The sequence below is a fragment of the Camelus bactrianus genome, chromosome 19 (assembly GCF_048773025.1).
Source record: "Camelus bactrianus isolate YW-2024 breed Bactrian camel chromosome 19, ASM4877302v1, whole genome shotgun sequence".
In the NCBI taxonomy this organism is placed as follows: Eukaryota; Metazoa; Chordata; class Mammalia; order Artiodactyla; family Camelidae; genus Camelus; species Camelus bactrianus.
In genome coordinates this window covers 11,829,205-11,973,383 of record NC_133557.1, presented here as the reverse complement: position 1 = coordinate 11,973,383, position 144,179 = coordinate 11,829,205, and the positions used below count along the sequence as shown (strand labels likewise).

At 41.0% G+C, this 144,179-nt stretch overlaps 2 protein-coding genes and 1 pseudogene across 7 annotated transcripts; 2 read left to right on the top strand and 1 right to left on the bottom strand.

Moving 5' to 3' along the window:
* Positions 1–18,238: 18,238 nt before the first annotated feature.
* Positions 18,239–18,580, top strand: LOC105073545 (large ribosomal subunit protein P1-like; annotated as a pseudogene).
* A 22,215-nt stretch (positions 18,581–40,795) lies between these two features.
* Positions 40,796–58,454, top strand: EIF2S2 (eukaryotic translation initiation factor 2 subunit beta). The gene is made up of 9 exons (XM_010960845.3): positions 40,796–40,953; positions 45,881–46,058; positions 47,558–47,661; positions 51,049–51,184; positions 51,912–52,012; positions 52,632–52,780; positions 54,801–54,857; positions 57,298–57,383; positions 57,976–58,454. Exons 1-9 carry the CDS (start codon positions 40,939–40,941, stop codon positions 58,149–58,151), a joined length of 1,002 nt encoding a protein of 333 aa, XP_010959147.1. The 5' UTR covers positions 40,796–40,938; the 3' UTR covers positions 58,152–58,454.
* An 8,395-nt stretch (positions 58,455–66,849) lies between these two features.
* On the bottom strand, positions 66,850–143,940 carry RALY (RALY heterogeneous nuclear ribonucleoprotein). 6 transcript variants are annotated; one of them, XM_010960846.3, is made up of 10 exons: positions 143,855–143,911; positions 109,296–109,378; positions 74,533–74,797; positions 73,302–73,374; positions 73,060–73,107; positions 70,901–71,067; positions 70,055–70,168; positions 69,642–69,844; positions 68,363–68,411; positions 66,850–67,203 (listed from the first exon to the last, which is right to left on the bottom strand). In XM_010960846.3, the coding sequence occupies exons 3-9, from the start codon at positions 74,786–74,788 to the stop codon at positions 68,367–68,369; spliced, it is 906 nt and encodes a 301-aa protein (XP_010959148.1). In that variant the 5' UTR covers positions 74,789–74,797; positions 109,296–109,378; positions 143,855–143,911; the 3' UTR covers positions 66,850–67,203; positions 68,363–68,366. The 6 variants fall into 6 exon arrangements, with proteins under 6 accessions (XP_010959148.1, XP_074203262.1, XP_045376992.1 ...); XM_074347161.1 differs by lacking the exon at positions 143,855–143,911 and adding an exon at positions 143,387–143,842; XM_045521036.2 differs by lacking the exon at positions 109,296–109,378 and having other exon boundaries at positions 143,855–143,940.
* Between the last annotated feature and the right edge of the window lie 239 nt (positions 143,941–144,179).

The window sequence follows — 144,179 nt, the reverse complement described above, 5'->3', positions numbered from 1 at the left end:
TTTTGGCTAATTACCTTCCCTGAATTTCTGAACTGTGTATAACCTGCTCTTGAGCACTCTTCACACTTTGCCCTCCTTCTTTACTCTTCCACATACCACCTTTTCCACCTCCCCTCCACAGAGAGAACCCCATGCCCAAAATCCAAGGTAGGGATCTGTCTAGAGAGTCTATGCACATTTTTTTTTTTTTTAAATTTAGTAAAAGAGAAGGAGCTATTAGGATATACTTTCTCTTATTTTCCAACTCTGACTTAAAGTCTTCAGCAATAGTCTCTGGAAGATCAGAATTCATCATTTTGAAGATAAGTTGTTATGCCCCACATCACAACCTTTCCTACTCTCTTCAAGTCCACTGCCCACCTTATTTGAAGCAGACGACTTTGCCTCCTACTTTTAAGAACAAAACAGAACCCCCTAGAATAAGCTCCCCTGAGCTCTTTCTCTCTCTTCTACTTCTCCTTTCTTTCAGTCTCACTAAAAGAGGAGACCCTCCCCCTATTCAAAGCTCACCCTTCCTCTAGACGTCTTACTCACACCTTCTTGCTCCATCTTTTCTCTCTTTTCTATACTCAACTTCTTTCTGGAAATAGTAACTTTGGCCTGGCTCTTAGTCTCGTCTTTTCTATTTGTTGTTTTCTCCTTTCCCCTACCACTCTCTTAAATTCCAACCTATTTCCCTTTCCAACCCAACTTCCCCTCCACCCCCCCTCAACTGCCTCTCCTCTACACATACCAGTCTTTCCTCAACTCTTTATAATACGTCTCTCATTCTTCCTTTACCACTCTTTTCCCAAAAGGTCACCTTTCAAACTGGCAAGCCAGTGGCTCCTTTACACTCCTCATTTTCCTTGGCATCTTTGCAGCATGTGGCGCTGCTGACCTCTTCTTTCCTAAAACACTATCCTGCCCTGGTTTCTATGACATTACTCTCTCCTTGTTGTGTCTCTCTGATGGCTCCTTTTCAGATACACTTGATACAGCATCATGAGCTGCCAGCCTCCAAAATGTTAGCATGGCCAAAGGCACCAGAGCACCTAACCTTTTAGGGTTTTTGTGAAGGTTAAATGAGATAATGCATAGAAAGCAGTTGGTACTATGACTGGCATACAGTAAAAATCATTCAATAAATGGTTGGGATGATGATAATAATGAGTTCATTATTTGCTTCTAGCTTCATATATTCTCTTTGAGTGATCTCACCCACTCACAGTGCTTCAATTCCCATATACAAATTGAGGACTTTTAAATTAATATTGCCAGAATTTGAGATGTCATTCAAGGTACATATCTTCCACTGCTTATCAGACATTTCCTGATAAAATTGGGTACTCTTACAGCACCTTTTACATGGCCAGTAATATTATACTCTGGAGTTAACATCGTAGTCTTTCTCACTACTAATGAGTCTCCATGTGAAGCTCATTCTCACCAGAGAACAAAACCCTTCTACCACACAATCAGATTAAGGGTGGATAGGGTGGTACTTTGATGACTGGCTCTTGAAAACTATAATATATATTCCTAAGGTCATATGCCTTCCCCAATCCCACTTCAGAATCACTGCTTGACTGGGAGCTCACCAATGACATTTTTTATGAATTCCAGTACAATTACAATTTAATTGTAAAATACAATTTAATGAAACCATATTTCTACTTATGTCAATAAAGTTGGTCTTAAACATTAACTTTATCAGTTTATGAAGTCCTAGTCTATGCCTTCTTTCTTCGCCTGGGCATGTTCCACAAGCCCACTGGCAGTTAATGGACCACCAGTTTCTGCATGCATGCTGTAAAACCTATGTAGACAGTCTCTGAATATGTGTAAAAAATGTTCCTAATTGTTTGTGGAAATGAATATATACTCTCAGTGATTTTATTTTCTGGCAATTATCAAAAGAGGTCCTATCTTTTTTGCAGAAATGGGATACACTGAATGCTCATCATAAAAGAAATTGCCACATATTTAAGACATCTAGAAAACATGTCCATTCTTATGCATTCTAGTGAGTATTATTGATGCTAAATGACATAATTTTAATAGCCTTCTTTCTACACATAATCATCAATTGAAAGTTTTCATGAACATTAATAAGCTAAAAATTAAAATTAAATTAAATTAAATTAAGTCCAGCTAAGACATAAGAGGGCTACATCCAAGGCAATGGGGATGAAGAACGGGGTAAAGACTTTCTGTTTATCACTAGCTTTCAGCCAAAAACAAATGTACCAACAAACAGCAAATATCTCATATTGAGAAGAAATGTTTCTGGCTTCTGAAAATATAGTTTCTTTTCAGTCTTGACGTATAAATGTATGACAACAGATTTCCAGACTGATGGGCTGTTATTAAATAAAATTTTAAATGAAAATTTCATTCACTTGAAAATATATATTGAGCTATGTAGCAGGCACTGTAGAGAGGAAAGAGTCTCTGCCTTCTGAAAACTTGGAGGTTAATGGGGACCACAGATTAATAAACCAAGGAAAGGAAGGGCAGAGGCAACAGCACATGCAAAGGCACAGAAGTCAGAGATAGGACAGCTCTTTCCACAAATACTTCTATGTCGCTAGAGGATAGGAGCAGTTGTGAGGGGAGATATTAAGGTTGGAGAGAGGGGAAAGGGTCAGCTATGCCATACTAAGAGACTGGATTTTATTCAGTGAGCAGTGAAGAACTCTCTGATAGACAAGAAAAGGAAAAGACTGATGGGGAAGTAAATCAGAGGTAAAGAGATTAGTTGGAGGCTATTATAAACGTCCAGCTAAGATATAAAAGGGCCAAACCCAAAGCAGTGGGGATAAAACTTTGTTTCTCACTAGCTTTAAGAAATTGAATCATGATGTACCTTGATGTAGTTTTCTTCCTGTTTCTTGTGTTTAGGGTTTGGTAAACTTCTTGATCTATGGTTTTATAGTTCTTATCAAATTTGAAAAATTTTCAGTCATTATATCTCCAAATATTTTTCTGTACCCTCCTTTCTCCTTTGGGGACTCCAAATATACTTATATTAGGTCACCTAAAGTTGTCCCACTGATACTTTTTTTATTTGTAAGTCTTTTTTCTCAGTGTGTTTTATCTTGGATTGTTTCTACTGCTGTATCTTCAAGTCTTTATCTTTTCTTCTGCAAACTTTTAATTTGCTGTTAATCTCATCCAGTGTATTTTTCATATACAATGTTGTATTTTCATCTCTAGAAGTGAGACCGAGGTCTTCTTAAATATCTTCCATATCTCTACTTAACATATTCAATCTTTTCTTTAGCTTCTTGAACATATGGAATACAGACAGTTATAACAACTGTTCCAATATATTTGTCAACTAATTCTATCTTCAGTGCAATTCTTGATTTGCTTCTATTAATTGATTTTTCTCCTCATTATTGGTCATTTTCCTGATTCTTTGCATGCTGATAACTTTTTTTTTTTTTTTTTTTTTTGATTCCAGACATTGTGAATTTCATTTTGGGGCTGGTACTCTGAGAACTAGGCTCTCTGTTCTTTTCCAGTGGTACTTTCCCCAGCTTCAGGTAGTTTCCTTAAATTCATATTCTGATCAGTATTTAGATGAAGCCTCAATGGAGACTCTTTGTAGATCTCCAGAATGTTCCCTCTCTCTATAGTCTTCTTCTCTTCAGAATGCTGCTCTGTGAATTCTAGGTGCCTTGGCCTTCCCAGATCTCCAGCTCTATCTTCTTAGTTCAGGGAAACTGTTGAGCTCCACTTGGCTTCTCTCTCCAAAAGCAGGACTTAGAGTTAAAACATATCATGGAAATAAAATCAACATGACTTGATAAACAATTGGAAAGGGAGAAATGGAGGATGTTGACATGAGGAGAATGATGGTATCATTCCCCAAGTTGGGGGATTCATGAACAAAAACATAGACTGGGGCTAGATAGAAGAGAGGAGATTAGGAGCTTGGTTTAGGGCATGTTAAGGCTGAGGTCCTTATGGACATATACAGCTGAATTTATTCTTCTTTTGCTCAGAGGGAATAAATGAATTAGAGGGTGCAGATTTCAGAGGCATGCACTCATGAGTCTGAAGCCATTGATTAAGTCATCCAGGGAGCATGTACTGAAAAAGAAAAGAGGATGGAAAACGGAAGTATGGAGTACTCTTAACATTTAAGGTGCTACAGAAGAGGGAAAGTCAGTAAAGAAACTGAGGAGTACACAGAGAAGGATGAGGAGAGCCAAGAGAGACTTGTCATTAAAGCCAAGAGGTAAGAGGAATTTCAGAAGGAAAGAGTATTCTGTAGTGTCCAATGCTCTAGAAAAGTAAGGCATGATAAGAACAGAAAATTGTCTTTTAGCAATTATAGCAATTTGGAGGTCACTAGTGGTCTTTAAGGAAAAATTAAAAAAAGAGTGACTGTCATTCACTTGTTCATTTGTTTGTTCATTCATTCATTCAATGGACACTTAAGTACCAGTGTCTAGTGATATAAAGATGAATGAGAGCCTCTTCTCTGAGGGAATTCCCTGTCTAACACACAACTGTTGAAACAGCTTGGTAAGTGTTAAAATAGAGTGACATGTGAAGGACTTGTTGGTAGCATAAAAAGAATGTCAGAGAAGCTTCCTCAGAGGAAAAACTAGAGTTGAAATCCAGAATGAAGAAGAAGTCATCATTTTGGAGAGGGACTGGATGACTCAAAACAGGAGGGGTAAAAACCCAAGAAGTGGGTACTTAATCTTTTGAATTCCTCATGCTATTAGGCTAACAGAATTGGATCTAGCTAGGATTCTTGGTAGATCTTCAGGAAATAGAACCATACTCTAAAAGAACTGCTGAAGAAATACCAGATCTTAAGGGTAGGGCACTTCCAATAATGAGAAGGATGAAAAACTGTTTATAAATAAATGACTCCTCTGTTTTGGAGTCCTTACCTTACTGACTGGTGCTAACATTGTTCTATCCCTAAAACATTTACCTCCTAAATCTAAAGGTGATGACCTTGTCAGTTCTAATCCTGTCTTTCTAAAGTGACCAATTTGAGTTTCATATCTTACTATGAGTCAGAAAAAGGAAAGATTTTTCTTGTACATCTGAAGATTTTTTTTACAATTAAAATATTACTTTACACCCATATTTTTGGTAACTTGCTAGATACAATTTTCACTGACAAATGTGAATGTACTGATTCCTCAATTTTGAACTTCTTGTTAAAGGATGGGGTATGAGAAAATGTAAACTATTCATGGAATATGATGAGTAAAGCTTGCAAATCAACATATTCTTTCAGACACTTTTTTTTTGCATAAAAGAGCAGACAGTCAATCCTAACACATTTAAAAAAACAGTTTAATAGTAGAATCTCCAAGTTACCCCATATTCCATCTACTACACTTAACTCCAAAGTAGTCAGATTCCAACAAGTCTGAGAAGGGAAGATAAGCCAAGACAGCTTAGAAAGCAAGAAAAATCCGAACTTTCTAATGAGACTTCTTTTTCTGGGACTGTGGCGTTAAATGCCTGTCTGACTCAGCTTCAGGGAGAAGAAGGAAATTGTCAATAGCTCAGAGTTACCCCATAGGAGGCATAAGCACATTTGACAAATGTTTTTCCAACCTGGAAGAACAGCTATTCTCTCCTCAGATGCTTTCTAGTCAAAGTGAATTACTATATCCCTTTAAAGAGCAACAGCTTTTCTGCAAGGGAGAGAACTGGTACCAGTTTCCAGAAAGGAAGTTTAAATTTTGTAGAATCTAATACATTAGGAGAAAGGAATATAGTCTGCACTTCAAAGTGTTTTGTTTCTAGGCCTTCACCTACTTGCTTAGAAACTTTACTTCATCCAAATCTCCCTTCCAATGCAGATGTCTGTGAGAAAGAAGGACAGCACAAAGACGTTTTTCCAATAGTAATTCCCAAGATGTGAGCTGCCCAGAATGATGAAGTGCAGCCCTGCTGTCAAGTCCCAAGACAGTCATGGTCTGAGTTCTCTTGACACATGCTTTTATGCAGTTTTAGCAAAAGAAGCCTAAATTTAGGAATAGGTGACAAAATTCCATCCTTTGTACCACATCCTCTTGTGCTAAAACAACCTCATTCTCCCAATCATACATGATTTGTGTATGGGTTGTAATTAATTCCAGTCTGTCTAAGACTAAGATAATTAAAATATAACTGGGTTTTTGGTTTTTGTCCAAACTGCTATTTATCCTAATATTTGAATGGAGGTGACAATAGGTGCTTCCTGTGATATGAAGAGGCATTTCTAGAAAAAGTTGTAAAGAAGATTTGAAAAGGGACTGAGTATAGTGAGAACACACTGCCAAGTTGTATGACAGAGAAAGGAATGGCTAGTTTGGACATTTTTTCAGACAGTATTCAAATTGGTACCTTAGTAGCTGAGGTTCAGGAGGCTCTGAAGAGGGTATTTTAAATCTAGAAGTTAGGAATGCAAATGGACATGGTTTGAGATATTGCTACTTCTACTGTGACTAGAAAAGTTACATGTGGGAATTCTGGTATAGGCTGGGAGTAGACAGGAAGTTGTTTGGAAATAATTATAAAAGCATGATGTGTGTGTAAACCCATGCCAAACTAAAGTAATATGACTGTGTCCATAATTAATTGCCTATGGGTTCAATGATATTGCTTATGAGGAAGAAGGATTGATTTCAAAAAAGCTCTTTTTCAAAATCTCCTTATTATCAGTCTAGAAAATTTAAGCGGCAAAAAGATACTGTTACAGGATGTTAGCTAGGAGAATTATGGTATGAACATGTCATTAAATGTTAATTAAAGTAGCACCAAATAGAGACTTGGAAAGAGGGAGGAAAGGGCATGTAAAGGCAGAGGGGAGAGAGCTTTTCCTGGGCTTTTCTCTCAGAGGAGTGGCTGGCAGGGGTCTGGAGGATATTGTTCATTCCAGAGAATGCAGAGAGGCAACAGATATAGAAAAGACTAGGAAGATACATGGTGCTCCGATCCCAGTGGTTCTAGGGAACAAATTTAGGAGGTTCCAGTTTGGTCTGCCTGGGAAGCAGATGAATATGGAATTTTATGGCTTAACTTTCTGATTTCTGACATTTATTATGCCTCTGATCTCACTATTAAGGGAAAAAAGGTGTCAAGTTACAAAACCTGGCTAAAATGCAAATATTAAAAGAAACAACTTCAAGTGTAGGTCATTAGCCAATCACCAAGTATAAAGATTATAGGTAATACCTTTTCCAGCTTTTTTTGAAGAAGCCTGGGTATGAAGAATGTTTACAGTTCTTTATAATATGAACTTTAAGAAGGAAACAGAAAAAGTGGATGCCCCCTCATTATCTATAAACTGTTTAAAATTCGTTAGCCTGGTATTCAAGGCCTCCCACGACCTGGTCTTAACCTCTCCAACCTTATTTCTATTACCCTAGACTAGAGCAATGATGAGTAACTTTTGGTCCACTAGCCTCTCAATATAATTTCAAATACAGCCTTTCAGCTTGAAGGGTCTGAGGAAGTTATTTAATCTGCCATGAAGGAAATGTTCTTGTCTTATTCTAGCTTGATATATTTCTTTGGTTGAACCTTTACCACCCTTTTGTGAAAATGTGGGCTCCATAAGGGCAGGGAATGTATCTATCTTGCTCACTGTGTATCTCCAGTGCCTAGCACAGTGCCTGACACATAATAGACACTCAATAAATATTTATCAAATGAATGAATGAATGAATGCATGAATAAAAGAATGTAAGACTGTAGGACTGGAATGTCCAGACAGTGAGTGGGAGATGGGAGAAGAAGAAGTACTCTAGACCGAACAAGAGTAAAGGTTGAGGCAATCTTAAAGATGATGTTTTCTGAGGCTTAAGGGTGAATCAGCTTTATGGGCATTTATTTATAGAACAAATGGTCAGAGCTAAGAAAGGGGCAGAATTAGAACACTACTCAAGGAAGATTAACATGGCAGTAACCTGAAGGACGGATTAAACTGGATGAGGCTGGAGCCAAGGAACTGAGTAGGAGAGCCTGGGAGTAGTCAGTGACCATGAGAATAGACCAGACGCAACTTAATGGAGAGACACTGCAGAGGTGGAATCTATTGTTCCTGAAAAGTGACAGAAGAGTCAGAGATGGCTCCAAGGTGCCTGGCCTGGGAAACTGTCACAAAGATGGTGATGGCAATAGGAGTAGCATTAACACAAGTAGGGAACACAGGAACCACACAGGTTACCAGATCACCAGGAAAATTCACATAGCAACAAAAACTATGATGGAGCATCAAGAAAAACCCAAATATCTAAATTTTAAGTAATCCATCTATAATGATATACCAAATAAAATTTATACTAGATCCTTAAATTAGATTTTTCCCTCCCTGAATCTCCTTGTCCTCACCAGGGACAGATTAGCCCTGATCTCAGGTAGCTCTGTTTCAGTTGTTAGCAGTTATTTCAGCCTTGACATATCCAAAACACTTAGCAATTAGTCAGTATGAATTATAAGGACAGAAGAAATAAGAGAAGCATATTAACTGAGCTTTACCTTTGATCTGCTACATGAGCCTCTGATGAACTCCTTGATAATCCTTTTCTGGCTCAGGGCTGTAAAGATGATGTTTCCTCTGCTTAGACTACCTTTTCTCCACTCCTCTCAGGTCTAACTCTTACTCATCTTTCAGGTTTCAGTTTAAATGTCATCTCCTCACCAACTCACATCTAAAATCTCCACTGTTATTCTCATTTATAGCAACTTGTTCTTTCCCTTAATAAAAGTTGTCACAATTTGTTGATTATATGTTTCTTTATGTATTTATTTACTATCTAACTCCCACATGACTGTAAGTTTCATGAGGGCAGGGTCTATATTTTATTCTCCCACTCTTCACCTAGCATCTGACAAAAAGCCTCATGTTCTATATGTATCTGTTGAATGAATGAACAATTAATCCCAGGTCTCACCTGGGGATTAATTCCTGCTATGTTTTCTAGTTATTTTATAAAAGAATTTGGAGGTTTTTTCCCTTCTGGTCCCAGGTGCTTCAGGATCTGCAGGCCCTGGCGCAGACATTGCCAAGTCCAAGAACCACACCACGCACAACCAGTCCCGAAAATGGCACAGAAACGGCATCCAAAAACCCCAATCACAATGATATGACTCTCTTACGAGGGGTGGACCCCAAGTTCCTGAGGAACATGTGCTTTGCCAAGAAGCACAACAAGAAGGGCCTGAAGAAGATGCAGGCCAACAACGCCAAGGCCATGAGTGCATGTGCTGGGGCTATCAAGGTTCTCATAAAGCCCAAGGAGGTCAAGCCCAAGATCCCACAGGGCCACAGCCGCAGGCTCAGTTGACTTGCCTACATTGCTCACCCTAAGCTTAGAAAATGTGTTTCTGCCCTCTTCGCCAAGGGTTTCAGGCTCTGGTAGCCAAAGGCCAAGGCCAAGGCTTAAACTAAGGCCAAGGCTGCAGCTGCAGCTTCGGCTCGGGCTCAGGCTCCCAAAAGCTCCAGAGTGGTGGCCTTCATCTGTGGATGTGAGGATAGAAGGACTGGTGTGACTCTGTGGCTACTGTCTGCATGGGGGTCGTGTCTTCCTGTGCTGTTTGTACAAATAAACCTGAGAGGTAGGATTAAAAAAAAAAAACTGGAGGATTTTCAAGGAATATTGTTAGTATTCAGTTTCAAGTTTAAGAAAAAGTTTTCTCATAAGAAAACATGTCAGAATTCTTTGAAGAAACATTCGCCTCTGAGGTATGGTTTCTAGAAGCATTATATGTTTGATCAACTAAATCATCTTTATAAAAAGCTAAATAAAATCTTACTTCAAGGGGATATATATTCTATGTTTGCACTGAGTGAGATATACAGTTCACAGAAATACTACTTATTATATATAATGACAAACCCAAGTCAAAATTTCCAGGATTCATTTCTTGCTAACAACAATATTAATTATGAGTTGACATTGTTCAGACACATACATAAAAAATATTAAAAAGAACAGTTCCTCTCCTTTCCCTTGAGGTTTTTATAAAGAAATGAGACATGAATAAGAAGACTGAAATAGGAGACATTTTGGGAAAGCCTTTGTTTTTTTCCATTTCTAATTTATTTTCTGATTTTGCCTTTTGTTTCATACTCCTTCTTGTGGCTCTCACCCCTTTTTTCTCTGCTTTTGTCAATTTTCTCCCATTTCTTTGTTTTAGTGATATTAAACATGCCTCCCAAATTCTAGCATTTACTGAAAACAAATTGCATTTTTTTCTCCTTTCCTGGTAATCAGTTCCAAATATCCCAGAGAAGAGTCATATTTTTCTCAAATGTTGATACAACTACTACCCAACCAACTCCTGTGACATGGGGATCAGAAGAAAGAGGTACTCAAGGGCGCATATCTAGGGCTCACATCTAGGGCTCATGGCAGATAACTTGATAAATTATAGCCACCAAATGCTCTATAAAGAATATCTGCTTCCCATTACCACCTACAGTCATAATAAAAAATATCCTTTGGGAGTACCAAGGAGAATAAATAACAAATGTACAACTCTTTACAAAATAATTTTCATTCATGATCTCATTTAATTCTTTCAACAGATCTGTGAGGTAGGTATTATTATTATCATCCCATTTTACATAAAAAGAAACCAAAGTTCAGAGAGACAAAATGACTTTCCTAAGTTTACTCACTTAGTAATTGCCAAAATTAAGGCTCCAAGTAGGCCACAACTCCATAATTTGTGCTCTTTCTACCACAGCAAAAATAAATTTCCCTAATAAGAGTAGGAAAATTGGAACAGGAACAGTGACAAAGGAACAAGATCTGAACTTAGGGAGCTTTATAAAACCATAATGTGGTTAAAGAATCCTTCAGGGAACTCCTCCTGCTTCATTCCACCTACCCTTCTCCTTCAAAGCAAATGTTCATAAACATCTTATACAGCAGAAGTTGTCCTAGTGAGAAGAGTCACCAACTATTCACAGGCTACTCTATCCAGAAGTGACTTATATTCTAGTCAGACAGCAGTCTGTGAGTAGGCTCTCCAATTCAAGCCTTATCATCTCTTGCCTGGACATTTCCAAAAGCCTCCTAACAAGCCTTCATGCCTCTGATCTTGTCCTCCTTCAGTTCATCACCCACAGTATTACCAGTAATGTTTCTGAAGTACAGATCTGTTCATGCCCTTCATGATTAAAATCCTTCAATGGCTTCTGTTATGGGCTGAATTGTGTCCCCTAAAAATTCATATGTTGAAGTCCCAACCTCTAGTACCTCTGAATGTGACTATTTGGAAATAGGGTCTTTAAAGAGATAATTAGGTCAAAATGAGGCCATTAGAGTAGACCCTAATCCAATCTGACCAGTGTTCTTATAAGAAGAGGAAATTCAGACACAGACATATACAGAGGGAAGACCATGTAAAGACACAGGGAGAAAACAGCCACCTGCAAGCTAAGCTTTCAGGTCTCAGAAGAAACTAAACCTGTTGATACCTTGGTCTTGGACTTCTAGTCTCCAGAATTGTGAGAAAATTAATTTCTGTTGTTTAAACCCCCAAGTCTATGGTACTTTGTTTAGCAGCCCTCAAAAACTAATACAACTTCCCAATGCCTACAACACAAAATACAAACTTATTAGTGTGGCATTCTAGGTCCTTTGTGACCCAACTCCTGCTTCTACAGCATTATTTCTGGCTATGTCCTATATTTGACCATATACTCTAGAACACTAAATGTTTCTTGTCTCCATATCTTTGCCTCTAGTGCTCTTGTCTCTTTCTCATTTTATCCTCTAAGACTTAGCTCCTCACAGCCCTTACCTCCAGGCTGAATGAGTTATCCTTCCTCTACTAATGTGTGATGTCCTGGAAGGGAGAGGTTGTCTTATTCATGTTTATATCCCCAAACTCCATCACACTGGTCCATTCATAGGCAGATATCAATATATATCTATTGAACTGAACTGAAGATGAGTGGAGAGGAAAGAGTGGCAGGGAAACTCTGTCTTAGTGGCAGTTCTCTGTCTTAGTGATCTCCTTGCTCTACAGTGAAAAGTCAACTCACTCCTCTTTGTCAAGGCCTTAGGTTGGCAGCTTCCTTGTTAAATTTCAAAGTTAAGAAAAAGCTGGTACTATGGAACTCAGGACATTGAGAACAAGATTCATGAGTTTCAGCTGTCTCCACTATGTCTTTCTCCCCCTCCTCTAGAAGAAGCCTACAGCTTCTTCCTTAATTAGGTTCTTTGGATTCCCAATTCGGTCTAAATGTGGGTGTTCCTGTCAGGTATAAGTAACTCCTGAAGGAAGTAAGAATTCTCTTTTTCTCTTCCCCCATCCCTATTTCTCTCCATACATTGTTCTTACTCTCTCCTATCAGAGAAGGGCTTCTTCTATGCCACCAGCAAAGAAAGATATGGCAACTTCAAGCTTATATAGTCCCACTTTAGTAACTTAAATGGAAAAAAATATTTTCTTTCTTCTTAGAAAAGACTAATTTTCTTTGGTCATATATCTGCTCCTTGGACCAATTACTGTTGCAGGGGAATGAGATACAATCATAGTCCTGGCCGGAAACAAATTCTCCATGTTGCCCTTCCTTCACTCCCAGCAACACACACAGATACTTTGGCTAGAGGTGGTGGGGTGGTAGGGTCTTTACAGAAATTTTATTAGCTACAACACATGTTAAAGTGAGTACTGACAAAGACTTAACACACAAATGTTTGTAGCACCTTTATAATAGCCAGAAACTGGAAACGACCCAATGTCCACCAAAAGGTGATTAGATAAACAAAATGTGGTATATAAATCTAATGAAACTTCAGCAATAATAATAATAATAAAAGAACTACTGTTATACACAACAACATGGGTGAACCTCAAAAGCCTCATGCTGAGAAAAAGACACAAGAGTGTATACTACAGAGAGAAGCAAGATGGCGGAGTAGAAAGACGCTTGTAGCTCACCCTCTCCCACAAATACACCAAAACTCACATCTACGGACCTACTCAGCCAACCAGAGCACCTGCAGAACTCTGACAGAACGTCACCCTCTTTGAAAGACAAAGATGCTAAAAATCTGGTAGGAGAAAAGGAAAAAAGAAAGAAGAAAAAGCAAAACAGTGCAGGACCAGTCCCGTGGGGAAGAAGCAGCAAAGGAGGACTGGCGCTCGTTTGCTGGGTCTCCCCTCTCCAACGGAGAGGCCAGCGGGACAGAGGGGGAGCCTCCAAGGCTCAGATCTGCCCCGAGCACCCCTTGACTGACAAAACTGAGTTAAGTGGGCACAAAGGGTCCCTGCGACACCCAGCCTGAGATGTGAGCCCGCAGCTGAGGCCTGGACAGGCCGCCCGATCCAGGCAGAGGACTGGAGTGGCTGCACTGAGGCAGCCCCGGGGGGACTGCAGGGGGCTGCGCGCCATGGCTGGGAGGGGATACAGAGCAGAACAACCTCGGTCCACCATAAATTGCAAAAAAAGCAAAGCAACACGGCTGGTGTGCCCTAGGGGGAGGGGCGCTGCAGCCTTTGTCTCCTCAGACCTGTGCCGCCATTACTGGCTCATCTCGCGAGAAGAGAGGCGGGGGCAGCCACAGCCGCTATCTCCTCCTGTGCACAGCACCCGGGTGGGGATAGGGGCGGGGCCGAGACCTGAATCCACACCTGGGGGCTCCGCAACCTCCTGGGCAGGACTGAGACTAGTTTACAGCCCGAGGCAGATAGGATCTTTTTGCCCTGGCACCTCAGAGAACTTGTGCAGCCAAGACAAACAAGGAGCTGAGATTTGGCATGGAGCAGGGGTGGGGCCGTTCCACAGTCTTCCCCGAGCCCGCCTTCCGAGCGCTGACCGGAGGCAGAGCGGGCAGCTGCACAGAGCAGCAGAGCAACTGGCGCCGGGATTGGGTGGGCAGCCACTGCCCTTCCTGGAAGGAATGCAGCACCTGACCACGGTGCTGGGAGGGGGCATGATCTGCCCACCTGCCTCCCCCCAGCGCAGGATCTGACTGCAGCATCGGGAGGGGGAGTGACCCGCCTGCCCACCATGTAAGAGCTCAGCTCCTGACCCAGTGTTAGGAGGGGGCACGATCTGCTAGCCGACAGCCACTGGGAGCAGCACAGACGGGGGCGCCAACAGAGGGCCTCTGGAAACAGCAAGCTGAGTTCACAGAACAGGGTGAAGACACAAAGACCTCTCGATAAAATCATTAAGAGGACACCATCTACAGGAGAACTAGATAACTGATACTCCTTAAGCCACAGTGTCAGAGAGATATGAGCAATATGAAGAAGCAGAGGAACCACACCCAATTAAAAGAGCAAGAGAAATCCCCTGAAAGCACAATCAAGGAAATAGACATTGATGGCCTACTAGATCAAGATTTCAAAAAAGGAGTGATCAAAGTACTGAAGGAACTAAAAGAAATAGTGTTTAGAGATATAAAATATGTCAAAAAATGAAATAGAAGCTATAAAGAAGAAGCAAGTAGAACTGGTAAACTCATTTGCTGAGATGAGATCTGACCTAAAGCCTGTACAAAGCAGGCTAGATAATGCAGAGGAATAAATAGGTGACCTAGAAGACAGGACAGGAGAAAGCACCCAATCAGAACAACTGAGAGAAAAACAAATAAAAAATAATGAAAACAATATAAAGGACCTATGGGATAATATAAAGCATGCCAATCTATGCATAATAGGGGTTCCAGAAGGGGAAGAGAGAACAAAGGGGATTGAAAAGGTATTTGAAGAAATCATGACTGAAAACTTCCCAGACCTAAAGGAATCAGATATCCAAGTACAGGAGGCTCAGAGGGTCCCAAACAGGAAGAACCCAAACAAACCCACACCAAGACATATCATAATCAAGATGGCCAGAGTCAAGGATAAAGAAATGATCCTAAAGGCAGCAAGAGAAAAACCAAGAGTGAATTACAAGGGAACCTCCATAAGGCTCTCAGCTGATTTCTCTACACAAACACTACAGGCCAGAAGGGAGTGGCAAGATATATTCAAAGTCCTGAATGAAAAAAAGATGCAGCCTAGGATACTCTATCCAGCAAGGCTATCCTTTAGAATAGAAGGAGAGATAAAGAACTTCACAGACAAGCAAAACCTAAAAAAGTTTAGCAACACTAAACCCATGCTAAAAGAAATATTGACAGGTCTACTCTAAATAGAAAAGAAGCAGGATGCTACAAAAATGAGAAACTCATAACTGGAAAGGAGATAACTGCCATGAATTACAAAAAGAATAAACAAAATTGTAAAAGAAGACATCTAAATCATTAAGAGTGGGAGAGGGAAGCAAGGAAAGCCACTGTGGAAAACAGTATGGAGATTCCTCAAAAGACTAGGAATAGACTTACCATATGACCCAGGAATCCTACTTCTGGGCATATATCCAGAAGGAACCCTACTTCAAAATGACACCTGCACCCCAATGTTCATAACAGGACTATTTACAATAGCCAAGACATGGAAACAGCCTAAATGTCCATCAACAGATGACTGAATAAAGAAGATGTCATATATTTATATGATGGAATAGTATACAGCCATAAAAACTGACAACCTAACGCCATTTGCAGCAACATGGATGTTCCTGGAGAATGTCATTCTAAGTAAGCCAGAAAGAGAAAGAAAAATACCATATCAGATCTCATACATGAGGAATCTTAAAAACAAAACAAAACATAAATACAAAACAGAAACAGACTCATAGACATAGAATACAAACTTGTGATTGCCAAGGGGGCGGGGGGTGGGAAGAGACAGACTGGGATTTTAAAACGCAGAATAGATAAACAAGATTATACTGTATAGCACAGGGGAAAATATAGAAGATCTTGTGGTAGCTCATAGTGGAAAAAAAATGTGACAATGAATATATATATGTTCATATATGACTGAAAAATTGTGCTCTATACTAGAATTTGACACAACATTGTAAAATAACTATTACTCAGTAAAAAAAAATTTTAAAAAAAGAGTATATACTACAGTACACTTGGTCCTTGCTTTACATGGTGATGAGGAACGTAAAAATGACTGCACAAGCTTAAAACATGCAAAGAATCTCAACAATCAAGAAGCAAATTACAACTGTTCTACAATCTTTAAAAATGTTTGTCAGAACATTCAAATCTCTTTTACTGTAGATTTTAAATGTAAAGAAAAATTTAAACTATAGCAAAACTAGTATTTATTTAGTACACAGTAATTTAACATATTTGAAGCACCAACAATTAACGTGTTTGATTTCTTTGCATAAAACATGTCAAGAGTAAAAATAAATAAATAAATACTTGTTGAATAAATGAAGTTAGGCATAAAGAGATTTTTAAATCCTTGAAGATGGAAATTACAATATAAAATTAGATTCTTAGTGTTACTGTTAATAATTAAATGTTTTCCCCTTATGATTAGCAAAAAAGGCATGTTGTATTTTTAACTTATACTTCACTGCATATTATTAAAGTTCAATGTATTTCATGTAAAAAAAGTATATACTGCATAATTCTACTTAATTAAAACTTAAAAAATGACGTACCTAATTTATATCGACAGAAATCTATAGTGGTTGCCTAGTTGTGTGTGTCAAGCTAGGGGGAATTGATTGAGAAGGGGACCCAAGGGAACTTTCTGAGATAAAGGTAAAATTCTATAGATTGAGTGGTAGTGGTACATAGGTATATAAACTTGTCAGGTCACCAAGATGTACACTTAGAGTGGGTGCATTTTATTGTATATAAATTATGCCTTGACAACAGCGATATTAAAAATATAACATAAAATGAGTGCTGAGCTGCCGTGATAATAATAAAAATATTGACCTTTCAGGATAAAACCCAAGATCCTTGGAACCCAACTCCTCTTTATATAGATCTCTAACTGTCCCTGCAACCCTGTCCTTCACTGAACCACTCTCAATTGTAGTTCCTCCCAAATTCCAAGCTGCTTTCCCTCCTCTGAGTCTTTACACGTGCTATCCCTCTCCTAATAGTAGTCCAGGGGGCAAACAGCTCTTCTTTTAGGACTCAGGTCAAGTATCACCTGGGCTGACTTTCTAGATTGCTTTAGGTTGCAGTAATACCCTCCTTTTCTCTATAACGTTCCCTGCACATTCTATGGCTTTCATTTGTTTGTACACTGACTCCTCTACTAGACTGTGAACTCCTGAGGGCAGGTATGAAAGACGTTTCTCCCATAGTAATAAGCTTAGCGGTGTTTCAAACACAGAAAAAATAGAGATTTAGCTAAAATTTCTTAAATACTTACCACGTGCCAAAAACTGCTAGGCTTTTTCACTTCCTAGTTGGGACTATGGGGTCTACGGCTGTGACATAAGAGTTTCAGAGGAAATCTGTAAGCTGAGATAATGTAATCCAGCAACATTCTGCATTTCTCTAACACCTCGAACATTATCCTAAGACATTTTTTTTTTAATTATGAAGAGCTTTCCTGCTAATTATTAAATCCATATGTATTTCAATGGAAATTTAATCCTTGTTTGTTTCATTCACATTCAATCCATTACAGTTTTATTTTTAAGAGCTGTTTGATGTTCAAGAAGCCATTAGAGCCCCCATAATGCCCATTTCTGAGAAAAAGAGGATGTGGGTAAAATTAAGCAAAACCAAATGTTAATAAAATCCTCAAGGATTAAATACAATCTTAATGAGGACAGTTATGCTACACCGTTTTGACTTTTCAGACTCCAAGTAAGTCTGTATTGCCTAGAGAGGCCCTCACAACTTTATCACGTGTTTTCTCCCAAAGGACTGTGAGGAGATGAGAAAAGAAATAATTTGATGGGTACAGAAATGTTTGGTGTTGTATTTCTACCAATATTTCAGTCTACTTCTCTGAAAACCCCCCTATTACAAAACATTTAAAATTGCTGAGTAAAATACCATGAACATTATTTTAAACGTACATTTGTACTCCTAAGAAAGTTTTTTTCTTTAAGTCAAGGCACTAAATATAAAGAAAGAGTTAAAACTGTAGGGTAAATATATGAATTGATCTTACAGATGGGGGAGAGAAGGAAGTTGCTTGTCTCGATAATCAAGGACCTGCTGTTTTAAAAGACACGTGGACAGAAAATGAAGCAGGATGCCAAGGGAAAATTGGGAAGAGAGTTTTTCCATCATCAAAGAAAAACAACAACCCTTTCCTCAGCTGCCGCCAAGGTGCTTGATCCTTCTGAGGAAGCTAAGGCAGTTTTGGGGTGAGACCCTCACTTCACCTGGCAACTAGCACAGCGCCCGGCAGTGCCGGCCTAGAACTCTCCCGTGCCATGGCCTCAGTCTAGCTCGCCTGCATCTACTCAGCACTTAACCTGCACGATGATGAGGTGACGGTCATGGAGGATAAGGTCAATGCCCTCATTAAAGCAGCAGCTATAAACGTTGAACCTTTCTGGCCAGGTTTGTTTGCAAAGGCTCTGGCCAACATCGACATGGAGAGCCTCATCTGCAACATAGGGGCTGGTGGACCTGCCCCAGCAGCTGGTGCTGCACCAGCAGGAGGTCCTGCCCTCTCTACCATTACTGCCACAGCTGAGGAGAAGAAAGTGGAAGCAAAGAAAGAAGAATCCGAGGAGTCTGATGATGACATGGGTTTTGGCTTTTTTGACTAAACCTCTTTAGAACACATTCAATAAAAAGCTGAGCTGTTGAAAGAAAGAAAGAAAGGGAAAGAAAGGGAGAGAGAGAAAGAGAGAAAGAAAGAGAGAAAGAAAGAAAGAGAGAGAGAAAGAAAGAGAGAAAGAGAGAAAGGCAGGGAGACAACAAGGAAGTATGTCTTTTAGCTTGCTCTGCATGAAAAGAAGTCTCCCTTAAGAGTTTGTAACTGTAAGCCTATCCTCTGGTGGGTTTGAGTATCATATTTAACTACATCTTTTTAGGACCTTCAAGACAAAATATTAAAGTAAAAAATTGCTCCTACATTCAGGCATTTGACAAGAGCAAATATTAAATCTCTCTAGAGGGGAAACTCAACACAGATCATACAGAATTTAGAGGTAAAGCCCTACCAAAGATAATTTCTTAAAAATTACAAAATGTACAATGAAATATTCCATAACAAGAGTCAGCCTATGAGCTCATTAACAGACACCATTAAGAAAGTGAAAAGGTAAGAACCAGACTGGGAGAAAATATTCACAATACACATATCTGTCAAAGGACTTGTATCTAGAATATAATGTTCTTCAACAGATAAATTCTAAGGGGAAAAAAAGGAATGAAGAAGAACTACAAATTAAAAGAGATTTAAAATATAGAGCAAAGAAAAATAATACATTACTTTAAAAGGGCAAGACTAAATTGTAGTATCATACTCAGGTGATAAGACTATAAAGAAATGCAAGGAAATTACAAAAGTCAGTATAGTGGTTATTTTTGAGAGGAGGAAGGTGCTTATGATTGGGATAAGGTACAAGAAAGGCTTCTTGGGGAGCAAAGTTTTATTTCTTGACCTGGGTACTGGTTAAAAAGAAGTTCACTTTGTAATAATTCACTAAGCTCTGTGTGTGTGTGGTATTCTGTGTGTATTTTATTTTATAATGAAAACCACTAAAAACAAACAAAAACAACCATTGTTGCACAATGTAGTAAATAAGCTAAAACCACTGAAATATATATCCTCAACTCACTGAAAATTAAATAAATTCAAATTAAAACAATAATAGGAATCGTATTGGAAAATTTTAAACAATTAGTGATACTCAGTGTTGGTGAATTTGTGGGGAATCAGTCTCATGTACTGTAGTTGGGCATATAAGCTGATTCAAATGTTAGTGACAATGTAAGCTGACAACTTTTGTGGAAGGCAGTTTGGCAATAACATCAAATTTTAAATGTCATTCATTATGACCCATTAATTCTTCTTTAGCTCAATGAAATAATCAAATTAAGTCCACAAAGATACATGAATATGAATGTTCACCACATTGTTATTCACAATTCTGAAAAACTGGAAACAACCTAAATGTCCATTAAAAGAAGACTGATAAAATAAATTACAGTATATTCACACAATGATATACAGAGTGGCCACAGAGTCAGGAAACATAAATTTATTGAAAAATCAGATAAAACTCATCCCCTTGGTTACTTCTTCTGGTGTACACCAAAGAAACAGGCTTAGTATGTGAAACGAAGGCCACAATCAACTAAGGCAATGCATGCTAAGGCAATGCATTTCAGATGCATGTGTAGGGACTAATGAAAATACTGTATTTATGTATCATGTTTATTGCAATTTTGCACAGCTTATTGAACTACACATTGCTAATGAAGGACAACACATTGAACATATCATGAAATATCACTGAACATATCTTGTACTACAATGTCATATCAATAAATCAGTTATGTGTACTTGACTATTTTTCCAGACTTTATGACCTCCCTTTATTGTGAAGTTTTAATAATACTATGGTAGATCTGTTAGTACTGACATAGAAAAAAGACTTACAATTTATTAGCTGAAAAAAATTATAGACAATGAATGCATTTTATGATGCCAGTTTTGTAAAAACATATGTGTATATATGTATATGCATAATAAAAGTTCTGGAGAACTTTAAGTTTTTATTTTTCTATTGTTTCATTTTTATGAACCTTTATTCTCTTTATAACCAGAAAACCAATATAAATTTCCATTTTAAAAAACTTGAGCAAGCAATAGCCAATATCATGCTTGGGGGTTGAATGAGAGTATTTAACACCTATAAACTAGCCAATGCTTTGTTCCAAGCTGTCTCTGTATGAATGCTGGGATTGAGGCAGGAAAAGGAAAAGAGGTATTAGTGCAAAATCCAGTAAGTGAGGATTAAGGACTCCAGTCTTTAAAGAGGAAAAGAGGGAAAAGCTTAGAAAAAGAAAGCTCCTTTCTTTGTAAAAGTGAGTAATAGAGTCATAATATAAAGAATTTAGATCTACCTGAAGGGAAGTGAAGGTTACGAGGGTACTGGATCCCTCTTTTTTCACATTTCTTTCTGACCTCTAATTGTGCATAACCCCAGTGAAGGGTGGAGAAGGAGATGCTGCTCTCTCTAGCCTATTAGCCACGGAGGTTTACCCATCCATCAGTGAGCTTGCATCAGCCCTGGGAACCTCCAGGCCATGCAGCCAGGTACCCTGGGATCCTACCCTCCCCATTAACAGGATGACAACCACTGAATGAGGCAGGGCCTGGCAGCCAAGCAGGACAAGGGCAAGTCCTGTCTACCAATGCACTCACAGCAGTTGGCCCCACCACAGTAGAAGGGCCCATGCAGTCCACATAGGGGGCACTCCTAGAACATATAGCTCTGGTGACCAGGGGAAATGTGCTGCTGGGCCTCAGAGGCTGTCTCCTATATAAGGCCACTTCTCCAAGATTGAGAAACATAACCAATCTACTTAATACATAGAAATAAACACAGAGAATTAGGCAAAATGAGGAAACAAAAGAATATGTTCCAAACAAAGGAAAAAGACAAGACGTCAGAAGAATAACTAAGTGAAGTGGAGATAAGCAATCTACCTGATAAAGAGTTCAAGGTAATGGTCATAAAGATGCTCAATGAACTTGGGAGAAGAATGGATGAACACAGGGAGAAGTTTAACAGAGTTATAAAATTAAAGGAGAATCAAACAGGGCTGAAGAGTGCAATAACTGAAATAAAAAACACACTGAAGGAATCAACAGTAGATTAAATGATACAAAGGACAGGATCAGTGAACAGGAAGACAGAGTAATGTAAACCAACCAAGCTGAAAAGAAAAAAGAATTTTAAATGAGGATAGTTTAAGAGGCCTCTGGGACAAAATCAAGCATACCAACATTCACATTGTAGGAATCCCAGAAGGAGAATAGAGAGGAAAAGGGACAAAGAACTTATTTGAAGAAATAATAGCTGAAAACTTCATTAACCTGGGAAAGGACACAGACATCCAAGTTCAGGAAACAGTCCCAAACAAGATGAACCCAAAGGAGTCACTAAGAAACATTATAATTAAAATGGAAAAATTAAAGATAGAGAATCCTAAAAGCAGCAAGAGAAAAGCATGTAGTAATGTACAAAGGAACTCCCATAAGACTACCAGATGACTTTTTTCATCAGAATCTGTGCAGGCCAGAAAGGAGTAGTACAATATTCAAAGTGGTCAAAGGAAAAAACCTGCAACCAAGAATACTCTACCCAGCAGGGCTATCATTCAGATTTGAAAAAGAGATCAAGAATTTAACAGACAAGCAAAAGTTAAAAGTTCAGCACCATTAAACAAGTTTTATAAGAAACATTAAAGAGACTTCTCTAAGCAGAAAAGAAAAGACCACAACTGAAAATACAAAATTAATGAAAGGAAAAAATCTCATTGGTAAAAGCAAGCATATGGTAAAGGTAATAGATCAACCACTTATAAATCTAGTAGGAAGGTTAAAAGACAAAATAAGTCAAATCATCTATATTCATAGTAAGTAGTTGAGGAATACACAAAACAAAAAGATGTAAAATATGATGTCAAAAACATTAAACATGGGGAAGGGAGAAAAAATGCTGTGTTGTTAGAATGTGTTAAAAATTTAGAGATCATCAATTTAAAATAATCATACATATAGTTATATGTGGACTTCATGGTAACCACAAACTAAAAATCTATAATAAATACACACACACACACACCCAGAAAGGAATCCAATTACACTGAAAATAGTCATCAAATCTCAAGGGGAGAGAGCAAAAGAAGAAGAAAGGAACAAAAAAGAACTACAAAAACAACCAGAAAACAATTTTTAAAATGGCCATGAGTATACACCTATCAATTATTACTTTAAATGTAGATGGGATAAACATTCCAATCACAAGACATAGAATAGTTGAATGGATAAAAAATAAGACCCAAATATATATGCTGCCTACAAGAGGCTCACTTCAGATCTAAAGACACATATAGACTAGAAGTGAGAGGATGAAAAAAGATATTCCATGCAAATGGAAACAAAAAGAAAGCTGGGGTAGTAATACTTATATCAGATAAAAAACTTTAAAACAGAAACCATAACAAGAGATAAAGAAGGGCATTACATAATGATAAAGGGATCACTCCAATAAGAAGATATAATGATATATATATATATCTCCAACATAGGAGCACTTAAATACATATAAAGCAAATATTAACAGACATAAAGAAAGAAATAGATAGTAACACAGTAATAATAGGGAACTTCTAACACCCCATATACATCAATGGACAGATCATCCAGACAGAAAATCAATAAGAAAACATTGGCCTTAAATGATATATTAGATCATCAGATGAATGTACTAGATACATACAGAACATTCCATCAAAAAGCAGCAGAATACAATTCTTTTCAAGTGCACAAGGAATATTCTCCAGGACAGATCACATGACAGGCCACAAAGCAAGTCTCAATATATTTAAAAATAGTGAATCAAGCATCTTTCCTGACCACAAAAAGTGTGAGACTAGAAATCAATTACAAGAAAAAAACTGGAAAAAATACAAACACATGGAGTTTAAACAATATGTATTAAACAACCAATGAGGGTCATTGAAGAAATCAAAGGAAAAATTTAAAAATACCTGGAGATGAATGAAAATGGAAACACAATGATTCAAAAGATTATATCCATCTATTTATCAAATTATCTCTCCACAACAGAATATTACTTAGCCATTAAAAAAATTGAAATCTTGCTATTTGTGACAACATGGATGGACCTAAAAGGTATTGTGCTAAATGAAATAAGACAGAGAAAAGCAGATACCATATGATTTCACTTATATGTGTAATCTGAAAAATAAAACAAATGTACAAATATAAAAAAACAAAAACAGACTCATAGATACAGAGAACAACATGGTGAAGGAATATAGTAGGTAAAGGAGAGTAATTGGTACAAACTTCCACTTATAAAATAAATGTCTTGGGGATGTAATAGCATAGGGAATATAGTCAATAATATTGTAATAACTTTCCTGGTGAAAGATGGTAGTTAGACTTACCATAGTGATCATTTTGTAGCATACAAAAACATTGAATCACTATGTTGCCCACTTGAAACTAATATAATATTGTCAGTCAATTATACTTCAATTAAAAAAAAAAAAAGGATGTTTCCTGAGGCTGCAGATATCTAAAAGCTTAACTGAAGCAGGAAGACCTTTTTCCAAGAGGGCTCATTCCCAGGGCTATTGGCAAGAGATCTCTGATCCTCACTAGCTACTGGTGGAGAGATTAAGTTCCTCGCCACATGGCTCTAACCATTCTGATACTTGAGTGTCCTCATGACATGGTAGCTAGCTTCTTTCAGAGTGAGTAAACCAGGAGAAAAGCTGCACTGCCTTTTATGACCCTGCCTTGGAAGTCACATACCATTACTTCTGCCATCATGTATATGTTAGAAGCAAATGACTAAGTCCAGCTCACACTCATGGGCAAAGGAATTAGGCTCCACTTTCTGAAAGAAGGAGTGTCAAAGAATTTGTGGACATATTTTGAAAATCATCACACCATGTGATTTGGCCCAACTAGTAAAACTGTTGATATGTGTGACTTCTGGGCAGAAGTTTTAAGAGCCAGTGAGTGGTTTGTCTGCTTCTTTTCACTCTTCCATAAAACAGGCAATGTTTCAGATAGAAGGTCTGGATCCTGGAGTAAAGATGATGTGAAGCAGAGCTTTCATTGTCCACTGCTAAGTATGCTAGGCAAAGTACAAAATATTTAACAAGCAGTATCCCATTCAACATTTACAACAATGGTTGGTATTATTATTCACACTTTACAGAAAAAATAGAGCTAGTGGAGTGGCCTTTTTTCCACATTCCACTTCATCTCTCCAAATCTTCAATCTATACAGAAATAGTTTCTTTGGAGCTCAAAATTAACAAACAAAACAAAAATTCTTGCAAAATCAGAGTTCCAAAGTTGGAAGAGATCTTAAATATCATTTAATAAAAGTATCCTTTAAGAATCCTGAATTCAACATCCCTGTCAATTATACAGCCTCTGATTGAAACTTCACCTGTGATAAGAATTTCCTACTTATTAGAGCAGTCCATTCAACCTCTGTCGTGTTAAAATTATGGGAAAATTCCTTATATTCAGCTGAAACCTGATTCCCTGTAAATTTTGTGCATTAATCTTGGTCCTGGGGCCACATAGAGTTAAGTCTAAATCCTTTTCTACTTGATTGGCATTTAGATAGTTGGAGACAATTATAAAGTCTGCTATCTAATATCATTATTTGATCTTTTCTTTCTCTAAGTTAGTCAGCTTACATCCTTGAACTTTTCCTCATATTCTTGACATGATTCACTTTGCTTTGTCTATTTTTTCTTTTTATCGAGAGCAATTCTCACCTTCTAACAAATTATAGTCAGTATTCATTTTGCTTATTGTCTGTCTAGCCTTGGAAAAATGTAAGTTCGACAAGAGCAGGGATCTTTACTTTGTTCACTGATGTATCCCAACATAAAGAATAGTGCTGGCACATAAATATTTATTCAAGGTTGGTTTCTAGTCCTAATCCTCTCCCTTAAACATATTCCAGTTTGTCTACAAATTTTCTAGTAAGAATAGCCCAGCAAGGTCTGATAAGCATAGGTTCCTTCTTACTAGTTCTGCTCTTAGAAGTTAGCCATATTTCCAAGATTTCACTGAAATTTCCAATAAATACACTGATTATGACCAATATTCTCACGCTATCCTCTAGCTGCCATGGGTTCTAAGTTGTGACAAATTACCAAAGACAGGCTTGTCTTACCTATCCTACTGGAAATTTCTACATTATCTTGGGTCTTGCTTTATCACCCTTATCCCTACAAAATCACAAAATATCTAAAATATTTTTATCCCTCCAGAGTTCTAATAATGGCTTTTTCAGCATTTCTTCCTAGGTAACATTTGTGTGTTTTCACAAACACCTTGATCCCAGATAGTAAAACTCATGATGAGAATTTTAGACAACAAGGCAGGTCAGTGAAGAAGATATTACCAGCAGCCACGCCACTGTGGAAAAGACAAAATTGTTGCTGCCTGGTATTCACAATCATTCTTGGGGAGTGTGCAAATGATAAAAGTTTACAAACATGTTTCTAAACTTCATATAGTGCACTTTTATGAAATGCAGTCTCTTTTTATTCAATAAAACAATGTAAATGTTTTTTAATTAACCAATAAAGAAACATTAAAAGTAAAACTTTTTTTCTTAGCCTGTAGAAGGATCTACTCTTTCTCCAAAAACAAATGTATTAACTTAAAGCTGTCTGCAAAAGGAACAAAGGGTAGAAAAAGCTGTGTTCTGTTCACTGACATACCTTCATGACTATTATGTGTGGAACAATACTTATGGTCTTATTTAAGGCTTATAAAGCAGAACAAAGTAGAGGTAAAACAACATAAAAATGAAGTCAATGTGGTGGCAAAAAAAGAAGAAATGACCAAAAGACTGAAGAGCTGGGATCTAGATTCTGCATTGTTACTATCTAGACATGTGCAAATCACTTGACTTCTCTGGATCTCAATTTCTTTATCTGTAAAATGTTGATGTTAGAATAGATGGCTTAGAAAGTCTTCTAGTTTTTTAATATTAATTTTAACACAAAGAGGTATACACAATTTTCTAGTATGGAGGAACAGGACCAGTGGTGTGCTGGTAAATATTTGATAATATTATAAATGTTTAATAATAACTGGCTCTTTGGAGGAAAAAAGCTTTGCTTTGTTGTGCAACAAAACAGTGCTGAGAATACTTTCACCATGGTCAGTTTTCAAGCTACTAAAGGTTTAATAACCTACTAAGAAAATTCCTGAAAATTTAACAATTTGTATTCAGAATCTAGTAAGAGCAGCTCCAACACACCATTAAATAGGACTCCACTTATTCATTTGCTCATTCATTTATGCAGCAATACTCACTGAGCATTTATTATGTGCAAGGCATTAAACTAAATGGAATACAAAGATGTGTAAAATTTGGTTCTTATCCCAAGAGGTTTAGATTCTAGTAAGCAGGAACTAAATACAGACAACTCTAATGTTAGAGAGAACATGACAAATAATATAAAGAAAGCAGGCATAAGTAAAGTACTACAAAGGTTTAGCAGAGAGACTACTGAAATTATTGAGTAGAAGGGACCCTGGGAAAGGAAGAAAGATTTTTTAAAAAGAATAAGGCTATTTGAAGGTATTTTTTGTTTAGAAGAGTTATCTAATAGGAAAGAATTATGTATGTTGGGAACTGTGTGTTGGGAAACCAAGAGCCTGAGAAGAAATACTTAGAGAAAGCTAGAAATAAAGAGACTAACAAGTGATTATACATGTGGGAGAATTATTTAATAAAAGAGACCAAGTCAGATGGCTTCACCAAGAACAATCTTAAACTGGAATGAGTTTTATACCATTAAGAGGGAATTAAAGTACAATTTAGGAAAGAAGGTATTAAGATTGCCTTGGGTAATTTCAAAGGAACAAAAATTTTATAGTTAAGTTTTTTTTTTATAAACTACAATTTTACAGTTTAGAATTTCATTCCAAAGTTCTTAAAGATTTATTGTCAGCAATCAACAGGAAATCAAGGATAATAAAGAGTCTAAAGACAAGTAAAGGTGGCCCAAATTTTACATGTAGGGAGAAGTGATTCCAAAAATGATAGCCCAGTTAGTGAGTTTAATTATAATATTCTAAAATTAAACATAATTTTTGAACACTTGGAATGAGGTAAATCAGAAATGAGCATGAGTTAACTAAAACAAGTCATACCAAATGAATTACATTTCTTTTATGGATATGGCTGGTGAACAGTTAGATGAAGTATATCCTCCCTTAGGTATGAGGTATCCTGATTTTAGGTTCATATTTGACAGATTATTTCATAGTAACAGTGGTGATACCAAGGAGAAATAGGTACTACTTGAGGATTACAATTAGCTGAATTTGTAGGTGCCTGAATAGTTGCTGATGGAAGGACCATGTGAACTTGGACAAAGATCTATAGTAATAGGCCACACTTGGCTTTGCTCCTTCAACATTTTTACTAACAAGTTAGAGAACGGCATATGACCTATGCTTACAAAATTAATGTATAACACAATTATAGGAGATAGAACTAAAATGATGGGTTAACAGAGTTAGACTGAAAAAAATCTTCAAAGGCTGAACCAGCAGTATGATACAGCTACTATAGAAAGGGAAAAAAAAAAAGTTGCTATATTTAAAGGAATTATAACACCTGAGAACATATCAGATCACACCTGGAAGATGATATTTAATTATTTAATCTCTTTGAGCCTATTTTCTTATTTGTAAAATGAGAATAATTATAGTACCTACCTCATAGGGTTAGGAAAATAAGATAATGTATTAAGGAGCTTAGAAGAGTGTTTAAAAGGAAGCATTCAATAAATATTAGCTATAACAATACAGCCTTAATTTAAAAATTATAGTGTTCTAAAATATATGAAATAGTTACTTTTATAAATTTAAGATCCACTATCTAGAGGACATTTTAATTTTAATTTTCCTAAAGTGTATTTAAAATTTCCAAAGGTGAGCCGAAGTTCTCATAGTCTAGGTACTGTTGAACAAATTGAGTCTCTGTTTATACTTTTCAAGATCATAAAAACTCTCTTTATAGTTCCCTTATCAGGAACTATCCCTTCATCTTTCTATGGTATAGTCTTACTTGTTTAGATGGGTCATAAATTCTTTCATTAATACTCATAAGAACATGGATAGAAGTAAGAATAGGAGTTAAGTTTACTGAATCTTTGGATAAAATCTTTCCTTTTTATAAAAATATAAATCATTATTGGTAGAAGACAGACTGTTTTGTTTTTAAATTTATTGTTTAGCTCCAACTTAAGCCTAAATTTAACAACGGAGATAGAATTTTCCTGGAGCATATGGAACTTTCTACCTTTTAAACAGAAAATTACAGGAACATTTAATGACAAACATTCTCCTCAAAATACCAGTCAATAAATCTCTGGCAACATTAATTTGGTGCCCATTAGAAGCAGAGAACAGTAATAATAAGATGTGGGAAACTTCACAGGCAAAGATATATAGCTAGTACTTTCAAAGTTCTTATAGTTTAATAGAGAAGACTGAATAATCCCTAATAAGTACACTGTAGCTTATTTACTATTTGAGGGATTTAGCATGAAGCAGTTCTTCTTGAACATTTTTCATTGCAATTCAGCTTCTGGAGTAAACAGGGAAAATGAGAGGGCCAGAAAAAATAATACAGCTAAGGTCACAGAGCCAATAAGTCATAGAAAGGGGATTTAAACCTAGGTTTCCTAATTCCATACATGAGACAGTCTCACAACATAAATTTTGAGGATAACATCTTTTTGAGATTCCAAAAGATCAATGAGATTCATTTTCACAATTGTTACCAATCAGCCTGTAAGACTGATTAGAAATCAGAGGAGAGCAATGCTCTAGCATTCCACCTTATTTCTCTCATTTTGGGGGAAGGCAGCACCTGTGACACTGCAAGTTAAATATGATACTTCAAAGAAAATGGACTAAATTAGGGTTTTATTTTTCTCAAATATCTGGGGTTGTTATTTTCTAGTATTCCTCCAGAACTTCTCTATAAAGAAAATTCATAATGTCATTTTATATTATAGGTCTGGGTGGATGCTAAATATTTTCTTTCTCTATCTTTGATATTTTAAATGTTTATCAAGGTAACACATGTAAATACTTTAAAAGTTTTATGGTTAAAAAAAAAAGTCATGTAGAACTACAAGGCTCATAACAAAACATAGCAGTAGCATATTTTAACACACACAGTCTTAAGAAAGAAAAAAAGCAGTGGCTTCCTCAAAGCCTGAGATACACTCCCAGACTTTCACTTGCTGCTTTTCTTATTTACCAAAACTTTCCTAAATAAAATATTTTTACTTCTATTTCCTGATTTGTTCTTTTTTTAAACATTTTTTATTGAGTTATAGTCATTTTACAATGTTGTGTCAAATTCCAGTGTTGAGCACAATTTTTCAGTTACACATGTACATATATTCATTGCCACATTTTTTTCGCTGTGAGCTACCACAAAATCTTGTATATATTTCCCTGCGCTATACAGTATAATCTTGTTTATCTATTCTACATATGCCTGTCAGTATCTACAGATTTTGACCTCCCAGTCTATCCCTTCCCACCCCCCGCCCCCTTGGCAGCCACAAGTTTGTATTCTATGTCTATGAGTCTGTTTCTGTTTTGTATTTATGCTTTGTTTGGTTTTTTTTTTAAGATTCCACAATGAGTGATCTCATATGGTATTTTTCTTTCTCTTTCTGGCTTACTTCACATAGAATGACATTCTCCAGGAACATCCATGTTGCTGCAAATGGCATAATGTTGTCATTTTTTACGGCTGAAGAGTATTCCATTGTATAAATATACCACATCTTTTTTTCCAGTCCTTTGTTGATGGACATTTAGTCTGTCTCCATGTCTTGGCTATCGTGAATAGTGCTGCTATGAACATTGGGATGCAAGTGTCTTTTTGAAGTAGGGTTCCCTCTGGAAATATGCCCAGGAGCAGGATTCCTGGGTCATATGGTAAGTCTACTCTTAGTCTTTTAAGGAATCTCCATACTGTTTTCCACAGTGGCTACACCAAACTGCATTCCCACCAGCAGTATAGGAGGGTTCCCTTTCTCCACAGCCTCTTCAGCATTTGTCATTTGTGGACTTTTGAATGACGGCCATTCTGACTGGTGTGAGGTAATACCTCATTGAAGTTTTGATTTGCATTTCTCTGATAATTAGTGATATTGAGCATTTTTTTCATGTGCCTATTGATCATTTGTATTCCTTCCTTGGAGAATTGCTTGTTTAGGTCTTTTGCCCATTTTTGGATTGGGTTATTTATTTTTTTTTCTTATTAAGTCTTATGAGCTGCTTATATATTCTGGAGATCAAGCCTTTGTTGGTTTCATCTGCAAAAATTTTCTCCCATTCCGTACGTTGTCGTTTTGTTTTACTTATGGTTTCCTTTGCTGCGCAGAAGCTTGTAAGTTTAATTAGGTCCCATTTGTTTATTCTTGCTTTTATTTCTATTGCTTGGGTAGATTGCCCTAGGAGAACATTTTTGAGATGTATAGCAGATAATGCTTTGCCTATATTTTCTTCTAGGAGGTTTGTTGTATCTTTTCTTATGTTTAAGTCTTGGATCCATTTTGAGTTTATTTTTGTGTATGGTGTAAGGGAGTGTTCTAGCTTCTTTGATTTACATGCTGCTGTCCAATTTTCCCAACACCATTTGCTGAAGAGAATGTCTTTATTCCATTGTATATTCTTGCCTCCTTTGTTGAAGATTAGTTGACCGAAAGTTTGTGGGTTCATTTCTGGGCTCTCTATTCTGTACCATTGGTCCATATGTCTGTTTTTGTACCAAAACCATGCTGTTCTGATTACTGTAGTTCTATCCTGATTTGTAAGTTTTAAACAGTATCTAACATAAAAGATAAAGATCCATCACCTTATGCTTTCCCTCCCTCCAGTCTCCCCTTATTGTTATATCACAATATTTCAAATTAAATCAATGTTTCATATTAACCTTATTATGACTCTATAAGTATGGTGTACTTCTGTATCAATTAATTATATTATGATTATACTTCCTTTCTTATGCAGCGTTTTGTTCTTCTTGGAATTACTAATTGCCTCAGTTTTTGTTTGCCAGATTTTCTATATCATTATCACTAATTCTTCCAGACTCTCCAGTAGAAAAGTAAAAATGCCTCAGGTATTTCCAACACAGTCAAACATGTCATATACTCTATCAGTTTCACTGGAGATACTCCCCTGGAGTACTCCTTCCTTCCATCTGGACTGTCCCTCCCTAGGTCTGTTGTACAGCTGTCATCATAGGACTTCCTTTTAACTCTTTCCTAAGTTGATTCCCTCTTTCCTAAAACCTCTTTGTCTTTCTAGTTTTAGTAGAACACATCCTCCAGTAATGTCTCAGGAAAAGTTGGAAAGGGGTTAGTAAATTTTTGATCCTTGCAAGCCTGAAAATATTTTTAATCATTCCTCACATTTGATTGATAACATGATTTAGTACAGAATTGTAGATTGAAAATAATTTCCTTTCAGAATTTTGAAAGCACTGTTTCATTGTCTTCTAACCACCAATGTTAATGTTAAGAAATATGGGGTTCTTATTACCTACTCTTTTATAAAAAATCCATTCCATTTTCCCTGCTCCCTCCTCACCTCTTATTAACAAGATTTTTGGATCTTCTTTTTATCCCTTGTGCTTAGAAATTTCATGATTATGTGCCATATCACTTTCAGTTTGGGTTTTTTTTTTCCTTCATTGTGCTGGGCACTTGGTAGGCTCTGTCAATCTGTAAACTTGCGTCCCTCAGTTATCAGAGATTTGCTTAAAATTTTTTTGATAATTTCCTCCCCTTCATTTCTTCTCTATTTCTAGAACTCTGATTAGCCTAATGTTGGACTTAATGGATTCATTCTCAAATTATCTTTTCTCTTTTATTTCATTTCTGTCTTTTTGTTCTATTTTTCTGGGAGATTTTCTCAATTTTAATACTTCTATTATTTTTGCTATTAATTTTTTAATTTCCCAGAGCTATTATTCTCTGATTGTTCCCTTTTTTGAAGCATCTTGTCTTTGCTTTCTGGATGCACTATTTTATACCATCAGAGGCAAAGGATGCTTATTGCTTTCAAAAAATATTCTTCTGCTCTCTATATTGTCTCTGTTTCCTGAGTTTCTTTTCTCTTTTCCATTTCTATGTGATGCCGTGTTTCTTAGAGAAGGTTTATCTCAGCTATCTGGTGATCCTTTGCTGTCCCTTCACATTTAAGAGTGAGTCACTACAAAGATATTTGGAAGCTCTAGGTTATCAGGAAGTTTGTCAGTTGGAGGGTTTCATTGCAGGATAATAAAGTGGGGAATTATTTGTTTTGCTGGGAGACCCTCAAGTATCAGTTTCTATAGATATTCCTTCTGGGGTTATTCAAATTTAAGTTTCTTCCAAAATTAATTCCCTGCTAGCCTGCTTGGAGACTATAAGTCTTGCTTGCATTCTGGGAGTGAAACAGAGCAAGATGGCTGGGTGAGTTTCCATCATTAACTCACTGTCATTTGATTTGGGGGCAAGAATAGGGATGAACATATGTGCTTAATCTGTCCATGTATAATGAGAATTACAAGACTGTAAACATGCTCACTCTTTTGCTCCCGTTAAAAAAATATATCAGAACTAGAAAATTCAGAGATAAAATTCTGCTCTCATGAAGCTGATGTGGAAAAAATCTGAGAATTGCAGAACCTATTTTCAAGTCCTGTTATTATTATTTAATAGTTGGTTGATACTAGGTAAGTTAAATTTTCTGTTTCATCATCTGTAAAGTGGTGATAATCATCCGTATCACAGCCTATCTTACTTGTAATGACCATGTAACACAATGGATATAAATGTATGAATATACATCAAATATATAACATTTATCATTAGTTCTATTTCCAAATATATTTTGAGAGGTAGTATAACAGAGTAGAAAGAGCATGGGCCTCAGAATCACATAGATTGGGACTTAAATTACATCTCTGTCATTCATTGTGTTATCTTGAATAAGTGACTTAACCTCTCTGAGTGTCTTTTTCCCTATTCATAAAATAAGTATAATATTATTAACCTGACAAGGATTGGATTGGATTGGATTAAATAGATAATGTATGGCACATCTGCTATAGGGCCTAACACTTAGTAGGTACTCAGTAGATACTAATTCTTCCTCTTATCCCCCTAATTTGGGGCCAGTTTTCTTATGTTCACATGAAAATCCAAAGCTTGTATTTTCCCAGTTAATGCTAAACCACATTAGTAATTTGCATCTTAGGTCAATAGTCCTCATAAAGGCTGTTTATTTGCTGTTTTCCCAGGACCAAATTATAAGGTGAGCTGCCCAAATTGAAAGAGTTCAGCATACATATCTTTTGAAGTGGTAACAGGTTATTGCTGAGGCATCTTTAAAAATGAGACGTGAAACTTGTAATGAACATTAAAAGAGATCAGGGACACTGGAATACTGGAAAAACTACTACTCCAAAAATTACCTTAAGAGTTATTGGTGTGTTTTTGCTTTTTCTATCTGATCCTCACACAAACTCAGAAGCCAGGCAGGCTTTATTATCCTGTTTAAAGATGAAGAGACCAAGGCATGAGTGAAAAACTGACTTGTTCAAGATTCGTTAGTCATCAAGGATAAACTAGGAACTCCAACTTGGTCTTTTTGACTCCCTATTTGGTGCTGGTTAAATACACATAACGTAAAATCTACTGTCTTAACAATTTTGTGCACAAAAGTACATTCATAGTGTTATGCAACCAATCTCTAGACTCTTTTCATCCTGCAAAACTGAAACTCTATACCCATTAAAAAATTCCCTATTCTCCCTCATCCCCTAGACCCTGGCAACCAAGCATGATTCTACTTTCTGTTTCTATGAATTTGACTACCCTAGGTACTTCATATAAATGGGGTTATACAGTACTTGTCTTTTTGTGACTGGCTTATTTCACTCCGCGTAATGTCCTCAAGTTTCATCTATGTTGTAGCATTCGGGATTTCCTTCTTTTTAAGGCTGAATAATACTCCACTGTATGTATATACCACATTTGTTTATCCATTCATCTATCAACGAACATTCAGGTTGCTTGCACCTCTTGGCTTTTGTGAATAATGCTGCTATGACCATGGATATGTAAATATCTCTACAAGGCTCTGCTTTCAATTCTTTTGGATGTATACCCAGAATTAGAATTGCTGCATTATATGGTAATTCTATTCTTAATTTCTTGAGGAGCCACCATTTTGTTCTGAGGAATAGCCATGCATAGTGGCTGCACCATTTTACATTCTAACCAACAGTACAAAAGGGTTCCGGTTTCTCCACATCTTTGCTAATACTTGTTATTTTCTTTTTTTTGTTTTTTCCCTAATAGCCATCCAGTGGGTGTGAGGTGGTATCTGAAGTGGTTTTCTTATGAGTTTGGAAAACTTCTGTAGAGATGCTAAGACACTAAGTAACCCTGGGTAACAGCACCCACAATTTACAGCATTAAGATCCTGTAACACACTGCAGGAGGCAACAGTATACACAGTCACTGCCCTCAAGGATTTTATAATCTAGCTGGAAAGAAAGGACATATGCATGTAAAAATAAATAACAATGCAAATAGCATAGTCTAAATGATAAGTATTACACGAAGATAGAGAAGGGTAAAATTATAGGTTAGATTGATTAGAAAAGGCTTTAAAGAGCACCTGGCACCTCAAATACTTTAAAAGAGGGGGTTATATTGTCCAAGAGAAGAGAGAAAATTTTTTTTTTATTTCATTTTTAATTTATGCATACTTTCAGCAAACAATTACTGTGCTCCTAATAAGTGTTAAATACTAGATGTTGGGGCTTAGAGTCTCTCAAAAGCAAGGGAGAAAGATGTGGAATAAGTAGTGACAATCCAAGGTGCTGAGTGTGTACACAGTACACTAAATGCCTTTCTAAAGGCATGCTGATCTATCTCCTTTTACAGTGAATCATAAAGGGAGTATGCAAAGTATACTTCTTTCCAGACTGTGCTCACACCCAGTTATCTCAAACGAAATACAGCTAGGAAGTTTCCCATTCTCCCTTGGGAAGGAGGCTATCTTGCAAGTTAGTTATTAGCACTCATACCTATCACTCCATATAGGTTCTTACATTCACAAACATGTGATGGCATTGGGAAAGCAAAGAAAGATGAGTAAGACAAGATTCTGCCCTCTGGGATCTCAAACATAGCCATAATATGATATTATAAGGGCTGTAATAATGAGAAACGACAAGTAGAAGAAAAGGAATAGCTTCTTCCCCCACCCTCAGGGAAATCATAGGCTCTGTTAAAAAGTAGTATCTAAGCGGAATCTTAAAGGATGGCAGGAGTTCATTAGATGGGAAGACAAGGGGTGAACATTCCAGCCATGGGAACAGCATGTTCTGCAAACATTATGTGATTTAGTGTGGCTGGACCTTACAATACATGATGGGGAATAGTAAGAAGGGTAGAGAGTAGAGTGATGAGGAGAGCCCGAGGGGTAGACTGCGGGTAACTATTATACTGAAGGTACCAGAGAATTAACTGATTTTTAGGCAAGAGAGCAGCATTAGACTTTTTCTTTTCTTTCCTTTTTTTCTAAAAGGAAACTCTTAGGCTAGATGGAGGATGAATGGAGCTACAGAAAACCAAGAAGGAGACATCAGAGGAAGTCAGCTGGTTAACTAAATAGGGTCTCACAGAAACTTGAAGTAGAGCACTGACATTCAGGATCTCATATTTGTCCTTCAAGACCAGAAATCTGATTTTCCCTATACATCTAGCATGAAACAAATACCTGAGGACTGATTCACAACAATTAAATTCATAAGAAAATGTGGTATAAAGTATAATTCTAATTTACTAACACACATCCATGTATTCATCAAACACTTATAAAGGATCTACTTTGAGCTAAGCATTGTTCTAGGTTCTAGAAACACAGCTGTGAACAATTTCCTGCCCTTGCAGAGTTACATTCTAGTGTGGAATATATGTTTTCAGGGACTAAAATTTTGTGTTTGCTGCCCAGAGCATTTCCTTTCCAGTGTGAAAATACCAGGAAATCTAAGTTGGTAATCAAAATATTTTGTGGTGAATGACCAGAAAAAAGAGAAGCAGATGGTTTTAAGGTCCATTTCACTCAGGCCCCAGGTAAAGCCTAAGAAATTATCGATGCTCTAGAACAAGTGTACTTGCTACTGACTTGCTTAATAGTTTTCTTTGGATTTATGGTTCCTCTATCCTGTACATTTCTGGGTGAAAAAACATGGCCAAATCCTGGCAGATTCCTCTTTTTCTGGATTCTAGGAAAAACCATTTCAATTCTAACATTCTTTCAGACATCTTGTAATACTATTAATTTTAATTATGTTAGCTTCAGTCATTTTTACCATATATGATTAAATAAAGGCTCTAACTTCAACTATATTAATGTAAGAATTATATTAAAATTTTGTATACTACTGGATTTTCATCCATAAATTCAAGAAAAATTTACCAAATATTTAAGTACCTATGATGAACCAGGCACTCTGCTAGGTGCTGGGGATATCAGAGTGAACAAGACAGATTTTGTACCTACCTCCAAGAAATTTATATACATTCTAGTAGTGAAGTGAGATTATGAAATCACAAGTAAAAAACTGACAAATAAATTAAGCAAACTGTGTAAGTGTTATGAAGGAAAGGGGCAACTGGAGACTGTTGCAGTATCCAAGAAAGAGATGATAATCACCTGGACCAGGCTAGTGGCAGTAGAAATAGAAGTGGCTGGATCTGAGATTTATTTTGGACATTGAATCAGTGAGTTGGATGAAGAAAGCGAGGAAAAAGAAGCAACTGAGTTAACTCCCAGGTTTCTGAATTAAGCAACTGGGTAGAAAGCAGTGCCTAGCTAATTGAGATGAGGAAGATTTGCAGTGGGAAATACCCAGAGTTCTGTTTTAAACACAGTAACTTTGAGACCTTTGTGAGACAAGCAAATGTAAAGAAAAATGCACTTGAATATGTGAGGCTGCAGCCTGGAGGAGAGGTTTGGGTTGGAAATAATGAATTTGAGAATCGCTGATATAATGATGGTATTTGGAGATAAAATTTTCATTAGACTAGATTCCTACATCTCGGTGACACATTATCTCATAAGTCATTTTCATACGTGACTAAATAATTAAGAGTTCATTTCTGCTAGTTTAGTTCTCAAAGGATTAACTATCCAAGACTTCTTTGAGGAGGGGGTGCTCACTATACCTTCTATTTTATCAACCCAAAGATAAATTTCAGAGTTACCAGATGCTTTGCATTAATATCTCAGCAACTTTCTGTTTTACTCATCTAACCTAATTTGTAAAGGCCCCATGTAATGGAAGAAAAGGATTGAATAGATCTGCATTTCTGTGTGGATTATAATTTCTGTCTTATGTTTTCTGTAAGTTAATTATCACCTACAAGGATGTATGGGCTTGCTTAAGTAAAGAGAGTACTGGACTAAAAATCATGAGATCTGGGCTCTAGTTCAAGTACTGTCACTATTTAATTTTGAAGTAATAGCCTCTATAGGCCTGCTATTTTATGGGTCAAGTGAAGTGACTAAAGAATATGTTAAAGCCTATTAAAACATAAAATTTAGTATACAATGGAAGGATTAACACCATTAGCTTACTGCTGGAGTAATGCTGAGCATTAAGAATGGCCCAGAGTGAAGATTCCGGTAGGCTGTTCTGGATTTCTCACAATTTTTTGTGGACTCCATAATTTGGCTTCTCTATCTATAAAGTAGGAAGATAATGATTTTCCTCACCATTATGAGAAGAAAAGTAATATATATCTGTATGTTTTACAGATTCTTAAATAAAAGAGGTTAGGAAAATACAAACAACTATTTGTGTCGATGTTATTAGCTTAATCTAAAGAGGATCTATCTCTTGGAAAATCTGGAAGCTTAGCTACCATTGCTTTGTGACTTTTGCCAGCTCCCCAGAGAATGTTGGCTTTGCCTAGAAAATAAAGTACTACCTTGGGAATAGCCTGAAATCTCTGAAGAAAGTCATTTCTAATACCATGCTGTAAAGGAAAATGAATCTTTTCACAAAAGTGTTCAAGACTGTTTGCTAAGCATCCCAGCATTTCCCAGGAGTACAAATGAAGCCTCATTAAGACTTTGTGTCTCTTTGCTGCCATGAACTAACTTTGTTAGTGTGAACTAAGTACCTTAAGGGTGGGTCCCTATGAGCTCCTCTCCACTTCTATAATTTCTCTTCTGCCCTTGCTTTTTCCCACTTGTCTTTGTCTCAATCTTCATTTTCTTAGTGGAAAGGACTTTCAAAAACTTGGGCCACATTGTTTCCCTCTCTCCTCCTCAAGGCCTCTCCACTCAAAGTGATTTGGGGACTGTCATGCCCCATTTACCTCTCAGAGACCAGGAGGAGATAAATAGTACACACTAGTGGCTTTCAACCAGGGGTGATTTGGTAATGACTAGAGACATTTTTGGTTGTCACAACTAGGGGAAAGTGCCATTGGCATCTAGTGGATAGAGGCCAGGGATGCTACGGAAGATCCTACAATGCACAGAACAGCATAATAACAATAACAAAGAATTATCTGGTGCAAAATGTCGAAAGTGCTGCTGTTGAGAAACCATGGTATTCACAGATTATCAGTCACTTTAGATTACTGAGGAGGCAGTGCAGCCTCCTTAGGGAAACAGATTCTGAGGTGTTAAGGCAGCAGCCACTGGCATCAGATTGCCTGGACTTGGATCATTCTAAGTTGTAAGCTCCTTGGAGGAAGGGATCTAATTCTATCTACCACACTTAGATTAGAAACTAGTATCCAATGGGGAGTAGGAAATATTTGTGGACTGTCTCACAGAGTTGTTCTGAGGCTAAAGTAGAGTACATATATTAAGCGATATGAAGGACAGTAAGATGGAGAAAAGCAGCCCCTGAACAGTGGGAGCTAGGATGGCATTATAAACCAGGATATGCTTCCCCATTAAACACACACAGTTTCACAGAACACTAATATGAGACAAAACCACTCTGTGACTATGATGGATCAAAACAAAAACAAAACCACTCCACAAACATGTCTGAATACAAACAAAAAAGAACATTGTTCTAACCACACATACACACACACACGACCAAATATCCCCCTATCCTGGCTAACATTAAGTACTGCTGCTTCTCAACCAATCATAGCTTTAACTTCTCTTGGTTCTCGTCCCGTTTTAGACATGAATTATTAAAATACCCCATACCAGAATTTCCTCCACGTCCTAATGTCATTCAATCCAGAGACTAGAAGGCCTGCTTCCTTGAACCCTCTCCCAAATTACCTAACACAAGCCCAAATCCTGTAAATTCTTTCCAGTACCCTCTTTCTGAGATGACCCCCTGTTCCTCAAGGTGTGCCTCCCCTCCTTGCAAGGAGACAAGCTTTGTTCAACTATAGGGATGTTCTTGGTGGCCTTTGGCTGGAGGGCGCTGACAACAGTGACAGCCTCCTAAAGAGTAACTATTACTATGCCTCACGGAGAATTGCATAATGTACCTATAGCGTTCAAGAAGACTTCACAAACAAGGACTTTGAGGGTTCCCGACAGAATGCCTCTCGCCAGGCTGCGTCCCCTGAAGGGACGGACGTCTTCTCTCCAGACTACAGTGAGCAGGCTTTTGATTTCCGACCTCCCAAGCTGAAATTCAGCCTATTGGGTTAAATTTTTCATGAAATAAAACCCCCTTAGTGAAGTGCGCGTCTCTAGCCCCAACTTCGAGTTCCTCAAACACTACAATAACCCAAGGGGGCACGGTGGAGGTAGTAGCAGGGAAACTAAAGCCCCAGTGGGTTCATATTACTGAGTACCTTACCCACAACCCCAACCTAGGAAAAGCGGCCCCGAATTCACTCTACAAGAATGCAGAACAGCACGGATTCTCTGTTCAAAAACCTGAGGAGAAAGGAGCCGCCGGAAAGACCGAAACTTCCCGGCCGGCTTCCTCAGACGTCGCGCACGCGCACAGGTTGCTGGGCGACCGCCGCGCAAGCCCCCGCCTCTTCTATGCGGACTACGAGTCCCGGCTTGCCTGGCGCCATGGCATCGTCTGGTAACTCGCGCCAGTCGGCGCGCGCTAAATCGGCTCCTCCGCGCGCCTGCGCCTTGGCGAGCTCTGCGCAGGCGCATTTCCAAAGCTTGGGAGGTGAGGGCGGGGTGTCGTTCCCTTTCGCTGATGCAAGAGTCTAGTGCGGTGGTGGTAGAGGTGTCGGCAGGAGCAACGTTGCAGCCGGGGCCTGGGGCTGACCCGTCCGACTTTCCGTCCGTGCCGAGCCCACTCGAGCCGCAGCCATGTCCGGGGACGAGGTGAGGGCCTGAGGCAGGCGCTAGGGCTAAGGACTGAGGCAGGGAGCCAAACGCACCCCAATGTGGGAGACCGGGCCTGCGGCCTAGTGGCCGGCTGCCGCCATGTGGGACAGCCGGGCCTAGGCGGCCCGGCGCGGTAGAGCTGACGAGGGCTCCGGAGCCGCGAGCTTGGCCTCGCCCGGCTCTCCTCAGGGCCGCGGCGCTGAGGCCGGCGTCCTTCCGTGGCCCGCGTTTCCGGAATGGAGAGCACGTTGAGTCGCCCTCCAGGAGAGGGCTTGAATGTCCGTTTAATGGCCCAGATGACTTGAGTTTGGGCTGGCAACCCTTGCCTTCGTTTCGATTTGACGCTACAGCTCCAGCTGTCCCTCGCTGGGCGCTGGTGGTGCAGAGAAGAGCCTCTCTCGGCTCCGTTTCTGCGCCCTCGTTTAAAACTTTACGGGCTGGCTTACCCTACCCCGTGTCTACCCTTGTTCTCATCTCGGGCATTATTATTATTATTTTTTAAGGCCAGAGGGTGAGGAGGGTAGGACGAGAGTAAAAGATCCTTCAACCTGAAAAAGTGATTAACCTCGGAAAGTTTTAGAGCGGGAGTCCCTGAACCTTCCTTAGCAAAACTCGCAGCGACGTCAGCGGGAAGTTCAGGCTGCGGAGCTGCCAGGATCTTTTTCTACCGTCGTGTTTGTACATCAGAAAATTTTCTCAAATCTTTTTTGGCCAGATTCATCCCATTCATTTTAACCAAATGGCTTAAAATGAAATGTGGCTTTAAGCTTTGGCCCCTTGAATTTGTAATTCACTTCTGTAAACATTCAAGTGCTTGGCCTATAAGGCCTTGGAGAGAAAGAGAGGAAGAGGAAATTTTTCCTCTTTTTCGAGTTTTGGCTTTTTGAGGTAGGCCCTGAAAATGCTTTGAATTTCCACAAGTAGTGGAAAGGCCTGGTCCCAGGGCAAGGGAGTGGTTAAAGCAAGTAAGTGTGCTCACAGAAAGCAGAATATTCTCCAGTTTAGTTAGTTAATCCCTTAAAATATAGATAGTGGCTGGTTCATGGAGGAATTTGAAGACCTAATTAAGAAATTTGAATTTTATTCTGGAGGGGATTCCAATCTCGCATTTGATTTTTATGACAACCCTTTAAGATGGGGGGTTTTGTTATGCCCATTTTAGAGATGAGGAAACTGAAGCTTTTTAGAGAGTTGTATAATGCCCATGATCAAATAGTAAATGGCTGAGCCACTAATAGAATTCCAAGTCTATGCATTATAGCCTCCATTTAGATGACTGGAAGGCTCTTGCTCTCTTATGAAAGAAACAGTCTAAGGGAAGTACATCGTTCTTGGAGGTCATGGAGACATTGCTTTATGGCACTCTATTTCAAAAGTTACGAGTGTCAGTGTCTCATTCTTATTTTGTTTCTACCCATTTTCTAAGATTTTCATAACTTTTAATGAAGTACCTAAATAGAACAAGGTACTGTGGAGTGCTATTCTGTGTGTGTTTTCTATGATAAAGTGCTCACAAGTGTTCTAAGAGATCTACTAGTTGCTACAGGAGGTAGGAGGTAGAAATAGAGCCATTAACAGCGATTTGGAGGGCTGGAGGATTCAGTTTTAGCAGTGGGATCAGATCTTGAAGGAAATGAAATACTACTGAAGGGTGAAGAGGATTTGTCAGAACCAGCATTCCAACAGAGGACTTTGGAAGTCAATAAAATATTAAGCAGCTTGGCATTTCTCAGGTCTACCAGTCCATTTTATAAACAGGAAATTAGGGCTTCAGTTGCCCAAGATCACACAGCAAGTAAATGGGACTAGAATCCCAGCCTTTGGCTTCCACTCTGGATGTATGTGCAGATTCAGGTTCCTCTAATACTGTTTAATTTTTAAAAATTTTCTTTGGCCAGTCCTTAACTTCTGACTGCTTTACAGACTTGTAAGGATCAAGTGAAAAAATCTGTACGTGGGAATTATTTATAAACTACCAGGGACTCCCAAGAGTGGAAGTAGTCCTGCCTGGTGGCCAGGATAGAGCGCTAAAAACCTACTATTAAGACGTAATTTATCTCTTTTTTCTTCACATTTCCTTCTTTTTTCATTAGTCTTTTAATATGTAATTGACATAAACTGCACACACTTCCTTTTAAACCTGGTGATTAAGCCCAAAATTCAAGAAAACATAATCTCTTTTAAACTAGTGGAAACATGACCTTTAAAAACCAGTATTCTAGAAATATGGGTGCTACCTAGTGAGGAAAAATTCCCTAATCTGGAGGCATTAAAGTGTTGTCAGTAGCTAATATTTACTACTAGGCCTCACTCAAAAGTATCAGAACATCAGGTTTTCATACAACATGGTAAAGTGTTATACAAAAGAATCTTTAAACTAAGAAAAAGTTTCTGATTAAAAATGAAATATATGTTATCTGAAGTCTACAAAACACAGAAGAATATAAAGGGAAATAAAAATCTCCCAGAATCCCATCACCCAGAGCAGACAGCATTTGGTCTGCTCACCTTGCTTCTCTGGGTTCTTTTGTAACCCTGCCTTCTGGGGTGGTATGGGCTTTAAGTTAATATATTGGGTAAGGTATGGTTGATGGGAGTAGGCTTCCAATGTGCTGAAGCACTTTGGGTTATTGTCAGGGTAATTTTTGCTGATACCCCTTTTCCTGACCTCCAGCCTAACCTAACGTGGGAAGTTGAAAAGGGAAAACTGTTGTGGACTTAAAAAATAGCTCAAGAAGAATCTGATTTTCCATAACTGCACTGTGAGCAACTATTTACTTCTTCAGTTCCCAACTAGTCTCAAATAAAACATTTGGAATGTGATAATTTGTTAAGTCAGATATGAAAGTCTTAAAAAAACACAACATTTTCAGTGAAGACTGACGTGGCCCTGTGGTTTGGGAGAGGTCTGCTTTGAGCACTGCTTTGGGATCCTTGGTTTCCGTATTTTTAAACTTTACCTTGCCAAGTGGTGTGAATAAAATGAGGAGATGAATGTATGTCTAAAATATCCAGACATGGTAATTGAGAGAGGTGTTAAATTATTTCAGTGTATAATTCTTGCATGTTTATAACCCTTTATAAGTTTACAACCAAACTGTTTCCCTGGGGACCTGCACAGATGTTTTTCAGGATAACAGGGCAATTGTGAGGATGTCCTTTGCTGAGTTCAGGATCCCTCTCATCTTTGGTCTGCCTTGCTAAATAATAGTTAAAAGATGGCTAATATTCTGGAGAACTTGATACTTGAAAAAAAATGCAATAAATGAGTTGTAAACCCTGGCAGAAAACCAGATTTATAGTGCGTGGAGTGTTGTCTGTCCTTTAGCCAAATAGCCATATTCAAGAATGAGGATGATTTATAGCTACCTCCCTGGAACAGATTATAACACTGTGTAGGGTGACCCCAAGACCCAGTAGGTCAGCAGTGGGGAACCCCTTCCTCCTGGCTCTTACATCCTCTTTAAATTTGTCAGATTATGTTCCTCAGACTGATTGCATTTCAGGATTATTCGTTTATATGATTAGATCCTTCTTAAGGTAGGAGAGGCTTGGAAATGAGGCTGTATCAATTTCCAGAATGTTTTGCAGATCCTTCTCTGTTGGGTGATGATGATTCTACCCTACCTAATTACAGACCATAGTTTGGTTTCAGTGTAGCTTAATTTCCTTAATGTACATGGGATATGAAGAAATTTAAGTTAATTAGAGTCAATTTTGGGAATTTTTTTTTCAGAGTTTCATGGTATGTCTTGGAAGTTAGATCACCCTGAGTTGATAAAATTTCAGTAATAGAAATCAAGAGATACCATACTTCATCAACTGTAAAGCATTACATAAATTATAATAATTGCTAACACTTATTGCGTACTTTTGTTCCAGGGACTGTGCCAGGTGCTTGATATTGATTACTTATTTAATCCTAATAACCTTGTGAGGTAAGAGCCAGAGCCAGGATTTTAATTCAGTCAGTTGGGTTTCAGACTTGTGCTTTTAAACACTTTACTGTGCTGTCACAGCAGGTCATTGGGCAAAAATGGTAAATTTAAGCATGGTAGAATTTGGACAAAGATTGGTCAGGGACTTAGAGAAAAAAGACTGGGATTTGAATACAGTCCTGTTTGACTTAAGATTTCACTCTTTTCACTATCAGCATCTGCCCTATATGTTGTTTAAACTATTACGTTTAAAATAACTATGTATTTTTTTCAAGTGATTTTTACAAACCATCTGCAACAAGTTATAAATTAGTTTTTCACTTGTTCTCTACTACACATCAGATTAAAATAACCTAAGAAAAATTTTAATGTTCCAGAAACAAAAACCAGAGTGAAAGTTTGCATAGAAATTTCTCTTACTCAGATAGAGATTGCTGTATGAAAGATTTCTAATGGATTTCCTTCCATTGTGTTCCAAATCCAAAGATTTGTCTGAATTTCATGACAAAATGTTTTAGTTTTTTATCAGGTCATGTCTTCTGGTGTAGCAACTGCAGTTTACCAACCTTAAATGAAGGATGTATAACTTGCCTGTGCATTGGTTTTCTCATCCATAAAGCAAGGGATGAAGCATAGGTTATTGCTAAGTTCCCTTCCCTAAAATCTGTGATTGGTTTATAAAGTCTCTAAAGTTGCTCATGAAACTATAAGTGAAGTTGCTGTATCTTGTGATAATTTATAAATTAAAAGACATATACACATGTTTTGGGGGGAACCCTCCAACTTGTAATAGTATAAAAATGTTGAGTGGATTTTCTTTTCTTTCTTTCTTCTTTCTTTCTTTCTTTCTTTCTTGCAAAATCTTTTTAGGTACTTTAATGCATCAAATACTTTTTTACATTTAAGGGTATGCCTTTTGAGAATACAGCATATTTGGAATGTGAACATCATTAAAAACAATCACTTTTTCATTATCTTTTAAATAGATGATTTTTGATCCTACTATGAGCAAGAAGAAAAAGAAGAAGAAGAAGCCTTTTATGTTAGATGAGGAAGGGGATGCCCAGACAGAAGAAACCCAGCCCTCAGAAACAAAAGAAGTGGAGCCAGAACCCACTGAGGAGAAAGATGTAGAAGCTGATGAAGAAGATAGTAGGAAAAAAGGTAAGTGGTGGATATGAGTCACTGTTGTCCTGGGAGACCTGGTTCTCTTCCATCAGTGTTTTGGATTTTGTTCACACAGTGACCTCTCAGCCTGATAAGGCTGTTCCAGTGAAGCTGAGGTCATCAGCATTCTGTGTGCATGGGACCTTGCCAGATTTCTGATAGACTTGTTTCAGGGAAATTCCCACCAAATGCACATGGCAGAGATGACAGAACTGTCATTTCAGGGCTGGTTTTCCAGTCTAACCTGTCAGAAGGTTTCTTTTCTAACTTTAATGGTGGTTGTATTTGAGTGTAGGCAGAAAGAAATAGGACCAAGATAGTCAGTTTTGTGTCTTAAGCAATTCTGAAAATATATAGAAGATATTTAAATTACAGCCTAAAATGTTTGGGTTTAGAAACCAGCATTGGTTATTCACTCTTATTCTAACATAGACACTATTTTAGTATTAGAAATAAATGATTCAGTAAATATATTTATGTCTTTTGAATAGAAGACACTGCTAGGGACAGAGAAAACTGACACTCATTGAGCATCTACCATGTGCTACATGTACAAGCATCTTGTACATATTTAAAACAAATTTGGAAAGTAAATCATTCTTTTAATAGACAAGATGAATTCATAAATAACTTCTTGAAAAACTTATGTAGCAGAGGGGTTTTAAAATATTCCTAGTGTATAGTGGGGCAGAACAAATGGAAAACTTACTGAACCAAATCCATTATTACTCACTAACGGTGGATAAAATTTCATTTTATTCATATTATAGCCTTATTTTAATGAACGTGATGTACTTTTTAAGGCCCTTTGTTGATTGATTGTTTGTTTGATTGATTGAATAACTTACTGAGTTAGACACTAGGTTTAGGTGAGAAAGCCATAGCCCCTTAGTATCTCATAGGGAGATAGACAAGTAAGCTGGTAAGTACCTCTGTTGGAGTGACAGAAAGTACTATCGAAGCACCTAGGGCATACCTAACCCAACTGGGGGAAGGGGAGGTAGACTTAGAGAAGACTTTTTGGTGGGAGTAAATTTTGTGCAGTGAAGGTAAGAGCTATGTGGGAGGGCCCATAGGAAGGCTTGAAGGTGAGAGATCACACACTGCACTAAGAAGCAGAGGTAATTCAGTTGGGCTGAAACTAAGATTTAAGATACAGGAGATAAGAGGGTAGGCAGAAGTAGAGAGAGAAAGCTGGAGAGCCTTGGAAATTATATTAGAGCCCTGATTTTGTCGTGGGAACAATGAGGCATGATATGCTCAGATTACTAAATATTCCCAATATGGTCCCCTAACAGTTTTCCAACAAAGCTTTGAGTTGTGTTCTTCAGAACCGTAGCCTTTGTGGTTGTGGATGAACTACTGTGCTAATTAATACCAATCTCTCTATTCTGGTGACTTAATTAATAGCTGAAACATTGGTTTAACTCATAATTTGATGCTTTGCCTTCTGCTATTTATTAATAATTGATAATCTCAATTATCTGTCTTTTTAGATGCTTCTGATGATCTAGATGATTTGAACTTCTTTAATCAGAAGAAAAAGAAGAAAAAAACAAAAAAGATATTTGATATTGATGAAGCTGAAGAAGGTGTAAAGGTAGTATTGCTTTCTTATTGAAGGTAAAATTTGACCACTTGAAGGGTTCTAATGGCTGGTGTTTTTCCCTCTGTCTCATCTCTTACTAGCTTTGCTATTTGTTATTTAATCACCATGTTAAGGTCATTTTCTTGGGATTGTCTGCCTAGGTACCTTAAAGGGATAATGGTTCAAAGGAATGTAAATTTAGATTTTATACATTGTATTGTGTACCATTAAGATGACTACGAAACGCCTTTTGTCAATCTACTGAGATTGGCTGAGGAGAGATATTTCTGTAAGTGAGAAATCCTGTAGAGCAAATATTCCTGTGGTTTCTTCTGTTAAACTTTTGGTAGCTTGTTAAGGATACACAAAATTATGTGTGTACCTCTGAACAGCAAAGAATGAACCCCAGCCTGTGTTGGTGGCTAATGATTTTGTGGCCTATAGAAGAACCAGAGCACTCAGGTTGATTTTATGGAGTTCTCTGATCTTGGAGGTACTTGAGGCCCTGTGATTGCCTTATTACTGGATTGATTTCCAATACAAATATCTCAAAATTCTTTTGAATAAGGAGTAGATAGGTGGGTAGATAGGTGAATAGGAGGATGCATGGAGGAAGGAGCTGAAAGTCTGTTTTTCCCTTACTTAGAGCTACCATTTTAAAGACCCTGTCCAGGAATCTTGGACAGAGTACAAACTACAAACATCTACTTATAAAACCCAGGATAATAGCAATTTCACGTATACAGAGAGAGAGAAAGGGCGAGAGTAAGAATACACATACACATGCACTAAGTTGTCCCATTTTGTGCCCTCTACCCGAATTTTTCTTTCGTAAATTATTTTCTCAAACTCAGGTAAATAAGGTGTATCCCACATGTAGCAGTAATTCACTGAGTTTTGGAAACAGTGTCACAGTTTTGATGACTTGGTTAATTCAGCAAATAATGTATTAGTGATGATAGTGAGTCAGGCATTGTGTGCTAATTGTTAGGGTACTGAAATGAATAAGGTATTTTTCCTGTTTTCAAGAGGTTATTTTAGTTCAGGAATAATTTAGAGTTCTTTAGAACAACATGCTTTTCTCCGGATTTATCTGTTTCTCTCCCGTTTGGGAATTCTCTTCCTACTAGGGAAATTGGGAAAGAAATGCTCAGAATATAGTGAACAAGGAGGTATAAATATCCTGAGTAACAAGGTGACAAATCAGAGATGTGTCACAGGTGGTCTTGGTTAACAAGGTTTTGTTGGTCACCTTCTCTCGTGGCTTTTGTACCGAAGAGTCACTTGTAAGCTCTATTCTTATTTAGTGCTTGGATACTTTTTTCTCTGCTATTGAAGTCGTAGCATAAGAGGTTGTTACAAGTACCCTTATCAGCCAAGACATGGACATTAACTTGACACTAAAGTGGTTTTTAAGATCTTGGGTTACTCTCCCCCTGAATTTTCAGACTTTACAGGGCTTTTGAAAATGAAAAACACTTTGTGCTATTCTCTGCCTTTCACTGGGTCTTAGCCTCAGTTTAGAAATAGATCTTACTGGGATAAAATAAGTAATTATATGGGACTGGAAGCTGGCTGGTATGTGCTAATTTATACTTAGCATATGTAAGTTTCTCATTTATTGGCTCTCATCTTAGAGACTAACTTAATATCTGGTTTCTTGTTTGGTATTGTCTAGCTAATACACTGATTGGTCTTTGATGGCCAGATGTGGCACTGAGACTATTCAGCTGGGTTTGGGATCTCAAGACTGAGCTTCATTTGCTCCTGGCTGTTCCAGCTTTTCTGCTGATAAGATTTCTAAAATTACTATAACCCATTTACAGAGTAGTTCAGGATGTCGGTACACAAATATAGATATTGATAAGTAATGTTGACACACTTGGGATAGGGAGTTGGATATGCTGGTGGAAGGAAGGCAAGATTAGAAGGCTGGAGACTGAGACTGGCCCTTTTTGCTCTTCTGGGAGTTTTATGACTCATTTCAAGGCTGTGAAATGCCCTGTTTACATCCATGACTATAGCAGCTAATCTTGGAATCAGGCTTTACCTTTTCTCCATTCATTCATCACATGACCCTAATTCTCCATGGGTTCTGTGTTTTCCCTCTTTCATGATACCGTCTACTGAAGTGATTCCCAAAGACTTTCACAGTCTGGTGCCAGGCTGGCTGTGATACAATAAAAAATAAATATTTGGGTTTTGTTCCCGGTTCCTGACACACAGCTCCTAAGACCCTTGGAATCTCTGGATATAAGTGTATTTTTAGATGACTGGTGCCTGGAAGGTCCTGGATAGTTTCAGGTTGAGGGCTGGTCATCAAGCCATGATTAGTGGATTGGAACTTTTCTCACACACACACTCTAAAGGGAAAGGGTGCTAGAGATCAAGTTTGGTCCAAAGCTGGTGATTTAATTAATCACAACCTACATGATGAAGCCTCCATGAAAACCTCTAACATTGAGGTTTGGAGAGTTTCAGGGATGGTGGTCACATTGGAGTGCTGGGAAAGTGTTGCACCTGGAGAGGGCATGGAAGCACCGCACCTGCCTGCCCCCCCCCCTTTCCTTGCTCTATGCATGTCTTCCGTTTGGCTGTTTCTGAGTGTATCCTTTATAATATAATAAAGTAATAAGTAAAGTGTTTTATTGAGTTCTGTGAGTCGTAGCAAATTACTGAACTAGTGGTGGGAGGACAGGTGTAAGTGGGAAAATATGAATTTGAATCCAAGTAGGACATGTGTGTGGCAAACCTGGGGACCCTGTACTTGCCCTTGCCTCAGTGAAGAAAGTCCTGTGGGGCTGAGCCCTTAAACCCAAGGAGTCTCACTAACTCTGGATCGTGTCAGAATTGAATTGAATTGTAGGTCACCTAGTTAATGTCAGAGAGTTGGAGAATTAGTGTGGAAAAACACCACGTGTTTAATGTCAGGAGGAAAAAAAACCCTCCCACTAACTGCGTCAGAATACTTAGAAACTTAACGTAAAATATTCCCTGAACCCTGTTCCTGCTGAAGATTGTCACGGAGAAGATTTAAGAATCTTTGTTTCTCAGGTAATTCTGACTGTGGCCGGTTTAAAACATGGACAATAATTATAATAACATCCCAAGGCTGATGGATTGAAAAAAAGGAAACGATCCCACAAAAGTGTCTTGAAATTTTTCCAGTTTAAATGACAGAAGCTTTGAACCAGTTTGGTTCACCTGTGAGAGACATTCCTGATCTGTAATTTCAGTTTTGAATATTTGATTTTTTTCCCTCTAAAACGATGTCTGGCCATGTCATTAGAAATATATATATTATATATATATATATATATATATATATATATATATATAATATATATATTATAATAATCCTAGTAGCAAAATGTTGAGAGTCTTATCTCACTGTCTTAGGATCTAAAGATTGATAGTGATGTTCAAGAACCAGCTGAACCAGAGGATGACCTTGACATTATGCTTGGCAATAAAAAGAAGAAAAAGAAGAACGTCAAGTTCCCAGATGAGGATGAAATACTAGAGAAAGATGAAGGTAATATTGGGGGCTAAGCAGCTCATTTCTAGGCTACATAAGCCTTTGGCCTAGTCTCTTTCATGGGCAGGCTTCTTTTTTATTTTTTCTTGCCCCTTATTTCCACTGCCTAATAATGGAAGCTAAAAGGAAATAGAATCTAACTTGATAATGAAAATTAAAGATTTCATTGGGGGAGAATTGGCAATTGTGATTACATTAAAACATACTGATTCAGACTATTGGGAAAACTACTGTAACTGAATTTTACATAATGTTAAAAATTTTTTGTTTTGCCCAAAGTGCTGTTTCATTAGTTTCTAAGTGCTATAGGGTCTTTAGAGAACTTTAGTATAGTCAGCAGATGGGTTTTTATGGATGTGTGTGTTTCTTAAGTGCTACAAAACAGTTGGACATTTTTTTCCTCTAATTATCCGAGCACATTATTTTATCTTATGTTTGTTAAATCAAGAAACAGTTCAGTGTGTCTGTATTACCAAAAATTCCTAATTAGAGAAGTCTCTATTAAGGGTGGTTTATGAAAGTCATAACATCCATGTCTTCAGTGAATAAGGGGTTATTTGTGAGCCTGGATGCCTTTATGTTTGAGTCTGTTGTGAAAGCATTGTGGGATGGAAGACAAATACCTTTGAAGCTTTCATTTCTCTAGATCTGCTTCTCCCTTCTCCCCCTTTTTGTTACTGTATCAGGCCCTCCCCCTCATTCTTACAGTCTTTGTTATCTGTAGCTTTAGAAGATGAAGACAGCAAAAAAGATGATGGTATTTCATTCAGTAACCAGACAGGCCCTGCTTGGGCAGGCTCAGAAAGAGACTACACATATGAGGAGGTAAGACAAATTCTGTAATGAGAAAAGGCTAAACTGTTCACCAGACCTCAAAGAAAAGCAGGATAAATACTCCTTGAATTGGAACCGCCAGTGAAGTACAGTTCAATAGTGAAACAGACCCAGAGAGGTAACACAGCCAATGCACAACACTGCCTGATGCCCATGTGTGGGGCATGTGGTCCACAGTGTGGTGGTCATAGTACTCACTGTTCCATCTGAATCCATGAACTTTTGAGGTCACTGGAGCCCCACTGGAGGGGACAAGTGGGGACAGTAGGGAGAGGGAGTGGCTAATTTGGGGCCAGGGTAGTCTGGAGTTTGCTTATTTGGGCTTACTGAATCTTACTTTTCCATGTAGCATATACTTTCCCACAGAAACAGCAGAATTAGTATGGGTTCCTTGTTTAACTTTGATCAAGGAACTGCTGAGCACCCATAATGGACCAGTTCCTGGTTGAGGATTGAGTCTTGCTTTCAAGAAACTCCCAGAACATGTGTGTGTACATTTAGTCAAAAGTAAACTTTGCTCTGCTTAAAAGAAAAGCACAGTGACTTGGGTGGGAACTTTATACTCCTGCTATTAATGAGAATGTACATGAATACCACTTTATCTCTATAGCTACTGAATCGAGTGTTCAACATCATGAGGGAAAAGAATCCAGATATGGTTGCTGGAGAGAAAAGGAAATTTGTCATGAAACCACCACAGGTCGTCCGAGTAGGAACCAAGAAAACTTCTTTTGTCAACTTTACAGATATCTGTAAACTGTAAGTTGATTAATGCGAAGTCTGTATCCCAAATACCAGATTCTCAGTGGAGTATGTGTTAAATATCCTCATTGTGGACTTTATTGCAGGTAGAAAGAGAGAATGCACAGATGCCAGGGTTGGGTTAAGGGAGGTCACAGTTCAAGTCTGTGAGTTCTTTGGATTCATAGTTCTTAGGCTTATTATCCAGAGGCGAGAGAAGCCACCTCATGCTGAGCCATGAGAGGATCCTAACCATAGGAGTGAAGAGTGAGGAGGCTGAATGTAGTCCCCCGACAGGGGCTGGGGAGCCCTGGGTGGTAGAAAAGCTCATCGGGCTGGAATGGGCCTGACAAGCAAGTACAAGCAGTGAGCTTCAGGAAAGCAGCTAAATTTAGTGTGCTTCTTTCTTGGATACTTGTTGTCAAGACACAGTTGATGAGATTTCAACTTTTTTTTAATTATCATTGCACTCTATGCCTGTCTTACGCCTAGGTCACTGTCCTGGCTCTTCTCAGAACTCCTCAGCTACACCTTTTCTGTCAGGTTTATTAAGGCATCTGACCTTATCTCCTGTTTGTTCTTCAGTTTCATAAGTGATACATGCTTATTGCAGATAAAAGGGAAACCAACAGTAAACAAACAAACAAAAAATCAGTAAAAATTCCCCGCTGAGAAATAATCACTTGTTTTCATTGCTTATAGGCATAACTTAAAAGGTTTTAGATTGTTTTTGCTAATGACAGTAGTATATGCTTATTACAGAAGAATTTAAAAATAATATAGACCTACTTAAAAAATGAGAAATTGTGAGTCCATTAAGAGATAGGGAATCATAGGTTAATATTTTTATGTTTAGTTAGCTATATGCATATAAATATGTTAAAATAAATTGGTATCATATTGGTTTTTAACATTTTTTCTCTTAATATATTGTGAAATTTTTACCCATACATTAAATAACCTTTATAAATGTTTTTAGGCTTTATACAACATGTTCTAACAGTTCTTTAGTTGGACATGATTGCTCCCAAGTTTTCGTTATCAGAGGCAAAGCTTTAGGAAACAACCTTATACATGTATCTGGGCAGTAACTCAGAATAGAGCCTTAGGGCAAAAATTCCCAAAATGGAATTGTCAGGTCAAAAAGAATGAACATTTTTATAGCAAATATTGGCAAGTTATTTTCCAACAAGCTTATACCAGTTTATACTCACACTGGTAATCTAAGTGCCAACCTGTTTTATTATATTTCTACCAACCCTTACTCATTACATTTTTCAGGAAAAATAACTTTTGAAAATTGTAATAGTAGTACCTACTTATTGGAATAAGCTCAAATACTGCCAAGTGAATGAAATTAAAAAGTGAAAAAGAAATTGAGTGGCATTGCTCTGTTTCCTTTTTTCATCTTACATGTATACATCTTTTTGGTTTTTGTATATAGTGGCCTGTATTTCAAAAGCAGAATAGAATGAATGTACCATAATTTATTTATCCACCCCCAAGTTGTTGGATATTTTATCTGTTTTCAATTTTTCTGCTATTATATTGCCATGAAATACTTCTTTTTTTCTTTTTTTAAATTTCAAACAGGAAATATATAGGGATTAGCATAACAAACACCCAAGTATTCATTACCTAGGTTTGGTGTATTTTGACTTCTTGGCACATTTGTTTCAGATCTTTTTACTTCTTTAAAAAGGGCTCTATATTTAGTTTAAGGCCATCTTTTGTATCTCTTTCTGATCTCTTTTACCTTCCTTCCCAGAAGAATCTGTTATCCTCTAAAGTTGGTATTTTTTGTCCGTTTATAGACATTTACTCATAGGTATACATTTGTAAATGTAATATTTTATGGGCTTTAAAATGTAAAGAAATAATGTCATATTTATCTTCATGTCAGAGTTTGATGAATTGTACTGAAATTCACCTAATAGCTGAGTAATCACAGATTAAAGCAGTGAACAGGGTGGGGTTTTTTGAAGTTTGGTTAGATTTCTATGAAAGATAAGGTTTATATCGTTCACTATCTTTTTAGATTACATCGTCAACCCAAACATCTCCTTGCATTTTTATTGGCTGAGTTGGGTACAAGGTAAGAAACTGTATTTGTATTTATATATAGTTTTTATATATAGTTATTGGATATTTCATAAAAACTTATCTTGAAAAGAATATGTAACATGCTTAGGAAAAACATGCATCTGATTGTCAGAGGAACTTTTAGACTAATGAAGGAAGAAAGTCAGTTCATCTCTATGGGAGAGCTTAGCTTGGCTGCTTGGGAATAGGAAATAAGGGTCATGGTGGCTCATGTGAACAGGCCTGTTGGTGTACCAGAATGAATACCATGGCTCTGCCATGTTTAGAGTTTCTTGTCATTAATTGGAATTCTTGGGTCTTTTTATGGAGCAAAGATTAGATTTCAGAGGAAGCCACTATTTTCTAAATTATATATAGGCTATTGATGAAATACAACTTACAGATTGATGAGTGCTAGGGGAGAAACAATGAAACAGGGACTCATAATTAAATAGCTACTCCCCTGTCTTTAGGGCTCACTTGTTGAAGACACCAAGCCAGTCCATCCCCACTTGGGAAGGTGGTGGTGGGGAGAGGCAGGATCCCATGGATCCCATCCCAGTGAGTTTGGCCTTAAGTTGCTGGGAAGCCAAATGTCCCTTTAAAAATAAGTATTGTAGAATTAGAGCATAATAAATATTACTAATACCTACTGAGTACCCATTGTGTGTCAAACACTTTTTTGGGTACTATCTCAAATCTTTACAACAGCTCTATGAACTGTTAGTAGAAACTAACACTAACTACCCCTGTCTTACAGATGTGGAAGCAGGTTCAGTGAAGTGAAATTGTAGCTGGTCACACAGCTAGTTAATTGCACAATCAAGATACAAACTCAGGTCTGCCTTTCTCAGGACCTTGGACTCTTATTAAAGTCTTAATCCTTTTCCTTGCTGGCAGTACAGAGATAGCTAAGGTGTTCTGTTCTCTTCCTACTCTTGAAACTCAGTTTGGGATTGGCTATACTTGCTGTGGGGCTGAGGAGTAATTTATTTGACCAGTGGTAAATATGTAGGCTTTGTTGTAGAATTGTTGTAAATGTAAATTTTTTTAAACATTTTTTATTGAGTTATAGTCATTTTACAATGTTGTGTCAAATTCCAGTGTAGAGCACAATTTTTCAGTTATACGTGAACATACATATATTCATTGTCATTTTTTTTTGCTGTGAGCTACCACAAGATCTTGTATATATTTCCCTGTGCTATACAGTATAATCTTGTTTATCTATTCTACATTTTGAATGTATTAGTCATTGTTTATTTTTTAATTTGCATAAACTGATGAAAGAATGAAAGCTAACAGTGTGTTTCCTACTTCTCAGAAAAATAATTTACAGTTTTTAGAGGTGAGGTGAATTACAACAAGTTGTGACCAGTGAACTTATGGCCAGTGGGCTAAAATATTACAGGGTTAAGAAAACTAAATTTCTTTTGACAATGAATGAAAAATTTTCCTACATCAAGCAATGGAATCACCATAGCCTGCAGATTAAGGGTTTGGGTCCATGGAGGATGATAATAAACCCTTACAGGAAAATATTAAAGGAGAATTATAGGAGAGATTCTTGCGAAAGTCAGTTTTATAATGAGATACAGAACAAGTATAAATTTAATACTGCCTGGGTGAATTTTGTTGTTTCACTTTGTGATTTGCAATTTTTAACAAGTGATGTCTAGCCTAGAGCTTTGCTTTTTTAAAAGTACTTGTCAGCAACTTCTTTCAAAAAGTTTCTCTTTAAGCACCATTGACAATACGAGGCCTGTGATTTCAGCTGTGCTTTTGGGAGAGAGGTTGTAATAATTTTATAGATACAGTACATACATTTAAATGTACAATGCAATGATTTGTTTTTTATTGAAGTATAGTTGATTTACAATGTTGTGTTAGTTTCTGGTGTATAGCATAGTGATTCAGTTTTTTTTATATATATATATTCTTTTTCAGTATAGGTTATTATAAGCTATTGAATATAGATCCCTGTGCCAGTGGTTTTTAACATGCTTACATAGTTAAATACAATCAATTTTAGAACATATTCATCAACTGTATATGACTGAATCAAAAGGTTAGGTCTTAGTTTTTTTTAAGATATTCATAGCTCCTTTTATATATTAATGGTATACATTCAGTAAAAGTGTGATTTTCCTTTGGATGAATGGGTCATCACACAGACAGTTAAGGAATTAATTTGTTTTAGACTTGAAATCAGTTATAAATCAAATTTGTTGCTGGTGACTTTATTAGTTGAAATTGAATTTAATGTTAGGAAGTAAGGATATGTCATCAGGCACCAACTACTAATTAAAAATAAATTTTGGGAAGTCAGTACTGTTCCTAGAACTTATCCCATACCATTGAATGTATTTTAAATTCATCAAATGTAAAGGTCCTGGGATTTGATTCCTTACAGGAAAAAACAATAATGGAGATGTTTTTGTTTTCTTTCCTAGTGGTTCTATAGATGGTAATAACCAACTTGTAATTAAGGGAAGATTCCAACAGAAACAGATAGAAAATGTTTTGAGAAGATATATCAGTAAGTTTATAATTTAATTTCAACACATCACTCTGAGATACTCTCATTGGGCTACAATATTTTGGGGAGAGCTGTTGGTTTGTAATGAAGCCAGAAAGGGTGGCCTTAAAAGATGAAGGGAAGTGACTGTGGTGTGGTGAGGGGTTTGGGTTTCCTCAGAAGACCTAGCTGATCAAGGCTGCTGGTTGGTTCCAGGCTCAAGGCCAAGTCAGAGAAATCTGTCTGCACTCAGGCCTGACCCAGCCCAGCTTTGTTTCCTTCCTAATCACTTAAAATTGGCAGATCTGTTCCCACCTGTGAAAGCTAGTAAGTCCTCTCTCAGTGGCTCTCCTGCAGACAAAACCAAGAGTAGGTATCTGGCAAGCATTGCTGCTGCTTTGGACATTCTTTTTTTCAACCCATGGTTCAGTATCTCAAGCATCACATGGAGATAACTTGTGTCTTCTTGTCCCCTGGAATAGCTAAGTACAGCTAAGCTTCCCTGGTGTGGGTGCCAGTGTGGGCTTGTGGAGTTCGGTGAAGTGTTTTAGAGAGAAGAAATCTCTCACTCACTGTGGCTACCATCTAATTCTTTATGTTGCTTTTCCTGCAGAGGAATATGTCACCTGTCACACATGCCGATCACCAGACACAATCCTGCAAAAGGACACCCGACTCTATTTCTTACAGTGTGAAACTTGTCATTCTCGATGCTCTGTTGCCAGCATCAAAACTGGCTTCCAGGCTGTCACGGGCAAAAGAGCACAGCTCCGTGCCAAAGCTAACTAATTTGCTAATCACCACTGATTTTGCGAAGTGTGTTGTGGAGATGTGGCTGGACAGGGTTACCATCAGAGTGGATATACCATTGTATTAAAAACAAGATAGAAAAGCTGCCAAGTTCTTTGGCGATTGGCTGTTGGTCTGAAATCCTTGCAAGATGCCGATGCTCAAGCTGTTGACTTACTCATTGCCTACTTTAACAACTGTCAGGGAAACGTGATGGGGTAAGGCGGTGCTTTTTTAAAATCGTTCATAGACTTCTGTAAAATGCAAGATAAATTAAAGTTATTATAACAGTGATTCTTTCAATTTGGTTTGTCCTTCAGTTTTCTTTTCTATAAAAAAATTATGCTTAATGAATTCAGCAAAACAGTTTGTGCCTGGGCTCTGGCGAGGTCTCTGTATCCTTGTCCTGAGAAGCTTCAGCTAGGTAGCCATTTTCCTTCTCAGCTTCTCGAGAAACATGAAGCAGACACAGCTTCATACGAGAGGGTGGTTGGAGCATGCAATCTGGGAAGACAGCCTATTTTCAGTGTCCAGGGAATGATTATATAAACTTGAATTCTTTTCATTATGTGAGGGTTGTTGCCACTACCTCACTGCCGAGTCTTCTTTACCACGAGGGAATTCAAGGTGCTAAGTACCTTTCTCAGAATTTTCTTCCTTATTGGCCACTAAGAGAAGCTTAGATTTTAAGTGTGTCTTGTAACTGACACACCTAGAAAAACCCTAGTTGGGTATCTGTTGGTGAGGAAGCACTGTGGCATGTGCAGTAGAAAAAACTTTCGGAAGTCCAAACCATGATGCTAGAGGAAGCTTTTCTTGCTTCCCCAGCCTGTGTTCTGGGTTTGAAAAGGGCCCACCACAAATGCTTTTCTATTTTCTGTATTAAAGTAGCTTTTGAATATGATCATGAGAAACCAAGAGGTGACGCTTCTTGTGTGGTGCTTCTGGTGCCTCCTTCTGGTTCTGCCTTCTGAGGGTTTGGCTGAAAAGGTATTTCTTTACCGAGCACTGGGGAAAACATCATCCTACATGTCTGCTGTGATCTGCCTTGCACGCACTTGCCGAGGATAAGGGCATAATTCTGCTCCTTACTTTCTTGTTGCCAGACTATTCCAGGGGCAGTCACTAAGCCCTGAATGTCTTGACGTTGTTTTTAATCACTGTGACCCTTAAAGTACAGGCCAAGTGTTGTAAAGCATCCTGGCCAAGATGTGGTGGAGCAGGCAGAGCATTCCCTCAACCCAGTGGGTCCTGAGGGGACTACACACTGACTGAGCTGCCACCACTGCCCAGATGAACTCAACTGCTGTTTATGATTTCATCTTCCTTCTTTTGTATCTACATCCACAAAATTCCTAATGTCAGATGTTTCTGCGTGAATAAAGCAAGGATCAGTGCCTCCTGTGTAATTAGCGCTTTTGTGCATATATATGTGTGTTTTGTTCATTTCTTTAGTGGGACCCCCTTAGGGGAAGACATGGGACTTTACAGTTTGGTGACAGGTTGGCACATAGTTTTGTTGGCAATTTAATACCAGTTCTTACCTTCACCCAAAACAGTCTCTGGACTGATCCTGGCCCTTTAAGATAGTGCAGTTGAACTTCTGTCTGGTTAAAACTAGGTTGACTATAGCTAACCCATTCAAAACAATGGGTTGCCCTAGGTCACAGTACCATCAGTCTCCTGTCTCTGCTACCTCACACCAACCACAACTCAGCTGGAAGGAATCTTTTATAGTGACAAAGCAAAGGCAGTTGAGTTTCTGATCAAGAGCTGTGTTCTGGTTACAAGGAGGGAACCAGACTACCATTTCCAAAGCATCTTAGAAAAGAATGTTGAAGAGTGTTTCTGATTATGCAAGGGGTGGGGGTGGGAGGGGAGGTCCCATGGTAAATAAGAGTTTGAGACTAGATAAACATGTTCCATGACTGCCTAAGGAAAAGTGTTTTGTGTGCTGATGGGCATTTTTCTTTAGCATATAACATGCAGTTCTACCTTCAGTCTTTAGAAAACCCTATACCTGTCCCCAACCCCACTTCAGAAAATCTTAAGCTTTTCCTAGGTATCCTAGCTCATCCCACACTTGAGGTCCCTCTCCGTGCATGTAAAATACCATTTCCCCTCAGGTCACCATAAGTGCTAACAGTTTGCTTGTTCACTGATGTATCCCCATGCCTAGAGCAAGCAGTGCCTAGCTTGTAGGTTAAGTTGTAGGTAGTTTTCCAATATTTGAATTTCTTTAAGAGGAACATAGAATATGCAGACCTGTAGTCCCTTCTCCCTCCAAAACACTTTGCAGGGTAACTGTTTAGAAAAAATGCTAGGCTGGACAGCCTGGAAGAAGTACTGCTGTGGTGTATGAGGCCCCAGATATGACCTGGCCTCCCGCTCCCTCGGCAATGCTAAGGTTTCCCATGTGAACAGGACATTATTTTTTACAATGTGTTTTTAGAAGTTGGGCTTTATGGCATGTGGTAGTCTTTTTTTTTAATTGAGAAGATGAATTTATAATTAAAAACTAATTCCCATAATCCTATCACCATAGAACCTTTTAGTACCAAGAACATTTTTCCAAGCTAGTACAGTCTTCGTAAGTTTTTAAAACTGCCTGAGTCTATTCGTGTTATGCCATGGTTTATTAAGTTAGTACCCTAATGGTGGGTTTTGCTAATTCTTGATAATGCTATGAGTATAGGCTTTGAACAGTCTGGAGCGGTAGTCCTCTACCATTGATTATATCCCACATTCTCATCTATAAAATGAGAAAATGCCTATCTCAAAAAAGTGTGCTTAACCCAGGTCTGCCTTATTCCCTTAGGCTGAATTTCCCTGGTCCGAGGGGAGGAGACTTAATGGCTGATAGTATTTCTAAGCATCTATCTCTTTTCCCAAAGGGTGGCCCTGCCAAGTGTACAAATCCTGAGGACTGTAGGTATTCCTCCTATTTTTATGGTAATAGTGGGTTTACTGACCTTGTTAAAGAAAGACTGACCTGCTTCAAGACAGGATGGTTGCCTCAGTGATCCTGATAAACCCTACCACCATTGGCCATAGAAGCACCAGACTCTCCCAAGGATTTGCAAGAGGCCTAGTCCCTGGAGCTTTGTCACATTAATGGTGGTGAGGACTAAACACCTGCTGAGTGCCTGCCATTACTCTTGTCCTTTCAAACCTTCCCTGGTAACAAACCTTTCTAATCACTGCCCTTTGATTTAAGCTTGGCTTCTGTTTGAACACAGCTAGTCTTCATACTGGACACCACCATTTGAAGGAACGTCTCTATAAAGTTTTATTCATCAGCTGCAGATTTTCATGAGCTTTTAAATGAGCCAGGAACCAAATTAAAGCCAAAATATTACACGGGAAGTTGGCCAAACCTAATCATATCACGCTGGGCAACAGCATCACTATCATAAACTATTTTGGCCTCTGAGAATTATGACTGCTGCAGTCACAGATAGACCAGTGCACTGTGACATGCTTCTCATGTGGCCCAGGCTCTGCGCTATTTTTAAGTAATCATTTACATAATAAGCGGCTAGTATTGCCAAAGTCCCTAATTTGTGCCAGGCCCTGTTCTAGATGCCTATATATTCATTTAATCAGCACAGCAACCCTTTGAGGTAGGTATACTATTGCTTCCATTTTACAGATGAAATGAAGACTCAGACCAAGGGGTCACGTAGTTGTTAAATGAGGAATCAGGATGTGGCCCCAGGCGTTTGGGCTCCAGAGCCTGTCCTCCAGAAGCTTACAGTTTAGTAAAAATGACAGATGAGTAAAATCAGTTGTAAATATATAATCTGTAAAAGCTGTGATAAAAGTAACACAGGAGTGGCCAGTGCTAACCCAGGCCAGCCAAGTGTCTGGGAAAGTGACTTCTGAGCTGAACTATAAAAGATAAATGAGGGTTAGCTAGTAGAAGGTAAAGAACATTCCTCATGTTGTAAAGACAGAAAAACAGTTCTCATCACAATTAGTTACATGTGGCTTGAGAATAGAGGGCAGACTTGGGGAGGGGAGGTGTTAAGCTAGAGAGAAAGGAAGGTGTCAGATCCTCAAGGGCTTATATGCCATGCTAAGGGGTCTGGAATTTACCCACTGGGCAGTGGATAACTGATGGTGGTAAAGAGGAAAGACTGATGGGAAGTAAGTGGCAAGAAGACTAGTTAGGACGTTATTGCAAAAATTTAAGTAATTGATAAAAAGGGCTTAACCTACCAAGGCAGTGGGGTGAAAAACAGGTTAGGGCCAAGACATACCTGGGAGAAGTGGAAGATGTTGACCTGAGCAACAGGGTGGACTGTGATGCCATTTTCCAAGATGCAGGATTCATAAGGAAAAAGATCGGGTGGGGTGGGTGGGTGAGGGACAGGGCTCAGCTGAGGCCTTCATGGACATTCAGGTGCAGCTGTCAGATAGCTGTATATCCTCTGGGGAGGATTGAGTTAGAGGTGGAGATTATGGAAGTATGAATGTGGAGTCTGAAGCCATGGGTTTGGTCAGGCAGGAAGCTATACAGAAAATTAAAGAGGATAAAAAGGTGCTGGCATAAGAGGAAGAGTCAGCAAAGGAAACTGCAGAGGAGGAGGAGAGACTGTTGTCACAAGAATCGGGAGGAGTCTGAGACTCGTTTATGACCCACATGTAGGGAGGGATTGCCCAGGTTTGCATCCTGCTTCCACCTCTTCCAAGTGACATGATTTTGGGCAAATTATTCAGCCCAGAGACTCAGTTTCCCAATCGGTAACGGGATGAGTATCTCCAACTCCAGGGGACTGATGTGAGGGTTAAAAAAGAAAATGCAATCTGTTAACAGAGCACCCAGGAAATGCCTATATATAGGCATGATGTGAGATAGATAGATAGATAGATAGATAGATAGATAGGTAGATAGGTAGATGGATAAATTCTATCCCACTTTCTGTAGTCAAATGCTACAGGGGTAGAGTATATAAGAATACAAAGGTAAATGCTAGGTTGGATTGTTTGCATTTGCACCATAATTATGTAGTTGACCAAGTCACACTTTCCTTTTTTAAAAAATCCCTATGGGCAAGGATGATGATACAGTCTCTCACCTTAGGCAGCTCCCTGTGTGGTCAGGGAGCTGGACACTGGGATGTGCAGGGTACAGAGACAATGAAGGTGGGGTTTGAGGAATAAGAGGGGTTATTGTTAGAAGGGACTGGGGGGTGGGGAGATGGGGTCGAGGTCAGAAAGTGGAAATGGGTAACCCTGTTAAGTTTTCTGTTCTGTATACCTAGAAGAGCCAAACCCATGTACTTGTCCAAACAGGACCAGGCTGCTGCACTTTTGTGGAAAGACACCCCTGATCATCTGGGCTCCCACAGGAGATACACTGGGGGTGCATGGAAGGGTATGTGTGTACCAAGAGTCCACTGACCAGTCAGAGGATAGAGGTATCTATTCATTCACACAAGCAGGAGGACCAGCTTGCCTTGCCCCATGGGCCTAGTGACTGGACTGACACTGCTCTTGACTGCAATAACTCATAGACATTGGAACACTAAGAGAAAAAAAAAGCCTCCTTGCTATTACCTTCCTTTGTCTTGCTTTTATAATATTCTTTTGGCTCTTTGTAAGCTGCCTGAAATATGCTTCAAACAAGGCGAGTATAAAAGTAAGTATTAAAAAAATAGGAAATTATGGTCTGTTATTTTTAAGAGAAAATCACCTGAATCTGAATTAGGCAGTAAGTGCTCTCATTTATTTAAGTATTGTCTTAATAAGAATGTACTCTTTTCTGCTTTTTCAGATGAGGAAGATGAGGCTCAGAGACATTAAATGATTTGCCTAAGGTCACACAACAAATAGTCTGGACAGAAACTCAATTCAACACAAAGTTTATACTCCTAACCCAGCCCCAAGGTAGAGCAAGCTACTTAACCCCTCTGAGTCTCAGTCTGTGTTCTGGTTATCAATTGACATACAGGAAATCATTCCAAAACTTAGTGGCTTAAAGCAGCAACAATCATTTGATTATTCTCACTCATGGTGCTGAGCTTTGACTGAGATCAGCTAGGCAGTTCTTTCTTACTTCTCAGACAGTGGCTGGGCTAGAGTCATCTCGAAGGCTTCCTCACTCATGTCTGATAGTTGATACTGGCTGTCAGCTGGAACATGTACACATGGCCTCTCCGTGTGGCCTGGGCTTCTTCACAGCATGGTGGCTGGCTCCCAGCCCAGAAAAAAAAAAAACCCAGTTATAACCAAACCCTTATATAACACATAAGAGTTTTTAAAAAGGAAAGTGTGACTTGGTCACCTAAATAATTGTGGAGCAAATGCAAACAATCCAAACCCAGGACACCTGGCTGAGAATCTTTTGCCTTGCTCTACCTCATGTATTTTTGTGGTCTTATCAGATGGCCCACTGTACAGTAATATATGTCCTTATGGGACAATATATGTCCTGGCCAGGGTTAGCTAATACCCAACACTCACATACCTGTATTTCAATTCTTTGCCCATAAAAAACATTACCAAACTACCATGTTACTATTTCCTCATAGTCTAAAAACTGCTTCTACTAGATGCTTTAAATTGGCAAGGGAAATGAGGCCTGCGATAAAATTAAAAACAAATTATGGCCATAAAGAGCAATCTAGGCTTAGCCATATGACTTCCTTTGGCCAATGGAATCATACAAGCATGACACAAGCATACCCTGTCTTGCCTGCTGGATGCTAGGAATATCTTGGCCCAGTTGCCCCCATTGCCCAACAACTTGATAAGTGGGTGGTTACCTAGAACCAACCAGTTTCCAGCCAATCTGCCAGCTCACTTCAGCCATATGAGAGCCCAGCTGAGATAAACAGAAGAACCACCCAACTGAGCACGGCCCTAACTGCCAAGCCACAGAATCAGAAGCTAAAAAATGTTCATTAAAGGCACTAAATTTCAGAGTAGTTTGTTATACCAACAGTTAATAACTGAAATAAGGCCCATTTACTATCCCTGATCCAGGCCAACCTCACACAGATGAGGAAACCGAGACCTGGCAAAGAAACAGAACTGTCAGGGTCATAAATCTTATTGGCAGCAGTACAGCGGGGAAGCCTTAACTAGCTCACAATCCAGGAAACCCACTGGCTGTCATATTCCTTCAAGATGGCTGCTAGGATCATAATTGATGCTTCCGATCTTGATCGCACCTAGACAATATTAGTCCTTTAGGCAGAATCTGTTATCACATTTCTTCAGGACCTCCTTTTGGTTTTCAGAGGTTGGACAGAAAAATGAAAATTGTTGAGCAATGGAATGGGAGATGAGAAGTCTTTCCTGGCCCCGGACACGGAGGACAGGCATGTATAATGCAGGGTATTGTGGATGTGATCCTCCCAAAGCAAGGACCCAAATGTGAGTTTTCTCAGTTCAAGGGCTTTTCTGGGATGCCAGGATGGGGATTCCATTCTCACTCTGTCCAGGATATGTCCTGGTGCCAGGATGTTTAGGCAGGGCTTGTAGGTAGAGCAGATGCTTCCAACCCTCAAAGAGTCTTCACTGCTCTTCTCATGGCCCTCTATGCCTGGCCTATTAAGGAACCCCATGGCCCCTGCTCTTCTACGTGGCCCCTAAGCTCTGAAAAGTGAGTGTCTCAGTCAAGCACAAGGTCTACAAGGTAGACCTTGTAGAGTCTAGAAGTGTTATTACAATACAGTGGGCACACAGCACTAAGCTCTGGGGACAAAGAAACACAGTGCCAGCCCTCAACATGATATTTACCAGACTCCAAAACCCCTTCTTTGGACTTTGCTCAAGTTCCAGTCCAGGACAGCAGTTCCATACCTTGTACAGATGGGAACATGGAGACCTGCCCAGCTTTGCAAGTGGGTTGGCTAGAGCTGGGCTCAATCTTCCGGGCAGCAAAGACAGACTGTGGGTTCAGGGACTGAAGGGCTCTTTATGGGCATGAGATACTCCCTGTGGACCTAGCCCCTTCCTCTGGACACCCTCTTCATCTCTCCAGATTGAAGTCTTGACCAGTTCCAAGGGGCTATTTTTCCCTCCAGGTTTGGATCTCTCAGACTGATCCAGAAACCTGAGACATGAGAACTCAATGCCCAGGTTTTAAAATAGTAAATTATAAGTCACTTTACCTCATTCTCCCTACTAACACCTAAATCTTTCCCCAGCATCTACTCTAAGAGTTCAGCCAGACACTGAGCAGGATAACAGCTGGTTTACCTGTGATGCTATGGCAACCTCTTACTAGAGTCAGAAGACCCCTCAGCCTCTACCCTCTCTCCCCTTGCTGCCCAAGATCCCTGTGAAAAAAAGTGTCCTAAACCAGGACAGAGAAGGGTTTAGGCAAGTGATGGGTTCTAGAACCATTTTGGAGTTGGGAAAGACCAGACTTAGTGAGAAACTGAGGCCCGGACCTACCACTGCCTGACCAAGTGTATCAAAATCGTTTGGCTCTTCAACCACAAAGGTGCTCTCATAGGCACTGGCACATCTGACCCTCCCCAACAACCCTACTCACCATTTTTATCTCCATTTTAGCCATGGAAACTAAGGACCAGATGGATTAGTTCTGGGCACCCTAGACAGTGGTTCCTGACAGGAAGGAGTGAAGGAGGAACAAGAGGGTATAGCAGATCTGTTTTCTGGTTAGGCAGGAGGTTCAGGGTACCTTCGTGAGAAGACACAAACCATCCCATCTCAGAGCAAGTTGGGATCCAATCTCTTTATTGTCAGGGTCCCCTCCCTGTGACCCCACCCCCCTCCAAACCTATAGAAAAACCCCAAGCTGGGAGTGTCCTGGGGAGGAGAGGCAGATTTGTGGGGAAACTCCGTACTCTGCCCTCTCGCCTGGGCAGTGCCAACAGGGAGGGTGCGTGAGGAGGGGATGCCAATAACTCCACCTGCAGAGAATGTGGCACTGGTTGAGATGTGTCAGGGAGAAGGTGCCTGCTGCCAGCTCTCCTCTGGGACCTGCTGGGGATGGCACCCGGGGGAGGGGGTGCCCAGCTTGAGGTCTGGTACAGTGCACACCCTTCTGCCAGTGGCCATTGTTCCTGTCAGGCTGAGAAAGAGAGAGACAAGAGACTAAGGTTGAGAGGAAGAGCCCCTTGTGCTCTCAATAACACAGGTGGGGGGGTGGGACAGTTCAGTGGTAGAGTGCATGTTTACCACACACAAGATCCCAGGTTCAATCCCCAGCACCTCCAATTACATTAATTAATTAATTAAAACCTAATCTCCTCCAAGGTAAAACTTCGCATCCCAGGTAAAACTAAACCACAAAGCTCCAAGAAGAAAGGCTTCAAAAACTTAAATCTATGGTGGAGCATCTCCTACATGAATGTGTCATGTGTAAGGACATCTATGTTGTTAGGCTTTCCTCCACCTTAGCCTGTCTTGCATTGAACACGGCCCCCAGAAGAACAGGGCAGAGTGCTGGCAGAGCTGGTGGGGCCTGGCTGCCCTGAACAATGGGGCAGAGCAAGGTGGTAAATACCAACCAGAGAGCAGGCTTTGAGGCCACACACCAGTAGGTTCAAATCTAAGCTCCACCAATTACCACCATGGGATCTTATAAAATATGTATCTCCCTACCCACCTCAGTGCCTCAGTTTCTGCATCTGCTACCCTGGCACAATCACAGCCCTTGTGGGACTTGGGCACACAGGACATTTCCTCCTTTAAGGATCACATCCCAGCCCCTAAGCCTGACACAAGCATCACCCTCTGATGATGAGCAGCTCCCTCCTCCCTATTCAGAGCTGGGACTGCAGCCACAGAAGGCTCCTGGCTGTTCCCCATACATAGATCTCTGTGCCTCTGCTAAGGGTCCTTCAGATGCTTCTCCCTCAATCTTGAACAGGTTCAGCTACATGCCCCCCGCTCCCACCACATGCCTCTTTGACCCTCTGGCTCTCTAGCCCCTGTCATCCCAAGCACACTGGGTGGCAATGGTTTGTCTTCCTCCACTAGACTCAGAGCTGCTTCTCATAGTGAAGACAGGTAATGTGGCTTGGAGCATGCTGAGTGAGCTCCTGCTGGGTGGACCCAGCTAGCCCATCCATGGCTCCTGCAATCCACCAAACCCCTAGCATAAAGGGGTGCAGCAGAATGGCTGGGGATGATGGGCCCTTCATTCTGGGAACAGTGTTACCCTGCTAGGTCTACTTCATGGCATGCCCTCCACTTCACTTCACCCCTCCCCACCAGGACCCCCATACCTGCTTACTGCAAGGCCCCATCCTCCGCATCTGTGTCCTGGCTGTGCTCCTGATAGGGAGGAGGCAACAAAGGACCACACATCACTCAGTGCAAGCTCTGGCCTGCCTGGTGGCCCAGAGCACACCTAGACCACTCTCAGAAAGGGGGAGGGACAGCCAAAGAGAATAACTATGGGACCAGTCTAACTAAACAAGGCTGGCTTGGGATCCCAACAGGGCCCCTCAGGAGAAAGAACCAGTAAAGGAAGTTCTAGCTGTGGCAGAGGACACGCTTCTGCATAGAAAGACCTCCTCAGACTGGAGGAGGTTGAAAGTCTAGTAGACTGATGAGTTCCCCATCTTAGGAGCATCTAAGCCTTTATTAGGGCCTTTATGGAGAGTACTAAAAGAATAAGATGGATTATCAGGCTAGGTTCAAAGAAGAGACAAGCTGGGCATGAGGAGGACCTCTTAACTGTTACGGCCATGAGCCCATCTGTCCTCACACCAGAACCCAGCCATGTGGAGGAAGGTCACAGATCTGCTAAAGAAATCCAAGCTCCAATCCTGGCTCAACTCTTATTAGCTTACAAGGCCCTGAGCAAGCTACTCAACTCCTCTGGTCTCAGTTTCCTCATGGGGTAAAATGCGACAAGAGTAATCCTTCGCACAGTACAGGGCTACTGTTAAGGTTAAATGAAGTTAAAAAGTGTAAACTACAGGGTTTGGTGCTCAGTGAGTGTTAGGTAAATGAGCAGTAGGCACACAAGAGATATCTTAAAAGACTCAGAAGCAGGTCTCCCTTCCCACTTAATATAAGCTCCTTGCCTCAATCTGAAGAATTCCAGTAACAGACAGGGAGCTCAGTCCCTCATCCTTCATGAGACAGCCTGTTTTGTGCTCAGGCAACAATGGCTTGTAGAAAATCCTCAGGTGAAGTGGATACCCACCCTCCCTGTGGCTTCCCCGAGGCAATACCACTCCTGCTCCCTGGAACTCTGAAGACCATGTGTGCTTCCTTGAGCCTGTGACTCTCCCTTCTCTAACCATGTAGAAAACAGAGTCTAAAAGGGCCCTGGGCTCAAGAAGGGTCTGCCCCTGTCCTCTGACTGGCAGCTGAAATAGCTAACTATTCCTATTCCATTCCCCCCTCTTCCTCACAGGACTAGAACCCCTGGGAAGGAAGAAAAAGGGAGCTCAGCGGGGTGCCAACCACCTCAGAGGTTCCCCCTTTCTCAGCAGACCTCTTGCAACCAAGAGTGCGAAATCCAGGCCCAGCCCTTCCCAGCCATGCCCTCACCAGCTCTTCCTCGCTGTGTGTTAGCAGCCCCTCCTCATCACCGTCGTCTCGAGCCTGTGCTTCTCCCTGGGGTGTGCCTGCTTCAGAAGCTGTGTCCTCCTGGGGGGCCGGTGGCCGGCTGCTGCCACCACCACTGCTGCTGCCGCTGCCGCCACCGCTGCTACTGCCGCCGCCGCTGCCACTGTCACCCTTCTTTTTGCCATCTTCAGGGAGAAGGGGTGGGAAAGAGGGGAATAAAACTCAGCCTGGGGCAGATAACCAGGGTAGCACCTTAGTGGAAGCTAGGCCTCAGCATAGTGGGTCCAGGTGGGATTGGAGGCCACAGCCCCTCTCTGCCCCATGCACTGTCCCCTCCCCACATTCTGTCCTGTGCCCCTGGTCACTGAGCTGGGCAAGGACCCTTGGAAGCTGACCTGGATTAGTCTTCTGCTCCTCGGCAATCTGCTCCAAGCGACCCAGCAGGGCATCAATGTTGGACTTGATCTGTGTCAGCTCTGTCTTGATGGTCTGCAGCTCACTGCTCTTTACTGGGAGTGGAGGGAGCACACGGCTGTCACCTGAGGGCTGGAGCTCGACACTAACATGAGACCCTAGCCCCATTCTGTCAGTTAGGAAGGCAGACCAGTGGCAGAAACTGTCCTCTTCCATGGTTCTTCTTCTGGCCAGGGAAAAGGCCAGAGCTGCCTATAGCCTCCCCCTGAGACTTTCTAGAGGCCATTCGTACAGTGCCCAGCCTATCCTTCTGAACCTGGATCTTTTCCCACCAACCTCCCAATTCTGAAAGGAACTGGGGATGGGTAAGAATGGACACATGTGGTGTGAACCTATGTGAGCACCTGAGCAAGCATGTGTCTGGTTGTATTACATGGTGGTATCTGTCATCCAAGATGTGTAAATGCAGGTGTTTTACAATCAGATTTCCTGAGTGCCTGTCTGACCACAGTATGTGCATACCAGAATCAATGTGGAGCAGCAGGGCTGTGTGGACCTGTCCTTGTCCCTACTAAAGGAAAGATGACACCATCTTCTCACTGGACTCCATGTCACAGCACTGGATTCTGTGCCTAATCCAAGCCCCTCCTCCTCCAATGTCAGTCTTCCTCTTAGAAATGCATGACAATACTCACTTGGTTGTGTTAGAGCTGCAGAACTGTGGAAGATTTGTTCTTTATCTATTTTCCAATGTAAAAAAATGTGATTCTATTATTTTGCTAATTAAAAAAGTAAGAATTATCTAGGAAGAAGATATAGTCACTCACACTTGATCTTGGCTGAGCCAGTGGTGATGGCTGAGGAGCGGGCAAAGAGCTTGACAGGTATGGTGGTTTTGACACGCCGGACCAAGGGGACTGTGACGCGGGGTCGCTTCACAGGGACCGCCCTGGGCACTGGCACTGGCGACAGGCGTCCCCGATAGTCGAAGAGCCTGTGAGAGCAAATGGGCCAGAGGCTGCAGAATGGCCTGTGGCCACCAGGGGGCACTCTGACCCTAGACCAACACATGTATGGCTGGTGAAGGGCTGGGCAGTCTGCACTACATCCCTATACCTGCTCCCAGCAAGTCCTAGGGGTGAAGAGGAAGGGCTTTCCGGACTTTAATGGTTGCTGGAATCCTTACTACATCCATCTTTCCTACCAGCCACACTGGGTAAGGGCAGGAGAGGTGACAGGTGGTAACGGTCACAGCCTCATTCAACAAAGGAGCAAACTGAGAACAGCCCCAGAATGGAGGTCACCCTGACACCCACTCTATGACCTACTCAGTCAACTGTCACCACAAGCTCTGGTCAGAGTTTGCAAATCTCCCTAAAGCAGTACAAATCCCCAGCTGGAAACAGAGAGGTGTGGGAGTGGGAGCCAATCCCTAAGCCTGCCTGAGCCTCAGTTTTTCCATCTGCCTGGCGAGGATGGCTACCCCAAATTCTGTGGCCCTCCCCTGCAACCCCCAAGGCTGCTATGAGAGTAGAACATGAGAGAACTCAGTTAAAAACACAAAAGTCAGACGGTGGGATAGGTGAAAGGCCAGGGTACCGAGACCCTCAACTCGGGGGCCTATGACCTCAACGGCATGAGGCTGGAATCCAAGCCCCTTTCCTCTTTCTGGATCCCCATCCTTACTTCACTTCAGAGATGGAGGGCAGGAGGCCCAGTGGAGTATCAAGGTTGAGCAGCCCGATCAGACCCTCTGTCCAAGACAGTATGCTGCCCCCAAAAGCCATCACCCAGCCCTTTACAGGAGGGCTTCTTTTCCTGATCAGGCAGATGCTCAGTAGGCTGAGTAGGGATCTCTCCCACCACTGCTGCTGCTACCACCTTTCTGCAGGAAACAGCAGCCTCAGGGGTATATTATGATGAGAGCCAGGAAACCTGGCATCACTAGGTAGTTCAGTGTCCCATGTCTTGGTATTCCTTTGTTCAGGGAGCCCCTGCCCTGGAATGGTGATGGCTGGAGATGGAGAGTCTCTGGGAATGGACCCAGTCCCAGACCCTGCATTTCTGCCCCTAAGGGGAGGGGGCGGCTCTGGCCTTGGTCAGAATCACTGAACCACAGAATCCCAGAGCTGGAAGAGCCCCGAGGGATCACTTGGTACAAGCCCATTTCACAGACTGGGAGGGGATCTGCCCAAAGTCATGCAATCACTTAAGTGGCAGAGCTGAGATTAGCACCCAGGTCTTCTGATTCCCAGGCTAGGGCACTTTTCACTACACTGCGCTGACTCCTGAAACTACTCACAGGTGAGAAAACTGAGGCTCAGAGAGGTTCTGTTCTTCCTGGACAGACTGGGGCAGACTGAAAGGGAGGGAGGGAGAAACAGGGAAGGGGACAAGTATGGGCCAGCCCCTATCATAATTTCCACTCAAGATTATGTGGCTGGTGCCACAGAGTGGTGCCCACAGCCTCGAGGCTGCGGTCTGGGTAGGCTTGGGGATGGGCCAGGGACTAATTCAGACCCCCAAAGGACTGTTGGCATTTTGGCTATAAATACAGAAGGCTCAGACTGAGGTTCTTTCAGCTGACAGGGCACCTCAGGTTGGTAAGGAAACTGAATAGCAGAAATGTGAGGGCTCAGAACCCCCTGTACCTGACCCTGCACCTGTTTTGTATTCCAACTTGCTACATTTATGTGTCCCCTGGCTGTCCAGTCCCATCAAGTCCCATGCCAGGCTTAGGAGGATAAAGGGTGGTCAGAGAGTTGGGAGGCAATGTGGGGTGGGGGGAGCTCTGGCCTGGGCACCTATAGAACTGGACTCTAGTCCCAGCTCTGCCACCAACTTGTGGAGCAGCCTTTGGCAAAAGCCTGTCCACACCTCTGGGCTTTGATTCCCATGTGGAGGACTGAGTGGGCTGCACCAGCAATCTCTCAGGACCCTTCCAGCTTGGCTGTTTCATGCCTGGGCACGCCCCTCCCCTGCTCACCTGTCGTAGAAGTCGTCGCGGTAGTAATCATAGTCAAAGCTGTAGCCACTGGGGAAACAAAGGGGAGAGGGCCAGGGCTTAGGGACAGCCGCTCAGCCCACTCTCCACAGGCCCTCATCTCCAAATGCCTCCCCAAACTCTAGGCTTGTCATACCGTCACCACCAGTGTTCACTCCCCCTGTGGAAAGAGGGACCAATCCCACCCAGAGACAGAGACCGACAAACAAGACAGAGTGCCCCACCTGTATATGGCAGATGCTGCTCTCTTTAGTCCCTTGGGTCTGTTGGGCTTGGGCTCTCCAGCCATGTTGATGTCTATATGGAGGAAGGAGGTGAAGTCAGATGCTGACAGGACAGTGGGCCACCCATACACATGTCCCCTCATGCACATGTGCAGCAATTTATATGTTTACATGATACACACACGGACTTTACTAACATGAACAACAGAGGTCTTAACAAATTAGATTCATACCCACACATCACATGGATATGCCTGTTTACATATTCATACGCATCCAGATGCATGCACGCGTGCTCAAACTATCACTCACACACAGGCACTATGTACCTCACACATATATGCATTCTCAAGTACACTCATGTAAACACATACATCAGACACACACCCTCACACGTGTGTTCACATATCCAGGTAATAAGATCACACGCTCTCAACCACACTCAGACTTAGCTCCAATATCATATACATAACTGCCCAAATGCAAATGAGCCAATGCACATTTACACAAACATTCTACCAAAGATCTTTATGCCTAGAGCAGTGCTTAGCAAATGACAGAATCTCAAAAAATATTTGGTAAATGAATACATGCTTATCTGCTTACACACTTAAGTATATACCGATACACATGTAATTCTCCATAGTAAGATATGTGTCCACATAACATTCTCCACACATTGTTACATCCACATACCACATATTCAGGAGTACATATCCCTCTCAAACATACATAAATACACAGAAGCATGTGAATATATACAAGCACTACACACGCCCCAAAGTAGACCACCACACAGCCACATCGCAAGTATGTAATACCAAGACCAAGGGCACCTGCTTCACCTTATGCTACCAGTCCCTTCTCCTGGCTCTCAGAAAGGGTTCTAACATAAGTCATGCAGCTGAATGTAAGAGGCTGGGCTGGGCCACCCTGTTCCCTTTCTCTGGAGAATCTGCATTTTAACTGGAACCCTAAGACCTGTCATTAAAGGCACTGTGAAAGCTGGGAAGAAGTGTTTTTAAGAAACTTCCAAGAAAATTCTCCCCTATAGGCACTAATTTTGTAACTACTTAATTCATAACTTAATATAATTAATAACTAAATTATAACATCTCCGACAGGGGTATGGGGCTAGGGGACAGAAAAGAGGATAAGAGAAGAGCGAAAGAGTCCAGGTCAGCACCTGCCCAGGAGAATACCAGGAGCAGGACCATGGAGAGACACTTACCCAGGGTCTGCCCGGCCAGCACCCGCCCATTCTCTCCCAGCACAGCTGCCCGGGCATGGCGCTCGTTTGCATACTGGACAAAGGCATAGCCCTTGTGCACAGAACAGCCGGCCACACGGCCATACTTGGAGAAGATGGTCTCCACATCTGACTTCTTCACCACAGCTGTGTTGAGGTTTCCAATGAAGACCCGAGAGTTGATGGACTTGGGGTCATTCTTGTTGGTTACATTGCTTGTCTGGATCTTCAAGGACATGGTGACCACCTGAAGAGAGAGAGCCACTGTGAAGCTGGGACCCTGGGCTGGGCTCAAGGGCTGCCCATGGCCTATAATCAGGCCAAACTGGACTGCTCTGTGCCTTCCTACACACACACACACACACACACACACACACACACACACACACACCCCTACAGCATCCAGCCTCGCCATTTTTGTTCATCTCACTGGCTGCTGACTTCATACCAGGTGCTTTACACATGTTCTATCTGACACCTATCTATCTGAGTACATATGATACTGACATGATAAGCAGAACCAGGACATTTTACAAGGGAGGAAATGCACAGAGGTCACAATGCCAGTAAATGACAGGGCTAGGCTTTGAACCCTGGTGTTTGACTCAAATCTTTCTCTTTTAACTGAGGTTACATTGGTTTATAACATTACATCAGTTTCACGTTGACTCCAATTCCTCCACTTCTTTAATGCTCATCTCAAATGTTAACCCATGTAGGATCTATATTTGAAGATCTTCCATAGCTTTTCTACTGTTCCTTAAATGTAGAACCATGACCAAGAGGTCACATGGTAATTATAAGTAATATTTGCTCCAGAACAGTATCATATTATGAAAGTTGCTCAGTCTGACCCAGACATGAACCATGGCTGTTTTTACTGGTATTTTGAAAAAGGTGAGCTAGATAAACCTCACTGAGCCCTTACTGTGAGCTAAAGGTAGTACACAATACTGAATAATTTCAAGACACCATGATTATTATTATCATCATTCATATTTTACTATAAACAGGCTTCAACAAGTTCACTGACTTGTCAGGAACAGGCATTCAAACCCAGGTTAATGGTCCCTAAAGCCCATTTTTTTTTCCGACTTTATCACTCTCCCTCCCAGAGCTAAATCCAATTTAAATACAGTTGACCCTGAACAACTGAGTTTCAAATGCATGAATCGACTTATATGTGAATATTTTTCAACAGTAAACACTACAATAACACATGGTTTCTGTGGCTGGTTGAAGCTGCAGGTGTGGAAGAACAGTGGATACAGAGGGAGGATGACTGTAACTTAGTTACACATGGATTAACTCCTGCATTGTTCAAGGGTTAACTGTACTACAGTAAGTCAGCATATTTACCTGAGAATAGTTTTAATAATTTTTTTAGAGTTACCCATTTTATACTTACTCAAATTCTGTCCCCTTTGTTTAGAGATACTGCACCTAATCTTCGCTCAGGCAATTTTTTTTTTTTTTTTTTACCCCAAAGAGCTGTACAAATCTCTCCTACTTCCCTCCCTGGACAAGTTACATCTGGGCACAGGCTTCAGAGAGAAAGGGGAAAGGAGACTCAATTTTAGTAGGAAAGGCCTAAAGTTAAGCCTTAGAATTTATACTTCCTGGCCCAGTCTTCCGCTCACTAGCAGAAGGTGCTAAAGAACCAAGCAGTATGTATAAAAACTCTCATCAGCCTAGGTTAATCATAAATGTCTGCCTATTTACCTAATATTCTTGGGCAAGGGGGACTTCTTTTCTGTGAATTAGAGAAGAACTGAGTATAAGCTGGGAAATCTGCATCTTTTGTCCCACTAGGGTAAGAGACCCCTTTCTCATCTAACTTACCAGCTTAGAAGCTGGCACATTCTGACCAGCAGAAGGCACTATTTGCAAGGAGACCTTGGGCTGGACCTGTGAAAGACCCTGGGGTAGAACCTGCTCCTAGGGTGGGCTTGCAATATATACTGGGGTCAAGTACGCATCATCAAAGATAATAAAGGTTGATGTTTTACTATAGGAGATGGAGGTCCTGTATGAGGAGTAAATACGGTGGGAGAGTCGAAGGATGGCCAAGCAAACACAGTGAAGAGAAAACAAGGAAAGAATTTTAAAAATGGAAAAAAGTTATGTAAAAAAGATACTGCAGAGGCAGCATAGATTTTGCCACCTGAATTTCTATGATAAACGATGGAGCGTAAGAATAAGGAGGGAAGGTTCTCTTACCAGCTGGAAATTTTTAAAGGATTTCCCCAATGAAAAAGGTGAAATTCTGTGATTTGTTTTTCAAGTGAATGAAAATGGTTCATTCTCCAAGGAATTAATATATAAAAATTGTTTGGGAATGTCTATTGCATAAATATGGCATCATTACAAGAAATAAAAAATGTCAAAACTGATATCCAAATAATTATAAAATATTATTTTTCTGCTTCCCCTCCCCCACCCCACACATACAAAAAGGATAATAAAGTTTGAGGGCTGAGAGGGCAATGCTACTGATAAAGGGCTGGTGCCAGCTTTGGAACTGGCCTGGAAGGACAGATTCTTTTTTCCCAGTTTGCCTTTGGATCCAAGCATCAACATCTATAAACAGTGAGGGGCACAAAAGAGATTACCCATGAAAACAACTAACACACAGGAAATGCTCAATGTATGTGGGTTCTCAGTCCTCACAGTTCTCTGACAGTCCCTCTCCTACCTGGATGACAAGCTGACTATTGCTGGGCTCCTTCATGCCTCTGCCAGGAGCCTCTAATACCACTGAACAGAAAGCACTGCTGAGCACCTGTGTTTGGTGCTATAGTGGTATCAGCATTCACTCCGTGGTTGGTGAGCAAAGTCCTTTGGGTTTGGCCCTACCCAGTCTCTTCTCTCATCACCTGTGGTTTGGGACAATGTATATAAGAGGACTTTGCAAACTGCGAACCTCTTTATAGATCTGGTAATTACTCTGACTAGTTGAACTTCTCTGTTTTACTAACAATGCCATTTGTGGGCCCATTCTAGATAAGGGGCAAAGTCAGACTGGAGAATATTATGAACAATGCCAAGGAGAGGCAGTCAGAAGCCATGTCACACAGGGTTAGTTTTTCAATCTCTAGAGAAGAGACTTGGGAAGTGTATGTATGTGGCCGCTCTGCAAAGCCAAGGCGCATACTCTGGGCACTCAAGTCCTGTATTCCCCAACTAAACAGCCCCCAATTTGCTTTCAAGGCCTGCACTCCTCAGAGGGTAGGCTGTGCTGCTGCTGTGCATACTCTTGTGGTGATAGGTATCTCTGGAGGTAAAGAAATGCTTGAGTATCCACACACACATGTCCACGAAGCTTCTAAAATCGAAGAATGAAGTTGGGGGTGGGAAATGAAAAGAAAGCTCTCCCAGTACTGCTAGGTTCAGGTACAGAATCCCAAATTCAGATATGGTCTTCCAGGTTGTTACGAATTAACAATTTGTTGGCCTCACTTATAAGTTATAGCCTTCGAATATTTGAACATATTATACTCTTGTTCTGCCCTGCAAATGTTAGAGGCAAGCTTGACAAAGCCTGGAGCACAGTAAATGCTCAATAAATACTGGGGAGGAAGCAGTGAGGATAATATCCCACAAGTGAGGACAGTTAGCTGTGGCCCTTAAGCAGGGGTGGGGAGAAGCGGGGATGGGGGTTCCTAGGGGGCTGAGGTCCCAAGCACCTCCTCCTAAAAACCCCAGTCCACATACCAACCATCCCCAACTCAATCCTTCCCACACAATTCTTTCTCAGCTCTTCGAGGCTTCCCACTAGCTTAGAATGGGACCCCTAGAAAATACTGACATCCTATTCAACAGAAACTGCTAGACTTGATAAGCTATTTTCCCCCTGGGCCGAGCTCTGCCTCACAGATTGGCTGTGTAATTGAAAGCAAGGTGTCTGCAGCCCCTAGAGGCCCCATGTTTAGCAATGAGCTTAGGAGAGGTGGGTAGAGGGATTGTTCTTGGTGGTGGTGGGAGAGGAGAAGGGAGAAGGTAAGAAACTGACCTGTTCCCAGACACCGCTGCAATGTCAGATTAGCAGGGACCTTAGTGAGCATGGAGCTTATACGCTCTTACTCTGAGGAACAGAGGAGAATAGACTTGGCCAGGATGCCAATGAGTAGCAGGGCCAAGAACCCCATGGGTCCTCTGACTCTAAGTCTAGGGTTCTTATATTCCATATTTCCTTTTAGGTTGTTGAGAGACAAGCCCCCAGGACAGCAAGGAGCTCAGAGGAGGCAGTCTAGATCCGCTATCCTTGGGAAAACTGGGGACTGGCTCCCAAATAAGTATCGTCACTTTTACCTGCTGGAGAAACAATCGCTGCATAAAAGCTGTACCCTTAAGCTAATTAAAATCCACCAGGGACATAGCCTTTAAAAAGCAATTTACAGCTCAATGGGATGGGCTTGCTCTCTAGGCTGATAAGAACAGAAGAAATTTTTACAAAAATAAATAGTTCTTCCCAGTTGAAACATTTCAGATGGAAGCTATGTTTTGAAGACAAGAACCAAGCCTGAACATGTGGTAAAGTGACAGGGCTTTTTGTAAAGGCAGAAAAGCCCAAAAGGTACCTGCACCCCTGAACTTTGGGTAAATGAGCCACTCAGAGGAGCATTACAGTAAGAATACCCTCTTAACTACTGAGTGCCAACAACGTGTCAAGAGACTTTACACACCTCATCTTATTTAACTCTCACAACAGCCCTATGCAGAGGTCATTCAGATAGGGAAAGGAAGCTCAGAGAGACAAAGTAATTGGTAAATAGAGCAAAACCAGAACTGGAACCCAGATCTGTTTGACTCCAAAACCCTATGGATAGAGATGCCTTGGGTACTGATTCCCATGATGAGAATGTCGCCCTGAGCCAGTCACACCCTCTCCTTGGTCCTTGCCCTTTTCCCTTTTCTACTACAATGCCTCACAGGACTTAAATGAAGAAAGCCAGTTTATATCCTTGATCCTGACATTGTTAGTCCCATTTTATAGATGAAAAAGCTGAAGATCAGCAAAGATAACATGTCTTACTTAAGGTCACCCAGCTAGTAAAGGGAGTAGCTGGGGACTTGAATCCAGGCTTCCTCTACATGCCACCATCTCAACCGTCCTAAGCCTCTGATTCTGCCTCATCAACCCTCATGCCCTCCCAATCCTGCCTATCAGGATCTAGTCTTCAGCCTGACCTCTGAGGCACACCATCACCAGAACACTCATTTCCCCAACTCTGTAAATCCTCCCTAGCACTGGGATCTCTTCTTAAAATACTCATTTCAAAAAAGGAGCTGCTGTTCTTGGTCCTGATACCACTCCCCCCTCCCCAGTGCTATTTAGAGCCTCTGTCTGGGCCGGTCCTGCTAGATACCTCTGGCCTTATTCCCCAACAAGGGGATGAGTGGTCATTTCAGCCTGTGGCCAGACCTCTGCCCTTAGATAACCCTGAAGACATTTGGGTGATTTTGAAGGAAAATAGCTATTAGTGATGGGGAGGCTATTTCTGGAGAAAGCCAAGCAATTATACTGATCAGTGCCCAGGGTCTCCTTGGTCCAGAGGCTCCTGGTTACCAGGCAGCCAGGGATGACAGAACATCCATTAATCTCATTAAACTCGCCAGGCCCCAACTCATTAGTATTGCCCAAATGATCATTACTGACCAGACAAGACTAATTTCCCAAGGAGTGCTCTTTAGTTCCTGACCATTCCCACTCCCATGAGAAACCCCAGCTCCGATCAGGCTGAACACTGAGGGCTCCTGGGATGGGCAGGACTGTAAGGGGTGTAGGCTACAAGTCCAGGAGGCTTGGCTCTGCTGTTCTTAGTCATGTGACCTGCAACAAGTCATGTAATTTCTCTGAGCCTTATCATCCTTATTCTGAAAACAGAAACAATCTTTTTCCTGATTACCTTTCAAATCTGGTATAAAAATCAAATAGGCTAACTGATGTGAAAGTTTGCTGCTGCATCTGTAACATACTATAAACAAATAGGGGATTATACCTATTTCTATTATTACCCAAATCCTATCCCTTTCAGTCATTCAACAAACATTTCTTGAGTATTCTCCTGTGTGATGGCACTGTGGAGATGCTGGGGAACAGTGCTCATGGGCTTTGTCTTTTACTTGCTTTTTAAGAAAGTCCTCTCTATAATGTGTATGTGCAGTCGAACTGTAATAATTCTACCCAATAAAACCGAAAAAAGAAAGACAAAAAAAAAGAAAGCCCTCTCTCCAAGAACCTGTTTCTTGACTGTTTCCTAATAACAAAGCAACGCACATGAAACAGCACAGGCTCTGTAGTCAGACAGGACTGAGTTTCAATCCCAGCTCTGCCACTTACAAAATATAACCCTGGACTTGTCCCTTAACCTCACTGGGCCTCAGAGTCCTCAATTGCAAAATGGGAATTATACCAATCTCCCAGGATTGGGGTAAAGATTAGAGATAATATGTGTAAAGTGCTCAATATAATGGCTGGGACCAGTAGATGTTTACATAAGAAACTCAAATGCCCTATGCCCTATGAAAACAGATGAATCTAGCCTGGCACTCTAGATCCTCCACGTTCCTGCCCTGATGCTCTTTATGGTTGTCTCCCAATGCTCCAACACCTCACCTTAGAATAAAGGAGTCAGGGGAAGGGGGCCTATGCATGCTCTCTTCCTTGTCCTGGTATCTGGAACCAAACCTAGAAACTTCGTAACAGTGTCCCCTCCTCAGACCTGTCAAATCACTACTGGATAGGACTAGGGGAGGAAAGAACACTCACTGGCTGGGAAGAGTTCCAGACCTTGCTGAGCCACTGACTCATCTCTTGGCCACACTATGAGGTCTCTGGTCCCATACTAGAACACTGGTATCAGCATCTTTTAGGCCCTGAGGGGAGATGTCAAAGCAGAAACAGAAGGTAGAGCTGGGGCCTCAGTCCTCTCTCCCCAGTGTGGTCTGAGTATATAACCCGCATTCCCTGCATCTTGCACCCTAACTCTATCCCCGACTGTGACCGTAGGCTGAGGTTTAGTATCTGCGACAAGCAGCCTTTATAGCTACAGAGGGAAAGGCAACAAAGAATGGGTAGGTACAAACTTGGGCCTACAATCCCCAATACTGAGTTAGAGTTAGCGAACTACAAATGAAGGTCAACCTCTTTATTTTTGCCAAAGAAGTCACCCAAACATCTACCTACCAATTCAACCATAATTATAGATACCCAAATACTCACTGGGCCAATTATGAGCCAGGTGTTAACTAACAAATGAACCATTCATTCATTCATCCAGCAACTGGTCTGGAACCTCATCTCAAGGAACTCTCCCAGTCTACCAGTGGACATCCACCATGGCCACAAAGCTGAAGTCCATTGCCCGAGAAGCAGCCCAAGCAAAGCAGTCTGGGATATATAGTGTTCATTTCACAGAGGAAAACTAACAGTTGGAGCTTAGTCCTACACAACACAAGCCAAAAAAATGGCAAAGCTGGGACCAGTCTGTATGAGAAAAGATCTGGTGCTCTTAACCTTGACCTAGAATGGCTTTGTGCTAGGTATGCCCTGTACCTGCAGGTCAGCCTCTAACAATTTCTGTTTCTTTGGGGAAAAATTCATGGAGCCTTGCTGAGGGCATACCCTCAAGTGCAAGAGCCAATAAGCACTTGCTCTGAGTCTGGGGAATGGCTCCCTCCCCCTTCCCACACCTTAAGGGACTGTCTCCTCACAGAGATAATGTGGCAAGATTAGTCACTGCTTGCTGTTGTTTGATTATAGCTATTCTTTTCTGTAAATGAAGTTTAAAAGTCATCAAAGGGTTTGTCAGCTGTGACTTATGAGCCTCTTTCCCGAAGGGAAGTCAGGCGGTGACAAATGCCCCTCTCGTTCTGCCATCCATTACGAGTTGGAAGGTGCCATGTTCCAATTACTGGAGACCCGAAGAAGCTCATGGAAAACCCTGCTCCAGGCTGCAGCCATTACTCAGGCCTGGCAGGGCTGCCAACAGAGCTGCCCTAAGTCCAGGCCCCATTGGATAAGAATGGAGTAAGAACATGTTTCTGACTTTGTGAGCCAGCCCCTTCCACCCTATTCTTGTGTTATCCCTGGTGGGGTTTGTTTTCACAAACAAGTAAAAACATGGGCATCACATGGGCTGTCTCAAAGTACCTAGGATCAAGATTGCCTAAGACAAACAGGTACAAGGAAGTGAGGTCTTGCTGTCAGCTAGAGTAGGTGGGGAATATAATGCTCAAAAAGGAAGAGGATAAAGTACTTACGATGTTCAGAGAAAGTGAAGACTGAAAAAACCCTTAGAGAGATTATCTGCTGTAATTAATTGTCTCACTACTCAATACTCAGTATATGCCAAGCCTTGTCCAGCTAAATGCTGGGGGACCAAAAATTAATAAAAAACATGGCCCCTATCGCTGAGGGTAGATGAGATAATTAAGGTTTAAAGACGTGCCTTGCTCAAGGTCACAAAATAAATAAGGGTCAGTGATAGAACGAGAAAGGTCTCCAGACCTCTAGTGAAGTAGAGAGTGGAGTGACAGGGAGCCCTCCTGCATGCCAGGCTCTTTAACACTGACCATGGCATAACAGTTGAGAGTGCCAGCTCCCATTCAAATCCCACCTTCACATTTACTTCAGGTTTGACTTCTGACAAGTTCCTCTACCTATCCAAGTCTCAGAAAGATGAGGATGGTACAAAATTTATTTCAGAGTTGTGGTGAGATTTAAGTAATACATGTATAATGCACAGGTGGCAGGTACATATTAAATATCTCAAAATATTATTTACTATCAAGTAATTCTCAAAACAACTTGAGGTAGGTATTATTAATCTCATTTTACAGACAAGAAGACTGAAGCTCTTTTTCATTTTGTCACACTAAATAAGCCAGTACTTCTCAAAACTATTTGTGGCAAAGGACCCATTTTTTGTTGGTTTGTTTTGCTTTTTAAATTTCTAATCTATTACAGACAAATATATGTGTAAAATACAATAAAAATGTCAAATTACTGTAAATTTCTAAGCATTTACCGTCAACTTCCGTACTCATCACAAACCAGCAACAGTTTGCGAGCTAGCATTCGTCGGTTCAGCGGGCTACACTTTGAGTAGCACAGCTCTAAGCCACTCTCACCCATCCCTGTCAACCTCCAGAAAAAGCAAAGCAAACAAAGAATGAGTTTATTTCATTTCTTTCAAGTCCTTTAACCTGATTTCTTGTAGACTTTGGTGATAGACTAATTTACAAAAACTATCCTGATCTTTCCCTTTCTTCTCAAGAAAGAGAGAAAAAGGTAAGCAGATTCAAGGATTTGCCACCAAACACTTCTGGAGGTGATTTATCTTGGTCATCCGCTCTAGGTCATGTTATATGCTGCAATGAAGTTGATCTAGGCTTAATAAGCACTGAACACTTTCCCGAAGCCTGGGGATTTGAAAGGAAGGTATATTCCTGAAGAGGCGAGTACTCCTAGACCCTCTCCCCTCACACTAGAGGACATGAGGAAACCAGCTAGGAGGGGAAGCACGTTTTAACTCTTTCTGGTATTTCTAATTTTCAGTCTTGTGTTATGGCTGTTTACAAAGTAGTCTTCTAGGAAGTTTCTTGACAGCAAGATGGATACTGGATTCATTCCTGAATGCCACTGTATACCCAAGAGTGTGACTGGCTGGGGCAGATTAGTAGCTCTCAACCAGTGGGCCAAGACATAATGTACCCTGAATTTTCCAGGTGCATGGCTAAATTTTCAACAGTGTACAAAATTTCTTTTTGTTCTGAGCTAATGTGGTGTTTTTCAGCACAACCCAGAGTTAAGTGGGTCCATATGACATGGTATAGAGAGAGGTACTACCTGCTGCTGTGTATAGGGGCTTGCCATCAAGCAGAAGCCAAAGCCTAAATGTTTACTGCCATGTGAGAGGCCATGTAATATGGTCAAGAGAGTAATCACTAAAGCCAAAATGCCTTTATTCTGCCACTGAACTAGCTGTGTGGCATTACCTCCAGTAAGTGTCTTTCGTTCTTTATGCTTCTGTTATCTCACCTATGTATGTCTAGGGTTGCTGGAGAATAAAAACAATCTTACAATGGAATATTACTCAGCCATAAAAACTGACAACATAACGCCATTTGCAGCAACATGGATGCTCCTGGAGAATGTCATTCTAAGCCAGAAAGAGAAAGAAAAATACCATATGAGATTGGTCATATGTGGAATCTAAAAAAAAATAAACAAAGCATAAATACAAAACAGAAACAGACACAGAAACAGACTCACAGACATAGAATAACAAACTTGTGGTTGCCAAGAGGGCAGGGGGTGGGAAGAGATAGACTGGGATTTCAAAATTGTAGAATAGATAAATAAGATTATACTGTATAGCACAGGGAAATATATACAAGATCTTATGGTAGCTCACAGAGAAAAAAACATGACAATGAATAGATCTATGTTCACGTATAACTGAAAAATTGTGCTCTACACTGGAATTTGACACAACATTGTAAAATGATTATAAATCAATAAAAAATGTTTAAAAGAAACAATCTAATTCATGTAAGTGTTTACAACAATGTCTAACACACTAGAAAGTATGCAAATATCAGCTGCTGTTACTGTTATTATTACTGTTATTGTTGAACCAGGAAGAACTTTTCCTTGTGAGTATGAAAGGTGGTGAGTTCTATTTTAACATTAATCTAGAGCTGAAGTGTGATCAAGAAAAGAATACTATCATGGTGGATGCAATAAACTCTCTTCAAGCATGCTGCCAAAATTTGAGAATCTGGAAATGTGCCTTGAACATAAAAGGAATCACAGTAGTAGGCACTCATTAAGTATTGACTGAATAAAGAAATGAGTATCTAGAGTAAAACAGCCCCCTAAGTGAAGGTTCTCAGAAAGGCCTCTTTGTACCCTGAGGACCCAGAAGACAGGCTGGACTCCTCTTCTGGGGGACAGGGCTCCAAGGGCTGTTATTGCGAGAAACCTCTGCTTGCTCACTGTTCTGTGTTTCCAGTGGAACCTCCACATTCTGTGGATACTCTATTCTGAATAAGGCTGCAGAAAGCTGTGCCATGCAGTGCACGCATCCCTATTCTTCAGCCTGTATCAGAGGAACACAGGGAGAGTGGCCTAACCCCTCCCACAACAGGCCTTGCCTTAAGTTAAGATAGTAATAGAGGATTATTAGCTTTGAATTCCTGCTTGCCTATAGAGTCCTGGGTCCTGAATTTCACTTCTACTAGCTGTGTGAACTTGGGAAGGCACTTTACATCTCTGAGGTCCAAGACTCCGTATCTGTGAAATGGGGATAAAAATCCCTGCTCTGCCCACCTGCAGCGCAGGCTGATGTGAGGGTCAAAGAAAATAACATGGGATTGTATCATTACCTGAGATGTGCTACAAAAATGCACACAGGGATATTCCCCGAGACGAATAGCTGCTGCAGGTCTTCCTGGACGGTCACCTAAGCAGTAAGCCAGTCGGCTGAAAGCAGAGGGCGGATGGTGCACAACTTGGCAATGCAGCCAAGCACTATGCCCCTCAGGTGTAAGGGCAGTTGATTAAAATCCTTTCATGCGGAATCAGTATTTTTTTCATTACAACAATCCTTCTCCTTGAAAACACCCAATACCACCCCTCAAAGCCCACAAACGATTGATCCTGCTAACGACATATGCACTGGCATATATTGATATATATTTAATTTCCCACATTCAGACAAGAGAAGGGAAGAAAACTGACCTCTCTCCAGAGTACTGATCTAAACTTAACTCAGGGCTCTAAGCATCATCCCACAGTGCCATATGTTTGGCCCAAAGAGGACCACTGAGAATGATGCCACTATCATAGCCGCTCTCCCTTTGTCCCTCTGGTAACAACATTAATTCCACAAACATTACTAAGCTCTGCCTCTTGAGTGAACCACTGAGCAAGTGTGTCTCTGTCTCCTGTCTAAGACTCTTCAGCTGTTTCCCACCACCAACAATGAAGTCCAATTCCTTTACTGTGGTTTACAAGCCCCTTCACTAACTAAAGGTACCAATTTCATCACAACAATCCTCTGAGAGATTGTAAGTCACACCCACTTTACAGATGAGTAAATCCTAGTACAGAGAGACAGGCAGTTGCCCAAGGTCACACAATGAGCAAGTTGGTATGAACTGAATTCTTCCTGAAGGGCTCCGTATCAGACTCCAAAATAGAGACTCAAATTCAAAACCACCTTTTCTTGGACAAATTCAAAACCACCTTATAATATGGAAATGAGGCATTTATGGCTCAGGCAAACCCTTTCGTTTCAGGGAGCTGCTTAGACACTACCCCTTGTTGGAGGCTGCCAATCTGAACGCTCTCACTCCCACGGCTGCTGAATCATTAACAAACTTGGCATAATGACCACAATGCTCATTTGCAAGTAATATGGTACACATTTGCATATCTAAGTTCTAGAGGCCCTGCCGCCACAAGCATTGAATAAAAGTCAACCAATGAACCACAATTTAACAAAAAAAAGTCAGGCCCCCAAAACTACAAGCATAACATGCCCAATACCTAATGAACTTCTAAACAAATCTATTCAAATGATCATGACAGAAGCAGCTGTGGCCTCTATGGTCTTTCCCCCTCCGCTGTCATCATCTTGGAAAGAATCAACTAATCCTTTTTGACCTCCTTTCCCCTCAAAAAAGAGACACTACACTACAATAGCTGACCTAAAAAAAAAGTTTCCCCAAAACTTTAAGAGATGTCTCAGCTGTAGGAGCAAGAGCATGAGTTTTGGACAAAGACAGACCAGAATCAACCACTTTCTACTGTGTGACCTTGGACAACTCATTAAATTCCCTCAGTTGAAGTTCTCTACACAGCGTATACCTCTCCCCTCCACATATTGAATCATTTCCTGATTCACATACTGAACCAAGCCCTGCTGATTGTGCCTCCTAAGTATTTTTAGAATGAAGCCCTCTCTCTCCATTTTTATTATCACTCTTCAAATTCATCTTCCACACAGTCACTAGAATAGTATCCCCATGTGACTCCTTTCCTTAAAACTAAAGTTTTACTTTAATATTTCAAATTTTTTCGATTAAAAAAAAGCCAATGTTTAAAATTACTTATTGGTTAAAGTACTTAACTGTTTACCCCAGAAACTTTCAAGTAAATCCATACTCCATGGGGAAAAAAAATTCTTAACCATTAATTCCAATGAATGTTTGCACTAGTGTGTTTATTTCTTGAAATTACTTCAAGAAATCACCTAAACTCCAACCCCTCTATAGGACATAACAATTGTTATTAGCATCTTGGTATACTTCCTCCCAGTGCATTATATTTGGGTTACATAGTTAGATCATTCATTCAGTTCCATAACCTAATTTTTTCAATTAACATTATAATACATTATATGTATTTATCTTTATTGCTGCATAGTTTTCAATAGGCACCATTTTCAAACAGTTATAATTTTTAATAACTGAGTTTTCCCATGAGTGGATTTATCATAGTTTATTTTTTAATCATAGTTTAGACTAGTCAGCTTAGGTAGTTATTTAGGCTTTTTCCACTTTTTCATTATTATAAACAACAGCATCTGAGGGAAAGTTCATTCTATAATGTTGGATTATTTCCTTAGGACAGAGTCCCAGAAGTGGACTTACTGTGTCAAAATGTATGAAATTTTTATGGCTCTTGAGACACACTGCCTAACTGTTTTCCAAAAGTGCTGTACCAATTTATACTGCTATCACCAATGAATGCCCCTTTCATGGCACCTCACCAGACTCATGTATTACTGTATGTATTTGGGGAAGGGGGAGTTAATTAGTAGGGGGAAAGCAAATCTTCATTGTTTTTTTCACGTATACATGAAGATAATAGTCTCCTGTGATTCTTATACTAATTTTTGAGTCTACAGAGTTTTGAATGCCACAAAGAAGTTATAGGGGGGTCTTAGGCAGAGGAATAACATGCTGAAAATTTAGTTATTTACTCATTTACCAAAAAATCATTTATTGAGCACCCATTTCTGCCAGACACTATACAAAGTGCAGAAGTGAATACAGTACAATCCCTGCCCTGGAGGAATTCACAGTCCACACAGTCCAGTGGTGGAGATTCGCAGGATAATCAGAACCTATGTTTCACCTTGATAAGGGCTATGACAGGAACACAGGGGAACTCAGAAGCATGTCACTTACCAAAGGGACAAGAGAGAAGGTAGAGAAGGTAGAGGAGTCATAGGAGAGGAGTCATCAAGAAGTTCTGATTTTGTCCACAGGGATGAGTTAAAGTTAGCCCTCATACAGATGAGACTGAACATTTAGGAAAGAGGAAACAGCATGAGCAAAGGTGTGGAAGCTGGACAGAGCTTCCATATTTAGTAAAAAATAACATGCATTATGGTTTGGCTGCAGTGTATGGTGTAAGACTGGATGTTGCAATAGATGGCAGCAGAGAGCCGGGAAGAGGCCAGATGAGAAAGGGCCTTGTGGGTTGCTGAAGAGCCTAGACTTCATAGGAGCCAGGACACACTCCTGTCACATGCAGGACAGTGCTCAGTAAGAAGGCATTCATAAGCCCCTACAGGTGCTGAGAGCCTGAACCACACAAGTCAATCCCTGATTGGAGCATCTCATCTGTGTCAACTCCTTGTGTCTCTTATGTTAGTCTTCTGTTACCAAGCAGTGCAGGACTTTTAGGGTATTTTTCACATTACCTAGCACATTGCTAGGCACATGGCAAGGGCTCCAATAATGCTCATGGATCAGCTAATTGGAGGTACCTCATGCAGTAACACATACACTCATGAAACCCTTGCTGCCCTGGCATAGTGCCTGCCAATCTCAGCAGACGCTCTGTCACTGCCTCTCTTGGCAAATGTCCTGCCTCAGAAAACTACCTCCTCCTTCTTGTTCATTCTGCCAAATAAAAAAATATGCCTGGGTACAAGGAACTATAAAGTATGTGATAACTAAGGAGCACATTGGGTGGCCAGAGGGGAGGCCTAAGGGACATAAATCTTTCACCATAGCACACACTCCTCAAGCCAAGGATTCCCTTGGACTTACTGGCAGTTTAGTAGTGCCCATTCCCACCCCATCCTATAAAAATAAATTTTTTTTTCCAAATTGGGCATGTTAATAAGTCTCCTTTGAGTAGCTGCTGACCTTCTCTAAGGTATTACTGCTTTCTACATTAATAACATCTGCTTTAATGATGACAAGGATATGAAGAGGATAATTATTTAAACAATTAATATAACAGGAAGTCATTCTTGCCCTGCTAGTTGTGGTATGAGCCATGGGCAATGGGGTCTGAGGTACTGCCTAAGACCCACATGAGAAGACTGTATTAAAATATTTGTGTGTCACCTCCCCTCCTAGACTGTGAATTCCTGGATGGCAGGGAGCACAATCTATCTAATCTTGGCATCCCTCCTGTCTTTCAGGATAGATCCTGGCCAAGAGTAGGTGTTTGGAGAGTATCTGCTCAACTGCACTCCATGTACTACTGCCCCCGCCCCCTTCCTCATCCTGTAAGAAACAAAGAAGCAGGCAGTAGAGGTAACAAAGCCACGGGAGACTTGGGGGAGACAGAATGAAGACATCTTGGCAGGGGCCCAATCCACTCCAGCTTTTAGGAAAGGCTGTTTTGTAACATAATAAATGATCATTATAATTTATTAATTGCTTCTTATATGGTAGATGCATTGCTAAGTATTTTACTTCCCATTCTTACAACTTTTTGAAGTAAGAATTATATAAGGTCACAATGGCCCTTTCTGAGACTCTTAGGACAATGACTCTAGAGTCAGACTACCAGGTTCAAATCCCAGCTCTGCCGTCTATCAGCTGTATAATTCTGGGTAAATGACTTAACTCTTCTGTGCCTTAGTTTTCTCATTTGTAAAATGGGAAAAATATTACAGTATCTTCCCCACAGGTTGTGAGAATTAGATAATGTACCAGAAAGTTAAGTACTCAGGAATTTTCTGAATGAAATTAATTACTATTGGTCCCATTTAATAGACGGCTCCAAATATCACACTCACAACATTGAGAAAGGTTAAGAGAGAGATTGTTTCATTAATAAAGCAGGCCCAGAACCAATTTCTGATTTGGTGATAGAGGCTGGAGCCAGAAGGAGTCTTCTGAGCACAAAGCCATTGACATCATGCCCCAGATGAAAACTCTTAAGGAAAGCCTTGGTTTCCCATCCCACAGGCAGATATAGTCACTCTCCTCTGGATCCTGATATTCTCTACAGACCTCTGCCTCAGCAACATTCGCTGCACTCTTGTAATTACACATCTGTTTCTCTCCACTGGACTCTGAACTCCTAGAAGGTAGAGACTCTCATTAATCTTTGCAAACGCAGCCTCTAGCATTGCCCTAGCAACCAGTAGATGCTCAGTGAGTTTCTCCTAACAGGTGAAAGAATCCGAGGTGGACACGGTGTCAGTAAATGGTTTCCCAGTGTACCTGACATGGCAGCTCCTTAAAAGAGAACTGTGGTGTTCTTGAGATGAGCCCAAGTTCCTCATCCATCAGTAGGGCAGAAGCACAGGCAAAACATTGACGAGAAAGAGAACAAAGGAGGGCAGAGCAAAAAGCTGGGAAGCAACAGTGTCTTTGTTCAGTAGACTACAGGGAGCAGAGACTCAAAAGAGAAGTTGAATCTGCAGCCTAGAAACTGCTGAATCTGGGCTTCTGGTGGTGGGGAAAAAGTATAAGGTCCTTACCAAGCAGAGAGCAACAAAGCCTAGAACTGCTGTCCTTGTCAACAATCAACTCAGCAAGGGAGACCCAATCTGAATTATCTGGTGACCCTGAGATGAGCCCAACCGCTGGGCCCCACCATGCTGGCTTAATGGAAAGAACACCGGGCAAAGAGTTTGAAGATCTGAAGTTCAGTCCTGAGAAAGAACTAATTTTTCAACTAATAAATATTTGAGAACAAGGACCTTGTTGGACAAGGACTAAGTATAGCACAGGGAACCATATTCAATTTTTTGTAATAACATATGATGGAGAACAATCCAAAAAGAAAAAACATACGTATGCATATGTATAACCAAATCACTTTCCTGTTTATCTGAAATTAACACTATAAATTAACTACACTTCAATTAAAATTTAAAAAAACCTACAGAGATATCACTATAAACCCATCAAAATGGCTGAAATAAAAAATAGTGACATCAAAAATATTCTTTTTAATATTTGAGGATTACTGTATGTCAGGATTGCACTAGGCACCTGTAATACAACAATGAACATATCACTAAATTATGCTGTCAGACCCTGGACAAGTCACTCTTTCTCTGAGCCTTGTCCTCATATGACACATGGAAGGTAACTTAGGTTTGTTTTGAGTATCAGATGGTTTCGAAAAGTCTACTGTACAACTCTGCAAAGGTAAAGGTGATATTATTACTAGATCTAAACTAGAAGGCTTAGTAAAAGGAAGGAGAGCCCCCACCAAATGCTAAGGACAACTCCCCCTGTAAGGGTCTAGACAGAAATCCAGCAGCACTGAATTCCACGGTGGAGATGGTGACGGAAGAACAGAAATTTGACCCATTCCCTTCAAACTCCTCTCAGGATCTTTCCTAGAGTTACTGGTGTCAGAGTGTTCATCACTGGGCCTCTGCACTTTGGGCCTCTTGGATGAGCTCCTTGGAAGCAAGTGAAACTTCTTAAAGCAAGAACAGACTTAAACAGACTCTGTAGGTTAGAGGCACCTTTCCAGACATTGAGCTACAATGACCTGACCCCTGGTCTTTCAACTGTTTGGAAACATTTGGTGGCCATTAAGCCTGTTGTTTCCTCATTTGCCTGCTTACTGGCACAAACACATCAAAACAGAAAGCTTGATGCTCAAACAATGCTCTCTGATTAGTGGTTTGCAGAATCCTCTGTAATTTTAGTGATTTGCTGGCTAGAAGAGGAAGAATAATGGAATGTAAACAGTGGTGTGGCCCAAGAGGGAGTCAGGCACCCTGAACTTTAGATTTGGTTCTACTGTGGACTGGCTCTATAAACATGATACAGACTTTAACAGCCTTATTCAGAAAATGGAAGAACTTAACCAGATCAGTGCTGCATGAACTCTTCCATGAAAAACCAGCATTCCTCAAGACATTATCTTGAGTTCCTAAGAAAAGTGGCTCCAAGATCAAATAAAAATAGGAAACTGGCATGCTCCATCCCTTCCTCTTCAGTCACATGCACGCTAAGGCTCTGAGAAGTCAATGGTAAAGAAATATACTTTGCATTATTTGGTCTGACTTTTCCTGGATTAACATCTCTTCTGAAGAAGACACACTGGAACAGATCTCTAGGTCTCTGTCAGCTCTAATCCACTGTGATTTGAATCAGAAGTACTTAGCCAGTGCCTGGAGCATCCCTGCTTTCCACTAATCCAGTTCTCTTAATCCAGTGGGGCACTTAAATGATACTCTGCTTAACAGAAATTTATTACATTTTATTTATTTATTACCATTTATTTTACTGTAGTGAGAGTACTAATTTTCAAAGACTCAGAATACAGGACATTTAAAAACACTTAGTTGGGAAACCTACAGTTACTGAGCACCTAATACTTGTTCTACACTGTGCTGCCATTTTCCATACATTATATTATTCAATCTTTAGATTAAATTACCATAAGAGGTAAATATATTGTTATCCTATTACAGACAAGAAAGATGAGGCTTGGAGAGGCTAAGTAACTTGCCCAAGCTCATGCAGCTAGAATGTGGGGAGCACCAGATTTCAAACCCAGGACTACTTGTCTCCTAAATCTTAGTTTTGTTTGGGGCTCTACCACCATGACAATCACTAACCTTCCCTAACCTTCCTTGGTGTCAGCTGTCAAGTGGGAATAGTAATCCTTGCACCACTACGCTCAAAGTGTTGCTTTAAGACTCAAAGGGGATAACAGATATAAAAGGACTCTGTAATGTATATGAATATAAGGGACATTGGAAATATTTTGAACACATGTTGATATTTCCTTTCATGATTTTTTGAGGTACTTAAGGTTCCTACAGGCTTCCCATCATGGACATCCACTGTCCTTATCCCAGTCACCGCACAAACCTCAAAACAGTGTTCCTTAGAATTTTCCAGTTAGGATTTTGGATAAATAGGAAATATGTCAATTTCTCAGTGTTAATTACTCTTTAGGGTATTTGTCAGATTCACACCAAGCAGCCAATGTGCTTAAGGAGTCAGGAGTGAAAACAGCAGAGTGCAGGAGCCTGTTGGAAGGCCTGTAGATAAAGGAGATACCAGACTGGCTGTGGGGAGAGACTCCTTAAATCTTGGAACATGCATGGGCAATAGATTCAAAGGGTCATTTGGGACAGCAGATCATAGAAGCTTTTGTATGAAATCTATTCAGAGGACAAACAAGTATGTTGCATATGGGGAGAGGAGGGGGCAGGGGGAGGTGATTGGAACTGGGAGGAGGGCTGGCCAGCTTCACCTTGCTCTGAGATGGAAAATACTTTGGCAGGAATCTGGACATATAAATAGCAGTAGATGGGTCTAGGGCTCTCAACTCATCCTCTAGCCCTGCCTGGGATCACACCTCAAGAGCCACACTACTGTGACCATCTGCTCCCTTCAGCTTCTGGTACAATAAGGCCAAAAATAATGGCAAACTATTCTTGGAACCAGGCCCTAGCCAGACAGAGAAGTAAATAACCCAAGTCCCTGTTCTTAGAGGAAGGCACTGCACCAAGATGGTCTGAGCCTAACCAGAGATTCTCTTGTATAGCCAAGTCTCTCTGGCTCATAGGGTATATTCAAGAATGGTATGAACTGAATAATCAAAGTAGCTGCTATGTGTAGCCAATGACATAATAGTTGAGACAGCACTCTGTAAATGGCATGAGATGGAAGAGCAGGAGCTGACAGAGCACTGAGGCACATGGTCTTAAAAGTTTAGAGCCCAGCCTGAGGAAGACTTGAAATAAGTACCTTTTCTTTCTCTCCAGCCAATATAAGTCTGCTTTTCTCACAATGAAGTTTTCTTTGCATTTCTAGTGAAGGGAGAGGGAAACCTGACACTCAAATAAGGGACAAAAAGGTTGCAATCTCTCTACCTTTCAAAGTTTGTTCAGATCCACTATACTGCAACACAGAACACAGGATTTGGATCTGTAATTCTAGCTTCTGTTAATCAAAAGCTATAAAACCATAAACAAACTTCAACATTCCTAAGCCTTAGTTTCCTTGTCTGTAAATTGGTGGGAAGTTTCCTAAATCATAAGATTATAGTTAAGATTCAACTAATTAATGATGGAAGAGTGGTTTGTAATCCACAAAATGTCACACAAATATCAGTCATTACAAAGCTATCTTCCCATCAGCTCATAAGCTACACAGGACAATAGTTATCATCACATGACAGGTAAGATAAAGCCCAGAGAAAATACTGATGGTAACACATAGCTCAACTCTGACTTTCTCCAACAAAGGTAAGTATTACTTTTATTTACTAATAAATACTACTATTTATTAGTTTGTTAGCCTCATTAAACTGACAGATCTCTGAGGGACAGAGCTACATACATCCTATGCATTTCTGTACCTTAATGCCCAGCACTGGCACACTGAAAAAAAAAAAAAAGTTTAAAAATGCTGGTAGCAGAAACACATCTAGAACACGCATGATTCCTAATCCCAGGGTTCTTACAACAGAAAGTGGCCCAAACCTCATAGACCGACTCGTCTTGATTTATCATCTCTTCCTCCACCCTAGCAAGACTCAAACTTTCCATTCCTGGAGAGAGTTTCCTAGCCTTTGAAGGTGCTGATCCCTTGGTCTTGAACACTCTTCATTTATTTCTTTGCAAGCTAATTCCTACTCAACCCTTCAGCCTTGGAGGCCTTTTTAATCTCTCAATACTGAGTCAAGTATTCCCTCTCCCCTCATGTCTGTTTCATTTATCATAGAATCCTGGCACAGAGGATGTGTCAAAAGTATCTGTTGGAGGTTGAACGAATGGAATACTCAATCTAGAAATACAAAGGTGATGCAAAGGAAAAATTCCTGGCCTGCAAGTCAGCAGGCCTGACTTGTTTCCAATTCTAGCTCCACCACTACTGTGCTCATGATCTCTAGCAAGCCCCAGTTCTTCTCTGGACCATCCATAATTAAGCTATCATCTATGAATGATCTCAAAAGGTTCTTTAAGCACTGACAATATATGAGACTTAGACTCATGCTAAGTCCTAAGGGTGAGAAACTTCTGAAGCCAGCTGTGTGCTCTGGAGTATGGAAGGCCCAACATCCTCAGCCCACAAGCAGCATCAGGCACACTGAACTCTGCTGTCAGCAGCCTCTCAACCCACTGGTTTACTTAATTCCTCCTGATGAAGTGCCAAGAATAAATTGTAGGTGAGCAGCAGAGCATTTTAATGAGTCCAGAGCCTAATGAATCTTTTCCTTCCTATGTCAATTAGCATTTCAAAGCTAGGATCCCCAAGGACCAATTTATTGGGAACAGAGAGAAGCCTTTTTCTCATCAGCTGCTGTCTGAGCTACCTGCCCTGGCCCTTTATGTCTGCTATGTAACAATCTTACTTATTCAGATATGCCACCTGGTGGGACAGAGACTGCCCAACATTTCTGGGGCCTGAACTTGAGGAAGGAAAGGATTCCAGGGTATTTCTGGGGTGGCTGGGGAAGTTGTCAGAGAATCAGAGCAGCCCTGACCTGAATGCCACTTTCCAATAGTGGTCTTCAAAAAGCTAACTAATCTGGCAGCAGATCAACTTGCCATTCACTCAACTAAGTATAAGGTATTATGTGACACCTATTTGCCTATGGTATTTTGAATCCTCACAACAACCCCCAAAGTAGGTATCAACAGCACTATTTCACAGACCGGGAAACTGAGGCTCTAAGAAGTAAAGTAAGAATTTTAAGAACTAAGGAGCTAGCTAAAGAACACAATCAGTAGTTGGCAAGCAGGGATTTGAACTCCCATCTGTGTAATTCCAGAGACTGGGCTCTTTCTATCGAACCACAGCAACCTTGCCTAGGGGCTGACAGGGCCAGCAACTGATGTCCTAAATGGCAGAGATGGCGTATGGGCAGCCACGGCCATGGTGGACACTTGCCACTAACATACTGTCTTTTGCCCACGGAATAAGGAAGGGCACCTGTGTATTGCTAGTTGTTCCATTCAATGAAGTTGGCCGTCCCACTTATCCTCAGAACATAATCCAAGTAGAGTCACCATCAACACTACCCCCAGACTCTTACCCCAGAAATCTTTTGATTTATCTGATTTGTGAGGATTTACCAATCCTTGATCTAATGACTCCCAGGCACCTACTTTTGTCTCCCATATTGTCCTCTCTAAGTCACACAGGGTGGGGCCAGTTGCCACTGCAATGTCATCAAGAGAGGCACATTTTCTAAGATGAGAGGGTAAGCAAGTCAAAATTTCCAAATGGTTATGGGACAGAATTTTAGGGCTCTGGTGGAAAAAACACTTAAGAGTGAGATCAAGAGGTTTGTCCAAATTTAGATAGCTAGAAAATAGCGACAACTGGAACAAAGGCATATACTGAATCCTAACCTGGCACCTACCTACTTACAGCAAGAATAATAAATATAGAAAAATTAGGTCAGTGGTTCAAAGTTGTTTTTAAACGTTTTTACTTTGAGATAATTACACATTCACACGTGGTAATAAGTACTAATTTTTAAAAGCACAGTGTCTGGCACATAGAAACCTACTCAAGAAGTGTTAGTTATTAGATAATTAGGAAAAAAGGAGAGGGCACTAAGGATGGGCCTTTCATATAATACTTTAAATAATCTTCCCAATGAGCCAAACAAGCAAGTAATAACATCCCCATTTTACAGATGAGAGAACTGCTCTCAGAGGTCAAATAAGCTGTCCAGGATTACTCTGTCCCTGTATATGCCAAAGCCAGAATTCAAATCCAAATATATCTAATTCCAAACACTGTGCTCTTTCAACATTGCTTCTCCCAAGATGAGACTGGGGCTGGGCTTCAAAGACAAGCCTGGATGTAGAACGGAGGTTAAGAGCAGGCTGCTGGGTGAAGTAGGGGGTTAGAGTGTACAAGGGTGTGAAATTTAGCAAGTCTTTGTCTTTGTAAACGGTGGCAGTTCAAAGACATTGGCCAGAATAAAATAGTAAAACTACACAACAAAGACCAAATAAAAAGTTCAAGGGCAGATGACAGAGGGCCACTGAATGCTGGCTGCTCTTGCCAACTATGTGGGTTACAACCTGACTCCCTTTTTTTGGACACTAAAGAAAGAGAGGTAGCATGCAAAAAATGAAGGACCAAAGACTGGGAAGCAAAAGCAATCAAGTTCTGCACTAACTAGATAAGTGGCCTTGGGCAAGCCACTTATCCTCTTTGAGTTTCTAATACCAGAGAACCAAACTAAAAGATATTTAAGGACCTCTCAAGCTTTGGCTTTTCAGCAATCACTATTACCAGGTCATGTGTGCAAATATGAGTCTAAGAAATGCTAATGCTGTGATTAAGCAAAGCAGAAACAGAACAATGGTGTGACAGGAGCCCTGAGCACAGGGGTAGTGAAAGAGAGCTGAGAGAGAGAGAGAGAAGAATAAAGGATTTAAATGGGATTCAAGTTAATCTAGGGTAAAAGTCAGAAGACAGCATGGAGGGAAGGGAGACTGAACCAGGATGGTACCAGTCCTGGCCTTGTACGAACTTGGTATGTGGCCCTGAATATTAGCCTTATTTTCCCACAGGCCAAATGGACCTCAGGGCCCTGTATGTTCTGGCCTCAACTTTGCCCTCTCTAACCTCATCTTCTACTTCTTTCTTCTCAGTGCTGTTCCAACCATACTGTCTGCCTTCTAGTTTCTCTACAAACATGCTCTTACCTTTGGGTTTAGCCCTGCTTTTCTTCATAACACATAAGAAATAATCTAATAATTAATTATTTATTCATTTTCTGGATCCCTCACTAAAGCAAGTTCCATGTAGATAGTCTTTGTTTTATTCACTACTATATCCCAGGTACAAGAACAGTATTAGGCATTTATTGAATGCATCAATGTATGAACTACTGGTCCTTAATCCCCTTTCCAATTCTGGCATGCTATGCTATGATTAACTTATGTGCTTGTGGAACTGGTAAACATCTCAGAAGTTCAAGCACAGGTGGGATTAGGTCTAACCTGTCTTTTTGGCTCCATTTTTAATATTTGCTTTGCCTCAGCGGATCTTTAAAAACCATCTCCAAATGTTAACAATCACATCCTAACACACAACTACACACATAGTGATCATCACTGTTGTCTACTTAATCTACCTGTTTTCCTTGATCAACTGTATCTCCAATGGCCTAAACCATGTACTTGCCTACTCCTTATCCCTAAGAACCTATCCCTGTGACTGACACAAATGTTTATCATATTGGATGTTAACATAGCACCACAACTAAGAACACTTCCTAACCTTCACTGGCAGACTTGATCAGGTGACTCTTGCTTCATATTATCCAAAAGTTGGTTTCCCTAATATTTCTACCCACTAATATGAACTCCTGTGGGACTGGACAGACGCTGGAAAGAAGAGGGAGATACAGAATTTGCAGACCCTTGAATATCATGCTAAGGAGACTGGATTTATTCTAGAGGTTTTATGAGCAGGGATGTAATAGGAATAAGATCTGTATCTTAAAATCTATGGAGAGAAAAGGGAGGTTATATTTCAGGGGCAAAGACAGGAGATGGAGAGACAAGTTAGTTGACAATTTAAAAGTCTCAGTAAGATCTGGCCTTGGATGGTGGCAGTAAGGAACGAGAAGATGGGCCAAACAGTTCAGAGACAAAACTACACAATGAAAGCCTACTTTACCTGAGTAGAACTCTGCTCAAAACCTCCAGATGGAACTCTGAACTCTTTGCATCTAAAATGGCCCCGAGGGTAACCAGAAGCAGGGAAAAACATCTCTGTGACCAGATAAAGTGGAAGAAGCAAGTCTGGGATTAGCAAAGGCCAAGGTCCAAGCCAGTGAGTAGAGCTGTAGCAGACAGCTCAAGGTCTTACTGATGGCTGTTACCTGCAGAAGTTTCAGCAAAGAAATCAAGTCTGTTCCCTGAGCAGAAAGATGCCTTCTTGGATTGGGACAGTTCTACCCAGCTTTAATACCAGAGGCTGTGATCATTTTCAGTGGTACTATGTTAAGGAAATTTATAACTGGAAGTAAGGCAAAAAGATGACAGTGTGACCTTTTAAAGTCATGTTAGGACCTTAAAAAGTATTCATCTGAGAGTTGTCTGATACTCTTGGAGAATGGAATTTTGTTTGACTTACTATTCACAAACAGAGCCCAAATATTTTTAAACTCTGCAAAGTTATGGGTTAATGTATAGAAAACTGAGAAGGTGCACTTTAAGTAGAAAAGATAATATGAAATGTTACATTTCTATTAGGACATTAATCAATTTTGGATCTAATTTAGCAACCTAATTTCAGCTATCCTTTTTCCACTAACAACATAAATTCACTTTCTCAGTTATTCTTTCTGCTAATTCCCACATTAATGAGTCAGACAAAACTTGACATATGCTCACCACATGTATGAGAATTATGCCCTGTCAAAGTACACACATCCACAGGCCTGCCTAACTCACAAGAACCAGACGCCAGGAGGCAAAAGAAGCCTGCCATCCAGGCACAGGATGTTAGTGAAGTGGAACAGGTGGTCACTTACGAAATGACAAAGCTCAGTGTAGCAGAAAGGGCACCAGGATGAGAGTCAGGAGACCTGCCACTAATTCACTGTGTGACCTTGGGCCTATTATTTACTGCCCCTTGCTGGGCCTCAATTCACAATTAAATAAATGGGGAGAGTTGATTTTGTTGTTTTACAAACTGTGTTCCTGGCAGCCCTGCAGGTTTGAGGCAGATGCCTCAGAGGCTGTCTATGAAGAGGGTAAGGCTGAACTGGTGGACTCTGGTGCCCCTACCACCACTTCAAACAGAGCAGTTCTTTTTTTTTCTTTCTTTCTTTTTTTTTTTTTAGTAGGGGAAGTAATCAGGTTTATTTATTGATTTCTGTTTGGAGGAGGTACTGGGGATTGAACCCAGGACTTCTTGCATGCTGAGTATGCACTCTACCACTTGAACTATACCCTCCCCGCCAGAGCAGTTATTTTTTCAGATGTTGGATTGTATGTTTAAATAAAGGGCTCCTCTGTAAACTTGAGGACTGTTAGTTAAGGTCTCTTCCCACTCTGACATATAAAATTCCATCATTTTATAACTAATGGTCCTGGGGAAAATACAGAGCCAAAATTATCTCCTCTTACCCTGTGCCTAAAAACATCATTAGAAGAGGGTTTCATTAAGAAGGCCCTAGCAATTGAGTAGGAAGGGGTGAGGAAGGGGACAAGTGGGCAGAGGAGGGCTCAGACAAGGGCAGAGAGAGTCTAAAGGCCTACCCTTTTGCAAATGAACACTGGGTAGGGCCCAAAGTCAGGGCAGAACCCTTTCAGGGAGGGCTTATCAAGACTAAGCATTTGAACTCTAGCCCTTAACTCTGCCACATAAAGGCAGATGTCTTCAGTTTCCTCAGAAAAATCTCTACAAGTAAGGTGCTTTGTAAACTGAAATGCAATTACAGATTTGAAGACCTATTAGAGCAATCTTATTCTTAGATCTTTTACATGTATATATCTCCCCCCTGAAGGCTCATCACACTTGAGATGTACAGACCCTCTATGTACCTTCTCTGCATTTCAGAGTTGAGCACAGAAGTAAGGGGCTTACTGCTTGAAATACTCCCCTCATTCAACTTTGAAAACAAGTACACTTTTACTAGAAACTCTGTGTTCCATGTTGAAGATGGAAACCTGGCCTCTTGCTTAGTGCTTGGACCTTTGGCCACACACCTGGATCCTAGAGAAGTTGGTCTGAGGCAGGGCAGAGCAGAAGCAACTCATGTGAAACTGTACTGTAGGCATGGAAGATATTCCCGTTATACTAAAGCCACTGAATGCCCCTTCCTGGGCACTCTTGAACACTCTACCCTCCTGGAGGGCAGAGGCCGTAGGCAGTATGATACTCTGGAAAGAGCTTGCTATACTAAGTACATGGGGTTTACAGGGACAGGAGGAACTGAGTTCAAACCCCAGCTTTCAGAGACTGGGTATTAGACCTCTGGCAAACTCATTTACTTCACTGAAGCTCAGCTTTTCCCTCTGGAGCTATTAATAACTTAACGAGTTATAAAGATTAAGGGAGATAATCAATTTAAAATACCTATCACAATACTTGGCACATAGTAGGCACTCAATAAAAGCAACTTCCATCAAGAGGGAAAGGGCAAAGAATGAAAAATGACCAAATGTGATTCACACGACAGGTAAAGAGGACTAGGGGACAAACCTCAGCCAGCAGTGGATCAGGGCTGTGAGTGGCTCAGCATGGGAATGGGCTAATTTGGAGAGTCTTGTGCTAGTTTAAGAGCATCTGGATCCTGTACCAGCCAGAGCAAATCAAACAGGAGTGCTTATGAAGCGCTTGTTTCTAAAACAAGTACGAGCTGTGTTATTGACACAGGCCACAAGGGAATTGAGAAGACTGTTGGAGGAGATGTTAAGAAAGCTGACATGCTTTCAGTTTCAATCTTTGCTACTACATACATATGGCTACAGCTGACCTTGGCTCCAAAGAAAAAACCCTAGACTGAGACACAAGAGACCTGGGTTCTGCTCTGAGCAGGTAGCATCATCTCTCAGGCCTGTTTTTTCTTTCGCCTCCAAATACAATTATCTATGTGCTTACTCTATCATCACTATTCTCATTTTCAGACGATGATTAAGCTAATGCTGGCAGGAATTTGAATTCTAGGTCTGTTGTCAAAGCCCGTAGTCTTTCTACTCTGTTGCATCATCTCTCAGTGGCAAGTAAGGGAGTCAGACCAGGCAGACCAAGGCATTTCTGGACTTGAAAATCTTATGATCCTTAGTGGCCTGAAATTGTGGTTTCAAGAGTATTTTAAATACATACTCTAGTGCTAGACAAAGCCTGGCTAGTTAAGGAGCCTTCTCCTATTAATGAAATCTTCAACACCAAGGGCAAAGCTGGCGTACAAACCAACTTGAGAGCCAGAAGAGAGTAGACAAGAAATTTTAGGAAGCCCTGAAGAGGCCCTTAGAGAATACATATCCTAATTCATTTTACAGATGGGGATATGGAGCCTACAAAGAGAGAAAGGCTTGACTGGGAACATGCAGAAAGTGGGTAATGGAGGACTCTGGGTCCTATGCTGCATGGGCTCATACTTTTTATCTACTCAGTCTTCAACTTTTGGGCCATTCTGATCTTCTCTTTGATATTTCTTTTCCAAATGCTGGGTGACAGGCAGGTCACTGCCCCTGCAGTAGACTCCCAGACACTTCTTATTGTAGATAATGGCTCTTTCTTTCTAACTGTCCCTGCTGCAGCCTTAAGCAATACTAAAGCTTAGTCTCCTTTGGCTCTTCCTGACTTTTTTTTCCCTTTAAACTACAGACCAAGTACCTTTGGAGGACAAAACTGGAAGAGACACATCAGCAATTACAGATCAACTTTCTACTTTCTCATTCCCTCTTTTTGAAGCTGAGGAAACTGAGGCCCAGAGATATTAAATGCTTTCTCAAGCTTGAGTTAGGCTTAAGAACCTGGGTAACAACACTCACCTCCTACTACAAAGTGACACTGAACACGTGGCATCAGAATTTATTTCAACTGCTAGTGGTTGAACCTCAATCAAGACCAAGTATTTTTTCATCATCTCCTTGTGGCATCATAGTAACCATACAGGCATTATTCCCATTTTGCAGATGAGGAAACTACAGCTCAGAGAGGTTAGTCACACAGGAAATAAATGTCAGAGCAAGGATTCAAACCTTTGGTTTTAAAGCTTCCTCTCTTTCTCCAGCAGCATATGGCCTAAGGTTTTTAATAATATATACAACAGTGGGAAAGATGCAGTTAATTAATCTTCCCAAAGACCAGTTATACTGTAGACAATGTTCATCTCTTGCCCTATGCACTTGGTACAGTAAATCTTGACATTATGCTAATTGTAGAGATGGTGAGGGGAGGGAGATGAAGGTAGAGAGGAAGAGTGGAGACTCTAATAATACAAAATGACAGATAACTCAAAAGAAGCAATTTCTGCTTTTGTGTTAACCTGATCTTTGTACGATAGATTTGGGGTTTTTTTTTTTGCATTTGCCCCATGAGATCCTAAGTCTCCTTTATTCATGTCCTACTCATCTCAGGATTCTAATACCACAGGTGCTGATGAACCTTGGTTTCCTAATGTATTGTTTCCCAGCTTGGGTTTTTGATCTATTGGCCTTATTCTCAGGCTCAGAACCTTACCTCTCTGCCACAGTCAATGTCCTAGTTTGATGTGACCTATAAGACCTGTGAGTCCCTCTTCTGTCAGGCATGCTGCTCCAGTGGGACAGAAAGATCCTCTTTAGTTTTAATGAAAACTAGGGAAGGAGTGGCACACAGGGCCTAGATCCTTGTGTACACTACTCTGTCCCCTCAACTGAGCTGGACCTTATTGCTTTCCCTTGACAGCAACCCTCAAGAAAGCCAACTGTCTCTGGAACCAAAGTAATAAAATGTGGGCAAAATTGCTGGTTGGGGAGAGAACAAGAACAGCTGCTTCTAATAGGAGCTGCTCTGATGGCCTCCCTCAGATTTTCTCTGTAGAATTCTCTAAGAGCCAACTGACGATTACACTGACAGACAATGAACCTCTAAGCTACAAAATCAGCTCTGATCAGACATTCATCCCCCACACCTCGAAGGATGATGATGTATTGCTACTGCTCTTGGACCTTCTCAAACTCCAACCGAGGTTCCCCAGAACCATAATTACTAACATTAACAGTCCTTTGCATGCATACAGTATCTAACAGTTTTATCTAGCACTTATTTGGAATGTGCCTTACACAGTTAGCTGGGTAGAAACTGTTACTCCTTGTTTATACAGGAAGAAACTGAAGGGCACAAATAAGTACCCAACAAGTCCATGAGTTGCTTAGATCTCTTCCCATATCAATATTTACCTATTGGGTCTGCCTTTAAGACTTATTTCTTTGATGGAATCAAATCTCTGCTTAGAATCTCACTCATTAAGAAGCAACAGAGGTATTCTGCAAGGCCTCCAAAACAATTTGCCTCTGAAGTCTGTGAGGTGGGCAGCTGTCTCCTCCAGTTCTGTATCAGGCAAAATTTCCTCAGAAGTCTGGGGAGCTCTTGGCTTTCCGTATGTTACCCGACTACTTTCTACACCACCCCATCTCAGGCCCACCTTCACACAAATGGGGCAGGCAGGATCCACATTGCCCATATGGGTTGAGCCCTAGGCCCCTTCCTGTTGGTAATGCATATACTGCTGACCACTTGTCTTCCCCACTGTTTTTGAGTTAGGCCCTCTCTGAGTCTCCAGATACTGCTCCAGAGACTACATCAGGAGCACATGACAGCCCACAGGTCAGTCAAGCCTGTAGAAAAGTTTCATTTGGGCTGCACAGTGCCTGAAAAAAGTAACCTAAGCCAGAAGAAATTAGGAAAAGAAGAGTAACCTAAACCCAAAGCAAGCTAAAGTTAGGAAATAATAAAGATTAAAGTAAGAAATCAATGGAATAGAAAAACAATGAAAACAAAAGTTGGTTCTTCAAAAAACATCAGCAAAATTGACAAACCTTTAGCAAGACTGACCAAGAAAATAAGAAGATACAAACTGCCAAAACCAGGAATGATACCACTGTTGACTTTCCAGAGTATATAAGATTATAAGGAAATAGTATGAACAACTTTAAGCCACAAAATGAGACAACTTAGACAAAGTGGACAAATTCCCAGAAAGACACAAATTATCAAAAGTGACTCAAAAAGAAATAGAAAATCTGAGTAGACCTATAACGAGTAAAAAAAAAAAATTTGAATTAGTAATTAAAAATCTTCCAACAGAGAAAAGCCAAGGCCCACATAGCTTCACTGGTGAATTTTATCAAATAATCAAAACACACACACACACACACACACACACACACACACACACACACACACTAATCCTTCACAAACTCTTCCAGAAAATAGAAGAAGGATCACTTTCCAACTTATGAAGCCAGTTGTACCCTGATACCAAAGCCAGACAAAGACATCACAAGAAAACTACTGACCAATAGCCCTAATGAAAACAGATGCAAAAAATCTTCAATAAAATGTTAGGAAACCAAACCCAACACCATACAAAAAGGATTAAATCCCACTTGGTGGGATTTAAGTGGGATTTATTCCAGGAATACAAGTTTGGTTTAATATCCAAAAACCAATTAATGTAGTGCCATGTTAGTAGAATAAAGGACAAAAACCAAACAAAATTCAACATCTATCAAATAGACTAGGAATAGAAGAGAACTTAGCCTGATAAAAGTCATCCACAAAAATATCCTACAGCTAACATCATACTTAATGGTACAAAACTGAATATTTTCTCCCTAAAACTGGGAAAAAAATAAGAGTGTCTACTCTCACCAATTCTGTTCATCATTGAACTGGAGGTCATAGCTGGTATAATCATGCAGAGGGATTTTTTTTTGTTAATGGATGTCAGAGGCCTTTTTCATCACAACAGTCCCTCCCTATTCCCTTACCCTGCTTTATTTTTCTTCATATGTACTTATTTGTTTTTCCTCCACTAGAATTTAGACTACATGAGAGAAAGCTATTTTCTTCACTGCTACATTTCAAACACTTAACACTGTGCTTGGCACATGGTGGACAGTCAACAAATACAAACTGTATGAATGAATGTCTTTAATAAGTTCATATACAAGACAATATTAATAAAGGGGGGAAACAGGAACCATTGGCCCAAGAGGCTGAGAAGGACCAGGGTTTTACGTCATGGGAAAGAGCCAATGTAAAGTAATAGAAAAAAATCTGGTTCTCTTGAGCCAGATTCTTCAAAGTTCTACACTGAGCTCTTTCAATCACTGCCTGTGTGACCCTCTCTAAGTCTCAGTAATTTACAAAATGAGAGTATCACCACCTATCTCCCAAACTGTTATCAAAATGAAATCAATTTATGTAGAGCATTCAATATAGCACCTGATAATATAGCAGACACTACAAGTAATTATACATTCTCTGATACCTCTGGCCTTCAAAAAGAACCTAGAACTACTTTAAAAATTACCTAGCCCCACCTTACTGAAGTACATAGATATCTATAGGGCTGTTGCCCCTAAAACATGGCCTTCATACTCATTTTAACTTCATGATTCTTCTTTTACCTCTCCCTGTTAGCTTTCAGTTCTCACCTCTAGCTGCTGCTAATATGCTAGCTCCTCCTCTCCTTTTTATACGCTGCTCTTAATCTTATGGGGGTTTAGAAACCAGATTGCTAAGCAATTTTACTTGTTACAACATGTGAAAACAGGAATAAATTAGTGATGTACAAGGCCTTAAGGATGACAATGCTTTGCTTCCTTCTTTTTAATAGTTGGACTCTGAAAAATTGAGATAAATAAACCACTATATGGATATCAGTATATTATACACTTTTTTATATGGAATCATTTATATTTTAAAATAGTCAATAGTGGAACTTCTTCACAGGGCAGTTGTTACAAGAACAATAAAATGCAAGCCTGATGCCCAGGTCATGAAAAGGCCAGAAGCTATAGAACTTTTAGATCAACCAAGACAAAAAGAGGTGACAGCAAGAGCTTGGAGTTTCAGAATAGGAGGGAAGATTGGCCAACAGGGATTCCAAGAGCATCAGGTTGGGGGAACAGACCCCTGTGTACCCTCAGGTAGGCCAAGGGAAGAACAGAATGCCCCTTGTTACAGTGAAGAGAGTGACCTATATCACTGGCCAAGGGCGAAGAGAGAGATGGTGAGAAAACGAGAATGCCCATGGCTTCTGATACAACACTAGACTACAGCATAAGTATTTTTTTCAGTAGCACTTGAGGCAGGGCGGGGTGGGGAGGGAGAGGTGGTAAGGCAGGGACCTAGAGCCAAAATAGGAATAGCCCTCCTCTTCTGAGATGACAGCAGGTAACATGGCAACAACCAAGTGGAACTAGTCAGTGAGTACAGACACATGCTGAGGATGGGCTCTTGAAAACAGCTTATCTGTACCAGCAGTGGTCTTGGAACCAGGCTGTATGAGTGCATTTAAACCTGCACTCTGCAGCCCACATGCTGCAAATCATGGTTGCCGATACTGCCTGGCTTTGTCTCTGTGCCCTAGAAAGACTGAACTTGGGGAAAGACTGAACTCTGGGTAGGGCCTGCAGAAGAAGGGAAGGAGGGAAGGGCACCGGAGAAAATTTACAGTGTAAATTTCCAGAGCAAAACCTTCCATTTTACTTTTGGGGAGTGGGGTGGCAAATAGTTCAGGGACTGAGATGCCAGGAATACTTGTAACACTTTCTTCTCACTTTCTCTCATTTCAGTCATGCTGTTTTACAACTCACAAAACTTTCCAATTTACATTTCTCATTTGATTTTCTACTACATTCTGCATGGTTGGTGTACACAAAATAAATATGTGGAGGTGTGGGTCCAATTTACAAAGAGGGAAATGGATATTATCTAAAGGCAAATGTTGAGAGAGAAGATAAAAGTCTAGGTTTCCCAACTGCAACTCAGCTCTCCGGGTCCCTATCTATACTGGCATGTGTTACAGCATCCCATGTGTTACAGATGTTTTCTTCTCTTTCCAGTCATATTTAGCCTAAGCCTCTGCTTGCTTGAAGGTTCTTCGTATCTTTCAGCCTCTTGGCCCCCCTCACTAAAAATGCCATTGCTCAGAAGGGACCCCTAACTCCTACCTGGCCTGCTGGGCCCCTCAAATAGCTAGACCTCCTTTCTGAATCCCTAAGGAGATCTGTCTTCTTGAACTTTATTAGAAAAATTATGATGCCAGGGATTTCAGTAATCCAAGGAAAGTCTGCCAAGTCAGAGTGAACAATGGTATTCAGTTAGACTGACCTGGGTTCTAATAGTTTTATGGATTCCCAGGTGTAAACCCTAGGCAAACTAATTTTCCCGAGCCTCAACTCCCTCACCTGTAAAATGAGCTTTTGTCTAATTTAAAAGAGATCCATAACACAATTGGCTCTTCATGTGTCGATTTCTTTTCTTGTCTCATTATCTTCAGTTTTCCTTCTAAGCTTCCCCATCATACAGCCCCACTCTATCGCCCCATCTTCACCACCACTCATGATTACATTCTGCAGGATTGATAAAACCACAAGATTTTCTGAAGCTGACTCTGGGCTTGGTAGGTCACAATCAAGACAGAAATCAGGAATGTCTCTAAGGGCTCTGAAGTCATGTTAAGAGAACTTATGAGAGAATGGGCTTAGCTGCGAGGTCCGGGATACCCCCCAGCAGAAAGCAGCTGGCAGAGGAAGGAGCTGCTTCCAGAAGGAACTGGGCCTGCTTTGCTTTATTCATGGCAAATGATCCCAGGCTGTCTCACGGCAGCTCTAAGAAAGCAAGTTCAGTTCTCCCAATACAGGAGGCTGCTTATGACAATCTTTTAGGCACAGAGTAGGAGAGTAATTATTTCTAAGTACCTGTACTAAGGGTAAAACTAAGCCCCCAATCTAGTTATCCTGTATCTTGGCCCAAATTTGCCCAGAGTTTGCCTAGGTACCTTCACTCACCAGTACCAAGGCTGAGCTCAGCCAGCAATTTCCTCTTTTGGGTTACAGGGTCAGCACCAACTGCCTTAGGGAACAGAGCTCACCTATAACAGAGAGAGAAGTCAGTCAGGATCTTGCTCAGAACAGGCAACAGACAAAGGTCCTGCCCTTACATGTCTTGCATCCTAGCAAAAGCTAGGTTAATAAGTAAATACATAATTTCAGGTTTGTACTGAGTAGTATGAAGAAAAATAAACCAAAAAATTAATAAATAAAGCAGAGTAAGAGAAGGAAGAATGGCAAGGAGTGAGAATGGGGTCTATTTTAGATAAAATGGTCTTTCCTGACCATTTTATGGTGACTATTAGACAGAGACCTGAATGCAGTCAAGAAGCAGGCTCTGCAAAGGTCAGAGGGAAAAGTGTTTCAGAAAGGGGAAATATCAAGTGCAAAAGACCTGAGGCAATGTTAGGCAAGAATAAACTTGCTATGCCATGGAACAAGACAGTCAATATAGTTAGAATGCAGTGATGAGGAAAATGAGGTTCCAGGTATACATAACCTGGAACCTAGCTAGGACAAATTTTCAAGCACTCTGAGACTGGTTGCAGGTTTCTATGCTCATCCCCTCCTCTACTGGGTAAAGATGGTTGAAGAATGGAGAAACTCCCATATATACTTGGAATGTGGGATAGAGGTAACCGGGTAAGGAGAATAGTAGCACATGCCAGGCACTACTGTAAACCCTCTATTTGTATTAACTCATTTAATACTTACAACACTCTTTTAAGGTTGGTGTGCTATTAAATTCCCCATTTTACTAATGGGGAAACTGAGACACAGAGAAGTTAGTAAATTTTCCAAAGCTGCACAGCTAATAGATAGTAAACCTGGGACTTTAACCCCAGAAGTCCAACCTCCAGGGCTTGCCCTCTTAACCACATATTATACCACTTCTCAAAAACAGAAGAAAGAAGACAGGAAACATGTTCTCTAGTCCTAGCTGACATGAATGACTCAAAGTCCCTATTTACCCTCAAGCCTGAGATCCTCTTTATTTTACTTACAGCCCAGGCTTTTTACTGAATACCGGTTTAATGACTCCTGAGTCCTTCAGCCAGGAGTTCCAGAGGCTACTGGAATCATAAAACTATGATGTTAACAACAGCCACTGAAAAGCCACTAACATTTAATACACACTTTAAATAAACCTGGTATTGGGATAAGCACCTTACATGTACTATGTTATTTCAGAGAAGAAGTGATAGTTGCTCTTAGACATGGGTAGAGGGACCTGTGGGGGGATCCAGTCCTGGAACAAAGCATTAAACACAAGGAACTAAAGGATCTCTGTAGGCCAGGGTCAAAGTACAAAAGCAGAGGCACTAGACGGGTGGCTGGTTAGGAATGGACTATCAGCACCTCCAAATAACATGTCAACAAACTGAACTCATCTCCAACTTCCCAGCCCCTACGGTTCAGTAAATAGTGTAAAAATTCTCCCAAGTACACTTTTAGACTCCGAATGTTCATGCTCTCCAACTCCTCTTTTCTCACTCCCCATTCCCGCTATTACCAAGTCCTTGTGGTGTGTGGTTTTGGGTTGGTGTTTTTTTTCTCTAAGAGCTCTGCATCCAAACCATCTTCTTTATTTCCTGCTGTGTCAGCTTCCTCTTGGTAGGATCTTATTATCTCCTGCCTGCCTGCACTGCTGGAACATTTCTTAGAATTTATTGACATTACAAGGGCAAGCTCTTGTAGTAGCCTCTTCCCTGATCTCTCTTTCACTAGTCTCCCTCCACCCCTCCCACTTCAATTCACTGGCCCACACTGGCAGACTAATGTTCCTAATGCCACTCCCCTGTTCAAAAAAAATCATGGTTCCCAGTCACCTAAGCTTTGTTCTCTACAGACTCTCATACCATGGTCTGGTCATCCATCATCTGCCACACCTCTACTGTGGGCTTTCCAGATCCCATACTTTTGTGTCTATGTTGTTGTCTCACCTGGAATGCCTGTCTTCATTGGTACATATTCAAATCCTTCTTAACCTTCAAGGGCTAGCAATCCAATGAATTTAATTTATTCTGAACACTTTCTCACCCTTCTCTCTGTCATGTTCTTGAAACATCTCTAGCTATAACTACATCTGGCTCTGGCTTCACCAACCACTAACCCTCAGCACTACAGTTCCCCTATTCTTCTTCCTTGTAAAGATTCCTGCTGTTCCAGAGAATGAAGACCTAGTCAGTTAAGATTTCTGTTCACATTTCTGCTACTCTTATCATACTCTGGATCTATCTCCTAACAAGAGACCTGAGTTCATATCTGAGCCTCAGATTCTTTAACTACAAAATTAGGATACAAATCCCATCCTGCCTACAATACAGGGATTTTGTCAGAATCAAGGTAATAACAGAAGAAAAAGGAAGAGTTAAGATGGGAAACTCCCAGACAAGTCTTTATTAGCTCTTTTGGTCAGCTGCAAAACCCCAAGTCTTCTATCCAATCGACCAAAAAATACTGCCAGGGCCTAGTCAGCCATGGTCCCATCTCTGGGATAGTGGTTATAAAGGATGCAGGAATGAATGAGAACAATCCTTATCCTTAGGCTCTTTGCAGTTAAGGGTAGGACTGTGTCAACTTCCTACAAAGGACTACTTAAGAATATTAGGTGGGACCTAATAGTTCCAAGAGTGCTATGTATTGTAAAAGTGGAAAAAGAAATCAGTCTGAATAGAAGTGACCTCAGAAGCTTCATAAAAGCAAGGGCTTAAGCAAGGCCTTGATGCAGGGTGACAGAAAAATACGGGATACTATGCACCAGGCACTGGGCTAGGTGTTATGCTTATTAATCCTCGTAATACTCTGTGAAGCAAGTGATGGCATGCCCATTTTATGGCCCAGGTAACTGAAGATGGGTGAGGCTAAGTTTACTATTCAAGGTCAAACAGCTAGTAAGTAGCAGAGCTAAGATCTGAACCTAGGTCTGCTTTACTTTAATCCAAAGCCTATGTGTTAGCCTACCTCATGGTCTGCCTTACTTACTATGTAGCAACATGAAAGGAGGCCCAGATTAACTGTGAAGGATTAAAATCCAGTGATTTGAATGGGGGGCGGGGGTGTGAGGGGAGAAGAAGAGGTTTACTGCTGCTATGTTTTTTCCGTAAGACTGTGACCTTATGGCAGGTTTAGGGTCTTATTAACTGGAATAGCCCAAGTATCTGACACAGAGCCTGGCAAGTAGGAGACGCTAAGTATTTGGGGAACTTGCCAGTGAATAAAATACCTGCCCTACTAATGTTGTTCTAAGGTCCAAAATCTCAAGCTTCATGTTCTGACTCTCAGCCTGAATACCTCTAGTATCTGCCAGCTGATGGTGCCCTTTTCCCATACTTGTTTTCAGGAGTTAGGGGAGAGATGAAGAGAGGTGAGAAAAGAAAAGGATAAGAAAGGGAAGATGGGTGTTTAACACAGAAAAGAGAAGTAGAGGACAGGGTAAAAGGGAGAGCAGATAAAGAATAACTGGATAACCTAGAGGAGATGGACAAGTTTCTGGAAACATACAGTCCACCAAGACTGAATCAAGAAGAAACTGACCACTTGAACAAACCAATCACTAGAAATGAAATCGAATTAGCAATAAAAAAACCTCCCTACAAATAAAAGTCCAGGACCGGACAGCTTCACCGGGGAATTCTACCAAACATACAAAGAAGAACGCATACCAGTCCTTCTCAAACTCTTCCAGAAGATTGAAAAGGAGAGAATACTCCCAAACTCATTCTATGAAGCCACCATCACCCTGATATCAAAACCAGGCAAAGACACTACCCAAAAAAGAGAATTATAGGCCCATATCACTGACGAACACAGATGCCAAAATCCTCACCAAAATATTAGCAAATAGAATCCAACAGCACGTAAAAAAGATTATACATCATGACCAAGTGCGGTTCATCCCAGGGACACAAGGGTGGTTCAACATACGCAAATCAATCAATGTAATACATCACATCAACAAGAGAAAGAACAAAAACCACATGATCATCTCAATAGATGCAGAAAAAGCATTGAAAAAATTCAACACCCATTTATGATAAAAACTCACCAAAATGGGCATAGAGGGAACATATCTCAACATAATAAAAGCTATATATGACAAACCTACAGCCAGCATAGCACTCAACGGTGAAAAACTCAAAAGCTTCCCACTAAAATATGGGACAAGACAAGGATGCCCACTATCACCACTCCTATTCAACAGTCTTGGAAGTCCTAGCCACAGCAATCAGGCAAGAGAGAGAAATAAAAGGGATCCAAACTGGAAAAGAAGCGGTAAAAGTGTCACTATATGCTGACAACATGTTACTATATACAGAAAACCCAAAAACTACTAGAGCTGATCGAAGAAGTCAGCAAGGTAGCAAGTTACAAGATTAACATTCAAAAATCAGTTGCATTTCTTTACACTAACGATGAATAAACAGAAAAAGAAAGTAAACAATCCCCTTTAAAATAGCACCCAAAGTAATAAAATACCTAGGAATAAATCTAACCAAGGAGGTGAAAGAATTATACACAGAAAACTATAAACCACTGATGAAGGAAATTAAATAAGACTTTAAAAAATGGAAAGATATCCCATGCTCTTGGATTGGAAGAATCAATTTTGTTAAAATGGTCACACTGCCCAAGGCAATCTACAGATTTGATGCAATTCCTATCAAATTACCCAGGACATATTTCACAGAACTAGAACAAATCATAATAAAATTTACATGGTACCATCAAAGACCTAGAACTGCCAAAGCATTACTGAAGAGAAAGAAAGAGACTGGAGGAATAATTCTCCCAGACTTCAGACAATACTATAGAGCTACAGTCACCAAGACAGCATGGTATTGGTACAAAAACAGACATATAGACCAATGGAACAGAATAGAGAGCCCAGAAATGAACCCACAAACTTCTGGTCAACTCATCTTTGACAAAGGAGGCAAGAATATACAATGGAATAAAGACAGTCTCTTCAGCAAATGGTGTTGGGAAAACTGGACAGCAGCATGTAAAGCAATGAAGCTAGAACACTCCCTTACAACCATACACAAAAATAAACTCAAAATGGATCAAAGACTTAAACATAAGAAAAGATACAACAAACCTCCTAGAAGAAAATATAGTCAAAGCATTATCTGACATACACCTCAAAAACATTCTCCTAGGACAGTCTACTCAAGCAACAGAAATAAAAGAACAAACAAATGGTGACTAATTAAACTTACAAGCTTCTGCACAGCAAAGGAAACCATAAGTAAAACAAAAAGACAACCTATGGAATGGGAAAAATTTTTGCAAATGAAACTGACAAAGGCTTGATCTCCAGAATGTATAAGCAGCTCATATGACTTAACAAGAAACAACCAAACAACTCGATCCAAAAATGGGCAAAAGACCTAAACAAGCAATTCTCCAGGGAAGAAATACAAATGATCAAAAGGCACATGAAAAAATGCTCAATATCACTAATTGTCAGAGAAATGCAAATCAAAACTACAATGAGGTATTACCTCACACCAGTCAGAATGGCTATCATTCAAAAATCCACAAATGACAAATGCTGGAGAGGCTGTGGAGAAAAAGGAACCCTCCTACACTGCTGGTGGGAATGCAGTTTGGTGTAGCCACTGTGGAAAACAGTATGTAGATTCCTCAAAAGACTAGGAATAGACTTACCGTATGACCCAGGAATCCCACTCAGGGGCATATATCCAGAAGGAACCCTACTTCAGAATGACACCTGCACCCCAATGTTCATAGCAGCACTATTTACAATAGCCAAGACATGGAGACAGCCTAAATGTCCAACAACAGATGACTGGATAAAGAAGATGTGGTACATTTATATAATGGAATACTACTCAGCCATAAAAACTGACAACATAACGCCATTTGCAGCAACATGGATGCTCCTGGAGAATGTCATTCTAAGTGAAGTAAGCCAGAAAGAGAAAGAACAATACCGTATGAAATCACTCATATGTGGAATCTAAAAAAACAACAACAACAACAAAAACAAACAAAGCATAAATACAAAACAGAAACAGACTCATAGACATAGAATACAAACTTGTGGTTGCCAAGGGGGCGGAGGGTGGGAAGGGATAGATGGGATTTCAAAATTGTAGAACAGATAAACAAGATTACACTGTATAGCACAGGGAAATATATACAAGATCTTATGGTAGCTCACAGAGAAAAAAATGTGACAATGAATATATATATGTTCACGTATAACTGAAAAATTGTGCTTTACACTGGAATTTGACACATTGTAAAATGACTATAAATCAATAAAAAATGTTAAAAAAAAAAAGACAAAAAGGAAGGGAATGACTGGGCAGGATTAAAATGTCTGACGTCTACACTTTGGGAAAGGTTTCTTTTTTATTCTGATTCCAGAAACAAAGTTGTTTTTTGTTTTTTTAAGAGGAATAGTAGGAATTCCTCCTTATAAACTTTAAATGAAGGGAACTTGCTTATCCAAATCCCAGACTAAATCTGTCAGCAGGAGGTAAAGTGAAGCTCCTCAGGGATCCCATCCTCAGTTGTCACCACTGTCTTTCTCCAGCCCAACCCTCACTCACCCGGTTTACGCTGAAGCTTGCAGAAATCAGAAGATATGCAGGTTCTTCCTCTATTCCTCTGCTTCTTCTACAAGGGTTACTCCAGGCTAATCAGCCCTGGGAGTCTAACCTTCCCTATGATAAGGAGATACAGACATCCTCTGGACCCAACCCCACAGCTCCCTATCATGAAAGATTTGTTGAACCCTAAGGGGAGAAGTGCTTTTCCCTTTCTGCTAAATTTCTCAAATGTGTGTGAATGTACTGGGATGAAAATATGGATGAAGGAGGTAAGGTCCCTTCAGAACTCTCTAGATCCTGGGTTCTAATACAGCTTGACCCACTTTAGATCTGACTTGCATATTATACACACACAGCCTCTCTTCTTACTAAATTAGTAGAAAACGGATAAACAACAAGGACCTACTGTATAGCACAGGGAACTGTATTTAGTTTCCTGTAATAACATACAATGGAAAAGAATCTAAAAAGAAAATATATATGTATATGTATAACTGAATCACTTTGCTGTACACCTAAAACTAGCATTGTAAATCATCTACACTTCAATAAAAAGTAAAATTTGAAAATAAATAAATTAGTAGGGAGAGCACTGGGCTGAGAGAATACCTAAAGGCTAGTTCCAGCTCTACCTCTAATTCACTGTATGAGCTTGTCAAGTCATTTCACCTTCCTGGACCTTAGTTTCCATATCTATAAAATTAGGTTGATAGTATCTACTCTTCTGAAGGATTTCCTGATGGATCAAACAAGACTGTTAAGAACAATTTAACAGTCAAATCTACTTGGTTTGATATGAATGGCAAAGGAATGAGGGGATGATTTCTTTCAAAAATGAAATAAAATAAAAAGAGGACTGTACCACCTTTCAGTTGAAGGGATCTGCTCTGACTAAAAAGAATCAGGAAGAGCTGTGGAAGACACAGTGTCATTGTCTATACCTCCATCAAAAGACAGTCAAGGGGGAGGATACAGGTCAGTGGTAGAGTGCGTGCTTAGCATGCACAAGGTCTTGAGTTCAATATCCAGTACCTCCATTAAAAACAAGCAAAACAAAATAAAATAAAGACAGCCAGGCACCAACCGAGACAGAAAAAGCTCAAGAACTACTTGCATGCAAATCCCAACAGGTTCAAGTAGAAAGAGGATAAGAACCATGAGAAATCATATATTGCTTAGGGAAAGTAACAAAAAGTAGTAATGACCAATTTAGCAGTGAAGAGCTCAGGCTCTAGAATCAGACCTAGATCTGAATCCCAGCTCTGTATCTGATTAGGTTTGGCCTTAGGCAAGATATTTACATTTACGTTCTGTGCCTCAGTTTCTTACATTTGTTTTAAAAGATTTCCTACTTCATAAACATGTTATTGGGAGAAATAAAAGAAACAGCATGGGAAAGCCCTTACCTCAGGGCCCGGCATAAGTGACTCACTGATAGGTATTGTTTTTCCATTTTAAGTACCACAAAAGGATGAATCAAGCAATTAAAAAAGGCCTAGGAGAAAGGTAAAAAAATGTACATTTGCTATTACCTATTATGTATCATGCCCTAAGCCTTAATTATTCTCATTTATTCCCAATAACCTTTTGGAATCCATAGAATTAGCCCCATCTTACAGAAGGAAACTGAGCCTCAGAGAAGTAATTTGTCTAAAAACTACACAGTTGAGAAACAGAACTTACTTCAATAGGTCTGACTCAAAAGACTGTTCTTTCTACTACATATATATACACCTTGCACTTTCTCATGCTCAAAAATAAGCTCTGCGTATCAAAGTAGGTTCCAATAATAAAAGTTTTAGGGAATGGACCCAATTCTCCCATTGTGTACTTGATGAAGCAACTGTTGGTTTTGCATGCCTGGGGAAAAGATGGGCAGGAATAAAATGCAACTGCACCATCAAGTTCCAGAGTTGTGGACTTGAATTACCAGACCCTCCCAAGGGGCTCTCAGATTTGTTACAGTAAAAGAGGAGATAGGGGCTTTTGCCAAACTGGATACCACAATCTAAAGGACAAGATATTCTAAGATTTAACAAATGGGCAAAAAGCCACGAAAGGTACCTAGACTGAACTAAAATACCTGATCAAAATCCCTTATACTGGGAGGGAATACAATGCTATGAACACTTTTTCCCCTCAAGAGTCAGCATGTACTGTGTCCTGAGTGTACATACTGTCCCTATTTCTGGGAAGCACTTTACTATGGCCCAGATGACTGCAAGTTAGTTTGAACAGAAGCACTCCTTCCCTTGGGCCAAACTATTATTTTGGAGCATTCCATTGAAAAAAAGAGGTGGGGGAGCAAGCAGGTTCTTACAGGAGTATATGGAAACCAGGAATCTACAGCTGACAAGAAGGGAAAAGAAGCCAGAAAGTGAATTAAGAGAAAATTCTGGCAAGAACTAGGGCCTGGATATCAAAGGCTTTTGGAAGGGTGGAGAACCAAGCAAAAGACCTAGGACAAGAAGGGGGTGCTTCAGGGGGCTAAGGAAAGATTTTGACAGAAGAAATTATCTCTTACATTTGTAAAACAACTTTTTTTTTTAAATAGCATGTCCCTATAGAACCCCTGGTGTTTAAAGCACAGCTATCTCCAGGGGGTGCAGGAAGACTGATTGAAAGAGGTGTTTCTGAAGTGGTGTCTTCCTTGGGAGAGGAGAAGAAAAATGGAAGCTGGATTCTTTAGGCCTATGGGGTGGCAACCAGGGCAGGAGTGAGCAGTCACAAGAGATAACCACAGCATAACCCAGGCTCAGTCAGGCAGAGCTCATCTGCAGGTAGCCTCAGACCCATTTCAGCCACAATCAGCACAACTGCCCACATCCAGCAGGGAATACAAGACTGGCCACAGAGCAAACAATCCTTGTCTCAGGAGCCACACTTGCCAATCTATTTTAGTTCTGTTCCAGCTTGCTCCCAACCTCTTGGCCTCAAAACTCTAACTGCTTCAATCTTTGCAAGGCCTGCTTTCCCCAGCCTGGACCAAACTCTATAGTCTTGCAGTTCTACCAGACTCCTCCCTCCTCACAAGAATACCTGACCTTGACTCTTGTGACTAGTTCTACTTTGGGGCTGCCTATGCCCTGGCATAATAAACCAACTGGCTGTGTTGCCTTGGAGGTTAAAAAGATGACCTCACAACATAATAAAAATGCAGCCAGGTCACAAAATGGTTCAGTAAAACCCTCTTCTACTCCCCAACAAAGACAGGTGTCAGGATGCCCAGCATATCACAAAAAGACGCTCTGGAGGGCAGCTGGTTTCTTAATGACAGGTGATATTAGAGCCCTTGAGCCCAATCTTTGTCCATGTGTGAGAACATTATACATGCCATAAATAGATGAAACTCAATCCAGTCTCTAGGCTGCCTGGAGGAATGTTCAGAGAACACAACAGACATGCAAGACAATCATTCTTGCCTCTGCATTTTTGGGGTAGTTAACAGTATTTCTCCTTCCTCAGCTGAAGCTGTCTTCAGTTTCCCCCTCTTCCTTCCCTAGAAGAACCAACCCTGCAGGAATCATCAAGGGAGGCACAAGTAATTACTGTTTTCTTTTCTCCATGCTAATGAGACAGTTGGATGGTTCCCCTTCCCCCTCCTGAGTTGAAGAGAGAATCTAAGGCTTTATAATCTGTAACCAACACACCAAAGCTAGGACCAGACAGTGCTCTGCAACTGAACTGTGCAGAAGATGGCTTTTTGTCCCTAATGAGACCAGAGCTAGAAGAGGCCCCACCATTCTACAGAAGGGGTGGTAAGACCAGAGTGAGGAGAGGATCTGTCCAAATTCACAGAAGAAAGGCAGTGGCAGGGCCAGAATCAGTCTCCTTACTCCCAATCAGGGCACTTCCCACATCATCTAGACATTCTATGGCACAGAATGACTTTGGAGGTGTCCTCAACATGGAACCTGGAACTGCAAGTTTCAAGCTCACATATCGGTTTTTGAATAGGTATTTAAAAGCAATGACAATCCTCTGCAGAAGTGGACTCAGCCCCAGAACCCCAGTACCCCAGTTTAGGGCAGGGCAGGGGGCGGGGGAGTATGGCCAAGATCTGAGAGACAATGCCAATTTTACACCAAAATCAAAATCACAAGTAGATGGTCAGGCAAAAAAAAAAAAAAAAGAATCTATGAATTTTAGTTGGGATTCAGCTCAGTTACATGAAGACTGTAGATACCATGGGTGGGGTCCAGAACTAGCCTTAAGAATGAACCTCAAGTCTGGTGAGTAAAGAACCACTTTAATACAGAACACTAGGACCTCAGTCCGCTAGACAGATCCTCATTATTTCACAGATGAAGAAACTGAATCTAGCACTGTTGGGAGCTTCAAGGGGAGGACCCAAAGTAAAGCAGCAGACTGAGGGATGCTATGGCCCAGAGCTGGCCATCACCTGTCTGCCTAGCCATGGTCAGAGAAAAAGGAAGACAGGGTCTCTGGGAAAAGGAGCCAGAATATATGTAAAGACTGTGCTAAGAAGAAAATGGTTCAAGTTTCTAAACTGAAATAATCTGTAGATTCTAATAAAAATTTTTTTTTAATTTCTTACTTTTTTAACCTGAAGATTGGCTTCTGTCAGCCCCTAAAATCTCTTCGCTTCCCTCTCACTGTCTATCCTAGCTGTATCATTTCAGGTTGGATTCAGCAACTCAAATCCAGTCCTCAAACTAATTCTGATTCCAGGCAGGAAATATTTAAAACAGCCTTGGCCCTAACTCCCACCCCCTACCCACAGGGCCTGGATGTCAATGCCTCCTTCCTGTCTCTTGTACCACAGAGTTGACTGTGGGGCTCCTTGTGGTAGACTAGGATATTGCCAGTGCTGACCACCCAGCTTCACCTTCCAGAAGGCATAAAATCACATGCTGTTTCTACAAATTGGCCCAGGTCCATGTGAGAGCCCCTGCCTTAGGTCACCTGCCTAACACCTCAGGCTGTCCTAGGACTAAAGTCCAGCTCTGAATCTAAGGTTAGGCCTTCCCACCAGTGGCCATTCTTCAGAGACTACCTGCCAGCCTAGACTAGTCCTTGAGTATGCCACAGCCCCCACCCTTCTGCAGGAAAGGCAGCATGTTATAGTAAAAACAGCACGCATGCAGACCTTAGGTGTGAGCCCTGGCTCAGGCTGCCAAAACCGGGTATCCTTAGGCATTGTTATTTAACTGCTCTCCTGTTTCCTCTTAAGAGCTTTGATTACTGTTTCTTCCACAACTCTTCCTCTACTTGGGATGAAGGAATATTTAGGTATTTCCCTGTATCCTCAATGAGTCAGTCACTGTCTACTGAATGATCCTCTAAACCTAAGTTCTCACATCTGTAAAATGTTATCTGTGATAGTATCACCTATCTCAGAGTTAAGAGATAAATAAACAAAAAAATAATAATTGCCCGGATCAGAGCCTGGCCCTTTTCCCTCTACTGTATCATGGATGCCAGGGCCAAATGTTTGCCTTTACTGAACCAGACTGCCCTTCCTAAAGACATTATGCCTTGCTGAACCCTAGGGTCAGCTGAATCTGACCCCCAAGGTCTGTTCCACTTCAGTAATTAGATTGAGTGCCAGTTCCTGGAACCCTGCCAGTGAAAAATAGCTAGAAATATGACTGTTCTCCTCACAGTCAAAGGCAGTGAATTTGAAGCAAATTTTGAGTATGGACATACACAAATATTCCAGATTGAAATAAGGAGGGAAAGCCTAGATCCCATGAGGTGGCTAAAATCATTTGAAGGGCCCGAGAAATGAAACAGATTGGCTGAAGTCACATGATAAGTTAAAGGGAGAGATGAGTTTGGAACCCACCACTGCAGTCTCCTTTCTAGAGTTTTTTCCCTATCCTATACGGCAGATGCACAATGTTGTAGGAAAAAGGAAGTGAGGCATAGGGGGTTCAGTGTAGTGGCAGGGAGAGGCACATAAGGGATGTCAAGTGGTACTTATGTAGCTGCAAAAGGCGACTGAGAAATAAATCCAGCCTTTAGTTTTGCAGGGGTCTAATGTGCTCTACAAGTTAAAGGGTAGAAATAAATTCAATCTGGCCAGAACAAGTGCTGGCAGTTAGGGAAGGGAACAGGATGTCCTCAAAGTATCCTGAGCCCCTCTCCCACACCACCAGCTGTTCCAGGAGAGCAAAACCTCTGCCCACTTATCCCCAACTTCACAACTCAAACTATGAACTATGTTCCAGATTTTCTAGGATATCTCTTTCCCAAAAGAGGGCCCTCAGACTTATAAACTGTGGGGTGAAATACAGAGAAGTAGCAGAGTAAGAGTTCTGCTCTGTGAAGAAAAATCTGATTCTTTTGTTTTATTCACCATATTCACCTGAACTTCTGGGAAGTTAAAATTTGCCCAAGGTCACAGAGCTAAAAAGTGCAGATCAGGACTTGCTTGCATCCTGTGTCCTTTTGTGACCATGATGACTTTCAGCAGCTTTGATCTTTACAAAGTTTTGAGCAATAGGTAGGGGAGGTGTTCTCTGTTAAATCATGCTGTCCCTTCCTCTGAAAAGTCTCATTTGACACCTCCAATTCATTTCAGGCTTAGTCCTGACATTTATCTGCTCTTACAGAACTTTTATAATTACCTTCTAACTCAGAGGTCACCAAACTTTTTCTGTACAGGGCCAGCAGTCTCTGCAGTATTCAGTTCTGCCAATGTAATATGAAAGCAGTCATAGATGAACAAATGAGTGTGGCTGTATTCCAGTACAATTTTACAAAAAAGAGGCAGCAGACTGATTCAGCCCACAGGCCAGTTTGCTGACACCTGTTCTACCTAATCTACTGTCTCCACTCACCCTGTCCCCCAATCCATCATACACACTCATATCACAGCCCTGCACCCTCAGTAGATCCCCTTTGCCTATAGGATTAAGTTTAAACTCTATCTTCATCCTCTACCATTACCTTCCCTGCATACTGTACTCCAATCACAGCAGGCTGCCACCAGGCAACTTCTTACCTTCCACCACGCTCTTCCCTAACACCTGCATTGCCCTTCTCCATTCCTTTGCCAATATTACCTATTCAGGGACAAGCTCAAATGCCAACACCTGTGAGAAGTCTTTGCTTGGTTCTGCCTTACATAATTAGTCACTATATGGCTGTCCCTCACTCACGAGTACCTCCCCAACTCCCTCACAATTCTAAGCTTCTCAGGGGCAGAGAGTATGTCTTTTTCAACTCAGTACCTAACATAACACACAGTGTCCACTGACTGAACAGGCTTCTAGGCTGAGAGGAAGTCACTAGAACATGGGGATCTTTGGTTCTAACAGAATCATGAGGTGTCTCACAGCATCAACAGAGCATCAGTTGGCTTCAAGGGCTGGCCCCCCTCCCATCCCATCATGTTCCTTGTCTAGCCAGGTAACTAATTAAGGTAGGAGCCAAGACCAGGCATTTCATTAGATGACTCTAGCCTATTCTGAGAAATGTGAAGAGGGATCCTATTTTCAGAGCTCCTTGTCCCTGACTTCAAACTGTATCCTTAATACCAGACATAAACTAATCCCACATACAGATTTAGCCCTAGATCAGCAACAGCTTTCTCACACATGCAGATCCTTGGTCTCCAAAGGCAGGAGATTTCACCCAAGCCTGACGGAAAGGCTCAGGGCATTCAGTCCAATCTCAACTGAAGAGAGAACTCAAAGGTATGCGGTAAGAATCATCAGGAGCATCGCCTCTGGATGCAAAAGGATCTCTATTGAGATTAAGGGGCTCTGGACAAGCCTGTAACCCCCAAGTGACTATCCTAGTTTGGGGAAGCTGTGAGACCAAAGACTAAACTGCTGATGGGGAAAAACAAAACAAACACACAAAAGAATTTTTCTCCTAAGCCCAGAACAGAACAACATTCCATCTGGGTAAGTAAGCTTGTCACAGGCATGGGGTACTTAGCATATCTGCCATTCCAGGATTACAGCTGTCAAGTTTTAATTAGGGTAATTAGAGTTAAAAATGTAATTTCATTTCAGGGGTATTTTGAACAGATTCCATTAATTTTTTTTTTTTTTTTTTTAAAGAACACAGGAAGGAGGGGAAGGCTGAGTGGAGCAGAGGATTTTGCCATCAGAGAAGCAAAGCCATGTGCCTGGGCCAGGCAAGCTTTCAAACCACTGCCAAGAACCCCCAGCATCTCTGCAGGCTTGGCCCAGGGGACAGAGGGCTGCTGCTCTTCAGCTTTCCTCCCTAGTTTCCTCCCTGAAATTAAGTTTTAGTCCACATCTGCTAATAAATCCACCTCCTTCTCCCCACCTGCTGCTCTTATGTTACTGCCATTCAATGGCTACACTCATAGCCTTAAGTTTAGCAAGAGGCAAGGGCTGTCAATCTGATTTGCTACAAGTTAGGGACTACACTAATGTCCATCCCTTTATCAAGGGTTCTTGGACACATCTTTATGCTTTTCTTTGTGCTAGTTCCCTGGTCTGGAGTGCACTCCTTGCCTTGCCTGCCTCTATTCTTACTCTTCCTTCAAAGCCAGATCACCCCACCAAAAAAAAAAGAAAAAAAAAAAAAAAAAAAGAGAGAGAGAGAGAAGGGGGAAGGTATAGCTCAAATGGTAGAGTAGTAGCATGCATGAGGTCCTGGGTTCAATCCTCAGTACTTCCTCTAAGAATACATAAAATAAACCTAATTACCTACCCCAACCAAAAAAAAAAAAGCCAGATAAAAGTTATCTCCTGCAGGAAAGCCCACCCTCATGCCTCTGTGATCCTAGAGCCCCTTCTATGTGCCTCTATTAAGACATACACAGAATACTGTGTTTTGTTTCCCTTTCTGTCTGATGCTAGATTGTGATGGACTGGGTCTTCATCTGGGAATCCTTAGTACTAGCACAAGCTTTGACATATTGGAAATACTCAACAAATATTTGTTGAATGACCACCTATAGGGAGAATTTGGTCTGATCACACTGGTCAAGTTAAGCCCTCAGGTTCTGCAATGCCTAGAAATACCCAATCATGAGTCCCTTCCTCATCCTTGCACAGGGCCAATTCAGACACCTAACAGCCCTCCCACTGATCCCAAATGATTGATTTCTCCCATTAGAGCCTGCTCATTCCTTAGGGACCTTGGAAAGGAGATGAGAAGGCCAAAGCAAGCAGATCATCTCCCCTCATCCTCCTCAGCACTGGTTTTAAGGAATTTCCTCTAGTCTCTGAAGGGTTCAAGGGAGAGCGCCTGAGTTCCAATTCAGTCTGTAGAAGCATAAGGGATGGCCCTAGTTTAAAAGAAAAAAAAAAACCAAAAAATAGTTCACAGGCTTAGAATCAGTGCTGCAAATGCTCAGAAATGTTGTAGTATAGTACAACAGAGAAAAAATACGTGACACAGGGCAGCCAAGTCACTTTGCTGAGCTTCAGTACCCCTTTCAACCTATCCCATAGGCTGGTAGGGGAAATGAACACACAAGGAGGCTTAATGCAGTATTTAGCACTAAGTGATTTTTCCATCTGAGGAGGGGGCCTGTACTATATACCTAGCACTGTATTTATTATGTATGAGTTTATAAAGGTGAAGAAAACAATCAAAAGGGAATACAAGTTATCCGTTTCCCCATTTGCTCAGGACAGCTCTGCCTGCTGGTCCCTAGGGAGGAGGGTTATACCAGCAGAACCCTTGTGTTGACAAGTGTAACCAGATCCATTTCATAGTAATCAGATTCTCCCTAGCTAGGAGCACTCCTCCAGCCTCCTCCCAGGCTGCCAAGGCCTGGCTGCAGGCCTATATTGATCCATTTCTAATTAGAAGCAGTGTCAGTGCTTCTGACAGAAGGTCAGGGCCTAGGCTGCCTCTGCTGGCCCCTAGCCAAAGCCTGAAATGCCCTGTCCAGGGTAGATAGACAATGGACACTTTCATGGTAGAAAAGTATCCCAGATTGAACTCATCATAAAGCAACATGAAATTTTAGAGCTGAAAAGGCCCTTTATGAGCATGAGCCTTGTTAAATTCCAGTTGAGAAAGCTATGGTCCAGAAAAGATAACTTGTCCAAGGTGATACAGAAAGATAATGCAGATGTTCTTACTTCTAGTTCCTTCCTCCTGAGCAGTGCTTCCCAACCTGGACACACAACAGAACTCCGGGAGCTTGTTAAAAACACAGCTTTCCAGGCTCTACCCTAGAAAGTCTGATTTGGAGTATCTACAGTGGCTCTGGCTCTTTTGCTAACTGTAAGATCACTGTCCAATAGAAGTGACCCCTGAAATCACAGGATCGTTTGGAACTAGGTTCAAATACACCTTGGCTCATAATGGTGCCACTTAGAAGCAATCTGCTATTATTCAATATAGCCTTCACCACCTCCACCATAACAGAGTTATTCTAGGGGCCTTAGTCAAAGGATCTGTCATAAATGGTTCAGACTTCCTTATGGTCTACTAGCTTGGCTGTCAACAAAGACATTTCCCTTTCAAAACTAGTCTGAAACTACAATATCTCTTATGAAGATTAGAAATACTTAAGGTGGGAAATTCAAAGAATAATGGGAGATGGTGTGGTACTGAGTATGTGGAGCTGGAAAGTAGACACATGTCAGCATCTGTGTGTAGGGAAGGACTTGTGTGGCTATATAAGGGAGTGGACAGTGTGATGTCTGTGAGACAGGGTTGCAGATATTTTCAAGGTACACAAAATTCTGGGTATTTAGGTAGAAAACAGTGGGACAGGGGTATAGGAGGATAAACGTGTGGCAACGTGGCAGAAGGAAGCAGATGACCTGAAGGTGTAAGGGAGATAGTATGGGTGTGTATGGAAAAGAAGAAACACGTGCACCTTTGTGACTCAACTGTATATGTCTATGTCACAAAGCATACAAACCTGTAGGGACAGAAGAGTGTGTATTTGTCTGTGTGGCCTAGACACCTGTATGCATGAGAAAACAGATCCATGAGTATTTCTGATTTATCCAGTCCTAGCTTTACCTGAAGGTTCATATCACTCAAGGGCAGGCCTGTCCACAGAAATTTCTCATTAAAATTGACATTTTGACAACTACTAAAAAAAAAAATAAAATGATAACAACACCTCTAACATCATGGGAGGTTAAAAAAGTCAATGCCAATAAAACACAAGAGACAGATGAGAACCAATTAGGCCATGATTACTTCTCAGCTTCACAAGCGGAGGTGTTATTTGTAGTTAAATGTTGTATAGCTGATTCACATCTCAACTTAAAGGCCTGAATTTCCTGCGTTATCTGCGGAAGAAGGCAAGAAAGAAGAAAGAAGGTAGAGAAAGGTAACCAATTAAGTGTTAAAAAAAAAAAAAAAAGACTGGAGCAATGGAAAGATGAAAGAAAGGGAAAAGACTGAGAAGAAACCAAAAGCAAAAGGCAAGTGAGGAGGGAGAGAGAGAGAGAAAGAGAGAGAGAAAGAGAGAGAGAGAGGGAGAGAGAAGGGAAGGAAAAAAGAAAGAAAAAAAGGTAGAAAAGGCAGGAGAAAAGAGAGCATTTCCTTCAGGCTGGCCTAGAAATTTAGCACACATTCTAGTAGGAATTCTAGCTGAGGTAATGAGTGAGGCCTGACCCCTGTACTTCCTCACAGCTTTTACTCCAACCATCTGAATGTTCTTCTCACCATCTTTGCCAACTGAACTTGCAAATCTTCAAAGACATATGCAAATACTACCAGTTTCTGGAAGCTTCCAAGACTTCTCTCAGTAGTTCTCTCTCAAGAATTCTGTAAACTGCTGAAACACTTTATCATATTTCACCTGTAGCATTTAACATTCAACCTTATACCATGGGTATGTGTACAAATACAGTTCTTTCATTCATTCCACAAGTACTATTTGTGCCAGGCCTATAACACAAGGTTAACAGATAAATAGCACACTGTCCCTTGGCCCATAAGGTTTCAATTTTCATGAATGAGAGCAGACTCAGGTGTGATACAAAACCAGAGTACAGAATTAGAAACAAAGTAGAGAGAAGATCAAAATTAATTCTGCTTATGGAGAGATCACAGAAAGCTTCACTGAAGAGGAAGCATTTGAACAGTTATGACAGATGAGTAGGAGTTGTCAGGTAAAGAGGACAGAGAGCCAAGAGGGCTTTCTACTCAAAGGGAATAGTCAAAACAGTCATTCTCCTAAGCAGGAGCACAGGGAAACACTGGATGTTAAGCACTGGCCTGCTGACAAAAGGTAGTAAAGTGAGGTGGTACCAGACTGTATAAGCCTTGTAGCCAAGCCCATAGTTGAGATTTTTATCTTTCCAGTTGGGGTGGAGGTGGAGAAGAATACATACAATCTCCCTTATTAGTTGCCCTACTTTAGACCAAGTCCTCTCAAAACTGGAAAACAGGCCCAATCCCAGGCTCTGCCTATTGCAGTGGCATCACAAGAATTTTCCATGGAGGAGGAGGGCAACAGTGAGAGAAAAAGAAAGGATGGGGGATTGGGGTGCAAAGGGAGGGTAGTAGGACACAAGGAGGAAGGCGCTGGAGGGGAGAAACAGAGAAGAAGAGAAGAGGCAAGGAAGGCACAGGAGGGATGGGTCCATCCTGGCACTGACGCTCTTTGTTGCTGAGCTGTCCTCTACATCCTTCCAGGTATTAAAAATAAGGTCAATTTGATGCTAGTGACAGAAATAGACTCTTGCACCAAGATGAGGCTGAGCATGTTATTAACTGCCACCTCAACCCTCCCTTTGCTCAGGATGATAGGGCTGTACTAAGTAGGGGAGTTCACCCAGCTCTACCAACCATCCCAAAGTATGCCAGAAGCCCCTAGCCGCGTGCCCTAAGAGCATGAGGCAGGAGCACCAAAGGTCTGGAGTTCCAACAGGGGCCTGCCCAAAATCTATGGCTGCTGCTTAGGGTCCTAGAGGAAAGTTCTGCTTCTTTCTCTGGACCTTAGTTTCATCTGCAGAGCAAGGGAAGTAACGTGAGGCTGAGGGCTAAGATATTACAGAAGTTGCTTCCCATAGAGGGTGATGTTTAACGTGGGAATTTTCCTAACCTATCAAGTGTTTACTTCATTTTTTCCACTCTAAGCTATGGCCAGTTTGAAGCCAAGAAGCCAGACCCAAAATGGAAGTCTTCCCTGACACCATCGTCCATTTGGCCCTGTCCAAAGTTTTGTTCCTGCCCAGACCTTTTTATCTCATATGTCACAAGGAGATGCTCAGTCCCAAGGATGTGTTTTATCTGACCCACACAAGTTTGTTTAAAAACCCTTCAGTCAACTGCCAACATTTAAAATCAGATCTCTTTTTTTTCCCTAATTTGATTTTTAGTTTCTCTTAAAAATATCAGTGATCTGGCAACACTAGACCCTCTGGGGTAAAAAATCAAATGATCCTATATGATCCTATAATTTATCTGATGTGCTCTCAATTTCTCTAAAAAATTTAAGATAATTTATCATCCATTCCATAACATGACTTAATATAAAAGTATACTTCAAAATTACTAGTAATATTTAAACTAATCCAGCTACAAAAAATATTTTGAGTACATCAAAACTTCAGGAAGATACGTGGTTTATCCTGTGATTTCACGCATCCCAGTTTGAGAAACTCCAACATAGTTTATCTATTCACTCAAAAAATACTTAGGTCCTATGGTAGGTACTGGGAAAACATTAATTAACAAGACAGACATGGTTCCTACCTTTGCGGAGCTCAAGGTCCAGTGGGACATAATGGAAAGAAGCCATATAAAATAGGAGGCACACACTATATACAAAAATAGATTTAAAAAAAAGTTTCTTCTGTATAGCACAGAAAACTATGTTCAATATCTTATAATAACCTTTAATAAAAAAATATGAAAACAAATATATGTATGTATATGCATGACTGGGACATGCTGCTGTACACCAGAAACTGACACTCTGTAATTGACTATACTTCAATTAAAAATTAAAAAATTAAATAGGAGGCATGAAGAAACACTAAACTGAAGATCTCGCGTATATTCCACAACCTAGTGACCCCTTATGATACTTTTTCAACCTCTTTAGACCTGTTTTCTTGCCTATAAATGGAAAGGGTTTTATCAGGCAGTTGCTGCTAAAAACTCCTTTCCAGCTCCAAATTCTATTAGCATCACAAGAACTTAGCCCAATACCCTTTTCAAGTTCCTAACACTTATTAGCTTCCTCATTTTATCTGGGAAATCGTGATCAGTTGTCATGGAAATTGCCATGCTCCTCCACACATTGGATGATGATGTTACAGTAATTACAAGAAAAAGGGAACAGGCAGCAAGAGTCACTCAGAAAGTCACTCACTGTCAATACACAGGAGCTGCTCTAACTGAAGTGGAGGGTGAGGGGAACGGACCAGGTACTAGCTCATAAGTAAAACAGTTTTGATTTCTATTGGATGTTGTGATTTCTTTCATGAGACAGCAGGCCCATTTCACCCCAGCTTGTGAGTTGTTAGATGCAAAAAAAAAACAAACCAATTTTACAAGGATGAGGTTCACTGAGCCTTTACTAGTTTGTTTGCTGTTCTTCTGAAGTCCTAAGACAAGTCAAAGACAGATTTGCTGGGCAACGGGGGCACCAAAAGTTCCTGGTAAAATTAAGATAATTCATCCAGTCCCAGGGACTATGAGCACTAAAACTGGGCAAAATCTCTTCAATATTAGAGTTCCATCTAGAACTAGGTTGACCCAAGCAGGTGGCAAAAATAAGTACAGCTGACTAACTGTTTCAAAAGAAAAAAGCTAGCCTGGTGATAAATGCCAGTGCAACTGGCACTGGGCTTGGATAGCAAAGAAATCACATGAATTGGTGTGGGCTTTGACAAACTTGAGAATAAATATGATCTTAAAGGAGCCAGCCAATAAAGGAGCATGTGGAACTAAGGAGAGAAATGAAGAACATGATTCTGTAAACCCAAGCATTTTGTTAAATTGGCCTGGATCTCCAAAGGCTTACCCAAAGATCAGAGCTGCATCCCTTTGCCTCAGAGTCCCAAAAGAGTTAAGCTACAAGCTTCTTAAACATGGACAGGCCAGTGCACAGTCATAATACAGGGGAGTCCACTGTAGAGGGCTCAGGAAGTGAAGCCTGTAGAATAGTTGGGGACTTCCCACTCCTGTGAATAGGAAAATGCTCATGGGCAGCTTCAGGCTCCAGCCCCTGCTACATTCTCAAAAATTTTACTCCCTATTCAGGAGAACTCAGTCACCCTCATAGCCCACATGCCAGGGCATCTGATCTCATATTATCTCCAGTGAAAGCCCCAATCTACCCAGGCTGGGGTCCCACACAAGATAAAAATATTGCAGGCTAAACAACGCAAGAGGCTGCCACTCTGCAACCTCTGATCCCGAGGGTAAGATCCTCTGAAAATATCTGGAACAGAAAGGATTTAGGTGTTCCCTAACGACTCCAAGCTTTTATCAGAGAAACTGCTTTTCTAAGGAGCTATCCAGGGTCCTAGGTTACTCAGCTCCTGAGCTTTAGAATCCGTGATTTCATAGCCTTCTTCTCTGGCTTGATCCACTGTCAACTTTTTTTTTTTTTTAAGACTTTTAAAAGATGTTTGCTAACAGAAAACAGTCTTATTCATATGAGTATCACCCACAGCATAAAGTATCATGCCATCAAATGGTCATAGGCACACAGAATACTACTCCTGTAAGAGCTCTCAGTGCCCACATCAAAGAACCTAAGGCCCAGAGAACTGAAGGTGACTTACTCAAACTCACAGAATGAGTAAATAGTGAAAAGGAAAGGGTACAGGCTTTGAAGGCAAGAAGGCAAGAAGGCAAGGCTGCTGTAAGGTCTTGGGCAAGTCACCCAACCTTTCTCAGTCTGTTTTCTCATCTGCAAAATAAGAGTACTATCTATTTTTGTAGGGTTGCCACAAGGATTAAGAGATATTGCCCACTAGATAAAACCACAAATTTACAGGAAATACAGAAGACAGAGGAACATATTAAACACACCACAAAGACACAATGAGCAAAATTTCTACAGGAAAAAACAATCCAGCTCCTTCAACAAAAAAGGGAGGGGGAAAAAAAAGTGAACTTACAAATTAAAAAAAAAAGACTTAAAAGACATAACAACCAGGGGTAAGGGGTATATAGCTCAGTGGTAGAGTGTGTGCCGGGCATGCATGAGGTCCTAGGTTCAATCCCCAATGCCTCCGTGAAAGCTGGGGGTGGGGAGGGGCAGACAGACGTAACAAACAACTAGAACATGTGGACCTTATATAAATCCTAACTCAACAAACTGTAAAAATAAGATTGTGACATTTACAAGAAAATTGGAAATTTGAACACAATCTGGATTTTGATGGTAGTAAGAACTGTTAAATTTTATAAGGTCTGATAATAGCATTGTGATTGTGTTTTTAAAAATCATCTTAGAAATACACTATGAAATATTTAAGGACAAAATATGACAGCTAAGCTTTCTTCAAAGCACAGGATGAGAAGTAGGTAGGGGTACAAATGAAGACTGACTATGAATAGATAACTACTGAAGCTGAGTGATGGGTACATCATGCTTCATTAACCTATTTTGTCTACTTTGTATATGTTTGAAATTTTCCTTATTAAAAATAAAACCAAATTGGTTAGGTTTAAATCCTGGCAACTCCGTTTACTAGCAGTCGACTATGGGCATATTTCTTAACCTACAGGTGTCTCTCTGTATGATAAGGAGCAACAGAACCTACTTCTTAGGGTTGAGGTGAAAATAAACGATTTCTAATACACATTTATGTATTATATTTAAAATTTATATGCAGTATGTAAAAAACTTTATATGTAAATATATGTCATACATATAAATTTTATATAAACATATGCCTTATCTAAGATTATATATAAACTTATATAGATTATACACACACACACACACACACACACACACACACACACACACACACACACAAGGACTTAGCACACAGTAACTTTCAGTAAATATCAGCTCTATTAGTATGAACACAAGTTACCAAGTATGGTATCTCAACAAAGTGGTCACCCAATTTATGGAAGATATTGTTAATATAAACGGCAGTGTCAGGTCTAGAACCCAGGTTGGACTTTTAATCAAGTACTTGACAAGTCCCCTCAACAGAAGGCCTAGAAACCCTCTGGTCAATGTCCCACTGACAGCTCTAATGCCCCTCGTATCTCCTGACAAATACCCCAGGACCTGACATAGGATCAGGAACTGACTAATGCTTAACATGCCTCTCAGAGAGCAGGCAGGGCCACCTTATTTCCCCAAACCAGGTAATTTAAGGTACATTTTCTAATATTTGCTTATAGAACAAAGGAAAAAGGCTCTAAGATATGATCAATGTTCATGCCAGCCTTCAAAGTGATTCGGTAAAACTACAGAAAATAAACATCCAGCTAGGGTCGACCAGGCAGGATAAAAGCTGACAAAGAAATAGCAATTTTTCCCTGAGCAAATATACAAGTAATAGATGAGCACTCAGACACCAAACTCTTTAGGTCTTGGCATTCCCCTTCCTCCCCCTCCATTTTAAGAGAATACAAACTCTCTTTTGACATACTTCAAGTATGACTGTTTGCTGGATTAATTTCTTCCCTAAAATAATGTAATTCATAGGCAAAGAGGCCATTCCTATCCTATCCAATTTAAATACAAATTGGCTTGGGAACAGTATTTGCCACCTGCTCCAGGAGGCTATGAGAAGGCACCACCCACCCACAAAGTATGGGACATGCCCTCCCCACTCTGCTCATTAGCAGGAATACAATGCCACTTGATACAGTCACCTATCTATGTTTCTGCTCAAGTTGTTCCCGTTGCACAGTATGTCCTTTCCCCATCTCTGGAGCCTATATCTCCTGTGACCATACTTTCTGGAAACAAAGGGGGAGGGGAGAGCAGCACAGCAACTAAGATACCTGGGTGCTGCTTCTGGGAAGTCTGGGAGATTTGGTCCAGCCACAGTTTCATAATTTATAATCACAACCAGACAGGATATTAGAATTGGGATGATCCTGCATAATACATGGTGACTATCCTTATCCTACAAGGCCCAGCTCAAATGCTCACTCCTCCATAAATGACCCTTGAAGTAATCTCTCCCTCCTTTGAACTTCCCACTCTACCCCTTTATGGTACTGCTACCTGAGAGTTCATATCGTGGTTCTTAAAATTAATATCTGCAACTACACACTGACCAGAATGACATAAAATGAAAAAGACAGACAATGCTAAGTGTTGCCAAGGACGTGGAGCAACAGGAATTCTTTCATTCACAGCTGATGAGAGTGTGATCTCGTATGCCTCTGAAAACTATCAATAACTACTAAAGCTGAACCCTATGACTTGAGTATGTGGTGGGAGAACATTCACTCACTCTTCCCCCTTAACAATTTTGCCTACAGTCCTTTGCTCCATCATAGCCTGTCTAAATGCTTCCATCATTCTTTCTCCCAATCCCAAGCCTGGTCCAGATCACTCTTCTTGATCACTCTAGGCACAACATCTCCCCTTCTATGGAAAACTCTATTTACCTATTACCTCTGACAAATGACTCAAGGATTCTTCACATATAAATTGCATCATCTGGTTTCATAATGCATTTTTAGTAACATTATCTAACTTGCTCCTCACAGTAACACTGTGAGGAAAGCAAGATATAGGATATTAATCTCATTTCATTGATGAGAAAATGGAGGTTCAGAGAGGGAAAATGACTTATTCCAGTTTACCTGGCCAAATTAGTTCCAAGGAACAAGAGTAAGACCTTAGTCTTCCGAACCAAACTCTCTACACCAAAACTGCCTTATTATTAGCTGTATCTTCATGATTACCTTCTAAGAGACCATAGGTTTCCTGAAGGCAAGAGTATGCTTTACACATTTACATCCCTCACAGCACTAAGGAAGACACTTAGTGGGGTCCATACAGTTTAGCTGACTGATTTCGATATTCTCCCCAACCTCTGAGGACAAACACAGGCATATTTCCTCTTCTTTTGAGACCTCATAGGCAAGGCTAAATTGTTGGAAGAAATCATGAAGACAACATAGCATTCCAAATAACATTTATTTTTTGAGGGTAGGGACAAGAGAAGAAGAAGAGCCCTTCAAGACAGGGTAAATCAATGTTCCCTCATTTCCTAGGGCTCCATGCTGAAGTTGTCAAAGAAGACTGGCAGAGACAGTAACAACGAACCACAGTTCTGTCAGTTAATAAGTCACAAATTGATTAAGTGCCAGAAACCACACCTCAAATAATTCTACTAGCGAGCAAAATAGAGAGCTATTTTATTTCAAAACTGAGTATAATAAAACTTAAAATAATTCAATATGAAACTTAATTTTCTTCATTCCTAAATAAGAAGCTACACAGTGCCAAATCTTTCTAGAAGCCAGCCAGAGAACTGATGTGAGGAGAACAGGGAAAGCGCTAGGCAGATGTATGAACACCCAAACCTGAAGGACAATGTTGTCCCCTACCTGAAGGTTCTTGACTTTACACACTGGGTGTCGGACACCTCAGCAACAGAGGATAAACCTTGGATAACAGGCAGAAGAAAGGAAGAGAGGGAGGGAAGGCTGAAAATAAACTGAAACACTGGAAGTCAGATATTCAAATAGGTCTCCCTGCCTAGTGATACACCCATCAGTTCTGCTATTTCCAGTCTGAACCCTCAACCCAAATATCCAGGCCAGGGTAGCAAGAGGTAAGAACAAGCTAGGACCTGTTGTACTTCTCCCTGTCTCTCTCAAGACTGAATGTGATTTGAAGGCAGGAATCACGTGTTGTTTGGTTTTTATGTTCTCCTTAGGGAGTACACATAGCAGGTACTCCAAATTCCTGGAACAAATGGTTGAACTTAGGGATGGAAGGCCGTTGGACTTCCAAGCACAATCTTGCTACAGCAGCTAGGTAAACTATTTAGCAGGGTAACTCTACCTAAGATCCCAATTTTAGTAAGAGTTAATTTAATCGGTGTGAAAAATCATTTCAGGGTGAGTCTTTAAGTTATGAAGAAAACTTATTCTTGTGTTCAACTGATTCAAGCATAGCGATATTATTATATTGGAAGCACCATTCCTCAGTGCCAGCTTACAGCCATATGGAAGAACAAAGTCCCAAAGCCTTAAAATGGTCTGTGTAAGCAGGGAGCAACATTTGACTTCTCAGTGTAGCATGATCATACCTTCCAGAAAGGAAACCCAGACATAGAGAAATAATGAGTTATGGAAATGATTCTTTTAAATCTGCTGAGCTTGCTTTCCCTAACAAAAAGAATTAAAGGAAGCTAAACAAACAGATCAACAGATACCATGCAAACATCACCTGTAACTAGGCTTAGTGAAATCCTTAATAAAACAAACAGGAGACTGCTAAATACCAAGTAAATACCTCTGGAATGAAGAAAACCTGGCCAATAACATTAAGCTTCTAAATCTGGCCTTCTAAATAAGAATACTTACTTGGAATAAAGCAATGATTCTTATCTTGACAAACAGAACTACTCAGGCTCTAGAGATGGCATTTCAAGGGTCAGGTAACTTCAGCCGAGTTATCTACCTCATAAAGCTAAAGCTCTGAGGAAATGCAAATTTTTGGTCTAGTGTTTTTCCAGTCCTAGTACTGCTTGGGAATCTTATAGTGGTTTTTTATTTTCCTTTTATTCTATGATTTTAAACAGTTTGCCACCTATTTAGATATAGTTTGTTAGTCTTAGACTTCAAGTTTGCCCCATGGGACAACAGCTCCAAGTTTATGATGGAACTCAGTAGACTCAGTTCGATAAATTCATTTCACAAGCAATTTTTCAGCAATATGTCCACTCTAAAAAGCAATATCCATCTGTTTACATACTGAAAGGTATCTGTGAATCCAGAATTTAACCCTGTAAGATACTCTCAATCCTCTAACAAAGCCCTTTCTCCTTCCAGAGATGAATCCTTAAGCCACTTCCATAAAATCAGATATTCAGACCATTAAGAGGTCAAAGTATGATTCAAGATTATCCAGTCCAACCCCCGTTTAGAGACAGGAAGACTTGTCAGTAAACTTCACCCAGGGAGTACTAGGTAATTACAATTAACATGAGTTTGGCAAGCAGTAAGAGCCCATGAAAGCTATCTCCCCCAGTGGGACTGCACTGGGCATGTTGGGAAGATGGCCAGATTTGCACTTTAGTCAGTGGAGCACTCCATATACATGTGTCTGAGCCTCAGAAAACCTGAGTATTCAATCACAAACTCCCCACTCCTACTCCAGCATAAAGAGCAGAGGGCAGCAGACAGTCTAAATGGCTCTTTGGGGATATAGACTAGAATTCATCCTTCCTCATCTCCTCCCAGGAGGTACAGCACATTTATTCATATGTAGGTCATTATGAAGTAACAGAAAGACACTAAAACTCTAAGGAAAAAGGAAGGCCTGTAGAAACAGAAGAGATAACTAACAATAATACTTGAGCAGATGCCTGTCTCTAGTTATTCACCGATTATTCCTCCCTAGAGAGGAAACTCCAATCCTTTTTCTGTCCCCAGTCCTCACCCTTTGGCCCCCCTAGATTATTTTATGAGGAAATAGGGCCAGAGAAGAAAAAGGGCTTGGTCAAGCCCACACCAACTCAGGGACCAGACCAAAGATCCTCAGACTTAAGACTAGGCTCCCAATTCATCCCAATGCCCTTTCTCTCTGGTCCTGAGAGTCCATGAGCTTCATGCCATCATGGGTCTGAAACTTTCCTTTCAGTACCCAGGGGGCAGCTGTAAGACAGCAGGCTAATATTACTACTTGCCACCTTCTCCCCTCCAGTTGTACATTTTATATACAAAGCTAAAACTGAATAAAACTAGGTTTTTATGGACACTCATGTGAAAACCCTCCTATGTCCACCCCTACACCCCTACCATTGCCTAACTAAGGAAGAAATGGGAGGAGAGAGGGAGAGAGGGTGGGAGGGAAGAGAACGGAAGAAAGAAAATCTCTCTCCAAGATATACACTGTCTAAATTATCATCCTAGAATCATAAAATGTTATTGCTAGAACGGACCCTGGGGGTCATCCAGTCATTATTTCCCATTGTTACTCAAATGAATAAACCTGGCCCTTTGAATACGCCTGGACTTTCACCACCTGACAAAAAGACTGGAGCATGGAGCAGGGTCTCCAGTCTCTAATAAACATCCCTCCTGGTCCCTCCCCATCCTGTCCCACTCTCATCTGACCTGTCTCAGCCCACTCGCTCCCCTCCACTACAGTATTTAAGCTACTGAGTTCTGCTCCCCTTTTGAATGAAAGCTCCTCAAGCTATTTTACTCATCTTTGTTTTCCCAATGCCTAGCAGAGAGGAAGCAGAGGTGACTTAAAGAGGGACACTAATAAATGGAGAGAGCAATGCCAAAGGATGTTGTCTAGAGAAAACATAAGCTTTCCTTTCTTTTTTTTTTTTTTTAACATAAGCAGTCTTCAGGGCTGTGCAAGGCCTGGATGTCTAAGAGCTAATATTTCCTCCTTTCCAAAACCAGTGTCTACATCATCCAGTTTAGCCAAGGACAGTTACCAAATTTGCTGTGCTGTACTCTCCCTCACCCCTGCTCCCCAGTCGCTCCCCTCGGAGAACTACAATCAATAACTGGAAGAAGGTAAGTGAAAGCAGACGCTACATGAGAAATCCTCCCCACCTCTTATGTGCTCCTCCTCCAGTGTCCTCACCTTAATAAACAGCATCCCTGTCTATACAACTGCACGAGGTGGAAATCTTGAAGTCTCCCTTGATTTCTCCTTTACCCTCCACACCAACAATCTATGATTGCATCTCATCATTCAATTCCATCTCTTCTCTACACACACACACACACAACATTCATTTGAGACACCATCACCTCTTGCCTGCACTACTGCAAAAGCCTCCCAACTGGTCTCTTTGTCCATGGTGCTCTAGCCCTCCAATCCATTCCCCGAACAGCTAGAGATACCCTTCTAAAATACACGCAGGATCATGGCCCCCTCACCAAAATGAAGTCCAAACTCTCCAACCTGGGCAACAAAGCCCTTTTATGACTTGGCCTCTGCTCTGCCAGTCTCATCTCTTGCACATCCACCCATCTCATGCTTTATGCTCTACCCAGGAATCTTAAGAAACTTATTTAACCCCTCTGGATTTGTTTTCTCACCTACAGAATGAGAATAGTAATAGTATGTACCTCTCAGGGTGGTTATGTAAGGAAATGAGTTAACACATGTTAAATGCTTAGAATGGCACCTGGTAGATATAGTAAATGGCCAAAAGTCTCACCTATTACCACCACCATCTCTAGACATGCTATTCCTCCTGCCTAGAACAGTCTTTCCTGTCTTGTCCTCAACTCTCCCAGTATCTTCTTTTCCTGGTTTACGTCTAGGAACCAGGTCAAGACTTAGCCACTTTCTCCAAGGAAGCCTTCCCTGACCTTCCAAGGCTAGGTTAATTACCATTCCTCTGTACTCTCAAGATGCTTGTCCCTGTCACAATTCTAACACTATTTCCTTGCCTTTCTTCCCTGCCAAGACACCCAAATTCCCAAGCTTAGTATTATGCAAGGCAGATGCTTAATAATCGTTCCATAAATAGAAAACTTTCCAATAATGAGGTGCCCAGTGAAACACAATCTCAACAGGTAGCCAATTCAAATGTTGGCCAGGTGGCTGGCTGGTTTTCATGACTTTAAGTCCCTGAACTACAGGATTGTATCCAGTAAACAATTCAATACACTCTGACCTTATTATCACACTCAGGGATTTAGACTTTAATATGTAGATGATGTTGGCCCATTACATTTTTAAGGGAAGTGCAACATGCTCAGATCTGTGTTTGTTGACCTATTATCCATCCCTGCAACCCTACCATCCCAACCCCCTGTCAGCATCAGGACAAAATTCCAACTACAAAAACATAAATACATACCAGGAGAGTAGGTATAGCTTAAGTGGTAGAATGTGTGCTTAGCATGCACAAGGTCCTGGATTCAATCCCCAGAACCTCCTCTAAAATTAAATAAATAAATAAATAAATAAATAAACAAACAAACAAACAAACAAACAAACCTAATGACTTCCCCTACCAAAAAAAAAACCTTTAAAAAAAAAAAAAAGTAAAGAAAAAAAAAAACACATAAATACCATATCCCACCACTGCATCCCCCCAAATACACAAAGACACAGACAGTCAAACTAAAGGGAATTCTGAAAGACTATAAATGTAGCATTTAATTCCATCTTAACCACCTGCAAGCAATAAGGATCCATAAACACCCTCTAGGAAACCCAAAGCTAATCCCTCTTGTGTGCCTTTTGGAAAGAGGAGGGCACAGAGAGGGAGCATTTCATAAAGGTAATCCATTTAATCATCCTGAGTAGTTCTGATCCGAGCTGCTGTCATAGCACAGCTATTCCTGATCACTGCAGCCCCATATGCCCAAACCTGGGATAGTGAGAAAGGAAGATGCAAACAAAGCGAGGGTGGGAAGTCCTCTGGGTTCTATTTCAAGAGCAGGAGATCTCTTTGGATGATACAGAAGAAGCTAGCAGAGATCTCCAAAAAAGACTTCAATGATAAGGAACTTTAATATACAGAGCAGGGGAAAGAGGGGGAGGAAGCTTAATCAGAGGGGTACAATCAGGCCTAGGTTCTTGCTCTGGAGCTGCATGCCACACCCTACTGCAGATGAGTTCTAGTAAACATTTTGGATTTACAGAGCACCATGGGGTTACATGAGGCACTTTAGAGTACCAGCTTTGCCAGTCACAAAAGGACAAACATTGTATGATTCCATTTATATGAGGTACCTAGAGTAGTCAAATTCATAAAGACAGAAAACAGAATGGTGGTTGGGGGTAGATAGGAAGTTAGTGTTTATACAGAATTTCAGCTAGGGAAGATGAAAAATTTTTAGACATGGATGGTGGTGGTGATGGCTGCACAACAATGTGAATATACTTAATGCCACATAACTATACATTTTTAAATGGTTAAAATGGTAGATTTTATCTTATGTATATTTTTACAAAAGAATAAATAAAAGCACACTGGCTTTCTCTTGTCTGCAATTATCAATTACATGACCCTAAGCAAGTCATCTAACTTCTCTAATCCTGTTTCTTCTTCTGTAAAACAGGGATAATAACACTGCCTAACTCATACAGTTGCTCTAAGGATCAAATAAGATACTCCACAGAAAGTCCTTAGTCCAGTGACTCGTACATGGAAAGTACTTAATGAATGTTAGCTATTATTTCTACTACTACAACTACTACAATGCACTTTCACAGCCATTTCTCATAGTCCCCCACAACCCTGTGAGTTTACAGATAAGGAAACTGAGGCTCAGAGCCACAACGAGTAGCTGAGTTCATTATGTCACATCAAATCAAATTCTTTGCCCATGAGAGATGTCCTGTCCTCACCAATTGTTAATTTGGTGATCTAAGTAAGGCAAGTGCCATAACCTTGCTATGTCGCAATTCTCAATTAGAGCTGTAAAAAGGAGATATAAACCAACTCTGCGAACTCTCTCATAGAACTGGATGAGACATGAGATCAGATAATGGTTACAGAAGAGTACTATAAATCATAAATAAAGTAACTATACAATAAAAGTGATGACTTACGAGAACTGGTACACATGTGCACAAAACCTGGCCTCCTTTTAATGCTAAACCTCCTTTCAATGCTGGGACTAAACAACTTCCTTGTGATTTCAAATTACTCAGGATTCCTGGTCTTAAGGCCTGAATAAGTAGTTTAGTGCCCTTTCAACAGGTGGTAAAGTATGGTAGAAATAAAAATAGTACTGGACAGGTAGGCAGAAGACTGGAATTCTAGTTCTGATTCTGTCACTAAAGCAGTCTGTGAATTTAGACAACTTACTTCCCCTTTCCAAGGTTCAGTTAACAGGAAAGGGAACAGGCAAATAAAAAAGTTGGACCAGATTAAGACCCCTTCCAGCTCCTATATACAACGCTTAAGTCCAGAATCTTCAGACTTCAAAGAACTAATGCAAACCTCAGGAGACTCCTCAAGACCTGGCCTAGGAACTCCCCTGCCTGATCTTTAGACGTTGGAAAATTAGAACACTTGCCAAAGTTAATTTTAGTTCACTTTTACCCCTTTGGGCCTTATGTGAAAATAGGAGAAATAAATCCCTATTTGAAGGCACAGCGAGCAGAAGCAGTTCATTTGAGCCACTTTCTGCTCCCCTTCCCCGAGTCAGGATTTATAAACACCATAGAGAACAAGCAACGTTTGGGGAGGAACATACCACAAATATAAAAAACGGACCTTACTGTTCTTAAGGACTTAACGCCTTCCTTGAACCAAACCCCCAGGTAACATCAGTTGTGTTTGAGATCTGGAGTCTCTGCACCCAACAACTTCTAACTGGCAATATTAGCAAGAAATCCATAGTAACTTCCTTTCCCTCCCATAGATCCAGAATGGGATTTCAACCACAGTGGACACTGGCCCAGGGGTCAGGGAGAAGGGAGTTACATCTCTTAACTAATGGTGTAACCGAAGGTTAAGTCAAAAATCCCTTCTGCACAGGCTCACACTAAGAAATAAGTAACAGGTACTAACACCACGGTTTTACCCTTCTAAGGCTACTGTGATTTGGAGCACATTATTTAACCTCTCTGCCCCTTAATTTCTGCTTTTGTAAACGGGGATAACCCCAGAGGCCGTCGTAAGCATTAAATAAGACTTATGAAGTTCCTGAGTCAAGTCCATTAAACGTTACCTGTTGGTATTAAACACTACTCTCACATATTCCCTCACTGAATCCAAACACCCTTCGAGGCGACTTTCTTTCTCCCTTTTCACTGAGAGGCAAACTGAGGCTCCGCGGCCAAAGAGGATGCGTGAAGTGCGGAACACAGACTCAGCTCCAGGGCCTGCTGTTGTTCCTCTTTAAGCCCAAGGTGTGCATCGAGCCCAGGACGGGGAGAAGTGGGGGCCAGGGAGGCGCTCAGCCCCGCGGGGAGCGAAGTGCGACCAGTTTTGCGCGCCTCCGGGAGCCTGCAGCCTCAGCACGAGAATTAGAGCCGGAAGAAGCCCGCGGCCGAGGGCAGAGCCCGGGCCGGGCCCGCCCGAGGCCTCCCCAGCGCGGCCTCCGCTCCCTCCTCCTCCCTTCGCCGGGCGGGGCGGGGCGCGAGCACAAAAGACTCCCAACTTCCGAGCGGGCGCGGGGCCCACCCCGCCAACTCCTGGCCCAGGCTCGGCCGGCGGGGAGGAAGCGGGCAGGGAACGCCGGGGGCGGCCAGGAGCGGGCGCGGGCGGGCCAGGCCGGAGACCCAGGGCGGCGGGACCCAAGGGGAGGGAGGTCCGGGGGGAGGGGGCCGGGAGTTACTCGGGCTCCCGGGACTCCCAGAATGGCCGAAAGAAGAGTTTCTAAAAATAGGCAGCGGCCCGCACCGAGAGGTGGGAGATCAAAAAGGAACAAGAAATACCCACCCGCACCTTTAAGGAGACGCCCGCGGCCCCCACTCACCCGCGCTGAGGTCTGGAGGAAGCCGCGCGGCGCGGAAGGAGGCGGTGCCGCCGCACACGGGGGCGGAAGGGAGGGAGAGAGGGAGGGACGGAGGAAGGCGGCGGCCCTGGCCGCGGCGTGAGGAGCTGAGCACACGCGCGGTTGTCTTCCCCACCGCCGCTACCGCCCCCTCAGCTTCTCTCAGATCAGCCAACCCTGCGCCCGCGCCGCTCGCGCGCCCAGCCGCACTGACAGCAGCGCGAGCCCCGCAGCCGCGAGTCCTTCCCTCGGCCGGCACCACTGGGTCAGGGGGCTGGGGGCGCCCGGAGCGGCTTCCCTCAGCTAGGCCCCGCCCGCCGCTCTGGCCCTAGTCCGGGAAACCCCCTGCCCCTGCCTCGGTATCCAGAGAAGGACACGGCGACACTACGGCGAGGAGTCACAATCCCGCCCTGACACAGCCAGCTCCCCAGGCGCACGGGCTCTCCCCACCTCCTCAGCCTAGGTTTGGAAAGGTCCAGAGCTTCGGCGGGGAGACGAAGAAGGAGGGGCCTGGGCGGGGCCTGACAGGAAGGAGGGACTGAAGTGGGAGTCTGGGGAGGCGGGGCTAGGGCGGGAAAAGAGACTCGCTTACCCCCACCAAGCTGAAGGCGGGGCGGGGCTGAGAGGTTGACGGTGCCGGAGAGGCGCGCAAGATGCGTATGGAAGACAGTGGAGGCCTCGCAGAGGCAGGAAACAGGGAGGTGCTTGAAAGGAGGGGTTGTGGGCGGGGCTAAACGGCAGCCTGCCCAGAGGAGGAGTCAAGGGTGGAGGAAGG

Excerpts from the sequence above, each read along its gene's own strand:
- EIF2S2 (XM_010960845.3), top strand. Across the intron at positions 52,013-52,631 it reads GAGACTACACATATGAGGAG|CTACTGAATCGAGTGTTCAA; the intron begins GTAAGACAAATT and ends TTATCTCTATAG. Across the intron at positions 54,858-57,297 it reads TTGGCTGAGTTGGGTACAAG|TGGTTCTATAGATGGTAATA; the intron begins GTAAGAAACTGT and ends TTTCTTTCCTAG.
- RALY (XM_045521036.2), bottom strand. The coding sequence starts at position 74,788 with ATGTCCTTGAAGATCCAGACAAGCAATGTAACCAACAAGAATGACCCC. Across the intron at positions 70,169-70,900 it reads TGGCTCAGCCAAGATCAAGT|TAAAGAGCAGTGAGCTGCAG; the intron begins GTGAGTGACTAT and ends CTCCACTCCCAG. Across the intron at positions 69,845-70,054 it reads GGAGCAGAAGACTAATCCAG|ATGGCAAAAAGAAGGGTGAC; the intron begins GTCAGCTTCCAA and ends TTCTCCCTGAAG.